The sequence below is a fragment of the Papio anubis genome, chromosome 6 (assembly GCF_008728515.1).
Source record: "Papio anubis isolate 15944 chromosome 6, Panubis1.0, whole genome shotgun sequence".
Taxonomy (NCBI): domain Eukaryota; kingdom Metazoa; phylum Chordata; class Mammalia; order Primates; family Cercopithecidae; genus Papio; species Papio anubis.
Window position 1 is genome coordinate 48,037,430 of NC_044981.1, and position 129,964 is coordinate 48,167,393.

A 129,964-nucleotide genomic window follows, 5' to 3' on the forward strand; every position below is an offset into this window, starting at 1 on the left:
ACTAAGATAAACAAAAGCAAGGAAGTATGAAAATAAATAGGCTGAGGCACGATCAAATGTCAGAAATCATTGAATTATGGGTGCATGAATGTAGAAGGAAGCACAGATGAATAGTTAATATGTGACCAAATGAAGGAGGAACTTGAGTTAGCAATGATATCATAATGTTCCCTGAAAATGTTCATTTTGGAAAAGATTCAGCAAAATCTATAAAGTCAAATGTTTGTGGGTATTTGGGGTATTTCTGAAGACATTTTAGTTTAGATTTGGACATTTTCATGGGTTAAAAAACTATATTTTAAAATCATCATCATTAACATTTTGAAAAATTAACTATACAGTATCTAAAAATTTGCTATTATTATTGTAGAATGAAGGTAAGCTCAGTGATACAAATTAGATTATGTAAGACAAAACACACATTACTAAAACAACTGTTCAGTTTAGTGGGAGAAAAAGTGTTTTGAGTGTAACTCTTAATTAGCAATTAAATTTTAAAGATTCTAGTATGGAGGGTTTTTTGTTTTGTTTTGTTTTGTTTTGTTTTTAACCAGTCACTAGAGTTAGATACATTTTAAGAATGCTATGAGACTAGCAAAGATTTTCCTACTACCCAAAATCATTTATAAAGGTTATTTTTTAGTCACTTCTGTTAAGGACCAGATCAGATCTTCCACCCACAAAGCTAACTCTAATCTTAAAATTCTAAAGAAAACTTTGTATTTAAAAGTTTTCAAATGCCACCTCAATAAAGGAGTGCTTCATATGAGAACCACTCAAGTGGAATATTCTGTTTGCTTATCTCCCACATTTTCACTGTACCTCAGTGCTCTTGCAGTTACAAAAATAAATATTCCTTTTCTCCCCTAAAATAGGCTTAAATATTTTTAAACATAGTTTATGAGACACTTGGATTATTAAGATTAGGATGAAGAAATGCTAACCTTGTGGAAAAATCAATTTCCAAAGAAATTCAGGGGGAGCTATATATACAATGAATATACTCTGTAATAGGCAATTTATCTTCCAGACACAGTTTAATTTTTGATTGATTCTAGTAATTTGTTTCAAGTCTGGGTCAGGATATATTTTCCTTTTACTATATTGCTGAAACATTTACTAAATGTTCGTTTAAAATTTTTCCATCTATGCGCATGATGGCAATAGATCTGTATGTATTTTTTCTGTTGAAATGTCGTTAGCTTTAGTACCAAAATAATACTGGTCTCAAAGACTGAATTAAGAAGTATTTTCTCCCATTTAATTTTCTGGAAGAAACTGTAAAATTGCTATTAATTATTCTTTTAAGTATTTGGCAGAATCATGTGGTGAAACCATTTGGGGGCCTAGAAATTCCCTTTTTTGGAAGCTTTAAGATTATTAATTCAGTTTCCTTAATGGCTATAGGATGATTCCGATAATCTGTTTAATCCTGGAGGCATTAGTAGCTCATGCTATTTCACCATCTGTCTGACCAGATCTACTTTCTGATTTTCAATAACTTTTTCACTTTTAAAAAGAGTTTTAGTATGTTTTCTCATCTATAAAATGGGCTTACTTTACCCTGTTGTTATCAATCTAATACTGATTATTCCACTTGTTTGTTTTCCTGGAAAGCTATATTTGTATATTTGGTTGAATTATGTCCTCTTTTTGTTGGCTTAAAAAAAATCAACTAAACCCGTAGGGAGATCAAAATATCAGAAAGGAGAAAGCAAGTAAGAGTAGAACTGATTCATTTTTTGTTAAAATTTAACTTTATAGACAACTATTTTGAAAATGTTGCCCTGTTTTATCATTTATCTCAGATGAATCTAGCTGGAGTTAATTATGAATGGTATAAAATATTGCATAAGAATCATATCATATGGTTGCTAGAAAAGTTCTTTGTTTGAAAAGCTGATTACTTTTGTTTAAAAGAAAGATCATAAGACAAATGCAGATGTAAAGCTTTGAATTTATTGTTTATGCAGGTAAAAACTCAGGTAGTAGGAATGGCAATGATGTTACAGTCTTCTTCTTCAGCATGTTTCAGGTTATATGTAACTCACCATTTTGATCCAAAGGCCTAGTGACCTAAATCCTATGGTTATACAGTTTTCAAAATCCTCAATCTGATTCAGTTCATTATAAAGCACTAAATTTATGTCAGAGTTCGCAGTTGTCGTCATATACTATGCTACTTTTGTAAATCATTGCCTGAAAGTGATTTCTGTGATGATCTGGGAGAAGATGCGTTGCTCTTTGAATCTAGGAGAAGATGCATTGCTCTTTGAAATCAAATTTGTAACTAACATACATACAATTTTCCCTGGTATGTGTCAATTAAATGATGCAGCCCTTATCCATGTAGTCCTGCACAACGCTCACTAGGCAAATCAGTAAATTTTGTTCTCACATAGGCAAGTAGCCTTGCACTTTTCCTTGAGCAACTGATGTTCACAGCCAGCTGTTTTCTTCAAGGAATCACAGTTACTTAGGAGATCTTGATACTGGCAACTATTGGCTGTAACAAAAACAGATTAATTATGTCATTATCATTTTCCTCAGTAACAGCAAAACCATACATTCAAAGTGTGTGGGGAGGGGGTAGGAGGGAGCAAAGAAGTTAGCATCACTTACACTATAATGGGTCTTTCACGTCTTAAGGGACATATGAGGTGTCTTAGTTGAGCTCACTGATAAATCTATCACTGTTTAAATTCTACATTTAGTGATATGTTTCTAAAATAAATTGACCTACTTTTCCCCCTCAGCAAGCAGAATAATATGAATGTAACTAAATCTTTCTATGCCTGCATAGCCAAATATGGGAACCATTAGCTACACATAGGTATCTAAATTAAAATCAAAATTTTAGTTTCTTAATCTTATTAGCCACATTTCAAGTGTTCAAAGTGTGATTAGTAGCACATGTTGATAGGGACTGTTTCCATCATATCATAATATTGGGCAGCATGGCATTACACTCCAATGCTTTTTTTGAGTTAATAATCTTTATGGGTGGATAAAAGTATAAAACAAGGACAATATGCCCTTTTCCTTTTGATGTTTCTACTTGGATGTTCCCCGGGGACCTCAAACTCAATAAAACTCAAATTAAACTCCTTGTATTAGCCAAAAGGCTGAGAATTCTCAGGAGTGATCTCCCTGCATCACTCCCACAATTTAAGGGGTATGACACTCCAACTACTCAGTAATTTAAGCCAGGAACTGGAATCAACTTGAACTCTTTCGTTTCTTCTTTTGGCCAGCACTCACCCAGCACAGGGGATAAACATTGACTGACTATTCTACTTTCTGTCTCTCAAACCTGTCCATTTTTTAAACTCATTTTGCTAGTCCTGTAGTAAAGGCATATGTTTGTCAAAAAGTTTAATTTTAAAATATATAATTGGTACATAATAATTGCATATATTTATTGGGTACAGTGTGATGTTTTGATATACGTATACATTACATCATGAGCAAATCAGGGTATTTAGCACATTTATCACTTTAAACACATTTCTTTCTAATAAGTTAGTTATCATTTCTTGGTGATAACAATCAAAAATCCTTCTAGCTCTCTTGAGACATAATTATTATTAGCTATTGTCACTCTATTATGTAATAGAATACCAAACTTATTCTTCCTGTCTGCAACTGTGCACTCGTTGACCCCTCTCCACCCCTTTCCACCCCCGCCTACCCTTTCCAGCCACTGACAATCACTATTTTACTTTCTACTTCTATTGAATTAACCTTTTTAGATTCCACATATTAGTGAAATCGTGCAGTATTTGTAGGAGTGCAAACATCTCTTTGCCACATTGATCTTTCATTTGGAGGTATCTCAGTAGTGGGATTGCTGGGTCATATAGTAATTTCATTTTTTTTTTTGAGGAATTTCCATAATGTTCCTTATAATGACTGTACTAATTTGCACTTCCAGCCACAGTGATAAAAGTTCCTTTGCATCTTTGCCAGCATTTGATTTTCTGTCTTTCTGATAATAGCCATTCTAACCTAGGTGAGATGAAATCTCATTGTAGTTTTTTGCATTTTGCTGATGATTAGGGATGTTGACCATTTTATTCAAATACTTGTTGGCCATTTGTTGTATTCTTTTGAGAAATGTCTATTCATGTACTTTCTTCTCTTTATTTTTTCTTTTTTGAGATGGAGACTCGCTCTGTTGCCCATGCCAGGCTAATTTTTTTTATTTTTTCTTTTTGTATTTTTAGTAGAGACGGGTTTAGTTAGCCAGGATAGTCTTGATCTCCCAACCTCGTGATCCGCCCACCTCGGCCTCCCAAAGTGCTGGGATTACAGGCGTGAGCCACCGCACCCAGCCCTTTGCTCACTTTTTAATGTGTTTTTTTCCTACTGAGTTGCTGAGGTCTTTGAATATTCTGGATATTAATCCCTTGTCAGATGAACAGTTTGTAAATATTTTCTTTCATTTTTCAGATTGTCTCTTCACATTATCAGCTGTTTCTTTTGTTGCATAGAAGCTTTTCAGCTTGATAATAATTTAATGTGTCTATTTTTGCTTTTGCAGCCTGTGCTTTGGAGGTCTTCTCCATAAAATCTTTGCCCAGATTAATGTCCCAAAGGATTTCCCCATTGCTTCCTTCAAGTAGTTCATGGTTACAGGTTGTACATTTAAATCTTGAATCCATTTTGGGTTTATTTTTGTATATGGTGAGAGATAGGGGTCTAGTTTCATTCTTCTGCATACGGATATCCAGTTTTCCCAACATCATTTACTGAAGAGACAGTCCTTACCCCAGTGTATGTTCTTGGTGCCTTTGTCAAAAATCAATAGGTTATAAATGTGTTAATTTATCTTTAGGTTCTCTGTTTCATTGGTATACATGATTGTTTTTATGCCTACGCTGTTTTGGTTATCATAGCTTTGTAGTATATTTTGAAGCCAGAGCCTCCAGCTCTGTCTTTTTCCTCAAAATTGCTTTGGCTATTCAGGGTCTTTTGTGATTCTGTATGAATTTTAGGATTGTTTTCTCTATTTCTGTGAAAAATGGCATGAATGTTTTGATAGAGATTGAATTCAATCTGTAAATTGCTTTGGGTAGTTTGATCATTATTAACAATATTAATTCTTCCAGTCCATGAACATAGTATGTATTTCATTTTTTTCTGTGTAGTCTTCAATTTCTTTCATCAGTGTTTTATAGTTTTTCCTATGAAATATTTTATTTCCTTTGTTAAATTTATTCCTAGGTATTTACTTATTCATTTTGTAGCATTTGTAAATGTAGTTGTTTTCTTGCTTTCTTTTTGAGATAGTTCATTGTTGGTGTATAGAAACATAACTGGTTTTTCTATTTGGGTTTTGTATCTTGCAACTTTCTTGAGTTTATGAGTTCTAAGAGTTTTGTTTGTTTGTTTGTTTTTTGTGTGGTGGGAGTTCTTTGTTTTTCTAAATATAAGATTACGTCATTAGCAAACAGGGAAAATTTGACTTCCTTCTTTACAATTTGGATGCCTTTTATTTTTTTCTTTTGTCTAATTGCTCTGGCTGGAACTTTCAATACTATGTTGAATAAGATTGGTGAGAGTGGGCATCCTTGTCTTGTTCCTGATCTTAGAAGAAAAGTTTTTAACATTTTACCTTTTAGTAAGATATTAGCTGTGGGCTTGTCATATATGGCCTTTATTGTGGTGAGATATGTTCCTTCCATGCCTAGTTGGTTTCTAGTTTTTATCATGAAGAGATATTGAATTTTATCGAATTTCACCAAATGCTTTTGTGTGTGTGTGTGTGTGTGTATTGAGAGGATCATATGGTTTTGTCTTTCATTCTGTTAAGGTGGTGTATTTTGTCCAAACATCTTTGTATATATGAGATAAATCCCACTTGATCATGCCATATAATCTTTGTTGCGTGTTGTTGAATTTGTTTTACTAGTACAGTATTTATTGAGGATTTTTGCATCTATATTCATTCGTTTTTGTTGTGCCATTGTCTGGTTTTTGTATCAGGATAATGCTGGCATTGTAAATGAGTTCAGAAGAATTTCCCCACCCCCATCAAATGTTTTGAATAGTTCAAGAAGAATTGGTGTTTGCTCTTTAAAAGTTTGGTAGAATTCAGCAACGAAGTCATCTTGTCCTGAACTTTTCATTGTTATGAGACTTATTATGGAATCAATTTCATTATTTATTATTGGTCTAATCAAGTTTTCTGTTTCTTCTTGGTTCAATCTTGGGTAGGTTGTATGTATCCATAAATTTATCCATTTCCTCTAGGTTTTCCAATTTCTTGGTTGTTCATTATAGTCTCTAATGGTCTTTTTCATTTCTTTTACATTTCTATAGCACCAATTGTGATGTCTGCTTTTCACTTCTGATTTTATATTTTATTTTTTTCCTCTCTTTTTCTTAGTCCAGCTAATGATCTGTAAATTTTCTTTATCTTTTCAAAAAACTAACCTTTTGTTTCTTTGATCTTTTATATTTTTATATTTTTTGCCTCAATTTTGTTTATTCTTCTCTGATCTTTATTATTTCTTTCCTTTTACTAAGTTTGGGTGTGGATTGCTCTTGCTTTTCTAGCTCCTTGAGGTGCATCATTTATTAGGGTGCTTATTTGAAACCTTTCTACTTTTTGATGTAGTAGTTTCATGCTGTAAACTTTCCCTCAATACTGTTTTGGCTGTATCCCATACTTTTTGATATGATATATTTCTATTTTTATTCACTTGGAAAATTTTTTAATTTTTAAAAATTACTTAATTGACCCATTGGTCATTCAGGAGCATCTTGTTTAATTTCCATGTATTTGTATTGTTTTCAAAGTTCCTCTTGTTACTGATTTCTAGTTTTATTGCATTGTAGTTAGAAAAGATACTTAACATGATTTCCATTTTTTAAAAATTTAAGAGTTGTTTCCTGGTCTATGTGTTCTCTCTGGAGAATATCCTGTGTGCTGATGAAAACAATGTGAATTCTGTAGCTACCAAATGGAAAGTTCTGTAAATGTCTGTTAGGTTCATTTGGTCCGGAAAGCTGTTTAACTCAAATGTTTCTTTGTTGATTTTCTGTCTGAATAATCTGTCCATTGCTAAAAGTGAGGTGTTGAATTCCCCTATTATTATTAAATGGTTATCTGTCTTTTTCTTTAAGTCTATTAATATTTGCTTTATATAGCTAGGTGTTCTGATGTTGGGTGTATATGTGTTTATAATTATCATATCTTCCTAACACATGGACCCCTTTATCATTAAATAATGACCTTATAGCTACTTTCTCTTTTTTGGTTTCTATTTGCAGGGAATATCTTTTTTCATCTCTTTACTTTCACTCTATGCATGTCTTTACAGGGGAAATGAGTTTTTTATTGTATGAAGCACATCTGGGTCTTGTTTTTTTTAATCCATTCATCTGTTCTGTGTTTTTTTATTAGAAAATTAAGTCCATTTGCATTCAAGGTTATTATTGATAGGTAAGAATTTTACTAATTCCATTTCATTATGCATTCTCTGGTTGTTTAGCAATCTTTTCTTTCTCTCTTGCTGCCTTCCTTTGTTGTTAAGTGAGTTTTTCTGGTCGTATGTTTTCGTCAATTGCCTTTTATTTTTAGTGTATTTTTAGTGTGTATATTATAGGATTTTTCTTTGTGGCTACCATGAGGCTTACAAAAGTTTTTATAGTTATAACAAATTATTTTAAACTAATGATGACAACTTTGATCACAAAGAAAAGAAACAAAAATTTTACATTTTAACTTCATATACCCATGATATTTTTTGACTTTTGAATGTCTAAATTTATACCTTAGGTTATAGTTATTATTTTTAACAGTTTTGCTGTTTTAGTCTTCATGGTAAAGATATGAGTGGTTTAAATACCACAATTACAATATTAGAATACTCTAAATTTTTCTGTATGCTTACTTCAGCTAGTGAGTTTTATATCTTTAGATATTTTCATGTTACACTTTAGCATTCTTTTCTTTTAGATAGAAGAACTCCCTTCAGCATTTTTTTTTTCTTTTTTTAGATGGAGTCTAGCTCTGTTGCCCAGGCTGGAGTGCAGTGGCACAATCTCGGCTCACTGCAAGCTCCGCCTCCCAGGTTCACGCCATTCTCCTGCCTCAGCCTCCCGAGTAATTGGGACTACAGGTGCCTGCCACCACACCTGGCTAATTTTTTGTATTTTTAGTAGAGAGGGGGTTTCACCGTGTTAGCCAGGATGGTCTCCATCTCCTGACCTCGTGATCCGCCCATCTTAGCCTCCCAAAGTGCTGGGATTACAGGCATGAGTCACCGCACCCAGCCTAGCACTTCTTTTAAGACAGATTTTGTAATAATGAATTACTCCAGAATTTGTCTGGGAGTCCTTATTTCTCTTTTATGTCTGAAGAATAGTTTTGTTGGGTGCAATATTTTACGTAGGTTTTTTAAAATCATTTTTTAGCACTTGTGTAAATTGTCCCTCTTCCTTCTGGTCTGTAAAGTTTCTACTGAGAAGTCTTCTGATAGGTGTATTGAAACTCTGTTACATGTTATTTGCTTATTTTCTCTTGTTGCTTTTAGAATTCTCTTTTTTCCTTGACCCTTGAGAATTTTATAATTATATGCCAAGGGGTAGTCTTATTTGGGTTGAATCTGATTAATAAACTTTGGCCTTTCTTTACTGGCTATTTCTATCTTTCTGTAGGTTTGGAATGTTTTCTGTTTGTTGTTTCTTTCAATAAGGTTGCTACTCCTTTCTCATTCTTTATTACCTCTAGAATCCCAATGATTCTTACATTTGCTCTTTTGATGCTGTCTTATTGATCTTGTAGATCAGTGAAGAAAGTTCATTCTTTTTCCTTCTCTTTTTCTCCTCTGTATTTTCATATAGCCTGTCTTCAAGCTCACTGATTCTTCTGCTTAATGAATTCTGCTGTTGAGACCATCTAATGTTTTTTTCAGTTTATTTATCATATTTTTCAGCTTCAGGATTTCTGGGTTTTTTTGTTTGCTTGTTTGTTTGTTTTTAATGTCAATCTCGTTTTCAAATTTCTCTGATAAATTTCTAAATTGTTTCTCTGTGTTTTATTGAAGTTTATTGGGCTTCCTACAAACAGTTATTTTGAATTCCTTACCCTAAAGACTACACATTTCCATCTTTCGAGGGTTGGTCACTGGTGCTTTACTTAGTTCTTTTGATGAAGTCGTATTTTCCTGAATGTTCTTGAAACTTGCGGATTACTATCTCAGTATCTAGGCACTAAAGAATTAATTATTCTAGTCTTTTCAGTCTGGACTTGTTTGTACCTGTTCTTCTTCAGAAGGCCTTCCAAGAATTTAAAGGAGACTAATGAGTCTCCTAAGATGGCAGTTATTTCATTATTAGATGATGTTCTAAACCCAGATTTGCTGCAAACTTGGTTAGGAGAAGGGTAACATGGACAATTCCCTGGATGCCACAGCTGTCACTGTGCTTTGATGCATCTGAAGTCCATGGACTCTCGGACCAGGACAGAACCAGGGCTTGCCCAAGGCCAGCAGCTGTTATGACTTTCCAGCTACTACAATTCATTTTGGGTCTGAGGCCATTTTAGTTGACCAGTGGTACTGAGACTTGAGTCTGCCCCACTGGGGCAGCAGATTCCTTTTTGGTGCTGTGGTGGGTCTAGAGGCTCTATCTATGCATACCAATCTGGATTTAGGAACTGTGGGTTTCTTCCTGGTATGTATTTTGTTGTGGCAGGCCCAGTACTAAATCCAAGGCAGAGTACCCCACACACTTCCTTCTTCCCCCAAGTGGACAGTGTCTCTCTCCACTCTGTGTTACCTAGGATTTATGAGAGGGGTGATGCAGGTAATCCCATGGTCACAGCAGCTGATACCAGCTGATACTATGACAGATGAATTCCAGACTTGTTAGCAAACTACATTCAGCAAATGTATAAGTATTCAACTATTTTTCTCTTTTATTTATTTATTTATTGAGACAGAGTCTCGCTCTGTTGCCCAGGCTGGAGTGCAGTGGCTGATCTCAGCTCACTGCAATCTCCACCTCCCAGGTTCAAGCGATTCTCCTGCGTCAGCCTCCCAAGTAGCTGGGACTACAGGCACCCACCACTACACCCGGCTAATTTTTGTCTTTTTAGTAGAGACGGGGTTTCACCATGTTGGCCAGGCTAGTCTCGAACTCCTGACCTTGCTATCTGCCCACCTCTGCCTGATTTATAGCTTTGGTATCATTAATATTCTGAAATACAGCTATATAACTGGGTCAGAAAAAATGCTTAGTAAAGGTGAGTGCATTGAAGAGGTAAAAGTTTCAGTGATTGTGTCAACTTTATCATTCATAATAATTTTAATAAAAGTATCCCAACTACAGAAAGCCAGCAGCTATTTTTACTTCTATTCATGGCAATTTATTAAATGAGATATATGATATGTATTTCATTTTCTCCTTTTGCAAAAATATGTGCACAGGTCCTATGAGCCAATATTGTATATAGATAGAGTTTGGTCATAAAAATATACACAAAACAATTATGAAATTATAGGGCAAGTAATCATTTATTAAGGCAAACATATGATCCTAATTACACTATAAAAAAAAAGTGAGGAAATCAGCATGACAAACACATTAGCACAAATAAACAGTAATATTTGGCGTGCCTGTCTAGACTGAGCCATAATTTGGTCTCACACCTTAGATTTATACATTTTGATTCTTTTAAAATACCACTTTTGGTACAGTTAAATGAACTTTGATAATTGAACTATTTACCAAACGGTGTATGGTTAATATTAATGGGCTCTGCAGAGCCACAAAAACACATTGATGATAAATACTCCATTATGTTACATAGGGCAATATGCTTTTCATTACAAATAATATGTAGCTCCTCCAGTGTGTAAAATGTTTTTTTAAGCATACTTTGTTGAATATTTTTGGGGTTTTTTCATAAATATGTTATTTCAATTCATTACTTTAGGAGTTTTGTTAAATTATATAAAGAAAAGAAAATATCAATTATATAATAAATAACAGCAAGCTAATCACTTCAAACTTACTGCATAGTCCTTGGTCACAGTTATCAGGGCAACTGGCACAAGGTGTTCCTTGTTGGTAAGGGGTATTCTTTCTACTCACATTATTACCACTGAAATTTGAAATACATGTCAAATATTTTTCACTTTACTGTTTATACTCTAAGGGCAGTATCAATCATCAAATATACATAAATAATTATTCAGGGTTTTTAGTATGTTAACAAAACTGAAAAATTACAATTCCCAATGAGTATTTCAGATAACAACCCAAATTAAGAAAACGCTTCACACATGGACATATCTTCTTGACCATAATTTCACAGGCTGGGTAACTAAATTTGATGAAAAGGGTCTGAAATTTTCAGAGTATATTCAGTGTGGCAACACTATCTTTATCTTCCAGTATATTTAGTCAAATTACTGAGGCAGTGTATCCCAAGGTGCCAATAAGGGACAAAACATATCTTGTAGAGGGAAAGGACAAGATCCTAGGAGTACCAGGTTGTAGCAGAAAATTAATATGCAATGTTAAAATAGCATTTTCCATTTGAAAAAACCCATAGTGTCTCTAACAGAAACTATGAAAAATATACCTCCGGAGTATTTTTTTCTTCCAGATGGAGGTTGAGATTTTTCAGTAGTTAGTGGTGTGTTTGTAGGAGTGTGCTTAGGAAGGTTTGTGAGTTTCTAGAGGTGGCATGTATGAGATTTTTACATTTACCAAAACAGAATATTAGTTTTTGTTATCCCAGAACTTAAAGTAAAAAAAAGAAAAAAATTACAGAAAAGTTGTGATAAATACTGATATCCAGGATATCATAGTTTTGCAATGACTAACCATAAGTTAATGATGATCATTATTCTATTGGCCATTAAATTCATTTAAAAATATATAGGAGTCGAAATCTCAATAGACCAAGTGGGCTAAGGACCCAAGGAAGCGCAGCTAAATCTCAGTCTCTTTGCCTAGAATATAGCTGTATGTGTATGAGCTCTTGGAAAATTGTGAAACAGATACAAAAGAATTTTAAAAGTTCTAGTTCCCTTGACTTCCCTCATGATCTATTCCAACTGTCACTTCTGACACCTGGCTGCGGATGCCTCCCTTCTGAGGGCCAGTCAGTGAGTGTGGATACATCCTCCTAGGGCCTTTCAATTCTCTCTACTTAAATCCTAATAGGTACTTGAAGGAAAATGACTTGGGAGGTTATACTTCTCAAACCGGAACCCTATATCATCTTCGTTATCTACAGTCTCGAAACAAATCCTGTAGTTGTGTCCCCCACCGCAGCCTCCAGTGGTAAAGAATTTCAAACATTAAATTTTAAATTAACATATCGTGAATATCTCCTTAAAATATCCATAGGATTTATTGTGGATAACTCTAAACGTATTGTTTAATGAAGGAGCACGTTTACTGCTACAAATCAAACTTTACAAGATAGTTAAAGAGCTTTCTGTGAACAATTCTGAGAATCAGAGACTTAAGATGTTATCCTTTCTGTATTCTGAAATAAAGATGTCCTGAAAAGCCTTGAAATCCAAATGAATGAACCATTTGTAATGGTAATTGTGAATGTGTGTGTGTGTGTGTGTGTGTTTTACATAAGCAGAAGTAGGAATATTGGAGCAGAAAGGGCCAAAATCACAATCCATCTTCCATTTGCAATCTCACCAGCACCCTGAAGCATCTATACTCCTAGAATATGAAATTAGCAAGACGTGATGATACTAATTCTAGAGAAATATATATTACACATGCTCATAGAGTAACCCTAAGCTGAGGGAAAGCCAACTGAAAGAAAAGACATTATTCTGTTAATGAGGAATGATTCAGTTTTTATAACTGAAACTGAGAAGTTGTTCTCCTCTGGGAAGTTGAAAGTGTCTCAACCTTAAAAAACATTTCCAAACATTTATCCCCTCCCCTTTATTGAGATATGTTTTCATTCTGGTTTAAGATATGAGAACTATTAAAAAATAAATTACAGATAGAATTATTGCCATTAAATGCTAAACAGTCTACTTACGCAGGACAATATTGGCAAACATAGAAGTATTTTAGAGCATCTTGATTGGGACAATAGGCAATTCCACAGCCTACCTGGTAAGTCGAGTACCAAACAAGCTGCAAATTAACAATGGAATAAATATACAAAAGTACATTAGAGAAGAGGAAAAATATATAAAGAAATAGTAGCAAATATAAAACTGAAAAATTAGTTTTAGTTTATAGACATACACCATACAAATATTTAAATTATTGAACCAAAGTCATAAATTTTAAAAATATTTAATTTTCCTGTACATTCATCACTTTAAAATTTATAATGTAGGAACAATACAGAGTATGCTTTCCTACTAAGAGTTTGGCTGACAATGGACAAAAATGACAGCTCTACAGCAGCCAAATTCCAAGACTGTATTCTTCCCACTCGGACTGTTCTCCTAAATTGAACATTGCAGTGGTCATAATTTAGAGAAGCTTTCCTATTAGAACATTTGTGACATAGGTATTTTCATGCATTCTTCTTACCTGAGTATAATGTCCAACAACTGCATTGGGACTCTTTGGTCCTACACCATAGACAAAATCTAGGCTCTCGTCATACCAGCTTTGGATTGCAGCTGACCAGGAAGTAGGGTCACTTGACATATAGAGATTCTCGCCACATTTTGTACCTAAGGGGCAGATCATTCATGAGCAAGGTAATAAACATGCAATGGTAAAAGAAATTGACTGCATAAACACAAAGATGTTGCCTTTCAAACCCAGGGTCCAGCAGATGCTAACTGTTGATTAATACATAAAGGAATGCTTCAGTTCCTTATCAGCTATAAAGCCGATAAGAACACTGAACTGCCTAACACACTGAGGCTGGCCTGACCACATAAAACTTTGAGTAGGCTAACACTCTGCTCTTTAAAAATCCTTGCATGCTAAATTTTCCATGTGTATGCCTTGAGTGTTCCCAGCTTTATATGGTAAGCTTGCTAAAGGCAGTGACCAATTCTTACATTTTGTCTTTTGCTCTAGTAATCCTCAACAGAGATTTTTCAAATATAGGACCCTAAATAAATGTATATGACTTTGTGTGAAATCTGAAAAAAAGACTTTATAGGCTGTTTTTAAGAGTCCCAAGAAAGAGAAAACTGACACCAGGAAGGATAACAGTTTTCAAAATTTATGGATTTTCTCTTAACCAGGAAATCAGATATCACAAGTTGAAATCCTTGTGAGTTTGTCAAGAAGTGCCTTACAGCCCAGAAACACTTCATAAGTTATTTGGGCATTTACTAGATTTTATAATCCTTGATAAGTCTTTTTAAAACTCAAATGTAGCATTCTGTGCATTGTAGGTATCCAGTCCACACAAAATACTTGATTGCCTCATATTAAAAACTTTTTAAATAACATATTCAAAAATATTCATTTTTATAGAAATTTTGAATATGATAAATTTAAATCCACTTTATCCACTTTTATCCACTTTAGATCAAAAAAGGAATAATTCATCATAAGTTCAATATATTTTATGGATACAAAAGAATAGATTTCAAAACATCCGACAGCTACATAAATTAACAAAAAGGGCAGTGGGTTAGAAATCAGAAAGCTTGGTTAAAAATTTCTAGTACGACACTGTTTCAGATTATGTTCTTGGGTGAGTCACTTTTCTTTCAAATTCTGGCTTTTCTAATCCTTACACTTACAAAAATAAAGATGATATAAAATCTGCTGTATTCATGAACTGGTAGCAAGAAGCAAAATTATTTGCATAATGTACACAATATAAAAGCACAACATTGTTCTTACTGTAAATATCCCTCTGTATACAGATAGTTTGACTTCAAAAAGACAGCAGTATAAATAACATTTATTTTCAAAGTCTTCTTATTATAGAGCATCCTACAATGCTCTATTATTGTTTTATTCATTTATTTATTCAACAAATATTTACTAATTTACATACTGGTTTTGCGGTCCTCTGGATCACTGTGCTGTAAAGTGCACTTGTTTGCCCACCTTTGGGCATTCGCTGTTACCTCTTTGCTCCATTCCTAAACGTCACAAGAAAACAAAATACACTTAATGATTCAGCCACAATGAAACATACACTTTATAATCTGATTTGTAAATAGTTTAAAATTTCTGTAGATGTATTCTCTAATACTACTGTTATTAAAATATATTTAAGTGTTTTTATCTGTTCTGGTGCCAGTTTACACATGAAGGGTAGTCCATAGGTAATATACCTAAAAGGCAAAATAAGACAATAATATGTGATTATTTATGATAGCAAAGCAGCCATACCTAGGATATTTATTAATGATGCTAGCGTAAATACTGATAAGCAGGTGAAATATCCTCATTATATTTTAACAGTAATAAGCTGGCCAACGTTATTTTCAATTCCATTTGTTTTCACATGTAGGCCATTGCTTTCGTATCAGAGATACCTGTCTTTCAGGGACTGTGCCCTGGGAAGTGGGCTTTTACTCACAACAGCTGACACCCTGAAGGAAAGGGGATTTCTTGATTTTAAACCGGAAAAGAAAATGAACAAAAAGTGTAATGATTTAACACTGGATGCCTGAATATTTGACTTCCAATTCTGCCTTCCAAATTTAATAACCTTGTATAATTGACGGGGTTTTTTAACCATTGTAAAAAAAAAAAAAAAAAAAAAGACACAACTTTGTAAACCACAAAGTTCGTAAGAGATGCCAGTGGCCAGCCGTCTGCTCCTGCCACAGCTGGTTCACACCCATCTCGTTACATCACTGCCTCTTACCATCTTTAGCATGTTACTGGCAGGTGGAGAGACTCCTTTCCTTAGTTCATTGTGTTTATTTACAATCTCCCTTTGCACTTGCCCCTGGGTGGTTAACAAAGCAGTAAAAGCGGGATCCTAAAAGAAAATAAAATTAGAATTATTATTTAACAATGTTGTAAATTTCATATAATAGTGAATAAGTTAATGCAAGAAAACAAAGGTCACTTTAAAAATATTTAGTTATCATGTACATATGTTAAATATTACAAATATTTAAATATTAAAAGTCAACATTAGTTGTTAAGCATTGTCACTAAATCTGAGTTGAAGATATAACTTTTAAATAGTAAAGTAGTAGATTGAAATGTTTAAATAGGAAAGTAGTAGATTGAAGCTTTGGGAATTGTGAGTAACTCATGGCATGACAAACTAAAAACCCCTCGGAGGCCACAAATGCCGATTTCTGTTTCAAGGGAACTTTTCAAAAAACAGTTTTGGGGGAACAGGTGGTAAAAGGTTGCACGAATAAGTTCTTTACTGGTGATTCCTGAGATTTTGGTGCACCCATCACCCAAGCAGTGTCCACTGTATCCAACGTGTAGTCTTTTATTCCACGCCCCCCTCCCACCCTTTCTCCCAAGTCCCCAAAGTCCATTGTATCATTATTATTATTATTATTTTTGAGACGGAGTCTTGTTCCGTCCCCCAGGCTGGAGTGCAATGGCGCCATCTCAGCTCACTGCAAGCTCCGCCTCCCGGGTTTACGCCATTCTCCAGTCTCAGCCTCCCGAGTAGCTGGGACTCCAGGTGCCCGCCACCACACCCAGCTAATTTTTTGTATTTTTAGTAGAGATAGGGTTTCACCATGTTAGCCAGGATGGTCTCGATCTCCTGACCTCATGATCCGCCCGTATAGGACTCCCAAAGTGCTGGGGTTACAGGTGTGAGCCACCGCGCCTGGCCTCATTGTATCATTCTTATGCCTATGCATTCTCATAGCTTAGCTCCCACTTATTAGCGAGGACATATCATGTTTGGTTTTTCCGTTCCTGAGTTACGTCACTTAGAATAATGGTCTCCAACTCCATCCAGGTTGCTGCAAATGCCATTATTTCATTTCTTTTTATGGTTGAGCAGTATTACATGGTGTGTGTGTGTGTGTATATATATGTATATATGTATGTATATATGTATATGTATATATGTATATGTATATATGTATACATTATATATTATATATAATATAATATGTATACATTATATATTATATATAATATAATATATATACATATATGTCACATTTTCTTTATCCACTCATTGATTAATGGGCATTCAGGCTGGTTCCATATTTTTGCAATTGTGAATTGTACTGCTATAAACATGAGTGTGCAGGTGTCTTTTTTTCATATAATGAGTTCTTTTCCTCTGAGTAGATACTCAGTAGTGAAATTGCTGGACCAAATGGTAGATTTACATTTAGTTCTTTAAGGAATTTCTATACTGTTTTCCATAGTGCTTGTAATAGCTTACATTCCCACAAGCAGTATAAAAGTGTTACCTTTCCCATATCCACACCAATGTCTATTATTTTTTAAATTAAATTATGGCCATTCTTTTAGGGATAAGGTGTTAGCCTCATTGTGGCTTCGATTTGCATTTCTCTAATAATTAATAATGTTAAGCATATAATTAATGATGTAAGCAGCTTTCCATATGTTGGTCAGCCATTTTTCTATTTTATTTTGGGAATTGTCCACTCATGCCCTTAGCCCACTTTTTGATGGGATTTTTTTTTTTTTCTGATTTGTTTGAGTTCCTTGTAGATTCTGGATATTAGTCCTTAGTTGGATAAATAGTTTGTGAAGATTTTCTCCCATTCTCTGGGGTTTCTGTTTACTCTGCTGATTATTTGTTTTGCCGTGCAGAAGCTTTTTAGTTTAATTAAGTTCCATGTTTTTATCTTTGTTTTTGTTGCATTTGCTTTTGGGTTCTTGGTCATAAGACATTTGCCTTGGTCTTAGACATTTGCCTAAGTCAATGTCTAAAAGAGTTTTTCTGATGTTATCTTCTAGAGTTTACACGGTTTGTTAAGTATTTGATCCATCTTGAGTTGATTTTTGTATAAGGTGAGAGATGAAGATTCAGTTTCATTCTTCTACATGGATCTTGCCAATTATCCCACCACCATTTGTTGAATAAGGTGTCCTTTTCCCACTTTATGTTTCTGTTTGCTTTGTTTAAGGTCAGTTGGCTGTAAGTATTTGACCTTATTTCTGAGTTCTCTACTCTGTTCCACTGGTTTATGTGCCTATTTTTATACAGTACCATGCTGTTTTGGTGACTATAGCCTTGTAGTATAGTTTGAAGTGGGGTTATGTGATCCTTCCAGGCTTGTTATTTTTGTTTTGTTTTGCTTTGTCTATGCAGGCTCTTTTTTGGCTCCATAACAATTTTAGGATTGTATTTTCTAGTTCTGTGAAAAATGATGATGGTATTTTGATGGGAATTGCACTGAATTTGTAGATTGCTTTTGGCAGTATGGTCATTTTTACAATGTTGATTTTATCCATCCATGAGCATGGGATGTGTTTCCATTTGTTTGTGTCATTTATAATTTCTTTCAGCAGTGTTCCGGAGATTTCTTGTAGAGGTCTTTCACCTCCTTGGTTAGGTATGCTCCTAAGTATTTTATTGTTTTTTTCAGCTGTTGTAAAAGGTATTGAGTTCTTGATTTGATTCTCATCTTGGTCGCTGTTGGTGTATAGCAGTACCACTGATTTGTGTACATTGATAGCTAAAGATAGGACCCCAATCTGTTCTGGCTTATAGGGTTTCTGCAGAGAAATCTGCAGTTAATCTGGTAGATTTTCCTTTGTAGGTTACCTGATGCTTTTGCCTCACAGCTCTTAATATTCTTTTCTTGATCTTGACTTCAGATAACCTGATGAATATGTGCGCAGGTCATGATCTTTTTATGACGAATTTCCCAGGAGTTCTTTGAGCTTCTTATATGTGAATGTGTAGGTCTCCAGCGAGGCCAGGAAAGTTTTCCTCAATTATTTCCCTCAAATAAGTTTTCCAAACTTTTAGATTTCTCTTCTTCCCCAGGAACATCAATTATTCTTAGCTTTGGTCACTTAACATAATCCCAAAACTTCTTGGAGGCTTTGTTCATTTTCTTTTTATCTTTTTTTTTGTCTTTGTTAGAATTCAAAAGCCATATCTTGAAGCTCTGAAATTCTTTCTTCCACTTGTTACATTCTGTTGTTGAAACTTTCCAGTATTTTTTGCATTTCTCTAAGTGTGTTTCATTTCCAGGAGTTGTGATTGTTTTTTATTTCTGATATTTATTTTTCTGGAAATTTTTTCGTTCATACTTGCATTACTTTTTAAATTTCTTTGAGTTGGTTTTCACCTTTCTCTGGTTCCTCCTTGAGAAGCTTAATAATTAACCTTCTGAATTCTTTTTCCAGCAATTCAGAGATTTCATCTCGGTTTCAATCCATTTCTGGTGAGCTAGTATGATCTTTTGGGGGATGTTATAGAACATTGTTTTGTCATATTACCAGAATTGTTTTTCTGGTTCCTTCTCATCAGGTAGACTATGTCCAAGGAAGGGTCTGTGGCTCAAGGGCTGCTGTTCAGGTACTCTTGCCTTGAACCCTTGATGTGGTCCCCCTTCCCCTAGAGATGGGGCTTCCTGAGAGCCAGACTGTAGTGATTGTTATTGTTCTTCTGGGTCTAGCCACCCATCAGAGCTACTGGACTCCAGGCTGGTACTGGAGAGTGCCCTCAGAGAATCCTGTGATGTGATCCATCTTCAGGTCTCTCAGCCACAGACACTGACACCTGCTGCAGTGGAGGTAGCAGGGGAGTGAAGTGGACTCCGAGAGTCCTTGGTTGTAGTTTTGTTTAGTGCACTGGTTTTCTTGAATGTTGGTTATGCTAATAGTGAAGTTGTCCTGTGGACAGTTTCAGGACCTCTGGTCAGCTGGGATTGTTATAGGCAGTGGAATTAACTGTTGTTTTCTCCTTCCTTGGAGTAGAGTTGTTCTGTTATGAGTTGCTGTAACAGCCTGAGTTGGTTTCAAGACAGCATAAGCTGTGGTAGTATGGGGGGATACAAGTTTGCCCTAAGGTCTCCTGGATAAGTATTCAGGTTTTTCAGGTGATGGACAGGGCCATAGAGCTCCCATGAGTTTATGTCTTTTGTCTTTGGCTACCAGGTTGAGTAGAGAAAGACCATCATGTGTGGGCAGGATTAGGCATACCTGAACTCCGACTCTCCCTGGTAGGGGCTTCCTGCACCCACTGTGGAAGATGGGGGTGTGGTTCTCAGGCCAAAGGAGTTATGTTCCAAGGGGGCTATGGCTCCCTCTGCTGCTTCATACAGGTCACCAGGGAAGGAGTGGAAAGCCAGCAGTGACAGGCTTCACTAAGCTCCTACTCAGCCAGCAAGGCCAGTCTCACCCCTGCTGTGCTCCCTCAACGGCCAATAGAGCTGAATTTATATCCAGGCCTCTGTTGTGCAAGGCTGAGATCTTGGTCCAGGCTACAAGCCTCCCCAAGGAGACAGTAAGCAGGGCTTTCAGGCCTTTCCCCACTTCCCACCTGCTGCAGCTTCTGTACTCATATCTGTACTTCCCATTCACAATCCCAGATCTGCCCAGAAAAATTTGTACTTGGTCAAAATTATTACAAAGTTCAGCTGGAAGTCTCCTCCCTAATTCCACTGGCTTCCCTCCTTGAGGATCTCCGTGAGATAAAGTCAGAAATGGCTTCCTTGGGCTTCTGTGGGGACTGGGATTGCCTACAGGGCTCTTCTCACTGCTGCTTCTTCTTTTTTATTTTGCATGGCTCTCTAAATTCGTTTCAGCTTTAAGTGAGGTTAAATCCTTCTCCCATGATCTGGATTTTCAGCTTCCTCAGTGAGGATGTGTGTTTAGAGGCAGACTTTCTTCCCTCACACTTCGGGCACTCACAGTGTTTCAGTGAACTCACAGAGTTTGTAGTGGCAAGCCACTTCTTTCAAAGGGTCTGTGAGTTCTTTCAGTTTTCCTGCCATGCCCCTGCAGTGGTTCTTGACGCAAAAGTTCATGATGTGAATCTCCACATATTGTTCTGTTTATCCACATATTGTTCTGTTTATCCAAGTGACAACAGCAAGTTAGTCATGCCTCCTATCTGCCATTTCCCCCAGCAAGGGAACTTTTAATATGATTTATATAGACATATGAATAATAATATTTTATAACTATAAGCATGCAAATTAAAAACCTTGAGATATATTCATTCACATTTGATCAGGCTGCAAGGTAGGGTAAAGCTGGAGCCCATGATTCATCCTAAATTTTATGGGGCAGTTTTCCTTGACATGGTATCTGCCTTTAAGGAAAAATGTTTAGGCCCAGTTGAAGTGCATGTCTGCATTCAGTACTATAATAAAACCATTATACCTATTATGTAGCAAATTTTATGGGTTACATAAAAGATAACTTTGTAATACTAAAAAATCAATTTAAAGCAATTTGGAGGGATCAAATCTATCTGTAGCTGACTTTGTTCCTTTTAGTAACAGAAACATAACTGATAAAGTATGAAATTGGGCCCTAATCTGTTTGGTTTATCTTTGTGGTTGTATATTTGTCTGTGTGTGTGGTACGGGGCCTGCTAAGCCTGGAGGTGGAATAGGGTCTGAAAATTGCTGGATCAAGGTCCAAGCAATTTGATGACCTAGATTTACACAGGAGTATGATGTTATATAGGTATGAGGAAGATTTTGAAGTATAAGTCTAAAAGGAATAGGGCCCCTTATAGATTTTTTCTGACACCTTGCAATAAGTTATCCTTCTCTCCTCCCATACTGAGTTCCCTTAAGGCTCTCACAATTCTTATACCATAGGTCTGAGCACATTATTGCCATTATCTACTATATGTGAATTTCTCTTTCCTGCTTTTATGGTCCTAACAACAGGGACTGATAGCAGATGCCATTGTACCAATAAATATGGCAAAGTTACTGACTCATAAGTTAGAAAAGATGTGCATATAAAGTATCAGTAGAAGCAGACTTCTGCATCACATCAAAGCATAAAATAACATCCCTGGATATTTCCTCTTGAACTAAAACAATCTGGTTATGGTGGTTTCATTTCAAAACACATTAAAAAGTTAATTTCTAAATTATTTCCTGCTTCTCACACCTTCTTGCTTTGTAGATAAAATTGTACTGAAAAAGAGATGTATTTTTAAATGTGTTAATAAATCTATTACCTGACTAGAAACATTAAACATATTGAGAATAAAATAAATATGGTATCTATCCTTAAAGAGTTTACATTGAATAGGTGACGTGACATAAGTAAAAATTACAATACACATGATAACAAAACTGATCTTAGGGATCTACAAGATAGAGAGGAAGGAGGGATCAATTCTTCTTTGAAGTCAGGGAAAGCTTCATAAAATGTGATTCTGGGGTTTTGAAAGATGAATAGAGTTTTCTAGGCATCTTGAAAACATCAGAAAATCATACTGGGCAGAGTGTTTACAGAGCATCTGATTTCAAACATTTAGTGGTGCCAAAACAAAATGACATCTCACTTTTTAATAATTTTATAAATGAAGACCAGGAGATGAGCCAGAGAGGTTAAAGGGGATTGGAAAGGGGTATGAAAGAAAATCTTTCAGCGAAAGAAATGAAAAGAACAGCAAATTATTTGAATGAGGTCGTAGGTGATGAATAAATTACCTGCACATTGATAATTTAATTACAGTAATACAATGACTATATTTCTGAATGCCAAATGAAGTTTGAACTGAGTGTCAGAGTCCTCCAGTCTGAAAAGTCCTAGTGAGTCTAATGTGCACGGAGTTAATGGAAGATGTGACAACAAACAGCAATGCCAAAGCTGTTTCAGAGGCTTCCTGGCTAGGAGATACACACTGTAGGTGAACACTGCACATTTTATCATTGAAGATTGCTGACCATATTATAGAGTCAATTCAACAAAGTAGCATATTAGAAATAACTCTAGGATCTGAATTCAAAATCCTCTTGGCCCTTCACATACTAACTCTATTATCACTACTAAACAAACCACTAAGACCTTTAGAGTCGGCATTTTTGTTTTCTTAATTAAAAATATAAATCTAATTATTCTCATACCCTAACTATAAAAATTAAATGTTTTTGTTTTCTTAATTAAAAATAAAAATCTAATTATTCTTATACCCTAACTATAAAAATTAAATGTGCTAACATAGTGGAGAAGTTGTGCTAATTTAATATTGTATAAGTATATTGTTAATTTTGTATGGGGATCTCATTAAAAAGAAATAAAATTAAGGAAATCAGAAAATAGATTGGGGTAAGAGAACTATCATCAGCTTTCTAACCCCACAGACCACTGATGTTTATTAAAAAAATAATTTCAACATGATATGCCATTTTAATTTTTAAGTGATATTAATTTAAATAATATATTTTATTTGTAATGAGTTAGGTGGTAGTCTCCAAAAAGATATGCCCATGTCCTTATGCTCAGAAACTGTGAATGTGATCTTATTTGGAAAAAGTCTTTGCAGATGTAATTAAGTTAAGGATCTCAGGATGAGATAATCCTTGATTATCCAGTTGTCCCTGAATGTAATGACAAGTGCCTCTATAAGAGACACACAGAGAGGATAAGATAATGTAAAGATGGAGGCAGAGATTGGAGTGATGCAGCCACAAGCCAAGGAATGCCAAGCACTGGGAGAAGCCACCAGAAGGTGGGGAAAGGCATGGAACAGATCCCTCCCTCTTAGATCCTCCAGAGGGAGCTAAGCCCAGTAGATAATTTTATTTTAGATTTCTGGCCTCCATAACTGTGAGAGAAAAAGTTTTTGCTGTTATAAGCCACTTAGCTTGTGGTAATTTGTTGCAATCACCCTAAGAACCTAATATATTATTTAACTGAATATCTAAAATATTATCATTTCATCATGGAGGCAATATAAAAAAATGAGATATTTTCTTCTTTCTTTGTTCTACATGTTTGAAATCTGGTGAGTTTCTTACCATCAGAGTACATCTTGCCTGTTCAAACTTCATTTCATATGTTCAGTAGTCACATGTGACTGGTGGCTAGCATACACATGCAGAACACATACAGCATAGCCTTGGCCTTTCATCTGAATAATTGTGTTAAGTGGTCTGAGAACTCTGAGAGAACCAGTGGAAACTCTGACATACCAAACTCTCTTACCCTCCTTTACTTTCAAAATAGCCTGCCATACCACAAAGTTGCTGGATAGCTCTGAAAAGATTTTCCATTTTAACCTTACCTTTCCTTCTGCAGGTAAAGATGGAAGCAGCACCATAACCAGAAACAACACCGGTAGTAAAGCCATTGCTGAAAACTAAGTCAAGAAAAACAAAAGTCTGCATTGAAATAAGTAGTTTAAAAACTTCTAAGAGGGAGAATACCAATATAATCTCGATTATTTTCAAAGGAACTGTAATTCCCAGATTCGTTAAGAATGGAGCAAAACAAGAATTGCCGTATAGTACCAGTAGAATCATAATGAGGCCAACCTTGTCTCTGATAGTGACAATAAAAAAATAAGCTGAAGAACTCTACTGATGCCCTTGAGGTACATCTATAAAAGATAGAGACATACTCCCTTCTTTCTGCCTACTTCTGCTACCCTTATGCCATCAAAAAGAAAACAGATTCCTGAATAGTTAATTATAGTACTGACATTCATTCTTCATCTCAATTTTTGGAGAAAAGTTTATTTTTAATATGTACCATCTCTCAATTGGCTATTCTACATGAAAAGTATAACGGATTGTCCTTTTATTTATACCAGACTCTAATTAAGATGACAAGGTTGTGATTACACAGATATGGCTGTACAAATACTTTATTAGTTGTTATTTCCCTAATGGAGTAACTAGAAGTTACATCTATTTTCTTCCTTATACTTGTGAATATTTTCAAATTTCTCTGTATAGAAAAAATACAACTAATGCATTGAATATATAGCTTGTTCAAGTTTACTCAATCCATTATTTGGTACGAAGATTGTTTCATATTTTCATTATCTCCTAAAAAGATACTCAGCATTTTGTTACCCATGTTGTCCTTTCTCAATATGTCAAAAAGTCCTACATCCTTCAGATGAAGCAACAAGACCACTTAACCACTTAGTTTCAGAAACACTCACCTTTCTGTCATTAGACATATAAATTGTTTACTTTGTAAATTAGAGTTATGCTCCCTAGATTTGTTTCATGTGTGTGGGATTGGCACTCCCAAATTCTTGGAAGGAAAGAAAATTCCAAACAATTTATCTGTGATACTTCTCAGGCTTCACTTACTGTAAATAGTGTATCATTAATACTTGTTCCATCCATTGCCTTTATCCTCAATGGTATGCAAAAAAGGGATGAGGGATGAACAATTTATTGATGGTTTGTGGAAAATGATGTACAATTTCACTCCCATACCTTACTGGGTATTACTATTTATATTGTATGGATGATGTAATTAAGGCTTAAGACAGTTAATTAACCTATGCCAATGCATAGGTAATGTCAGAAATTAGTCTTCATTCAATTAGGACTTCAAAGTCAATGACTTTGAAAGAGACATTGACTCATTGAAAGAGACACAGTTTTAATTGGGAAAAGGCAGACATTGTTGCAGCACAATGGAGACCCTCTATTTTTACTTTAATAATTTCCTTCTTGATATATAACTGTGTATGTTAATAGTAAAATCATTAATATGCCAGCTTATACGATATGCTTAAACAGCCATATTTTTCCATTTTCCTATTAAAGGTAGTTCTAGTATAATTGTTTAAAGTCACAAACATGAGAATTAATTCCATTACTTATTTTTAGAAAAAAATGTAAAAAAGTTTTATATATCAAATTTTTGGGGATATGATACTGCTATAATTTACCTTCTTAACTGTAAAAGAATAAAATTAACTTGAGGTCATTCTCAATACAAATTTATCAAAGTTTTGAAAATCATGGATAGGCCAGGCACATCCTGCAATCCTAACATTTTGGGAGACTGAGGTGACAGCACATAACTTGAGCCCAGGAGTTCAAGATTAGCCTGGAAAACATAGTGAGACCTCACATCTACTAAATCCAACCAACCAAACAAAAACAAAACATAATGAGCTGGGCATGGTGTCAAGTGCCTCTATTCCTAGCTACTCAGGAGGCTGAGGTGGGACGATCACTTAAGCCCAGGAGTTCGAGGCAGCAGTGAACTATGATCACAGCACTTCATTCCAGCCTGGGTGACAGAAAGAGACCCTGTCTCTAAAACAAACAAACAAAAAACAAAAGATAAAATCATGAGCAAACTCACTAATCATTTCACCCTTGACAACATAAAAATGATTGGCATGATAAAATATTCACATTAAAATCAGTGAATTATCACTTACTGTTGGTTCTCTGAGCAGGATGAAGTATCTGCTATCTTTAGAAAGAAATAAGGTGGAAGGTTTAGAGCAGCATATATATTACACATATTCCTATTTTGGCAAACTCTGGTTTTGTTAAATAAATGTAAGTCAACAAAGTTCTGAAATAGTATTTTTCATACCAGTAGCCTCAAACTACCTTGCCAGTTGTCTGATAATGCTTTTGACATTATTTGCTTCCCACATAGTTTTTAACATGAGTAAGTAAATCATGCTCTCCCTTTCTAATCAGTCCTCCCTTCTCCTTAGGCACACTATAATCTGGATGTGGCCTTTTTGGACTGGTATTTCTCTACTGACAACCCAAGACAGGTTAATTACTGTGAAGGTTACCAGGATTCTGCCTTATAGTTGAACTCTTATAGTTCAGCTGTCTATGATTTTTGCTTTCTAGTTATCAACTACCTGCGCCTTATTGGTTACAGGTGCAGTCTTTGGAAACCATCAGGTCTGGGAAATCTATGCCAAACTTCAGTTTTTTTCTTACGTAAAATGTAGATTTTTATATTACAGGTTTTTGCTTTGAAGACTGGAAGGGACAATGTATGTAACACCTCTAATACAATAAACACATTATGCATATAATACAAATAAATGGAAATTATCCATGTTTTTATTATCCTTTGCAATGCCTGCTAGATTGCTGAGCACATAAGATCTTTCTGTAAACATATGCTGTTCGATTGAATTGCTAATTTCTAATGGTTTAAGAGACATGTTTTTCCTTCCAGGTGTTATAGGAAAAAAAAAATCAGTATAATCTAATTCGAGATTCGTATGTTCAAGGCCTGGTTCTATTAGAGACCTTCTGGCTAAGTTTAGGAAAATACTCTAACATATGGGCTGCTGTGTCCTCATCAGTTCATTGAAAGCAATACACAGAAGCCTGAAGATTTCTGTATAGCTCAATCACCCATTGTTTGCATCTGATGACCCAGAATTGTATAATAGGCCATGATGCCATATTCTTCTCTTTGCTCTTCTCTCCCATACTCTCAACCATCTAACCTATAATCATCTCCATTGCATCAATGAAAGCAATGTCACTGTTGGTGATAGTACATTCAAGTAAAAATATTTTTTTCTATTCCATATAATTACATTTTGTTTCTTTAAACCCACATTGATATATAGTTGAAAAGTTGGCTACCATTTTTTTTCCTTGCTACTTACTAATGGTGAAGTACTGTGCTCTTTCTTGCAGGTGTTTTAAGATCAGGATGACATGGTTTTCCTAGAGTGTCTTTAGGAGGGCCATGATGTATAATTTTATAGCCCTAGAACAAGGAAACAAAATATTTACAAAATATTTAAAATAAAGATGTGAAAAATACCCTTATAGATGGTGTCTATAATCTTTGTCACAAACTTAAATTTTGACTCAATTGTTTAGTATTGTTTCTGATACTTTACTGTATTTATTTGATCTCACCGTTAAGACCATATTGTCCTTCTGAGGTCAGATTGTATTTCAACGTCCTGATATTTCCTTCAAACACTAACAAAGAAGTGGACTTCTTGAAGTTCAGTAACTACTAGTTGGCTAACTTGCTTGGAAAATTGCAACCTATTTTCAAGACTCCCATCCCCTTATCTAGGACTTCAATCCATTCTTTAAAAGATCATTTCCATAAGCAGTGTCCCACATGGTAAGTATTAACTATGTGGATTTGGGGGTAACAGCTTTATCTCTTCATTTTTTTTTTTTTAAATTCTGGAAGCCAATAGATGATATAAAGTCCAGCAGAGTCAATAACCCCAGAACTAATTGTTATTACAGTTTCTAATACCTGTACATTCAAAACATCTATTAGAAACTAAGAGGTTGTTTTTTTTTTGTTTTTTTTTTTTTTTTTTTGAGACGGAGTCTCGCTCTGTCGCCCAGGCTGGAGTGCAGTGGTGCGATCTCCGCTCACTGCAAGCTCCGCCTCCCGGGTTTACGCCATTCTCCTGCCTCAGCCTCCGGAGTAGCTGGGACTACAGGCGCCCGCCACCTCGCCCGGCTAGTTTTTTGTATTTTTTAGTGGAGACGGGGTTTCACCATGTTAGCCCATGTTGGGATGGTCTCGATCTCCTGACCTCGTGATCCGCCCGTCTCGGCCTCCCAAAGTGTTGGGATTACAGGCTTGAGCCACCGCGCCCGGCCAAGAGTCTTAATCTGACTTCGTAAAAAGCAGATTTAGAGATGGCTTCAGGCTTCTACTATGATTCAGTGGGTCTTTTGTACTTAGAATGATTTATCTTTTAAGGTAGGTAAAGAGTTTCAATAGACCAATCATAGAGAAGCACGTTGAAAGTTATGGCAGGTCGGTGCTAAGCAACAAAATTGAACTCTCAGTCTGCCGGACATCAGCTATGTGCCCTCCAGGTGCCGGCAGAGGAGCGAAGGAGGATCAGAAGCCGTCTCACCTCAACGATGGTTCTTTCCCCTGTGCTTCACCACACCTCCCCGTCCCTAGCCATTTCTAGTCTCCAGTCTGGGTCTTATATTTACCCTGGCTCCAGAGCACAGACCTTCCGGCAGTTGGGCCGGAGCGTTGGCAGCTGCCGCGCGCCCCTCTCACCGCGATTGTGCACTTGCCAGGCGCCGCGTGTGGGCGACGTCTCCGGGCTTTATGCTTTCATCGCCGCTACCCGCCTACGTGGGCTGCTCTCCTCCTATCGCCTCCCCGCCCCCACTACGGAGAAAACCCTGCCCGTTTTCCCTTGGGAAAAGCACAGTTCTCTTTTTCTCATTACCACCAGTTGATGAGGAAAGAAAATGTCTGTTCGCATACCTGCGCCGTACTAGGAGGAGGAGGGAGGTCATATAAGGATTCGGATTGCCCAGTGGGTGGCTTGAAAAAGGAGGTGTTCGCATTCAGACAAGAATGCCTGAATTAATGTAATTCAATTTAAAGAGAGAATTAGGAGTCCACAGGTGCTTAAGTTTGCAATGCGCTGCCAGTATCATGCCAACCGCGCACTCCGGTTATACAGGTTGTCAGTTTCAGGCTCTCTCATAAACACTTCATGTTCTTGCCCCTCTTCCCCCGTTGGCAACAGTTTTATGGTGAGAAAATTCACCAAGAGTAACAGGAACAACTCTTATGAAAATACTCAGAATTCCTGACCCAAGGCTACTGGCTCCAAGTTTAGCAGATGTATCAAGCATTGGTTAAAGACATGTTGCGTCTCTCAGAAGGCGGATGAGTAATAGGTGCATTTTCTTCTATTCACCGTTGTTTTCAAACTGAAAAGGAGTGAATTAGCTTATGACCTAGAGGAAGAAGGTTGGATCAAAAGATGCCAAACCAAGGATTAATATCCGTCATACCTTGGTTCTCTGTAAGCCGCACAATAAGAAGCTTGAGATTTCACCAACTCTGGAGACTCACTTGGGCACAACTGTAACTATAACAGACTTGGTGCTCAGTGCCATTTTCCATTGGCAGTGTTCCAGTGTAATTTCAAGGGATCAGCACACAGACATTGTTTCAGTTTTCTGTTGCTGCTTATTTCAGTTCATGCAGCACTGACAAAAAAATTTGGAATTTAGACTGCTTACCTCCTATATCTACATCCAATCAAAGTTCATTCCTGACAGTTTGCCTTTCTAAATATTTATGAAATCTAGTTCTCAATCTGTCTCTCACTTGTATGTTCATGTTTTCCCCATATCTTGCCTAAGTTATTAATTGGACATTTCAAATACCTATATGCACAAAATCTCTGCCTACTTATTTGTTCTTTCTAGTGCCAAACAATTCATTCTCAGCTCTATAATAGTCTATCGTTTACTATGAATATCTTATTTTTCATTTTTGGAGAAGAGTCATTCCTGTAATTATTACTTGTTCCCATCTTCACATTGATGATATCAGAATGAGAGCAACTTGAGTGCTGTGGTGCCAGATATTGTTGGTGAACAGGAATTTCAGAAATTGGCTATGTCTCTCTTGATTATTGTTGTATCTCCAAAACCTAGCACAATACCAAATATAGGTGGTAGTTTGTAAATATTTGTTAAATGACTAAATATTGACCTGACATAGATTCTTAGAAAATACAGAAAAAAGGACATAAAATCTCTTTCTTCTAAGACTCAGTACTATGAGAGAAAGGAGTATGTATATGAATAAGTAAAGAATACTATTAGGCATTTGTAGTTTAATGCTAAGTAGGGCAACCAAAAATATATACAGTAATTGAGAGTTCGGTGAGTTGATAGGATCTGGGTAAAACCTAGGAAAGTTTTGACATCTGAACTGTTGTTAAATAATGCATATGGCTTGATTTGAAGGGAGAAAGAGTTGGAAGAGCAAAAGCAGATAAATCATTATGTCATGAGGCATATTCAAGACAGGAAGATAGACTGTTGAAAAGGTTGGGGAAACTTTGTATAGAAGTCTAAGGAGATTTGCTTTTCTGTATAACATAGGAAAGTAATTTCATTGACGTTTTGGAGGGTTGGGAAATTATTTGATCAAAATACTATTTCATAAATTATTTGATCAAAATACTATTTCATAAAAGCCACCTGATCTCACTGCATGGGGTGATTTGCAGAGCTGACAAATTAATGGCAGGAAAAATAAGTGTGGTGACAATTCCCCAGATTAATTTTGTAGTAGTAGAAATGGGACAAAAGGGTGGAATATGAAGAGATTTTTTAAAAACGTTGATAGATTTTGTATGAAGGGCAAATCCAGAATAGAGTAATTGTAAGTTTTGTGACTACATGTCTTGGAGAGCACATGGAAAGCAGATCTCCATTACTAAAAGGAACAGTACAGGTACTTCTAAGAACATTGCCAGGAGTCCTTCACTTTTCTACAAGGGCATCATTTGTTAGTTCCTTTTTCTATGGTTTGGAGTAAAAGAAGCAATAATTAGAAATGTGTCCCTCATGGTAGGCTCCATAGCTGATTCTACTGTACAAGCTACAGTTAAATACCAGACTTTAAATTCTCTTGTGAAAATTATGATAGAATTGGCTGAATAAAGAAGTATCTGTGCAGTTGCTGGCACTTGTGGCCTATGGAGAAATACATCCAATGAAGATTTTAGAGATTTAGCTGTACAGGATAAATGAAGAGATTGCTTAGTTAAGTAAGCAGACTCTTTAGCTCATTTTTTGATCTATTTAATTTTAGGTGGTTTGGTTTATGGGTAACCTGGGTAAAGAGCATACTCCAAACTCTTTATTATTATTATTATTATTATTATACTTTAAGTTCTAGGGTACATGTGCACAACGTGCAGGTTTGTTACATATGTATACTTGTGCCATGTTGGTGTGCTGCACCAATCAACTCGTCAGCACCCATCAACTCGTCATTTACATCAGGTATAACTCCCAATGCAATTCCTCCCCCCTCCCCCCTCCCCGTGATAGGCCCCAGTGTGTGATGTTCCCCATGAGATCACTTGGACTCGGGAAGGGGAACAAACTCTTGGTATTATCCTCCCGATAGTCATAATACTAGTTTCCCTGGTACACCGTATTCTCTCAAAGGTTTTAAATGCTTGCATGCAGCCATTGCTAGAATGTCAAATCGTCTCTCTTCAACTTTTGAATGACAAGAGCTGAAAGAAATGTGTGACCATGAGGACTCCATAACCTATGAATGATGTGGTGAGACCAGAAACCTGAAATAATGGGAACCAAGAGTGGCGCTAAGGCCCTAAGTTTTGGTCACACTCTCACCTGAGTGAGAACCTGATCAAAAGGGGGGGAATTTAATTTTTATGCAAAAGCATAGGAGGCCATTGTTTTGGACTGATTTCATGCACTAGGCCCCAAAAGACCAAACCAAACCAAAACAGAGTCGCTTGTGCTAAGACTTTAAGGAAACACATAGATCCTAGAAAAGACCAGGTTTTGTTTTTTCCTCCTGCAAGTTTCCATAACAAACATTGCTGACAGAATAGGTATCCACCCCATGAAGTTAACATTAAATCTTTAACCCAATTCATTTCCTCTTGCCTAGAGACCATTAAGCTTTAGATGATCATGTGACAAGGGTTCCAGCCAGTTCCAGGTGAAGATGCCTCCCCTGGCCATCAAGGAGCTACCCTTCCTCCACTAGATAGAGCAAGGCAAGAGGTCGGTGATCCCCATGCCAGTAATAAAGCATTTACGGAAGAAAGACCATCGATTGCTCCACCTCCCATAAAGATTTATGGAGATCACATCTTTCAGTGGAGAAATGAAGCAGGAGAATAAGGCCTAGAGGCAGAGAACCAAAGGAGTTTCTAGGACTAAAACAAGTGGAAACACTTCTTCTAGGAACACTGTATTGATATGGAAAACATTTCTCAAGTGAGCTTGTGTACAACTCCAGTAAACACACTGTGTATGAGGCCACTCCCAAGTGCTAGCAGGCTACTACACATGCAGATGGCCTAATCCAGGGGAAGAGTCGGGGAAGAATAATGCAAGACCCTGGAAGTATGCCAACATACAAAACCTCAAGTCAAAAGGTCAAATTTTTATAGGAAAGATTAGCTATTCCATAGACAGAGCAACCCCAAGGGTTGCTGATTGCCAATTTTTATGGTTATTTCTTGATTATATACTAAACAAAGAGTGGATTTTTCATGCCTCCCCTTTGTAGACCATATAGGGTAACTTCGTGACATTGTCATGGCATTTGTAAACTGTCACAGCCCTGGTGGAAGTGTAGCAGTGAGGACGACCAGAGGTCACTCTTGTTGCCATCTCAGTTTTGGTGAGTTTTAGATGACTCGTTTACTGCAAACTGTTTTACAAGCAAAGTCTTTATGACCTGTATTTTGTGCCAAACTCCTATCTTATCCTTTTACTTAGAATGCCTTAACTGTCTAGAAATGCAACCCAGGAGGTCTCAGCCTCATTTTACACAGCCCCTGTTTAAGATGGAGTTGCTCTGGTTCACATTCCTCTGACATTTCTCCTCTCCCTTTTATAAGAGAACCCTTAATCCTAACAGCTGCAGCAGGATGAAGATTCATCTTCTTTAACTTCTCCAGGCTGAATGGGGCAAAGATATTTCTGTGTAACTATAAGGGTCTCTTGTGTTCAGGGTACAGAGGAATTCAGTCAGAATGCATTAACATGATGAAGGCCATTCATAACTCTTGAGTTTCAACAAAAGGTGATATCTGGAAGATTTAAAAAAAGGTTGAGTAAGTTTATCCTCTATTCCTACACAAAGAGCACAACAGTGAGATATTTTAAAACAGTAAAGCAAAATAAGCAAAATTGTCCTAAGGTAACTACATTAGAAGACTTTCCATGAACTAGGCAACTGTTGAAACCAAGCTGATATGGGGTCACTAGCTGATTCCAGTGTGTCCAGAACTGGAATATTGGTTCAGATTTTTACATTATCAATTCCTTCATTTTCTTCTAAGCAGCAGCCAGAGATTGCTGGTTGGTTCACAGGAATAAGCAGGGTTACTCTAAATTGCAGAAAAAAACTCAAAACAACTGATGAGACTAGAATCTCACAGCAGGTACACCATAGTTCTTGAAATATAATTCTTTCTCCAGTTTCTCATTTTTACAAAGGACAAATCATGGTAAACCTGATTTGCTTTATTATGCTTGGCTGGATTCTTTCTATAAAGTATAGCAAGAATAATTATTTTTCATATAAGCTTTTTAAAAAAATTGGCTTTAATGGAACTGTGCTTCATAAACGGAATCTCAGATAAGGCTTTTTCAAAGCCAAGCACAGCCATGTGTTTTTTACCCTCAAATACCTAACAGTTCCTCTACTCTTGAGGTTTCAAGACAATCTGGGGCTCTTCGGCCTGTCAGGAAGTGACATTATTTACTGACCAAAGGCAAGGAACCCTGTAGAGGGACTGTGTAGACGAAGTATGAGGTCAGTTTTCTGAAGGGGCTTTTATTGGCTTTACTAGTCAAGTTTGATTCCTTAAAGGAAAGCACACCATTCCAATCAAAGCCTTGATAAAATAAACAATTTCTCCAATTGTGTCCTGTTGCAAAAGAAAACTGATTCTTACTACACTTACGCAAATAACTACATTGCCATAAGTTAAGAATACCCACAAACCATTTTCAAATTCTGGATAAATCAATAGAGAGAAACAAATGTGTTCCTGAGTTTGTTTACAAAAGCATACTTTACCTAGTTGTTAAAAGTTGTAAATAGCTTAAAATAAAATTTTCTAGACTCTGAAAAACAAAAAGGATTAGCAACATTTTAAGCACAGTCAAAAAGATTACCTCAGACTTTTTTGATTTAGTCCATGCAGTTAACTCCTGTTCTGAAAAATAGTCATAAATATTTCAGCTCTTCATGAGAGTCCTGAAAGTTTTTCCCTCTACTCTAATGTCACAATTTCCAAAGATATCAGAAAACCTGCATTTAGCACCTGTGAAAGTCCTATAGTTGATTATAAAACCACCTTTTAAAGAGGGTTAAAACAAGACAATAATTGTCTGTGGATGACAAAATGTTTTAGGGCAGCCACAGTCAAAAACATGATTGACAAAGAAATTTGGTTATCTTTGTGGTATACAATGATTTTATGTAACAATTACTAATAACATACACTAAGTCACATCAAAATTATAGGAGATTTTTATGATTTTGGAACACATACCAGTAACATATTTATACAAATACAGCCCAAAGAAAGCCAACATCATTTCATATTTGACAGTGCTTCCCGTATGACTTTTATATCAAAGAAGCCAAATTTCACTTCTATGTTAGTGTGCTATTAATGTTAAACCCAATTTTTAATAAAAGCTTGTAGACAAATCTATCCAATTTTAATGTCTGACCATAAGGTAATAGTCTCTTAAACCTTTCATAACTGTTTACAAATTTTTGTTAAATAGTAGATCAGTGCTCTAAGAAAAGCTTGTTGTGCTTTTATTCCAATGCTTAATTTTTAGAAAAACTGAAATGATACCCCTTTAACTTTAGTCAATATATTCACACATAAAATTTCTTTTACAATTAATTTTTCACAAACCTTTCACAACTTGCTTAAAACTTCAGCTTCATCCGAACTCAAACAATCTTTTACCCTTTAGGCAAAAAAGTCACATTCCCATGACTTCTTATAATTTTTTTAAACTGAAAACACATTTTACTTTCTTTATACACCTTGCATGTAAAATTGTTTATTCAGTAGTTTCAATTACATGTTACAATGTTAACTCTTAGCAACATTTACTTTTGGTGAAAACCTTGGTAAGTTCAGGATTTTAATTATGTACTAAGTGTAGAGCCTAGGACCCAGATAGAAGTGCAGATAAGGTCTGACTTTTTCCAGTGTCTAACTCCACATGTCTCAGGCTTTACCTAGCTGTAAAGTAGGCAAGTTGTACAGTTAAGTGTCATAGTGGCATTTTATGAAGCATTTAAGAGGCCTAATCACCTTTAAATCGCACATTTCTTGCACAAATTCCATTTTATAAATTCTTTCATGACTTACCCAGACCATCTATGAAGTGCTTGGGCTTTCTGACTTGTCGTAAACATCTGTCTTTTTAAACAACTAGTTATTTTACTTTAGGACAAGAATTTACCATACAAGATCTTTTCTTATATGAAATCTCTTTTCTTTATAACTTTGTTTACATAGATAGGAGACATGGCTAATTTAACATGTGCCCAGGCCTTTTTTTTTTTATTTTAAGACAGAGTCTCACTCTGTTGCCCAGACTGGAATGCAGTGGCACGATCTTGGCTCACTGCAACCTCCACCTCACAGGTTCAAGCAATTATCCTGCCTCAGCCTCCCGAGTAGAGGGAGTACAGGCACCTGCCACCATGCCCAACTAATTTTTTGTATTATTATTAGAGATGGGGTTTCATCATGTTAGCTGGAATGGTCTTGATCTCCCAATGTCATGATCTGCCTGCCTCGGCCTCCCAAAGTGCTGGGATTACAGGCATGAGCCCCTGCGCCCGGCCACATGTCCCCAGGCTTTATATAGAATCTAATGCTCCAAAATAAATTGAAAATTTTTTGAGAGTTGAAGAAGCAGTTCATGACCTTAAAGAAAACCTAATATCTAACCTGTATAATTTAGACCAAATGTTTACATTTTGAAGATATTTTTATTTTACCAATAATGTTTAAAACTGTCTTTATTTCCCAAAGATTACTTAAGTCACATGAAATAAATAAAATATATTACACTTTATACTTTTCTGACAAAATATTCTATTTGAGCTCTTATTATTAAACCAATTAATTAAAGCTCTTTTATATCACACACACAACATATACAAATACATAGACAGAATAAGATAACTCATTCCCTAAGCCAGGAATTGAACCCTGAACCTAGGCTGCCATTGTGATGGCAGAGACCAAGAGAAAGTACTGCCACATGATTACAAGGTCATGCTTCCAAGAACATACAAGACAAGATAGAAACCTCATCCAGGTTTCTGTTTTTTTTAGGGACTTGCAGCAAAGTTTGTAACTGACCGGTTTGCTGGGTCATCTTGAACAGTGGGCTTATGGGAGTCCTAAGCCCACATTCTATCCTAAGGTACCACTCTTTTATGACAGAACAATGCAAAAAGACACACAAAGCATACCAGATTTATTATAGTTTAAGACTAGCCTTGCAAATCCTTTTTTCCATTAATCAAAACTTTACAGAGAAAATAAACACTAATTTTTACCATTCATTCTACAGGTTTGCACAGAGAGAGAAAGGAAGGGGAAGGGAGAAAAGCATTGCTTGCAGCAGGGTGGGGAAAGTGAGGGGCTCAGGGAGGCCAGAGAAAGACCTACCCATTGCAGTCGGCACTGAATCAAAAGTTCAGGTGGCTGCTTGTCAGTCGAGAAGGGATCTTTTCGAGTACTCCCATTGGCAATCAAGTTTCCCCTTTTATGGAGGAAAAATGTTCCCCATGTCCTGTGATCCTTTACATGCCTAATTCTGCCACCCACAGCTGTCACCAAAGAGTGCAAGGCAGATTAATCCAAAGAGAATGGTGGTTAACATTCTGTAGTGCCAAATCTGTTTTTAGCAAAAGGGACTTTACTGAGAGTGGCCTCTAACCCCTTACATCTTAGGAATGACTCTGACCTTCCTAAGTTGGGCCTTGAACCCAAATTCAGTCAAACACCCTTACTTTTATTAAGAGGAGCCTTTTAGCCTACTTTGTCTTAGGAGAGACTCTAACTCCCCTAAGTGGGCCTCTAACCCAATCCCATTCTTTACCTGGGTATATGCACCCCACTTACCTAAAGTCAGCCAATCAGTGCTGCAGTCTATTTCCTTTGGGTTGGGAGTTTCCTCTGTATTATCTCTTCATGGTCACTGGAAAGATGTTACAGGAAAGGGGTCCTGATCCAGACCACAAGAGAGGGTTCTTGGATCTCACAGAAGAAAGAATTCAGGGTGAGTCTATAGAGTAAGTGAAAGCAAGTTTATTAGGAAAGTAAAAGAAAAAAGAATGGCTACTCCATAGACAGAGCAGCCATGAGGGCTGCTGGTTGCCCATTTTTATGGTCATTTCTTGAATATATGCTAAACAAAGGGTTGATTATTCATGCCTCATCTTTTTAGACCATATAGGGTAACTTCCTGATGTTGCCATGGCATTTGTTAACTGTCATGGTGCTGGTGGGAGTGTAGCGGTGAGGACAACCAGAGGTCACTCTTGTCACCATCTTGGTTTTGGTGGGTTTTAGCTGACTTCTTTACTGCAACCTGTTTTATGAGCAAGATCTTTATGACCTGTGTTTTGTGCTGACCTACTATCTTATCCTGTGACTTAGAATGCCTTAACCATCTGGGAATGCAGCCCAGTAGGTCTGAGCCTCATTTTACATAGTCCCTATTTAAGATGGAGTTGCTCTGGTTCACACACTTCTGACAAAACCTTGCACTTAATCTCTCAAGTTGCCTGCTTGACCTTCTTCCAAGTGTACTTTACTTCCTTTCATTCCTGCTTTAAATATTTTGAATAAAGTTCCATTCTTGCTCTAAAACTTGCCTTGGTCTCTCTTTCTGCCTTATGTCCTATTGGCCAAATTATTTCTTCTGAGGAGGCAAGAATTGAGGTTTCTGCAGACCTGTATGGATTCACTGCTGGAACAGTACCAGATATATTTTATGCATGTGGAAAGATATATACTCTTATTTTGATGAATATTGTTTTCTGTGCATTGAAAGCTATTTGGATCAGAAGGCTCTTACTGAGATAATGCCCACGTATGTAGCACAAGGCTTCTTTGAAATCATTATTTTCTCATGTTTAATTTCAGCTGTACAATACCATCATTGTAGATCTTATCAACAAAAGTGATGAGTGAAGTTTGGCTCTTGATATAGGGTAAGAGAGTTAAAGATACAGAGTCCTGCCATGTTCTGTGTCACAAATCTTTAAATTAGTTCTGATGTATATTTGTTGCCCTCTCCCCTGGCATACAGTAGTAAATCTATGATCCTCTTTATCATTATCTTGATTTTTTCTTTTGCTTGCATGGCTTGCATGGTTTCCAATGAGAATTCCACTGTAATTCTTATTCTGTTTCTCTGTCAGTAAGATACACTCCCTCCTTTTAATCATGTGACCTTGCTAAACTTACTAGTTCTCGTAGCTCTTCTGTTGGTTCCTTTAGATTTTCTACAATATCATTTCAATTTTCAAATTAAGGCAGTTTCTGCCTTTTTAATCTCTATACCTTTTTTTTTTTTCCTTTACTTATTGCATTGGCTATAACTTAAATAGTGAACTGTAAACCAGTAGTAAAATTCAAAGGTTCTCCATAATCATCTGAAGGGATTCTCTCCTTGGCTAGGGCACTCTGAAGTTTACCTGAATGACTGTGTCAGGCCATGGTGGGAAGTGGGGGTCGAACATGCCTCATTATACCTCTCTAGCATTAACATTAATGCAGACCTTAAGTCTGATAAAAAAACATTTACAGTCTATTCTCTCTAAAGTCTGCTACTTGGAGGCTTCATCTGCATAATAAACCTAGGTCTCCACGACCCCCTAATGTAACCCAGACATTGCTTTCTACTGATAATAATTCTTTCAACTAATTGCCAACCAAAATATGTTTAAATCTACCTATGACTGGGAAGCCCCCCTGCTTTGAGTTGTACTTCCCTTCCAGATTGAAACAATGTAAATCTTACATGTACTGATTGATGTATTATGTCTCCCTATAATGTATAAAAGCAAGCTGTAGGCCTACTACCTTGGGCATACGTTGTCAGGACCTCCTGAGGCTGTGTCACAGGCGCATCCTTAACCTTGGTAAATTAAACTTTCTAAATTGATTGACACCTGTTTTGGAAACTTTTTGGTTTACAGAACAAAAATAGTACAAACTGACATCTTTACCTTATTCCCGATTATGGATTCCAGATAAAAAGGATGCCATCATCTTTTCAATGACAAGAAATAAAAAGAAAAAACACTCAGTCATTCACTATTAAGTATAAGGTTAGCTCAGGGATTTATTTTGTAGATGCTCTGTATTAGAATAAGAAAGTTACCTTCTATTCATAGATTTCTGAAAATTGTTTTCATTAAATGCTGTTGAATCTTGTCAAGTGCATTGATTTGCATTTTTTGAGATGATCATATTATATCTTTATTAGTATAGTATGTCATATATACACACACACACACATATTTATAATTTAGTATAGTTTAACCTAATCTCTTTTCTAGGGAATAGTTTTTTTTTTTTTTTTTTTTGAGACGGAGTCTCGCTCTGTCACCCAGGCTGGAGAGCAGTGGTGCGACCTCGGCTCACTGCAAGCTCCGCCTCCTGGGTTCTCGCCATTCTCCTGCCTCAGCCTCCTGAGTAGCTGGGACTACAGGTGCCCGCCACCATGCCCAGCTATTTTTTTTTGTGGTTTTAGTAGAGACGGGGTTTCACCATGTTAGCCAGGATGGTCTTGATCTCCTGACCTAATGATCCACCTGTCTTGGCCTCTCAAAGTGCTGGGATTACAGGCATGAGCCACCACGCTTGGCTGTGAATAGCTTCTTAACTGATTTCTTGCTCCCATTCTTGTCCTTTCACAATATTAGATCTAATAATATCACTCTTTAATATACTCTGATGATTTGCCATCTTAATTATAATAATATCCCTTCTTTACCTACCCTAGAGGGCACCATATAACCAGATTCCTGCCTAACTTTCTTACCTCTTTTTAATATTTTCTTTACTGTGCTCCCTCTACTCCAGCTGTTATAGACTTCTTGCCTTTAATCAAATATGCCAAGTTTATTCCTACCTCAATAACATTGTACTCACTATTCTTGCCTGAAAGTCTTCTCCATCAAATTATCTATTGGTGGTTGTCTCACTTGTATTGTGTTTTTGTTTCATGAAACACAATTCAGATTTTGTCACTCTTCTGTTTAAAATCTTACAATTGGTTGTTCATTACTAACAGGATAAATTCAAAACTCCGAATAGCATTTAGCACTTTAGAGATGATTTACCTGATAATCTTATTAAAATGAACATTTCTCCCTCTCCGTCTACCCTAATTATGCTCTATCCTCTTCCCAAGTTTAGTTCATAGCATTTGTCATTTCCTGACAGTGTATTAAGTATTTGTTTGCAAGACAGTTTTCTTTCCCTTTCCTCTGCTAGAGTGTGAACTTCATGAAATTTGGAATTTGGTATATCTTTCTAATTGTTATATTTCAAAGTGCCTAAATGAATACACAAGACATAAGTGTCGTCAATAAATGTTTGTTGAGCACAGGAATGAATTATTACACACTGTGATGATTACCATGAGAAGAAACATAGGAGGTTCCAATGGCCGAATAGGAACAGCTCCAGTCTACAGCTCTCAGCATGAGCGACACAGAAGACAGGTGATTTCTGCATTTCCAACCGAGGTACTGGGTTCATCTCACTGGGGCTTGTTGGATAGTGGGTGCAGGACAGTGGGTACAGCCCACCGAGTGTGAGCCGAAGCAGGGCGAGGCATTGCATCACCCAGGAAATGCAAGGGGTCAAGGAATTCCCTTTCCTAGCCAAGGGAAGCTGTGACAGATGGCCCCTGGAAAATTGGGTCACTCCCACCCTAATGCTGCACTTTTCAAATGGTCTTAGCAAATGGCACACCAGGAGATTATATCCCACACTTGGCTCTGAGGATCCCACGCACATGGAGCCTCGCTCTTTGCTAGGACAGCAGTCTGAGATTGAACTCCAAGGCAGCAGCGAGGCTGGGGGAGGGGAACCCGCCATTGCTGAGGCTTGAGTAGGTAAACAAAGTGGCAGGGAAGCTCGAACTGGGTGGAACCCATCACAGCTCAAGGAGGCCTGCCTGCCTCTGTAGACTCCACCTCTGGGGGCAGGGCATAGCCAAACAAAAGGCAGCAGAAACCTCTGCAAAATTAAATGTCCCAGTCTGACAGCTTTGAAGAGAGCAGTGGTTCTCCCAGCACGGAGTTTGAGATCTGAGAACGGACAGACTGCCTCCTCAAGTGGGTCCCTGATCCCCGAGTAGCCTAACTGGGAGGCACCCTCCAGTAGGGCCAGACTGACACCTCACATGGCTGGGTACCCCTCTGAGACAAAGCTTCCAGAGGAATGATCAGGCAGCAACATTTGCTGTTCAGCAATATTCGCTGTTCTGCAGCCTCCACTGCTGATACCCAGGCAAACAGCATCTGGAGTGGACCTCCAGCAAACTCCAACAGACCTGCAGCTGAGGGTCCTGACTGTTAGAAGGAAAACTAACAAACAGAAAAGACATCCACACGAAAACCCCATCTGTATGTCACCATCATCAAAGACCAAAGGTAGGTAAAACCACAAAGATGGGGAAAAACAGAGCAGAAAAGCTGAAAATTCTAAAAGTCAGAGCTCCTCTCCCCCTCCAAAGGAACGCAGCTCCTCACCAGCAATGGAACAAAGGTGGAAGGAGAATGTCTTTGATGAGTTGAGAGAAGAAGGCTTCAGATGATCAAACTTTTCTGAGCTAAAGGAGGAATTTCGAACCCATCACAAAGAAGCTACAAACCTTGAAAAAAGATTAGATGAATGGATAACTAGAATAACCAGCTTAGAGAAGCCCTTAAATGATGTGATGGAGCTGAAAACCATGGCACGAGAACTACGTGACAAATGCAAAAGCTTCAGTAGCCGATTCAATCAACTGGAAGGAAGGGTATCAGTGATTGAAGATCAAATGAATGAAATGAAGCAAGAAGAGAAGTTTAGAAAAAAAAAGAGTAAAAAGAAACGAACAAAGTCTCCAAGAAATATGGGGCTACGTGAAAAGACCAAATCTATGTCTGATTAGATTACCTGAAAGTGATGGGGAGAATGGAACCAAATTGGAAAACACTCTGCAAGATATTATCCAGGAGAACTTCCCCAACTTAGCAAGGCAGGCCAACATTCAAATTCAGGAAATACAGAGAATGCCACAAAGATACTGCTTGAGAAGAGCAAAGATACTCCTTGAGAAGAGCAACTCCAAGACACATAGTTGTCAGATTCACCAAAGTTGAAATGAAGGAAAAAAAGTTAAGGGCAACCAGAGAGAAAGGTAGGGTTACCCACAAAGGGAAGCCCATAACAGTGGATCTCTTGGCAGAAACTCTAGAAGCCAGAAAAGAGTGGGGTCCAATATTCGACATTCTTAAAGAAAAGAATTTTCAACCCAGAATTTCATATCCAGCCAAACTAAGCTTCATAAGTGAAGGAGAAATAAAATCCTTTACAAACAAGCAAATACTGAGAGATTTTGTCACCACCAGGTCTGCCCTACAAGAGATCCTGAAGGAAGCACTAAACATGGAAAGGAACAACTGGTACCTGCCACTGCAAAAACATGCAAAATTGTAAAGACGAACGATGCTAGGAGGAAACTGCATCAACTAACAAGCAAAATAACCAGCTAACATCATAATGACAGGATCAAATTCACACATAACAATATTAACCTTAAATGTAAATGGGCTAAATGGTCCAATTAAAAGACACAGACTGGAAAACTGGGTAAAGAGTCAAGACCCATCAGTGTGCTGTATTCAGGAGACCCATCTTACATGCAGAGACACACATAGGCTCAAAATAAAGGGATGGAGGAAGATCTACCAAGCAAAGGAAAAACAAAAAAAAGCAGGAGTTGCAATCCTAGTCTCTGATAAAACAGAATTTAAAACAACCAAGATAAAAAGAGATAAAGAAGGCCATTACATAATGGTAAAGGGATCAATTCAACAGGAAGAGCTAACTATCCTAAATATATATGCACCCAATACAGGAGCACCCAGATTCATAAAGCAAGTCCTTAGAGACCTACAAAGAGACTTAGACTCCCACACAATAATAATGGGAGACTTTAACACCCCGCTGTTAACATTAGACAGATCAACGAGACAGAAAGTTAAAAAGTATATCTAGGAATTGAACTCAACTCTGCACCAAGCGGACCTAATAGACATCTACAGAACTCTCCACCCCAAATCAACAGAATATACATTCTTCTCAGCACCACATCACACTTATTCCAAAATTGACCACATAGTTGGAAGTAAAGCACTCCTCAGCAAATATACAAGAACAGAAATTATAACAAACTCTCTCAGACCACAGTGCAATCAAACTAGAACTGAGGATTAAGAAACTCAGCCAAAACCGCTCAACTACATAGAAACTGAACAACCTGTTCCGGAATGACTACTGAGTACATAACGAAATGAAAGTAGAAATAAAGATGTTCTTTGAAACCAATGAGAACAAAGATACAACATACCAGAATCTCTGGGATACATTTAACGCAGTGCGTAAAGGGATATTTACAGCATAAATGCCCACAAGAGAAAACAGGAAAGATCTAAAATTGACACCCTAACACCACAATTAAAAGAACTAGAGAAGCAAGAGAAAACACATTCAAAAGCTAGCAGAAGGCAAGAAATAACTAAGATCAGAGCAGAACTGAAGGAGATAGAGACACAAAAAACCTTTCAAAAAATCGATGGATCCAGGAGTTGGTTGTTTGAAAAGATTAACAAAATTGATAGACCGCTAGCAAGACTAATAAAGAAGAAAAGAGAGAAGAATCAAATAGATGTAATAAAAAATGATAAAGGGGATATCACCACTGATCCCACAGAAACACAAACTACCATCAGAGAATACTATAAACACCTCTATGCAAATAAACTAGAAAATCTAGAAGAAATGGATAAATCCCTGGACACATACACCCTCCCAAGACTAAAACAGGAAGAAGTTGATTTCCTGAATAGATCAATAACAGGCTCTGAAATTGAGGCACTAATTAATAGCCTACCAACCAAAAAAAATCCAGGACCAGATGGATTCCCAGCTGAATTCTACCGGAGGTACAAAGAGGAGCTGGTACCATTCCTTCTGAAACTATTCCAATCTATAGAAAAAGAGGGAATCATCCCTAACTCATTTTATGAGGCCAGCATCATCCTGATAGCAAAGTCTGGCAGAGGCACAACAAAAAAAGAGAATTGTAGACCAATATCCCTGATGAACATCAATGCAAAAATCCTCAATAAAATACTGGCAAACCAAATCCAGCAGCACATCAAAAAGCTTATCCACCATGATCAAGTGGGCTTCATCCCTGGGATGCAAGGCTGGTTCAACATACCCAAATCAATAAACATAATCCAGCATATAAACAGAAGCAAAGACAAAAACTACATGATTATCTCAATAGATGGAGAAAAGGCCTTTGACAAAATTCAACAGCCCTTCATGCTAAAAACTCTCAATAAATTAGGTACTGATGGAACCTATCTCAAAATAATAAGAGCTATTTATGACAAACCCACAGCCAATATCATACTGAATGGGCAAACACTGGAAGCATTCTCTTTGAGAACTGGCAAAAGACAGGGATGCCCTCTCTCACCACTCCTATTCAACATAGTGTTGGAAGTTCTGGCCAGGGCAATCAGGCAGGATAAAGATATAAAGAGTATTCAATTTGGAAAAGAGGAAGTCAAATTGTTCCTGTTTGCAGATGACATGATTGTATATTTAGAAAATCCCATCATCTCAGCCCAAAATCCCCTTAAGCTGATAAGCAACTTCAGCAAAGTCTTAGGATACAAAATCAATGTGCAAAAATCACAAGCATTCCTATACACCAATAACAGACAAGTAGAGACCCAAATAATGAGTGAACTCCCATTCACAATTGTGTCAAAGAGAAAAAAATACCTAGGAATCCAACTTACAAAGGATGTGAAGGACCTCTTCAAGGAGAACTACAAACCACTGCTCAACGAAATAAAAGAGGACACAAACAAATGGAAGAACATTCCATGCTCATGGACAGGAAGAATCAATATCATGAAGATGGCCATACTGCCCAAGGTAATTTATAGATTCAATGTCGTCCTCATCAAGCTACCAATGACTTTATTCAAAGAATTGGAAAAAACTACTTTAAAGTTCATATGGAACCAAAAAGGAGCCTGCATTGCCAAGACAATCCTAAGCCAAAAGAACAAAGCTGGAAGCATCACGCTATCTGACTTCAAATTATACTACAAGGCTATAGTAATCAAAACGGAATAGTACTGGTACAGAGATACAGACCAATGGAACAGATCAGAGCCCTCAGAAATAATACCACACACCTACAACCATCTGATCTTTGACAAACCGGACAAAAACAAGAAACAGGGAAACGATTCCCTATTTAATAAATGGTGCTGGGAAAACTGGCTAGCCATAAGTAGAAAGCTGAAACTGGATCCCTTCCTTACACCTTATACAAAAATTAATTCAAGATGGATTAAAGACTTAAATGGTAGACCTAAAACCATAAAAACCCTAGAAGAAAACCTAGGGAATACCATTCAGGACATAGTCATTGACAACGACTTCACGTCTAAAACACCAAAAGCAATGGCAACAAAAGCCAAAATTGACAAATGGGATCTAATTTAACTAAAGAGCTTCTGCACAGCAAAAGAAACTACCATGAGAGTGAACAGGCAACCTACAGAATGGGAGAAAATTTTTGCAATCTACTCATCTGACAAAGGGCTAATATCCAGAGTCTACAAAAAACTCAAACAAATTTACAAGAAAAAATCAAATGAACCCATCAAAAAGTGGGCGAAGGCTATGAATAGATACTTCTCAAAGGAAGACATTTATGCAGCCAACAGACACATGAAAAAGTGCTCATCATCACTGGCCATCAGAGAAATGCAAATCAAACACAATGAGATACCCTCTCATGCCAGTTACAATGGCGATCATTAAAGAGTCAGGAAACAACAGGTGCTGGAGAGGATGCGGAGAAATAGAAACACTTTTACAGTCTTGGTGGGCCTGTAAACTAGTTCAACCATTGTGGAAGACTGTGTGGAAATTCCTCAAGGATCTAGAACTAGAAATACCATTTGACCCAGCCATCCCATTACCGGGCATATACCCAAAAGATTATAAATAATGCTGCTATAAGGACACATGCACACATATGTTTATTGCAGCACTATTCACAATAGCAAAGACTTGGAACCAACCCAAATGTCCATCAATGATAGACTGCATTAAGAAAATGTGGCACATATACAGCATGGAATACTGTGCAGCCAGAAAAAAAGGATGAGTTCATGTTCTTTGTAGGGACATGGATGAAGGTGGAAACCATCATTCTCAGCAAACATCGCAAGGACAAAAAAACAAACACCGCACGTTCTCACTCACAGGTGGGAATTGAACAATGAGAACCCTTGGACACAGGAAAAGGAACATCATACATTGGGACCTGTTGTGGGGTGGGAGGAGGGGGGAGGGATAGCATTAGGAGATATACTTAATGTAAATGATGAGTTAATGGGTGTAGCACACCAACATGGCACACGTATACATATGTAACAAACCTGCACATTGTGCACATATACCCTAGAACTTAAAGTATAATAAAAAAGAACAACAAGGAGATAAGAATATCACAAATATAGCTTTTGGCTTTGAAAAAAAAAGGAGAAGAAATATAGGGAGCTCTGAGAGAACATGGTGGGAGTTTCTCTAGATTATATGCTCAAAATAATCTGTTGATGAAATGATGTTTAATGTGAAGTAGCAATTCTAGCAAATAATACAGTGATCATTCTTCCAAACAGAGCAATAGCAAACACAAACACCATAAGGTAAAAATGATCTTGAGGAATTTCAGGTAATTTAATGGGCTCATCCTACTGGAGCAGAGGAAATGAGGGAGGGTGGAATGAAGTGAGATTGGAGAGGCAAATATAAAAAAGATTATTCAGCTTCTTGCAGATCAGTTTAAGATCATGAATATTATACTAATTACTTCTGAAGCCTATTGAAAGGTTTTGAATGGAGATTAATTAGGAAATTTATTGCTTAAGAGATTAAGAGATGCAGCCAAAAATATCATCTAGGAGCTGCCTTGGTGGTCCTGCACCTTCCTGTTTTCCTTTGCGTCATGACTACTTAGATCCTTGAAATTTTTACTGAAGTTTGATACTGAGTAAACAAGTCCATCTGATATGACAACCTAATCATTGATATTACCTGAAAGGACAAAATCAAACGTATAGCACTGGGATAAAGGAACTGAAGGTTAAGAGTAAAAGTCTAGGAAAGAATAACTAGATAATCTGAAGAAAAGCTATGATGTGTCATAGAGTCAAGAAAAAAATTCTTGTATATATTTTCAAAATACTTTTTATTTTTCATTGTTTTCTTAGACTTACCAAAAATTTGGTAAGATAGTACAGATAATTCCCAGATAGCCCTCACCCAGTTTCAGTTTCTCTAATGTTATCATCTTACATTACCCTGCTATATTTATCAAGATTAAGAAATCCACACTACTGTTAAAAATACTCCAGATTCTATTCAGACTTCATCAGCTTTTCATTACTGATCTTTTTCTTTTCCAGGATCTGATCCAAGAAAGCACATTGCATTTGGCTCCCATGTCTCCTTAGTCTCATGTGGGCTGTGATTGTTTCTCAGGATTTTCTTATTTTCCATGATTTTTACAGTTTTGAGGAATACTCTAAAATACCCCAGGGATATTTTGTAGAATGTCCTTCAGCTTGAATTTGCTGTATGTTTTAGCTCATAATTAGATTGGGATTACGAATTTTTAGAAAGATTACATAGAACAAATCCACATGACTTATCACTGGTGACGTTAATGTTGATCACTTGGTGAAGAAGGCATTTGTCATTTTTCTCCCCTGTAAAGTTACTATGTTTCCCTTTCCATATTCCACTCTTTGGAAATGAGTCACTAATTTTAGTGAAGACTCACAAGGTAGGGGACTGAGTGCTACCTCCTTGAGTGGAGGGTATTTACCTGTATTATCTTGGATTCTTTTTTAAGGAAGGTTTGTCAAAGAGAAGAGAGATTTAAAAATGAAGGTGTGATCATATTCTACTGTAAAATTTATGCAGATAAACAAAGGATTATATTGATTTTGGCAAAATAAAAGTCAGGGTTGTTTTAGGAGGAACAGCTTCAACTCAGTTGTGAGGATGCCAGTCAGATGATTGTAAAGAAGGGTGAATGAGTGAAAGGAATTAAGACAGCATATGGGAGCACATCTTTGAAGATGCTTAGCCTTAGAGTGGAGCTAGGAAAGGCAACTACAGCCAAGAACTCATGTGAAAATTATATTATTCTTTTTGTATATTTTGTTCTAGGAACATAATTCTCACTTTCAATCCAGGGTTTTACTGAACTTAGTCATGTGAGAATACCACTTTCAAAATTTTCATCCTAATTAAATTCAGTAAATTTAAATCACAAAGTTTCTATATAAAAATCCAAAGTTGTTGTTATAGATTTTGTTACTTTTAAACCATTTGTATGAAAAAGATTTTTGTAAAATAAAAAGCAGATCCAGAAGAAAAAGATTGGAATCAAATGTGTATCAAACATGCCTACAATTTCTCAGCTAGTATATGCTAAATCTAAGTAGATACCGAATCTAAGTAGATAATCTGACTCCTCTCTACATAACACTACTCAGCGTGTAATGCGAATTTAATAAATGCTGTTTGAACAATTGCAGGAGGCCTTGCAACTGTCCCTGACAAACGGACGTTGACAGGAATATGTGCGCTTCAAATTTTCACAGTTACTATAGAGATCTTCATACTTGCAACCATTGGCTGGAATAAAAACAAAGAAACCAGTCACTTCATTATCATTTTCTTCCATAACAACAACACATATAATACATTCTATATGAACAGAGAGTAGGGAAGTGAGCAAACAAACTGGCATTGTTACACTAAGATGGCCATTTTATATCTTGAGGGACACACAAGGTCTCTTAGGTAAACACACAGATTCATTTTTAAATTCGAGCTTTTGGAAATGTTTCTAAGATGAACTGACATATTTTCCTCACTCAACGAGTGAGCAGAGTAAAATTAATTTAAATGGATTTCTCTAGAACTGCGATATCCAAAATGGTGGATACTTGTGATGTGGTTGTTTAAACTTAAATTAATCAAAATGAAATAAAATTAAAATTTCAGGTCTTTCCTCAACAACACCAGGTATATCACTTTCTCAGTAGCCATGTGTCTAAGGGCGACTTATTGGAAAGTGAGAATATTGAACATCTTCATCATTGTAGAAAGTCATTGAACACAGTTCTAGACTCTAGTGCCACCAGTCTTTCTCTCAGGTCTAAGTAATTATTATAGGAAGATGTAAATGTATAATGTAAAAGGTGGAGAGAATGTCATTATGATTATTGGACATTTCTACTTGAATGTCCTTCAGTGGCCACAAACTCAACAAATCTCAAACTAAATTCATCATCCTGTCTACAAGCTTGACATTTCTTTGTTATTTCCCAACAATTCTTCATTTGGTTCACCCAGTTTCAGAGAAATGGCACTCCCAACTATTAAACAATTCAAGCCAGGAGCCAAGAAGCAACTGAAACTTGTTTCTATTTTTTTTTTTTTTGTAATCAATATTCAACAATACGAGGTAACAACAACTGACTATTCTACTTTCTTCCTATTTTTCATACCTATCTATTTTTTTCATTCATTTTGCACTAATGCAGTAAAGATACTCATTTGTTTTTGAGTGTGTGTTTTTCCAACAGTCTCCTAGCTGATTTTCATCCAATTGCTTCTTCCTACTACTGTCAGGAGCTCCTTAGAAAACACAGTTCAGATCTTATCATTCTTCTGTTTAAAATTTTTCAGTTGGCTGATCATTACTAATAAGATAAATTTCAAGCTTCTTAGAAAACAGCATTTGGCAGTGCTGGAAATACTTGGATTTTCCTTCTTTAGTTGATTTATAGCTTTGGTATTATCAATATTCTGAATTATAGCTATACAATTCAGTCAGAAAAAAATGTTACAATTCAGTCAGGTGAATGCATTTGAAAGGTAAAATTCTCAACGAATGGGTCGACTGCATTGTCAGTAATAATTTTAGTAATACATCCTAGTTAAACAAACATATCAACTCTTTGTATTTTTATTTATAAAAGCATAAAATGAAATTGTATGAGATATATATTTATTTTACTTCTTTTTGCTAAAATATTTTTGAGGCTTCTGTGAGTTAATACTACATACAGATTTGATTTTGACTTTAAAAATGCATATAAAAATTATTAGCAAGCGGAAGTGCAAATGATTATTATATTAAACTTGATGACTCTAACTACACTATGGCAAATATGAGGAAGTTAGTATGATAAATTCGTTAGCATATGAGAAATTGCAGTATTTGGAGTCCCTGTCTGGATTGAGCCATATTCTATGGTCTCATACTCTTAGATGTATATTTGTTTTTCTTTTTTAAAATATGCTGTATTTTGTACAATGATATAAAGTTTTATGAGGAGAAACTTCATATTTAATTATAATATGTCATTTCACAGACACATTTTCATATATGGCAATATATAAAATGGATGGTAAATGTTTCATCAGGTTACATATGATAACAGGTCAAATTTTACATTGCAAATAATACATAGATACTGAACAGTGTAAAATGTTCACTTAAAAACATTCCGTAAGGCTGGGTGTGATGGCTCACACCTGTAATCCCAGTACTTTGGGTGGCTGAGGTGGGCAGATCGCTTGATGGCCAGAAGTTCGAGACCAGTGTGGCCAACATGGCAAAATCCTGTCTCTACAAAAAGTACAAAATTAGCCAGGTGTGCTGGCACGTGCCTGTAGTCCCACCTACTCAGGAGGCTGAGGCATTAGAATAACTTGATCCCTGCAAGCGGAGGTTGCAGTGAGTTGAGATGGCTCAACTGCACTCCAGCCTGGGTGACAGAGCCAGACAGATTTTTTTTTTTTTGTCCTTTGCATGAAAGCATTGCTTAAGTTGGTTGTCTTCAGAGTTCCCAATTCTTAGAAGAAATGTCAGATCATTTTATTTTATTATCAAGTTAATCACTTCAAACTTACTGCATAGTCCATCGTCACAGTTATTTGGGCAACTGGCACAAGGCGCTCCTTGTTCATAAGGGACATATAGTCTGTTAACCCAATTACCACTGAAATTTGAAATAAAAAATGTCAAATATTTTTCATTTTTCTGTTTAGTTTATGTTCCAAGGTTAGTATCAGTCACCAAATATACATGGGTATTTATTAAATGTTTTTAATTATGTCAAATAATTAAAAATATAATATTCTCAGAGGATATTCAGACAATAATGCAAATTAAGAGAATAATTCACACATTCATTCACTTTCCTGACCATGGTCTCGCAACCTGAGAAACTGAAACAGGATAATTAAAGTCTAAAGGTTTTAGAGCGTATTTCGATATGGCAACACACTTCATCTCCCAATAGACTTGGTCAAATTGCTAAGATGATGTACCACAAGGTTCTGGCAAGGGTTAAAACATATCCCCTAGGGAGATAAGAAAAGTTCCTGAAGCACAGAAGGTTGCAATATGAAAAATAACATTTAATGTTAAATGTAGCTTATAATTAAAAATAAAAAATACCATAATTTCTATAATGTGAAGAAGGGTAAGTACAGTTTCAGCATAAATTTTGGCTTTTAGGTGGGGTGGTGATTTTCACATGGTTTTTGCTGTATGTTTGTGAAAGGGTATTGTGCTTGGGAAGGTTTGGGAATGTCTAAAGGTGGTGTGTATGAGATGTTTATGTTTGCCAAGAATGGGAATGTTAGGGGAAAAAAAGATTTAATTAATATTAATCTCCTCTGTGTATTCATCTTACAGTGACTAGCCTGTACCTCAATGATGATTATTTTCCTATCGGTAATTATCATCTGAAAATACAAGAAAGCCAAAGTCTTAATTGCACTAAGTAGGTTAACAGTCCAAGTCAATGTAGCTCAATCTCAGCCTTCCTTCACAGAGTATAACTGTAGGTGTGTGAGCACTTAAAAAAATGTGAAATAGACATCAAAGTGTTCTGGAAGTTCTCTTTTTCCTGCTTTCTCTCATTACTACTTCCAACTCTCACTCAGATGCAGACTCAAGATGCTCTCCTCTCATGACCAGGCATTTGGGGGCAGTCTCCCAGGGTCTTTCAATTTTCCACATTAACAATGATAATTCTTTGCTGAAAAATGACCTTACGGGTCATATTTCTCAAACTGGAATCCTACATCACCTGGGATATCTACAGCCTCAAAATAAGTCATGCAGAAAGCTGAGTTTGGGGAAAGCCCCTCCCACTAGTGGTGAACAATTTCAAATATTAAAAGGAAATTAAAGCTAATAGATATGTTGTGAATATATCTTCAATATATCCACAGATTTTTTCTGTGTGAGTAAGTGAAATATATTGCTCGAGAAAAAAAGTGGACTTTCTTCAGGAAACCCAAGATAATTAAGAAATTATGATCTTAACGGTTCCATGAAATGTTTTTGTGGTAAATTCCAAGAAGCAAAAATTTAAGGTATTATCTTTTCTTGGCTCTTTGAAACATATTGGGGATCTCTTGAAAAGTCTTTGAGGTCCAAGATTTAATCATTTCTTAATGTATAATGTGAAATTTTCTGATAAACATGAGTAAGAGCATTTGAGCAGAAAGGACTGATATTACTAAAATGGGTCTTTACTCATTTGTTTGTCACCTTACTTTATCCCTGGACTAATTGTCAAGCTTTCAGTTTCTCGTATGTAAACTTAGCATGAACTGATAAAATTATATTTAGACAACTACACACTACCTGTACTCATGAAGTAACCATGAGCATAGGAAAAGGCAATTGAGCGAGGAGACAAATTATTTTAGGCATGAGGAAAGACAGCTGCCTGTTCAATAACACTTGGAACTAGAACTGAAAACTTTATCTTTCTGCGAAGTAGATTGAATGTGTCTCAACTTTAGAAAACATTTCTAAAGATTAATCTCCTTCACCTTTACTGAAATATGCTTTTTGGTTTGTTTTTATATTAAATATTAAATTGTATTTAGCATTATTGACAATAAACTCTAAAATATATACTTACGTAGGACAATATTGGCAAACATAGTAGTATTTGAGAACTGCTTGATTGGGACAGTAGGCAATTCCACATCCAACGAGGTAGGAAGAGTACCAAACAACCTATAAACCCATAAGTGAACATACGAGAGCACATTAGAGAAGAAGAAAATACTGAAAAGCAAATAGTAGGAAATACAAAATGGAGAAGAATGTTACCGACATATTTTGCCTATACCTTATGGCTATATTTAGTTAAATTATTGAATCAAACTAAAAGACTTTTAAAATATTACATTTCCATGTACATTCCTTTTTGAGACTGTTAGACAAAGATTATGTTTCCCTACCATGATCCTGCAAACTATTGAAAAATGACAGCTCACAGCTGAAATACTCACCAAATGCCAGACTATTCTATATTCACTTGAAAATTTCCCCCAAATTCAACTTGGAATCAGTCAAAATTTGAAGAATCCTTTTTTTAGGGCACTTGTAAAGGAGGTGGTTTTTCATTTCTTCTCTTTACCTGTGTATAATGTCCAACCACTGCATTGGGAGTCTTTGGCCCTACACCAAAGTCAAAATCCTTGTATTCATCAAACCAGCTTTGGATTGCTTGTGACCATGAATTGGGGGCACTTGACATGTAGAGATTCTCACCACATTTTAGACCTAAGAAGGAACAGACCACTCATGAGGAAAGCAATAAAGCATGCAATGGCAAAATACACACCCCCCCACCCGCCCCCCACACACAGCAGAATCCCTGTTTTTTAAATACTGTCCCCAATGCCCATCATTAATGAATATCAACTAATACATAAGGAGGGTGCCTCAGATCCTTATCAGCTATAAGCTGAAGAGAAGCCAGATTTGCCCAATACTTGAGGTTGGTCTCAACATGCAAAACTTTGAGTAGATGGAGAACCCTTTTTTCTTTAATATCTGCTCTCCCTGGATTCATTTATTTACACATTGAATTCTTCACATGGGTGTGCCTTATGAGCTTTCAGCTTTGTAATGTGAGCTTGCTGAAGGCAGACATCAATTTAGTAATTTCTCTCCTGCTCTAGTCCGTATTCACCAGAGATTTTCATATATAGGAATCTGAATAAGTGGTTAGAATTATTATTTTGTGTGAATTTTTTTTAAAAAGTCTTATGCTCAGTCTTTAAGAGCCCAAACATGAAGAAAATGACACCATAAAAGACAATATTTTCACAGGTTACAGGCCTCCTCTTAGCAAATCAGAACATCACAGGCCACACTTTGCTCAAAAAATAAGGAAAAAAGTGCCTTGCAGCCCAGAAATACTTCAGTGCTTTTTCAAGCCCTGAAATTAATATTTATATTTGGATGGCTTAACATGGGAAGTCTACATGGGATGCACTACATGGGATGTAGTTTAAAGAGAGTATAAACTACCTTTGTATAGTTCCTTTAAGAGGGAAAGAAAGAAGCTAAGATTTTAACAATAGATTGGGATTTTCAAGACCATTTCTTTCAATCTTCTGGTGACCATAGTTACCTCCTTTCATAAATTTATTATAGTTTTAATATCAAAAATATAGATAACAATGGCAGTCCTATTTTCAAAACAAGCCAGTTATTTACCACTTGTAAATTTGGCTTGCCTTTACCTATGTTGTTTTTGATAATTCAATAATATTTTATCTGATAGCTCATCCATATGATATTTTATCTAGTTGTTTTTATATTTATTGATGCATAGGTTATGTCTTGCAGGTCATTTTTATTTAGTCTAATATAGTATGCATTGTAAACATCCAGCAAATACGAAAGACATGGCTTACCACCATCAAAAATTCAAAAGAAAATAGTAAAAGCTAATACTGGTGTTAAATATCTTTTTTTGTAAAATTCAGGAACAGTTTGACAAAATTTAAAATATTTTATAAAAACAAAATTAAGTAGGTTTCAAAACACAAATAGGCTCTATATTATCACTAAAAAGGGTACTGATTTAGAAGCCAGAAATTCTAATTCCAGATTTCCTATATATGACATTAATTACCAATCATCATTTTCTTCCAGACTTGGTTTTCTAATCTCTGTAATTGGGAAAGAGATGATCTGTAACCTGCTTTACTCATGAGCTGATTGAGAGGTACAAATGTGATACTGCCTGAGACAGTTTTTGTAAAATTTACGTAAAACCATAAGCTCAGATGGTGCTTCTCAGAGTTATCTCTACATATAGAGATATTCTGTCTTGAAAAAGGTAGCATTAGAAGCAATATTTATTTACAAACTTTTCTTAATGCAACATTATAACATGGTTTCTTATTATTTTACTTGTTGATTTATTCAACAAATATTTCCTAATTTACATACTAGTCTTTCGATCCCTTGGGTTACTGTGTCTGTAATTGCACTGGTTTGCCCACTTTTGGGCATTTGCTGCAGCCTCTTTGTTCCATTCCTGAAACAAGGACAGAAAAAAGATATCCACTTAATATCTCAAACCTCACAGGAGCATAAGCCTTATAATCAGGTTATAGGTTGATTTACATCATCATAAAATTTCTGTGCAAGCATCTTCTGATTTGTATAGTAATCAAATATATATTTTTTTGATGTGCCTTTTTCTGTTCCACAAAGAAATATAGGTAATATGCCTACCCTAAGTAATCAAAAAAAAATCTAGGTTTATAGCCTAATTATTTATGACAGGACAACAGAAACATAAAGATTTTTAGTAGTGATCCTACTCTAAATATTGATAAACATGTGGAGGTGTTGAGATTGCTTTTGCTGACAATGAAGTAATTAGCTGGCTTACTTCACTTTCAGTTATTTTTTCCCCCCACCCCTTCACTGAATATCTTTGGGAGACATGTGGCCTTTGGTACAAGGCCCAGAAAAGTAGATTGTTATTTACGCTAAATGGCATTTATCTTAAACGAAAAAGGTCTTTCTGATCTTAGATTAGGACAGATAAGATAAGGAGCAGAAAAGCATAATGGCTTTTCACTGTATGTCCAAAGATTTGGTTTTGATTCTGCTTCCATAATTTAAATAGCCCTATGAATTTGACATTATGCAACCATTATAAAGAGAAGTTAAGAAATTCAACTCTGCCCATTACACAGCTCAAATGAAATAACAAAATAGAGACAGAACTTTGTAAACCTTGAAGTTATTAAGAGATTTTCGTTGCCAGCCACCTGCTCCTTCCACAGCTTGTTCACACCCCTCTCCTTTGCAATATACCACCTCTTACCATCTTTAGCATGTTGCTGGCAGGTGGAGAGACTGCTCTCCTCAGTTCATTGTGTTTATTTACAATCTCCCTTTGCACTTGTGGTTGGTTGGTTAACAAAGCAGTAAAAGCGGGATCCTAAGGGAAAATAAAATTACAATTATTTTTTAACATTGTTGGAAATTGCGCATAGTAGTAACTATGTTAGCTTGAGGGAACAAGGACCATTTTAAAAAAGTGTTTGAGCCAATACTAGGTAAACACTGTCAATGACAGCCAAAGCTATGACTTTTTAATGGAAAAGTATTATATGAAAGTTTTCAGATTGGGGATATAATTCATGGCATGACAAACTAAAATCTCCTCTGAGGCCACAAACACCAATTTCTGGGTTAAGAGAGGTCTTAATGTGATTTTTCTAGATATATGAGTGACAACATCTTATAGTGACAAGGGTACATGATAGGAATTATTAAGACATTCACACTCAGGCTGCAGCAAAGAAGTGGTAAAGATTGGGCTATATGATTTACCCTAAGACTTTAGGGGGAATTTCTGCCTGAAATGGTGTCTGGTATTTAGAAAAAATGCTTAGGCTCAGTCTAAGTGCATGTGTAACATGCAATACTCTAGTAAAAGAGTTTTATGTATTAGGTAGCAAATTTTATGGGATCACTCAAAAGATAGTTTTACCACATTAAAAAAAGTCTCCAAGGCAATTTGTGGGGTGGAGCAAAGTCATTTAATTAATGAACTTCAATACCCTCATGTGGCTAGGGGCTACCATATCGATCACCACAGCTTTAAACATAATTATGTTAACTATCTTGAGCTACTAATGAGTACTTTATGATGTACCAGACACTCTAGTCCTTTTCACTTTTGAAGATTGATCTAGTAGCTTGCTAGCCCTCATGGTTGCCTGAATTTTTCTGAAGATTTTTGACTTTAACCATACCTTATCTTCATTTGCTGGGAAGGATGGAAGCAGCCCAGCAACCAGGAACAACAGCACTGGGAATAATGTCATTGCTGGGAAAACAAAACCGGTGGAACAGGGATCTGCATTAAAATGATTAGTACATGAATTGCTGAGTAACATGAGGGTGGGAGAAATGTAATGACTTCCATTATCCCAAATTCATTACTAATGTAGCAGAAGACTTGTCACATGGAGTGAGCAGAATGACAGTGGATTCAGCTTTCAAAGTATGCCTCCAACTGGGACTGTAAAGAACAAACCCAAATTCCCTACTGAAGCCCTTGAAGCATGCCTGTAAATGCTAAGGACTTTCTACCTCCTTCTTCTGCAGGTCTGCAGTCTTCTCTGTGTAACTGCTCTCTTTAGGTACTAGGAGTGGATTCTTCACAGTGACAATTCAGTAGCTTCCAACTGTGATTATTACAGGGATACTACTGCATTAGCCTTTGCTGATTTCCTTAAGTGCTGTCTACACTTTTATAAATATACTCTTATTAACATCTCTTCAAATTACAAGTTAGCCTGTGCCAGTTCTTTTCCATCAGGGATCTGGCTCATATACTTGCCATTCTTCGAACCCTAGAAAGTCCTTTAAGTGTATGCTTTTCATGCATACTTTTAAACTACTCTCTTCAACTTTACCTGTGCAGCTAGCATCCTAACTCCTTTCCTCTCAAAACTTTATCTTTAGTACCATGTCTCAAATTTAAAAAGGCAACATTTTTTCCTCTGGAACTTAAACCAAAAAGGTAATAATTTGATTATCACTTTTAAGGGATTACTAACCCTATCTGTATTAATATCCTTAATATGTTCACATTCTTTGTCTCACTAATTCAACTTCTTGGAATCCTACTGAAATTATAAACTATATTGGAAAAGTTTTAAGCATAAAATTTTTATCATGTTATCATTTATAAGAGGTAAAACATTGTAAATTAATTACATGCTTAGTAACAGGGAGCTATAATGTCTAGGTAAATGAGAGTACATCCTCTTATGGCAGTATATTAGACATAAAAACCACTCTATATTTATGGTGGTTTTGTAACCTCAGAGAAAAAGCTTATGCTTCAATGTTAAGTTTAAAAACAAGAAAGCAGAACAAATAATACATGGTAGATCCTTAGCCTTCTGTTTTGGACCGAGTGTTAATAGAAGTAGTGACTCATCCTACAAAAGCTCTTCCTTCTTAGCTATTCACTGATTCCTCCTGAACCTCAGCTCTTGAGGGCTGGGAGTGGGTCTCCCTTAGACTATGAACTCAGCTAACAACAAATCCCCACAGAACTCCCAAAGGAAGAACTTTCCACCCCAAATTAGTCCCCAGCACTAAATTCAGCTTTCCTTTCTGCTAACCAGCACTCTCGCACCCCACCCACTGTGAATCTAAGTATTGGGATGCAGCCTGATACACAATTGCAAAACCCATTTTCATGCTATTAAAGTCAATGTCACAAACCATCCCATCCCAGCACTGCTGCACAATCACCCCACAAATATGGGACTTCGCTGGTATCCATTTGTATCACTTTTTCAAAGATATTTCCAATGTAAGAACAAGAAAATGACAGAAAGAGAGATATACTTTTTGATAACAATTGTGGTTTTACTTTGTCCAATGCATCAATAAATACACTTGAAGCCTGAAAAAAAAAAAGGAATCCATGAAAAATGATAGTGCTAGAATGCAGATCTGGAACTCCAGAACATTTCAAGCTACTAGTGTTACAGATCTTGAAACTCACTCAAAAATAACTTAATCCGGTCCCGCTTCCACCTCTAAATTAATATGTGGATGCTCTAACTCTTAGTGTGCTGTATTTAGGGGTGGGCCCTCTAGTGGGCCTCCTTCAGAATTTGAGAGCAAAAGAGGAAAAGCAGATCCTTATTTTCATTTGTAAGTCAAAGACAATTAGGTATTCTTCTTTCCTTTAGGAGACATTTATCAAATTCTGTACTCTATTCAGGATAACATGTTACAATATTGGTGCACATGATCAAGTGAACAAGACTTGGTTCTTGCCCTCAGAGTCCTGGTATATCATTGCGGGAGCTCGTCATTCAAGTACCCAGAGTGGGAGCTGGTTGAATTTTCTCATGTGTGCAAAACAGGAGAATAAGGTTTTATTTCCTTTTACAGTGATCCATTCGAATGCTTTATGGAGAGAAATGGGGAAGAATCTAGCACAATTCAGGGCTCAGGGAGTAAACAATTCGAATGAGGTAAATATGATAAAGATATATCATCAGCAGTAAGACCAGTAATGGTGACAGAGGGTCGCTGTAATATTTCACTCCATCCTCACCTCTCCTCCCCAGGGACTACTGTAAATAGCAGGTGCAAGTGGAAAATGATTTGTTTGCAATTCCAATTAGTAGCGTCACATAGAAGGTACTAGAAAGAATTTTTTAAAAATTGCCTCTCCTGTCATTTACTTGCATGAAGCAATTTCTAAATGTATTAGTTATACAGTTTTTTCTGCTATTTCTTGGAGATAAACATTAGATTTCTCTTCATTTCCCTTGAAAGAGTTATTTTGCACTTTGTGTAAGTCACTGAGTCCCACCTTTTATATGGTTTTCTGTTCTATTCTGGTTTTCCTTTTTCAAAGAAATTAATAATTCATCTCAAGTGTGATTAGAGAAAAACCAAGTCCCCAGATTTCAAAGATTTATGATTTCAAATAGTGATGGTTTGCTACTAATTCCAGATCTACAGCAGAGCAAATTGTGTCTTTCTGAAGCATACATATCTGTAATACAATTAAACTGTAACATACTGTGCCTTCTTCACACTGATGTTAGGACCACTGGTATGTTTGAAACACTCCCTTGGAAAAGGGAGTGTTATATATTGTCTCAAATGACCTGATATCACTGCATATTGACTGATAACATATATCTACAAAAATTCTATAGGCATATCTCGTCTTAGCAGCCCATTTTGTAGAAATCAGGATTTGCAAATTGGGAAGTAGGACAAATTTGCTTAGTTGATAAGAGAAGAATTAATCAAAAGGTTCATTTATAAAGCAAACCTTTGGCTTCTATTCCAGGCAGAATATCAAAGTAGGCAAGTTTCTTACTGTCACCGCAAAATTAACTCTGAAAGAATTATAGAAGCAAGAGGGAAACAGGGATTCCAAGAAAATACTGAAAAGATAGTGAGAAAATCTGAGGAGAATAAAGTCTTTCATGACTTCTAGAATGTGTATATGGGGGTGTGTGTGTGTGTGTGTGTGTGTGTGCGCGCGCGCGCGCGCGTTGTGTATAATGAATGTGAAGGGGAGGAGAGTGCTGCATCCAACAGCAGTGGTTGGTCTAAAGTAATGCCTGTTAGTTCCCACTCTTGCCTCAAAACAGTCATTGATTCCTCTTTATTTGCAAAATTCTGCAACAACAGAAAAGCGCTTGCTCTAGTGCGATGTGTCAGCAAAGTAGTATCACGGAGCTGTAAGAACCATCCTATGCGGGTCCCGGGCGCGGTGGCTCACTCCTGTAATCCCAGGACTTTGGGAGGCCGAGTGGGGCGGATCACGAGGTCAGGAGATCGAGACCATCCTGGCCAACACGGTGAAACCCCATCTCTACTAAAAATGCAAAAAAATTATCCAGGAGTATCTCTACTAAAAATACAAAAAAATTATCCAGGAGTGGTGGCAGGCGCCTGCAGTCCCAGCTACTCAGGGGGCTGAGGCAGAAGAATGGTGTGAACCCGGGAGGCAGAGCTTGCAGTGAGGCAGAGCTTGCAGTGAGCCGAGATCGCGCCACCGCACTCCAGCCTGGGCGATTTAGCGAGACTCCGCCTCAAAAAACGAAAACGAAAAAAAAAAAAAAAAAAGGAACCATCCTGTGTGAAGGACTGATGATAATAAGGTCATGCGTGATAGCACTCTCCAGTGCTCTTATAGTCACTTATAGTCACACCTTCTTACTCCCTACTGTTGTATGATTCAAATTAGCTTGGCTGCGTCCTCCCAATGCTGTTTCATTCCTGAAATGTAATCTGAGGAGTGGATATAATTCCTTGATTGACTCATAAAAGACATAAGAATAATAGTAAATAATACATAAGGCCACTTCATAAATGAATTGCAAGAATCCTAACAAAATATTAACTCACCAATTTCAAAAATATGTTAAAAATATCATGACCAAGTAAAGTTATATGAGGACTGCAAGAATAATTCAAAATTAGAAAATTCATTGGTAAAATTCATCACATTAACAGATTAAAGCAAAGTAATATGACAAAAATACGTCATTAAATTTAATCCCTATATGTAGTTTTTTTTTTTTTATTTTAAAAGAAAAAATAGAAGAGATCATTAATTTGGTAGGAAGCATATACTGCAAATCTATACCCAATATAATGGTTATTGGAGAAACTCTAGGTGCATTTCATTTAATATTAGGAACAAGAAAAGAATGACTAATACTTTTATTTAACAAAGTACTGGAGAGACCCTAATCAAAGCTGTAAGAAAAGAAAATACATACATATACATGTATATGCATATAATATATACAAGTAATATAACGAATACAATATATAATATATATTTATTACACATAATATATAAATATTAATATATAAATATTTTTATATAATTATATAACATATATTTATATTTATATAAATATTTTATATGTTTATATTTATAAATAAATATTTTATTTATTTAAATAATTATATAATATATATTTATTACACATAATATATAAATATTTTTATATATTAATTTTTAAATAATTAATTTATATATTAATTTTTAAATAATTAATTTATATATTAATTTTTTAAATAATTAATTTATATATTTATTTATATGTAATATTTGTAACCTTTGTAAGGGAAGAGGTAAAATTGTTATTGTTTTCAAATGATACGATCATCTATCTGGAGAACACACCAAAATAAACAATTTTGCTAGATGCACTATCAACTTACAAAAATGCCATTTCTATTACTGGAAATACTCAACTAGAATATAAGATTTAAGAAACACTCATAACAGTTAAAAAAATTATACAGTATCTGGGAAACAATAAACAAATTAAAAATTCTTTTTGGAGAAAATTTTAAAACTTTAATAAAGAACATAGTAGAAGTTCTGAATAAATTGAGAGTTTTGTAATGCTTTAAAATGGTACATGTTAAGGTTAAGATATCAATCCTAAACTAACCTAATTGTTTATTTTAATTCCAATACAAATTTTAAGTGGCTTATGAATAACTAAGTAAACCTTTAAAAGAAGAATTGGCTGGGCGCAGTGGCTCACGCCTGTAATCCTAGCACATTCGGAGGCCGAGGCGGGTGAGTTGCCTGAGCTCAGGAGTTCGAGACCACCCTGTGCAATATGGTGAAACCCCGTCTCTACTAAAAATACAAAAGTTAGCCGGGCATGGTGGTGGTGCATGCCTGTAATCCCAGTTACTGGGGAGGCTGAGGCACGAGAATCGCTTGAAACCGGGAGGTGGAGGTTACAGCGAGCCAAGATTGTGCCACTGCACTCCAGCCTGGGAGACAGAGTGAGACTCCATCTCAAATAAATAAGTAAACAAATAAAATAAAGAAGAATTAATTGGATTATCTTTTCATATTAGTTATTAAGATAGACTTCAAACCTTTGTTGACAAAATTTAATATTACTGTAGGAACAGATAAATCAATCGATGGAGGTAAATACAAAATTTAAGAGACAGACCAAACATCACAGCGTTAAAAAACAAAGGAGGGAGAACAGATTATAGAAATATTTTAAAGGATCATGTGGATTAGAAAAGATGTCAAAAGCATTAATACAAGGGAGTATAATGCGTGCACTATAGGTATAAACACATTTATATACTAGTCACAGCACAGAAAAGTATTTGATGCAATATTTTCTTAAAATTTAATAGTTAATCTTTATTCTGATCACTTTCTTTCATCTTATTATGTATCTGTGATACAGAAAGCAGCCTATGCCAATATGCAAAGTTTGCAAAACTGCTATATTTCATCAAGTAAGAAATTTGTAAAGATACCCAAATAAGAATAGCTGTCTTGCATTTCTTGAGAAGCACTTTTTTTTTCAAGGACGAATTCCCTTCCTTTTACTTGAATTCAATAAGTAACATAACTGAAATTCATAGCAATATCAGATTTACATTACTTGAGAATTCTGACGCTCTTCCTTCCACTTCATCCCTGTCTCTTACAAATCAGAAAGCCCAATTTACCTTACAACTCATCAATGTAGGGTAACTCCCACGCTTGAAACTTGTCATCAATTTAATTACTTTTGATCCGCTTTCAGAAGTCTTAGTCATACAGGCAGACACATTCTAGATTTGGTTTTAACTAGCAAAAGAGGCAACACCGGATCTTCTTTGGCTATTGTAAATACTCCCAGAGTTTCCTGGATAGCATTTAGCCACAGGGAAGAAAAGCATTTTACTTTAAAATCTTCTGTCTAGTGGTAAGTAACCCCTTTCATGTTGTCATTAGGTAGTTCTGTGGTCTCCTAATATCTGATTCTTCATAATCACTTCTAATGTGCTACAGAATATAAAACTGTATGTGGAAATTGCTTCCTTAGATGAAATATGCACGATAGATATTATATTTAAATTACCTACATAAACGTGACTGAGTAGATTGACTTTTGACTGGAAAACGTTTATAAGTCTTTTTTTTTTTTGTACTCTGAGTGCATTTCATGAGGTAAACTGTATTTTATGTTGATGGTCTTTAATAAAATACTTTTTGATCTCGAGATCAGTGCTATAATTTTGTTTTAACCAATTTAAAACTTTTGCTATGGCTTCTCATATAGCTGTATGTTTTAATATTAGTAAAAGTGACTGATGTAAAAGTATGCACACACATATATTCATAGTTTTTCATTTTTCTATTAAAAATAGTTCTAGTACAATTGTTTCCAAAAGTCATAGACATGGGAATTAATTATATTACTTTAGAATGAAAGGTAAAAATTTATTTAAAAATCAAACTGGATAAAAGTGCTTTTGGAATAATAAAGCTGTCTATATATTAGCTTCTCAGCTTAAAATGAATATGTTAAGATGATTACTCTCATTAAAAGTTATCAATAAACTTTGGAAAATCGTAGATAAAATATACTGAATATATCACTTTATCATTGAGAAGGCATAAATGTGTTGTTCACCTTGAAATAAAGGAGTTATCACTTACCAGTGGTTTCCAGAGCAGGATGAAGTATTTATTTCATCTGCTGATAGAAGGAAGGTGGAGAGAGAGAAGGTTAGAGCCATATATATGAAACACCTATTTCCTGTTTTGGCAAATTCTGGTTGTGCAAGTAGCTCTAGATCAACAAGGCCTGAAACAGGATTTGTCATACCAATAGTCTCAGATTTCATTGCTGATTTTCTAATCATGATTTTGAAATTATTTGGTGATTCCTCAAATGCCTTTTAAAAGTAAATTGCTATACCAAGTTTTGTAATTGTGCATTTATTCTTTGAAGCATATATTATAATTTATCCATATTTTTGCTAGTCAATAGTTTGAAAATTCTTAGCCAAATTATTATCATCACAACATTAGAGTTTTTAGAATTACTTCTGTTGGATTGAAATTAAGCTCATAATTTTCATGAACTCTAGAGAACACAATGTTTTTTACAGCTATCTAAAATGCTTATTAATAATCTATTGGACATCACTCTTTTGGATAATAATTTTATCTTTAATGTTTGTAAATACAGGGCCACAGTGACTTTCAGAACTCGATGGCCAAACACACCATAACTCATTGGTATTTCCATGTTCAAAGATGTGCTGTATTTACTTTTACTTTCTGGTTGTATAAAATTAAACATAATATTGGTCTCCATGTTAAATTATCATTATTTGATTCTGTTCATCTATGGAAAATTTCAATCATTCCAGGCTTGTTTCCATAGCACAATAATGAAGTGGGGGGGGACTAACAATTTCAGATTTCCTCTACCTCTAAAATACAATAATCTTAAATACTGAGTTTATCTAAATAAAGAAGTATAAATTAATAAATCACAAGTAGCATATACATAGCACACAGACATTTCTGCATGCTCATGTTGGCATATAGATTGCACCATGTGGTGCACAATTCAAAAGTTTCTGTTCATTTTCATTTTTATGTTTAGATTTATTGATTTATGTAACAAAATATATAATCACAAATCAATGTCTACTCAATAGGCACATTTTAAAATTATGGTTAATTTTAAGTTCAAGAATTAGATACTTCTAAATGTCTGTTTTAAGAGAGTTAAGAACTCAGAAAATCAGGTTGGATTTTACCATTTAAAAAAGGTTAACCATTTGCTGCCATGTCTCCAATTAACTCCTAGAATCTATTTACTTTATGAACATGTGAAGTGGAAGCTCTCAATAAACCAAATCAGCTATGTGGAAAAAAATCACCTTGGAACTACCTTCTACACAATCCTCTTTCTGTGGCAAAATGTATTTTGTGGGCAAGACCAGACTCAGAAGCATCCACAGCCCATTCTCTTCTCCACTTACTGGTGTAGAATGTTGTTAAAAGCTTCATATTTCTGTTCTAATGGAAATGGGCTAAATTTCTGTAACTATGTGTATTGGGAAATTTCTATATTTTATTTTATATCATATTTTATTTGATTTGAGGCAGGATCTCACTCTGTCATCCAGGCTAGAGTGCAGTGGTTAGATCAGAACTCACTGTAGCCTTGAATTTCTGGGCTCAAGGGACTTCCCAAGGAGCTGAGACCATGGTGTGCACTACTATACGCAGCTAAATTTTTAATTTTTTTTGTAGAGACAGAGTCTTGCTATGTTGCCCAGGCTAGTTTCGAACTTCTGGCCTCAAGCAATCCACCTGTCTTGGCCTCCCAAAGTTCTGGAATTATAGGCATGAGCCACTGTACCCACTTTATTAGGAAATTATTATTCTGATTGTAAATTTTCATATTTATCTGTAAATGGGAATAATCTTATTTTTATTTAATTGTGATACATAATATATGTAAGCTGCCTGCCATGTAGGAAGAATTTCCAGTGTTAATTCTCTCCCACTTTGTGTACTTTTCTTCTGTATCTAGACAAATCTACCCCTAATATTTGTAAGTTGTGGGATTGCACTTGAGTTTTATGACATGGTTTGACTTACTAAGCTATAGGCAGTTCTGTGAGAAATTGCCATAAGTAGACACAAAACAGCATAAAAAGGAAAAATATTTTTGCCTCATTATTCAAACTTGATAGTTTTTCTCTAACTTTTTACTGAGTTACGACTAAATGACCACTAGATGTAGAAGGCATTTTGCTTGTCAAATGTTGGTACATTTATTATAAAGCTAAATAAGTACATATGGTCTATTTGGGTCACAAAATACCATACACACGTTGGACTGACAGACTAACTTCAATCTGACCTTAAGGGTCCAAAATGGCTGTTTCTAGTCACATTTATTCTCTCATTTTCCATGATTAGTTTGTCTTTTCTGTATTTACATGTCCCCAAGGTCATTGTTGGTCCTTCATGACCCATGTCTCCCAATTTTAGCAGTGAGTGTCTTCCAGCTCTTATTTGGATATCCAAGTTCCATCTTAAAAGAGCAAATGGTTTGTCCTGTATATACATTTTAATCTATTCCCACTACTCTATGGAAACTTATCAATGAGTCTCTTAGTGACTGTTGCTATTAATCATTACATTTTGTTTTAGGAATGCTCCTTTTCTTGCTCTTTAAAATTATTCTTCTATTTCTACCCTTTGACTAGTACAATGTAACCAGATTGGCTATAACATGAATAAATAAAGCATAGCTTCCATCTCTTCCTAGCCAGCCCTTCTCTCATCTTAGATACAACAACATCTGGATGCTGCCTTCCTGGGATTTCTATGCTGACCACCCGAAACTGATTAGTTACTACAAGAGCAACTAGGATCGCTGCCTTACAGCTGAACTCCAGATCCAGCTTTTTATGACTTTTACTTCCCCATTATTACCAACTACCTATAGTTTACTGATTACAGTCTTTGGAAATTGCCAGGTCTGAGAAATCCTGTCTGAGCTTCAGTTTTACCTTCTCTGAAATGTGAATTTTCATATCATAGGTTGGTTTTAGTGACTGAAAAGCATAATTTGTGTATAAAATGTACTGAATACATAAGTAAACTATTAGTGCGACGCTTGGCATGTGACACTCAATAAATTGAATTATTAACATTTTTATTATTATCCCTTCCAAAGCCTGGTATTTTCTGAGTACATAAAATGCCTCCACGAATGCATTTTGTTTGATTGAACTGCCAATTCAGGAGTCTTTATAAGAAGTCTTTCTTGTTTTATGCATTTTAGGAAACAACCATAGTTTAACCAGAAATTCAAGTGTTTAAGGTGCAGTTCTATCAAAGCCTGCCAGGATGACTTTAAAAAAATAATTGAGCATCTCTCATTTTCTGTATCCTCACCAATAAATTAAGGAGAACAGACTCAGGTGCATTTTAGAATTAGAATTAATTTTACTATTCTCTCATTAATAAATAGTAGGTTTATAAATCAGTTGCTGTTTTGTTGAATTATCCTTTAACGTAATGGCTTAATTTAGTGACTTATTAATTTCCAAGAAAGGTATAGTCTGTGTGTCAATTTATCTGCATTGTTCTCTTGCTTCCTCAGTCCCTTTGGTTCATATCCTGATTCCTTTTTGTCAGTCATATGCCTAATTATATGACTGAAATATTAGAATTGTAAATTATTTATGTGTTTACCATTCAGTGTATTATTTATTACACACACCCAAACACACATGCACACACCCATATAAGATCACACGATCTTAGGTCAGGTTTCCAAGAAACACGCTGAGACACAAATTACATTGCCTCTGATTTATTGAGGAAGTACATTGCAGCAGAAAGGAAGACAGTGAAGCAGAACAGGGAAGGACAAAGAGCTAAGGAAGAATGTGTTCTCAGGTAAAATCTAGTCTTCCCTGATTAACAGAGGCAGTGCTCCAGACAGCCTTTTTAAACTATGATCAGTCAGTCGTTAGTAGCAGTGGGGAGATGACAAGGTGGTTCTCATCTGCCAAAGGCAATTCTCTTGAGAGGGGGCAGATGTGGGCACAGTAACTAATTCTCACAGCATCTGGGGGACAGAGGCATTTCCTCTGGGATGAGATTTCTGTGCAATACCTAATACCATATGTGTGCATCTACCATAATATGGGATATTTGCATTATTACAATAGTTGCATATTATAAAGATGATGTAAAAAATAGTGAGGGCGCTTATCTTCTACATGATTCAACTATCTCATCTGAAAAATGAAGGGACAGACAAAATAACTTAAAAAGTTGTTCCATATTTAAAATTATGTATGTATCTGTTTAAGGAAAAGAGAAAACAAGGCTCTGTCTTGCTTCTCTCACTAATTGGATGTATTTGTTTGCTAAGTCCTTGACTCTTGCTAGTCTTGGGTTTAATCCAATTCTGTTTTCTTGCCTGTAAAATAGAGACAAGAATAATACCTAGTGTTGTGAGGATCAAAATACTTGTGTGTAGAAAACATTTTTTAACTGTACTAACCTGAGTGCTAAGATAACTGAAAAATTCTATCCCTGAGTTGCTGAAGCAATAAGACTAGCATGTGAAAAAAAACTGTAGAACAACATATGGATCCACATGATTGGTGATAATATCTGTACTGGCCATCGTAATGGCTGTAAGAATTCAAGTAGAGGAATACACTTTGTGGGTAAATAAAAGATGTATATATACCAAAAATTGGAGATGAGTTGGTATTAATTTGAACAAACTTTGGGCTCTAATGAAGTTAACAAATCCAACTTTGATTTTTTTCAAATGCACTTATTTATTTTTAAAATGGACATACAAAATCGTATGTATTTATTAGGAATAACATGTTTTGTAGTACGGTACTTCCTCATATAACATCATAAATAGGTCCTGGAAAATGATATACAAAAACAGCATTTTTTTTCTCCTTCATATTATAATGAAATGATGTTGAACAAAACAAGGTTATTAAAAGATGTGCTGTATGTTGTTTCACTTAAAGTCTTGGTTTCCAAAAATGTATTGACTGTGTTAAATGAGGGCTTACTGTATAAATACATTGTGGAATGGTTAAATCTAGATAACTGACAAATGTATTACTTTTCTTGGTTTTTATTTTTGTGGTGAGAACACTTACCATCCACTCTTCAAGCATTTTTTCAAGAATATAATATATTGCCATTAACTATAATTGCTATGCTGTAAAATAGATCTCTTGAACTTACTCCTCCAAACTGTAAATGTGTGTTCTTTAACCAACATCTCAACACGCCTTCTTACGTACCACCCATAAGCTCTAGTGCCCACCATTCTACTGTTTTCTTGACTTGAAGTTTTTTAGATTCCACATATGAGTTAGATCATACAACATTTGTCCTTTTGTGCCTAGCTTATTTCACTTAACATAATGTCCTCCAGATTCACTCATGTTGTCACAAATTGCAGGATTTTCTTATTTTTATGACCAAATAGTATTCCATTGTGTGTGTGTGTGTGTGTGTGTGTATGTGTATGTGTGTGTGATACATATATCACATATAAAATATGATATATATATCACATAAAAAATGTTATAGATATATATATCTCCCATTTTCTTTATCCATATCCATAAGGTTGCTTCCTTATCATGGCTATTGTGAATAGTGCTTCAATAAACATGGGAGTGCAGATATCTCTTCAACATACTAATTTCACTTCCTTTGGATATAGATCCAATAGTGGCATTATCAGATAATAGGGTAGTTCTATTTTTAATTTTTATAGGAATCTCTATAATGTTTTTCATAATAGCTGTACTAATTTAAATTCCTACCAACCAACCCAACTTGGTTGGTAGTAATAGATTCCTAGAGAGGAGTCTATTATTTACAGAAAGGTCCCTCTTTGTTTTCAGTTTCCTTACAGTTATACTTGGAAGACAGATGGTCTCTGGTACATGGAGGTTTATATTAGATATTTGCTAATGATAAGTCAGTTAAGATGAAAAAATGTAGCCGGGCGCGGTGGCTCAAGCCTGTAATCCCAGCACTTTGGGAGGCCGAGACGGGTGGATCACGAGGTCAGGAGATCGAGACCATCCTGGCTAACACGGTGAAACCCTGTCTCTACTAAAAAAATACAAAAAACTAGCCGGGCGAGGTGACGGGCGCCTGTAGTCCCAGCTACTCGGGAGGCTGAGGCAGGAGAATGGCGTAAACCCAGAGGCGGGGCTTGCAGTGGGCTGAGATCCCGCCCCTGCACCCCCCCCCGGGGGGCAAAAGGAGAGCCCCCCCCAAAAAAAAAAAAAAAAAAAAAAAAAAAAAAGATGTGTGGGCAGTGGCATAATTTATCCTGTGAGTGACATAATTTCTATTGATGACATATTTTGCTCTTGGGAAATAAACAGAGCAGTGTCTACACATGAATACAACAGAAAAAAAAATCAGAAATAAATGGTGAATAATTTGCAAATAATATTTTTGGTGGTGTTTTCTTAACTTTGGCAATATTTTTCTATGAAGAGGATTGTAACTGGACAGCCAACTTGTACAGGTATTATATTATTGCTATTCGCTTTAAGGCCAGGTTTAGAAGTATGAATGTAGTCTTTGATTAATGTTACCTAACAAGAAGTGCTCAGTATCCTTGACCACAAAAAAGCATTGTATCTTCCAAATGATAACAACTCTCACTTTAATGATGAGAATTAAATAACTTTCGCTTTCTGTTCTAATTCTTCTTTGCTTCCTTATTTAACATGTTAAGGAAAAGACATTTATCATAAAAATAAATTACTATTTTCCATTTTTGTATTTGTAGCATACATTTAACTTCTGTCTAGTTGATTTATATAAATTGAAATTGATGTAATTATCAGTAGTATCTTTTATGTATCCAATGAGAGTTATACCTGTAAATTAAAATATTTGACAAAAAGCACTTGGGTATATGCCGTCTGTCATTTCACACATCCTGATCGCTCATGATTAGTTCCTAAAAAATTCAAATGTCAAATTAAAAGACATTTAAAAGACATTTAAATTAAAAGAGTCATTATTATACTGAAAATGTTGAGAACTTTTTGAACAATAATATACTATTGCATTTTTTAAAAACCAATCAGATTATAAGTCTTTAAATATTAGTGGTGGCATTACAAATGGGAATAATTTGTTTTAGGCAGTAAACCTTGGTGACATAAGCTTATATTTCTTTATTGAGAGCAATTGTAAAAAGCCAAATTGTTTCCTAAGATGAAAGATAAACACATCTCAGGCAAGACTATATTTTCTTTATAGCTTAATTAATTGCTTTAAATTTTTTATCTCCACAATTTCTTTCTGATCCCTAAGCCGCAATTATACTCTAGCTCTTGGTTGCTCAGGTATATTTCTTTTACTTTAACTCCTTAATGCTTTCATCTTAAAGTTTTATTGGGATCAATATGAAGATAATTGATGCTGAAAAAGAACTTTGGTTATATCTCCATGTATGAATGCACAAATATAAGTGCTATCAGAACATTTGTTTCTCTAAATAGTATCATTTTCTTTTATTAATAGTTATGTTCAAAACATGTCATCAAAGTAGGCCTCAGTAGAAATGTGGTGATGTAATTATTGTTATTAATTTGCTCCCTTGAAGGCACATAATTTCTCCAGCTCTAGCTAGGAAACTGCTGTTGATATCTAGCTCATAAATAAAGACTAGAAACCAGATAAGTTATTTCTTTGTTTTCCGTGTGTTTTAAATAAACACAAATTAGGTATTTTGCTACACATCTTCATTTGGGCTGAGGTCAGCAGTGATGGCTTCTCTTTGCTGTATATGAGTATCCCTTGGCAGCTTGACTAGGGCTGGAGGATCTACTCCCAATATGGTGCACCACATGGCTGACTGGCTAATGCCAGCCTATATCACAAGACCTGGGCCTGGAAATCAGAATAGCATCACTTCTATCATATTCTATTGGTCAAGCAGTCACAGACCCCAGATTCAAGGAAAGAAGACATAGACCTTGCCTCTCAATTGGTAGAGTGTCAAAGAATTCTGTTTTAAAAGCTTCAAATTAACTGTAAAAGGTTGGTTTCTTTTATTTTTTATCATTTATTTATTTGTTTTTATTTATTATTATTTTTTTACCCACTTGCTTTCTGCCTCTGGTGTCAGTGGCCCATACAATTCACTCTTCTCTGGCTTCTTTCCAGAAACTCTAGAAACATTCTCACTTTATAATACAGAGCATTTCAGCTCCCTCCAGTATTGTATCCAAATGCTTTGTGCTAACTTAGCCACTCATGATCCCAATAATGGGCCCACGCACAGGCCAGAGAGAAGCTTGGAAGCGTCTGTCTTTCCCTTTCCCTTCCGCTACAATGCCTGAGAAACGAAGAGTAAAACAAAGCATTTTACTTCTCTCCAATATGAACTATCTTGTTTTATCTAGAAGCAACTTTGGTCATTTTTGGTCAAATAGACTTTTCACCTTATTTCCTTTGCACAAGTACATTGTTCCCTGTCTTCCGTGGACTCATTGTAGCTGGCCTCCTTCTCCTCCTCCCTGGGATTTGCCTTCCCCTGGGCCTCCATGACTTGACTCTGTAAATCCTTTTCCTCAATCTCCTGCTACCACATTCCCATGACAGTTGAGAGTCATGAGACTGTAAAATTAAAAATAAGTTATTTACTTTCAGAATATAATGGTTGTACAGGCACTGGGTAAACATTCTCACTCTAAAAGGGAGAAATCAGCCAAAAGAAAGGATTTCTTGCAAGTTCAAAACCAAGCAGGGCAGACATTAAGTCTGAAAGCTCCAAAATAATCTCTTTTTACTTTATGTTCTTCATCCTGGGCACACAGGTGAGCTCCCAAAGTCTTGCTCAGTCCCATCTCATGGCTTTTCTGGTGTGCAGCCCATGTGTTGAAGTTGAATTCATGTGGCTTTTTCAGGATGAAGTGCATACTGTCAGTTGCTCTACTCTTTTGGGGTCCAGACAGTGGCTCCACTTCTGCAGCCTCACTAGGCATTGCCCAGAATGGAACAGTTTGTGGTGGCTATGGTCCTATGTCATATGTCTGCTTGAGTACCCAGGCTTTCCTATACATCCTCTGAAAACTTTGCTGCTTAGAAATTTCTTCTGCCAGATAGCCTAAGTCATTACTCTTAAGTTTAGCAGTCTACAAAGCCATAGGCAATGGACACAATGCAGTCAAGTTCTTTGCTATGATGTAATAAGGGTGACTTTTGCTCCACTTCCCAGGAAATTCTCATTTACATCTGAGACCTCCTTAGAATGGTCTTTACTGTTTAGGTTTCTGTCATTGTTTTGTTCATAATCATTTAAACAATTTTTAAGATGTTCCAAACTTTCTCTGTTTTTTGTTTCTCTTTTTCTTTTTCTTTTTTTAAACGGATCTAACTCTTCCAACGTCTGCTCATTGCCCGGTTCCAAAGCTGCTTCCACATTTTCATCTATCTTTATAGCAACAGCTCACTTCTTGGTACTGATTCCCTTAGTTCATATAATGTGATTATTACAAACTATCAGAAGCTGGGCAATTTGTGAAGAATAAAAGGATTATTTGGCTCACAATGGTGATGACTGGAAAGTTTAAGATTAGACATCTACACCAGGTGAGGGTTCCAGGCTGCTTTCACTCACGGCAGGTGAAGGGGAGCTGGCAGTGTAGAGATTACACAGCAAGAGAACAAGGTGGTAGGAAGTGCTGGGCTTTTCTTAACAACAGACTCTCTCGGGAACTAATAGAATGAAAACTCACTCACCTCCAAAGGAGTGATTTAATCTGTTGGTGAGGGATCCACTCTCATAACCCAAACATCTCCCATTAGGCCCCACTTATAATATTGAGGCTCAAATTTCAACATGAAGTTCAGTGGGAACAAACTTCCAAACCATTGCATATGCCCAGCCTATCTAACATGATAGTTTAGCCTGGCCTACGTTAAACATGCTCAGAACACTTACATTAGCCTACAGTTGGGCAAAACCATCTAACACAAAGCCTATTTTATAATAAAATGTTGATTAACTCATGTAGTTTATTGAATACGGTACTGAGAATGAAAAACAGATTGGTTGTTTACCCCTGTGATTGCCTGGCTGACCACGAGCTGTGGCTCACCTCCACTGTCTAGCATCACAAGAGAGTATCCTACCACATATTGCTAGCCTGAGAAAACATCAAAACTCAAAATTTGAAGAATGGTTTCTACTGAATGTCTATCATTTTTTCACCATCCTAGAAAAACCTGAAAAACCCAGGTTGAATCATCATAAGTTGGGGATCATCTGCATAAGCCACATGGCATTTGCTAAGCACTTGGTATGTGTAACTTATTCTGACTTTTGTGTAGAGAAGAGGGAGTATGCAGCTCATTTGGATATATTAATGCAGTGCTCCTAAAAGTAAATAAAAAACAGCAAGGTGCTTACCCTTTTTTTTTTTTAAGCATGTGGATTTTTGTCTTGCTTTATGTTGTTTTGTTTTGTTTTATACTAAACCTACTGACTCAGAATCTCTGGAAGTGGAGTTTAGACTTTGACATTTTCAGTAACCTTCCCAAATGATTCTTATATTCGGGGAACTCTTTTGAAGGCCAAACATGCGTTGAACGACTTGAAACTTTTTCAAAGCTGGTTAGAATGACCATCTAATCTGTGGTACTTTAAAAGTGAAAGAAGACACTCTTAAAAAATAGTCGCAGAACTCTCTCTCTCTAAATATATATATATGTGTGTGTGTGTGTATATATATATACACACATACACACACACCAGGGACTTCTCAGAAAACCAAGAAATACTTTCATTTTAGTGAGAATGGAATACTAGGATACATGTCTTAAATACAAAATCCAGGACAGACAAAACATTTTGGATGTATACTAGACTGTTAGCTCCAAATTATCCCTATTCCTTTCAAGTTAGAACGCAAATTGTTGATCCAAGTTATTGCTAGTAACAGCTCATCTTTTACATTTGAAGCACCACAGTCCTAGATTGGGCCAGGCCCTCAGTTATTCTCCAGATTATACCCTTATTGTAGTTCTTACACTTTCCAGTTTTTGTCTTTCTTCCATTCTTTCTTCCTCCTTATGCCAGAGCAATGATGCATAAATGATCATTCTATCATGTTTAAAATTGATTGTTTCCCCTTGATTTCAACTCTAACAAGGAACAGGAAACACCACAAAAATATACACTATACAGTATTAATATGAATAATAAAATATATAATGATGAAAATAACAGAGTTCTTATTTAACCAGTGTATACCAGACACCATTTGACAAATTATTGCTCTCCTTACCCCTTCAACTTCTCCTTGCCCTCCTCTGGAACCAGCCTGACTTCTGCTTTCAGAACCCAAATGAACTGTCCCACAATCTAGCAACGACTAAGTCTCAAATTGGCCCAGAAGTGTCCTGCTGGACCCTGCTCCAGCGCTATGACTTGAAAATGTTTTGCTAGATCAGTGTTTATGTTCTACTCATTATGGTTCATTTTTTAATATCCATTCTGAAAATATATAATCTGCTTTTCAGAGTATTACAAAATACTTCATGATTTGGCTCCTTCATATCTCATCTGCTGTGTGATTTGACCCCTCCTACTCTATGCTTCATTGCTGCAGAAAATGATATCTTCCCTTCCTATGTCTCCATGCTTTCGCACCTGCTTTCCAGACCACTCCTTTTTCCTACTTTTCTTTCCCCTAAACTTTGACTTACTGCTTGTAACTCAACTTGATTAACCTTTTTTTTTTCATAAAGGTCTTTCCTAGCTCCTCAAGGCATATTTGAATGCTTTTCCTATACTCACATTTTATTCTGTATGTATCTCTAACTCAGTTTTTAAAATATGGCTATTTGCTTGTATGTTCATCTTCCTTCTCAACAGTGATATTCTTGACTTCTGGGTTCATGTGTTTTCGTGTGTATTTATCTCCAGTCCTTTGTACTTTTCCTGCATATATATTGATCGAATGAATAGATAATGCTAACTTGAAAGAACACACAGTTTTAAAAATGTTGGTTAAGATTAGTCAGATAGGGATTCATGAACATGATAAATTTTCAGCTGTACTTTGAAAGAAATAATGAACATGTTGGAATGGAGAGGAGGTTGATTTACACTGTCAACAACAGCAATATCAAAAAGAAAAACGCAGAAAAATAAATTAATACAAAGGTATTTGGAGAATGTAATTTGGGTTAGTAATTGAATGAGAGAGAGGAAAGAGAATTGTTCTTGCAGCATTTATTCTTTCATGCCAGGTTGAGGAATTTAGAGCTACACTACTGGAACAAGTACATCCAAAGCTTTACTTCCACACAATAACCTTGGGTTTGTAACAATTGGAAAGTTTGTTCTTTCCTGGGCTTGGGTCCAACTCTGTACAATATCACCATCTGTGTCCCCAGAATGATTCAAATCCATGGTGAGCACTACTATACTCCTGTGCATTTGCCTTCTTTGAGCTCATCTTGTTTTTCTCTCAAAGGTCAACTGATGGTTGCTTTGTCTTGCTCATTCATTGTCCCTTAAGCGTGTAATGTAGTTGTTTGCCAAATGTTAATTCCTTTTAAATTAAGGCTCAAGGAATAAAGAAATCCATTTAGTGATTTATCTGGGTGTTTCTCCAGTTGGCTCCGAGTTTTTGTTCTTTGATATGTGACCTTTTTATGTTTGCTTTAATACTTCACTGGTGTCCAAAGTTTATGATTCAATCCTTGGGGCTGTAAAACTATTTCTTGTCCCTCATTGAAGAAAGACCTCATCCGTCTTTAAAATGAAGCTTGTAGATTAGCTAACGTTGTTTATTGCTACCTTTTAAAGGCTATTGTTATTTCTAGGATACTCACGAAGTGAGAACAATTCAACCATCAGGTTAAATAACTTCTAGCGTGAGATTTTACTATTTCTTCCAAGTTACACAAAAATAAAAGTGACCCATATCAATTTCAATGTAATCTTAAGCAAAAGGAAAAGATTTTACAACCGGCCTGGGTTTACAAAACAAATTATAATTATAGATTTTTTTACATGTGAATAACAAGTACTGACGCTTTCATATAGTGTCAGATCATGTTATTTACTCAAGTGATACTGGCCTTGGAAAGTCTCTTTCTTACATGGATTAATTACATTTTTCTTCTGCCTGCTGGAGAATATTTTGGATTTAATTACCATGTGCTGTTTTCCAGGTTTCAAAACATTTTTCTATCTTGGGTTGGGTCTCCAGACATTCTTGATAGTTTAAGTGCCTATTTCTTCTACTGCTTGAAAGGTACCTCTTAGCCTAGGGAAACTCATGAAAAGGGATTACTATATTTATATGCATGGTTCTCAAGATTTGTTATGAGCCGGCTTTCAACGGAACCATTGTTCCACTTTATTTTATTGTTTAATTTGTTTTTCAGACTTTCCCTCTCGGAACTCCACGCTCCAGAAGGGTTGCTTTCCACAAATTGCACTTTGTGTTTCTCAAACAAATCACACTCCTCCTCCCTATTGATGTTGCAACAACACTGGATTTCCTAACATTTCTCAGTAAAAGCTTATTTCCACTCCAGGAACTTTGTACTTTCTGGACTCTCCACCTAGGTTGCTCTGTCCCTCACTCTCTCTCCTTGTAGCTTCATGGCTAGCTTCCTCATATCAAGTTTGACTACCTCTAATTCCTTCAGATTTAAACTCAAATAATATTTTATTTAGAAAAGTCTTTTCTGATTCTCTTAGATTATGTTACATATATTGGCCATTAATACAAATGTACTGAATAAATGACTGGGTGGGTCCAATATTATACATGCCATATTTGAGGAAATGAAGAGATGCTGAAAGTACTGGAAGTGTATAGATGAAATGAGAAGGCCAGAAATAGATCCTATTAACATTTGCTTAACACTTTACAGTTTACAAAGCACCTTTGCATATGTTATATCACTTGAATTTTTAATATCTGTTAGAGAAAACTGTTACTATCTCCATTCTATAGGCTTAGAAAAGTAAAAAGACCTCAAGATCACATAGCTAATGAATAGAAGTTGGAACTATATTCTTATCTCCAAATTTAGTATATTGTCCTCTATGACATGCTGAAATCCCCTGTCTTAAGTCTGAGGTTTATGAGAATAGATGTTCCAGGCAAAATGCCAGAAACATGAAGTGTACAAAAATCATCAAAAGTTAATTTCTTTCATGGACATTCAAATGCCTTCTTTGCTGTAGGAACAAAGGGAAAACCTTATCCACAGTCCCATGTGTTATCTCTGGCTGAGCCTCTTCCTAATTATATTACCAATGGCTAACTGTCTGCTTTAATTTTCTCTGTTATACATGAGGATAATTATAGTTTTAGATTTGTGCAAAATTAATTTCGGTTTTTGGCCTTGAAAGTAATGGCAAAAAACGCAATTTCTTTTGCACCAATCTAATACAGATTTTATAAAGGATTGTGAGAATTAAATTAGTTTATTTATAAAAAAGAGGCTGTAAGTATCTGAGCATTTCATTATGTTTTCTGGTGTAGCTGTGGAACAAAAATTTTGAATTAAAGTATATGTAACTTGTGAATTACTTTCATTTACTTTCTCTGTTAAATTATATATTATATTATTAACATTAATCTCTTAAAAATGTTCAGTACTGTTCTTGGTATTATGTTATTTAATAACATAATACATAATGTTATATAGCATTGTAATAACACAATATATGTAATATATAATGTTATATATTGTGTTATTAACATCAATTTACCAATTGTTCTTGACTAGGTACATTAGCATCTGCCAGTAGACTCTAATCTTCTGATAGGAGATCCCTATATCCAAAACATAATTGGCATGTAAGTCCATGCCCGTTTTCAGTAACCATGGAGAGTTTAGAAATTTCCTGCTTTGAAATTATTTGATATTGTATGTGTGTGCTTTAACTCTTCAAGACTTGTTTTAGTGGGGATGTATTTACTCTCTTCACATTGTTCCAAAGTAGATCTTGCTCATAGATTTTACTTATATGCCAATTATGGTAAATTTCTAGGATTTGGTTCCCTTTGCAAGGGAATTGCTAGGATTCTTGATATGAAGAGAAGAGCAGTGATTATGTTCTCCCTGAAGACTTTATGCTCAGAAACTTCCTTCCTATTCTATGATATCTTCTGCAATCTTTGATAAGATTGCAGTAAAAAGAAGTAATGTCTCCTTATAATTAGTCTGATATAGTGGTTCTCAACCCTATCAGATCCAGTGCTTTCTTCTTATAGTAAATTTTAAATACCACCCCCGACAGACACTATTTTGGAAATAAATTCAGGGATAATATACCCTTGATTTGTAGAGTGTGCAAAGCCCTGAGAATATAGTTTCTGTGGTGCCTCTTTTTACTTAAACTACTTGACTTACCTAAAATCAGCGAGTAAGCATAGTCCTAGAGGCCCAGTATTATTTAATCCTGTTAAAACACAGACACACACACACACACATGCAATTAGGAGTGATCCACTGACAGGCAGCCTACTTGGAACTGAGGTCTGGCCACAGAAGCTGAGATAACCTATAGATTCAATCATGATGCCTTTGGGGGCAACTAGACCCCACGTATGGAGCAGAGACTTAGACAGCAGCTCAAAGGCGGGGAAATGGAGACTAAGAGCCACTCAAGTCCTAGACGTGGCTTCTAGGACAGCACCACTGGCCCCAGCTTATCCCAGCCACAGAAGGGAGGCTTAGATATTTCCAAGAAAGTTACTTTAAATAAAAGCCGTCCCCTGAGATTCAGATATAGGGGCAGGGGCCCTGCTAGCTAAACATTTTTTTAGGATTGATGTTAATAACATAATATATAACATTATATATTATATGTAGTGTTATTATAATGTTATAAAACATTATATATTATGTTATTAAATAACATAATACTGAGAACAGTACTGAACATTTTTTAAAAGATTGATGTTAATAATATAATATATAATTTAACAGAGAAATTAAATGAAAGTAATTCATAAGTTACATATGCTTTAATTCAAAAATTTTGTTCCACAGCTACACCAGAAAACATAATGAAATTCTCAGATATTTACAGCCTCTTTTTTTATGAATAGATTTGTATTTAATAAAATAAGAACATCACAAGCCTTTCTTTACAGGAAGTATAGAAAATAAAAGAACAGAAGGATAGACAGACACCAGAAAAAATAGGATTAGAATAGTTAGAGACCAGACATATTTATATATGATAACAGAAAGAGGGAAATAACCTTAAATGAATTTGCGATTACATGACAAAGCAAATTAAAGATCGACGAATTGAAAAAATAAGGAAGTAAGAATTTCTTGTAAATGAGCTCAATGTTATCTATAAACGCACTGATAAAATAATTCCTTGGACTGTAATTTGGGTCTCGGAGGATTATTGTACTTTGGAATGATTCCCTTGAAAATTTCTAAGTCCTCTTCTTGTGGCTGAGACCAACTGGGTCTACAGCGACATGCAGGAAATGTTGCCCATGCCAAGATAGGTACCTACATGGGCTCCGGTACCCATTTCTCCTCTTTAGATTGCTCTTCAATCCTGTATATATGGAGTGAAATTGGTGAAGATTCACAATAATTATATCTGCTATATTGAATTTCCAGCACATATTCAGGCATACTTTTAGTTTCTCTCATTCAAAATAAACTTGGAGACCATATTCTTCAAGAGGCAGTAAGGAATATAGGACAAATTTAAAAAATAGTGATGTGAGAGATTGTAGAGGAATTATGTAATATGCTGTTGAGGAGAGTATTGAAAATGATTGAAGACTGAAAGTGGTCCTTGACTCCAGAAAGACTACTTGTATTGTGTGGTAAGAAAGTTGGAAGGTATTGATGACTTCCAAAAGGAGGTAATGTAGTGCGAAGTTAAAAGTATCTCCCTACTTCCTCACTTAATCTGTCCCTATGTGGATGGTAGAATCAGAGATTCAGTGGAAGGGTGTCTGGCAGTCTACTAAACCATTTTCACATTTTGCTTTCAAACTCTGGGCTTTCCTGGGAATTGTTTAATCAGTCGCATGCTGTAACTGTGTGGTACTCACTGCACATTTGAAAATAGTGTGGATTATATTTATCATCAGATAAAAACCGTTTTTGCTTACATAATTTGTTTTTACACAAATGAAAATATTTGAAGAACCAGAGGGAACAAAAAAGAGAAATCAAATTTGTCTTCAGAATATAATTAATTTCATATATTTATTACTCTACTTATTGAATAATTATAATTTCTTGTGATTAAAAATTCTGTGAGGAAATAAAAAATAGGTTAGTTTTTGCATGTCAATCATATATTTGCTGGCTTCTTTTTTTTTTCAGTTGAACATGGTTTTAATCTTGTTGTCTCACTTGTTGATAATATTCTTCAATCTGAAAGTCTGATAATTCTTTGGACCACAATCATAAATCATAATTATTTTTAAAGTTAGATTTGCCTTTTCTACTTTAATTTAAATTTTAAAATTTTTAATTATTGGCCGGGCGCGGTGGCTCAAGCCTGTAATCCCAGCACTTTGGGAGGCTGAGACGGGCGGATCACGAGGTCAAGAGATCGAGACCATCCTGGCTAACCCAGTGAAACCCTGTCTCTACTAAAAAATACAAAAAACTAGCTGGGCGAGGCGGCGGGCGCCTGTAGTCCCAGCTACTCGGGAGGCTGAGGCAGGAGAATGGCGGAAACCCGGGAGGCGGAGCTTGCAGTGAGCTGAGATCTGGCCACTGCACTCCAGCCTGGGCGACAGAGCGAGACTCCGTCTCAAAAAAAAAAAAAAAAAAAAAAAAAAAAAAAATTTTAATTATTGTGGATGACGAATGCATAATAATTGTGCATATTTATGAGGTACCTGTGATATATCAATACAAAGCATACAATGCGTAATGATGAAATCAGGGTAATTGGCATATTCATTGTCTCAAGCATCTATCATTTCTTTGTGTTAGGAACATTTCAATTGCAATCTTTTGGTTATTTTGGGTATCATACTAAATGGGGAAAAACTAAACCCCTTTCTTTTAAAATCTTGAACAAGACAAGGATCCCCATTTTCATTACTTTTATTCAACATAGTACTGGAAGTCCTAGCCAGAGCAATTAGATAAGAGAAAGAAATAAAGTTCATCCAAATGGGAAAGAAAGAAGTCAAATTATCTTTGTTTATAGAGGATATGATCTTTTATATTTAGAAAAAACTGAAGTCTCCACCAAAAAATTCTTCATTGAATTGATAAACAACTTCAATGAAGTTGAAGAATACAAAATCAGCACACATAAATCAGTAGCGTGTCTATATGCCAACAGCAAACAATCTGAAAAAGAAACCAAGTAAGTAATCTTATTTACAATAGCTGCAAATAAAGTAGAATACATAGGAATAAACGTAAAGAAAGAAGTGAAAGCTCTGTACAGTACAAAATTATAACACATTGATGAAAGAAATTGAAGAGGACACACACAAAAGATGGAAAGATATTTCATGTTCATGAATTGGAAGAATTAATATTGTTAAAATGCCCATACTACTCAAAACAAACTACAGATTCAATGTAGTCCCTATCATGAATTATTGACCATGCACAGCAGTTTGTCATATTCTTACACAAAATTCAATTTTATAAATCCTTCTGGCTCTTCCCATTTGTTAGTACATCTGGAGGAACGTTACAGACTGATCAAGTTTTACATGCCCACTCTACATAATTATAGGACTTCTGTAGATTATTTTGTTTCTTTTGAGATAGGAACAAGGAACATTCAAATATCTATAATTGCCAGTATGCTGCATTTCTGCAGACAGAAATATTGGTTGAAACTATGGAATTGACATTATGCCATCTTGTTCTTTCCAGCCTTGCATATATAATACAAATTATACTGAAAGCGGAAAGGAGGTGTAAATGCCATTTCCTTGGTTAGTATAATCATGTTTCTGGATTTGGGTAATATTGTGGTCCTGCAAAATCATTGGGCAAGTATTTATACAGTGTGGTTGATTCAGGAAGGAACACAATGTTTTCTTCAGTTAGTTCCACTTGGATTGTGCTTCTGAAATGTATCTTATTTCCACACCTCAGAAACAGGATGAAATAACACCAGTAATAATGACCTTGTAACTATGTAGTTCTGTCATTATACACAATAGATATGTATGTCTTCAAGAGTTTGTAATACAAGTGCAATAGCAACTGCTTATATTATAGGCTCCCAAACACCACTGGTGCCTCCTAGACATTCACAACTCAAATATTAAATAGTTAGGAACAAATGCTCTGACTTCATTATTAGCCAAATCATTCAAATTTCCTATATATTTTGTGCGTTGTTTCCACGGACACCTTTGCTCTATCTACAGTATCCCAGTATATCCCGTGAAGTTTGGTTCAGCTGCTCAGCTTGACCATCCTCCCTCAGCAGAGTAAGGGGTGAATATGGATTTTTGTTTGGAATATTTATGTAACACAATAATTCTAGGTCATATTTCTTCAAGTTATTTCTGTCTCATTATCAATAATTTCTCCCAAAGAGAGAGAAATCTGTCTGAAACCTAAGTCTGTCCTTTAGAATTGAATTCTTAGTCCTCTTAAAGCTCCAATCAAGCGTTCATCAGCACTAGTGTTCTCTTCTACCTACGTAACCTAAATCACAATAAAATTCCAAGATGACAGGAGAGTACTTATAGGAGAAAACTAATTATTTACATTGGGCATTTCAGAACTCTCCAAAAATTTAAGTAGTAATAGTTTGTGTCAAAATTAATAAGACGTAGTTCTCCTCCAAAAGTATAGGGTGGGATATATGCATAGCCAGATAAAAGTAGAGCAAGTGCATTGCTTGACACCACTGAAGCAGCTATCTAGTGAACAAAAGTAGTCTTTATTCCCACGGCTACAAAATAATGAAAGATACAATATTCCCTCAAATTAACATGTAAAAGAGAAATAAAAGAAAGTGTTTGTCAAAATTTCAGTACTAGTATGGTGACCTTTATAATCACTGAGAAAAAGGATGCATTAAAACTTTAATTGTCAAAGCAGGCTTTAAATACCAAGAAAAATGACTGGAGATCAAGGAGAGTATGTTTCACTATATTTCAGAACATAGCTCACCCAAACTCTCCAAGGACACTGAAAGACTGCAGTTGAACAAAGAACTTGACAGGTATTTTGTAAGACTGACCTGACAGTTTATAAAAATGGTTTCCTGTAAATATTTCTTCTTTCCAAGGAAACTCTCATCTTATGAAAATGTTTTTAATCCATTTAACCCTGAATAGTTGCACAGAGTAAACCATTTTCTTATTATTACTAATATAAATGCATACCTATTTTTGAACTTTCTTTCAAACACTGTGGTAAGCACTTTACAAATATTGTATCCCTTGGTTTTGTTAAAGAAACACTTTGGACAAATTAAATTTAACAGAGTTCATTTGAGCCAAGAACAATTCATAAATCAGGTAGCAGTCAGAATCAGAAGAGTCTCAGAGAGCTCCACCCAGCAGTGTGAACAGTGAGATTTTATAGGATAGCCACAGAAGCAGAGTTGAGAAATCACCTGATTGGCTACAACTAGGCATCTGCTTTATTTGGGCATGGAGTGATCAGTTGGCTACCTGTAATTGGCTGAAACATGGCTGCTTGTGATTGGCTGAAACTAGACTCTTCCTTGTACTCCTAATTTAGGTTTGAGACTGTTTGCATATTAACTTAGGTTGTAATTTGCTTTGTAGGGACTCAGGGTATGGAGACAACCTCAGGCTAATGGCCTCCTGCTTATTTATCAGTCTTCACACACACAGACACACACACAAACACATGCACCCAACTAATATATCTTAATATCATTTCCATTTTATGGATAAAAACAAATAAGAATGCTTATGTCCCTCACTTTAAAAAAACTAGGTTTGATCAACAGTATGTCTTTAAGATAAGGACATAACATCTTGAATTTAGTGAACTGTTTATCTTCTTGGCTGATGATTGCAAAACAACATTCTCAGTCTTTCTACTGTTTGTTTAGAATTCTTCTATTCGAAGGATTAATATTATCATGAATTAACTCGATAAACAATTTCACCATTAAGTAGTATATCTGCTTGCTTCAGAGTCAAGATAATCCTACTGGTTCTAGTTTTTGACAGACTATGAGAAATTAAATAAGATTGATTACTTGAATATTGATAATTTTAAATTGGCTTATTGGTAGAATGGTTAAACTAGTAAATATAAGAGTGTTATGGAAAGGTAATAGGCATTTTCACATTTGCATCATTTTTATACAATACAACAATATATAATGCTTGGAAGTATTCAGATAATTTGCATATTGTATGACTGAATTAGAGATGTCTCCATATTTTGCAACTTGCTAAGTTACAGCTGAGTGTTTGGAGTGCAACATTCTTTTAAAGGTCACGAAATAACTGTAATTTGCTCAGGGAAGTGTTACAGGCTAGACATTGTTCACCCCTCCACATCGACACTCAGTCTCTCTTTACCAAGTTTCAGCTACTGGAGTCTGATTCCTCAGAAGTTCTCTTGTTTTCTGGCTTTCTGTTTGACAGAAAACAAGATTCTGCCAGTGAGAGACATCATCAGGAAATCTAAATGTGAAGAAAAGAGGTTAGGCATTTAGTTCCACCTTCCTCTCTAGCCCGCACCTCAAGCTGAAATTTGGCTCTGTACCTCCTATGCAACAGCTTCTCTCTCCAGCTACAGCTTTCACTAGTCTCTGATAACAGCTCCTTCTCCTTAGAAATTTCTGGTCTAGGGCATCCCCAGTTGCGGGCCCTCAGGTACTTCATCTTAATTCGTAACGCTACCCATACTTAAATAGTTCCTTCAGTAAACTGCTTTGAATTAAGTATTTCAGTGTGCTTCCTAGGGTGACCAACTATTCTGGTTTGCATGACACTCATGATTTTATTTTAGCACGAAAATCAGATGCCCTTGCTACACACGAGGACAGTTGGTTACCCTCAGCTTCCTGACAGAGCCTTGTCTGATCTAGATGTCTAAGATAGTAAGGGTCTGGTAAAAATATAAGCTATATGGTTGAAAGAGAGGGAGATATTTTATCTGGAAAGAGATAATGTTAGGTTTTGCTTCAAGATAGTTGGCTTATTTTATAGTAAAGAGTGTAGAAAGTTTAGAGAGGGGTCAGAAGAAACCATGTGTAAGGTGAGGATATAAAGTGCCTAGCACTGTGGTAGGTGATTTTTATAATATTATATATATCTCACCATACCATAAATGTGTTTGAGTAAAGGAGGGTCTGTAAATAGTACCCCTTACCAGCTCAGTAGACAAGAAAATCAGTTGCAGTCATTACATAAACTTAAATCAATCTAAAAATTAATCTACAGTTACCTTAGAATATCTGTCAGAATTTTATATCTCTGAAATTAATTGAGAATTTCTAAATAAACAATGAATGAATGTGAGTTTCAACTACCTCTATATCATTTACTTAGGTATAATTATATAAATAACTTAAAAATAATAGGTAGCAAGTAGAGTTTTGATATAAATTTCAATTTTTTCTCTGCTAAGGAAATCATTAGTTTTTGCTGATGAAATAGTCAAGCAATTCACTCTCAATATCTCATCACAGTCACTGGTTCCTTTCCCTTCATCACTCTTCCTGCTGGTACAGTATGCAGAACTAACTTTTTGTGCCTTTCATTAATGACTTCTCATTACTTATATAGGAATTCAACTCTTTTTTTCTCTAATGATTGATTATCCTGTATCCTGGTTAGCTCACTTTCTTTACTGTAGCATGCTGTGATAAGTGGAATATTCCATTTCCTTTAACAAGAAAAAAAAATTCTTGATTGTGAAAATGAGGTTCCTGTTATGTAGCAACATGGACATTGTTACATTTTTGCTCTCATTGTACAATTTGTATTTTCCACATATCTCTCAATATTACTTTCAATTTACAAAACAACAGCATCACCAACAATAAGAAATCAATAGCTGCAAATCTTCTATATGCCAAATGCTGTGCTAGACCCTGAAGTAGAGAGTTGAATAAGATGTAGTCTCTGACCTTCAAAAATTGAGAGAGGGATATGTCAACAAAACATTCCAATAATATTAAAGAGTAAAACAACAGGTTTGCACAAAGAACAAAATACCCCAAAAGTGTGATTCATTCATCTGGAAGTGTGGATTGGGCAGGAAATGTTGGGTTAAGACATTTTGCAGAGGTCATATCTGAGCTTATCCAGTTAAGTCCATTTCCTTCTCAATTGTAAATGACTCGTCCCGATGAAAAGATGATTAATGCACTAATTATACTGTATTAAGAGTGCATACAATGAAAACTAAGCCTCTTTCTCACTCTACATTTTTTTTTTTGCTGTCTATGCAAGCAACCAAATCACAACTTTAAACAACCAACAAGAATAAGCAAATACAAAACCAAATACTTAAATGTGCAGATGTTGTATTAACCATCAATTTTCTCCTACAGAAACCGATTTCAGACATTTTGTGAATACCCACTTTTTCTTACCTGGGGAGTTCTTCACCTTCTTTTTATCTAAATAGCTCTATTAAGACAAAGAGTAGTTGAATCCATTACACTGTTTTATATTTCTTTAAGTTCTTAGACACTGTAGTCTGGGGGATGTAGCCTTCACATATAGAAAGTAAATGTCAAGTTGCAAAAGGAATGTATAGTTGGAGAGCCAAGGTTCTGATTTTTTTTTTCTTCATCTACAATTTAGACCTCCATGTACAATGTCCTTTAGCTTCTAGGTCATTCTTTTCTTTTTGTAAAGAGTCTTAGTAGATAAAAATTACAGCCAACAGTCTCAAGGATACCAACCAGGGTTTCAGAGCCATATAATTTAAAAACTAGAAGGAACCTCAGATAACATATAAATGAATATATGCTTTTTCAGCTAAAGAAGCTCAGAGAAGTGAAATGATTTGCCTCAGTTAAAACAAGTAGGTAGTGGCATGACTGTCACTAGAACTAATTCCTGTTTCCTTTTAAACTGGTCTTTACCCTAATACAAAAGCCGAAATAGAAACACTGGAGAGCTGATTACAGTACATATTACTGGATCTCATCACCAGAGATTGTAATTTGTTAGGTATAATGGAGGCCCAGTAATCTGCATTTCTAACAAGTTGCTGGCTGCTGCTGCTGCCTTAGTAAGAATACATGGAGAAACCTGCTCTACAGCATGCATCTTGAGGCCTTATGTAAGTATTCTTAAACCCAAGCCTGTAATAACTTACTAGAAAGAAGTTCTGACTCTAAAGTGAATATTTCCTTTTCCTTCCTAATAAGACACTTCATCTCTCTGTAGTACACTTAAAGGTTTGATCTAGAACCTGAAGATTTTCTCTTCATAATTATTTATTTAATTTAAAGCCAGTTAATGTATGCATGCTTCTTAAAATATGAAATAACATTTTTATTGTATGACTTACACCTTTTTCATTAATTGAAACTACCTTCATCAACATTCATGATTATTGATTTACACGTCGTGAATTTACCTATCCAATATTTACCCATCTTGTCAAATTAGTCAACAATGACTGTAAATTATTCTGTCACAAACTTGTAATCCCCTGCTAACCCTTTACCTCTCTGCCTCCATCTTCCTTTCCCTCCCCATTCACTACCTGAGCTCATGTGGTCATGTCAGAAATATATCATTAAACTGCAATGATTATACTTTTGCTTTTCTTTGCTCCACAGACACACACTGACAAAAATCATTCTTCTTTCAAAGCAATCACAGTGTCTAAATAATTCCAAAGTTTTATAAATATATTAAGAAAACAAATGCATTGAGCAAATATAACTGCCATATTAAAAGATATTTTTAATATCACTAGACTATTTTTGCTTCTCTGAAAGTATAATTTTCTACTAGGTCAGCTATACACGTTTAATTTGTATGCTCATTGCTTTCTATTAAAGCAATTATGTATATTTTCTGGAAAAAAAATCCTAACTTTTAATAGACAGAATTTAGCTAGGGTTTTTAACAGAGATATTCTCAATCAACTACCTATTCTTCTCACTTTGCATAGTCATGAAGGCTGTCATAGAAAATGAAGGTTTATAATGAAACACTATAGTACCCTACCATGGGGACAATGATTGACATCATGTTCTCGTTAATCTCTCCTTTCTTCTTTTTTTTTTTTTGGTAAAAAATAAAAAAGCCATATGAACATATGAACATTTTTCAGGGCAAGCATGGAGCCATTAAGAAAGCTAAAATTGATTTTTTTCTTGAATATCTAAACATACACACATGTAGAGGACATATTTGGGTAGTGATTGTTTCTCAATGACATTCTTTTGGAGAAGGATGGGAGGTCATATCTTTTGAAGAATTTATGAGCCTTAATTTTTCAGAGAGTCTTAGGTCTTCTTTATGATTCTAAAGAGTTAGAGAAACCTGTGGTAATCCAAAGAGTGAAACTAAAGACCCGTGGTAGTCTCCTTAACTCTGGGCTTAGTTGAGAAACCTTCAGCAGGATTAGCTACATAATTGTAGGGGGAGGATGTCCAGTATAAAGCATGGCTTGACTTCATGTTAAAAATTCTTAACAATTTCAAGATGGCAACTGTAGAGCATTAAATCAAATGTAGGGCTCTTCTGAGAGCAGGGCCCCGTGTGCCTGTGCAGGCCACAGGCTCACGAAGCTGACTGTACCTCCAATGTCTCCATGGATCTATTTGTGTATTGTGAAATTTTCATAGTATTTTTTTTAATGTTGTCTTAAATTCACCCTTTGTTATTCTTCCTTTTAGCAGCAGTTTTAATGGGGCCCATGATGACACAGTCAAAAATATTATTGCCCAGGTTCCCTATCACCTAGATGTGATCATATTACTAAGTTCAGGCTGAGGGGATGTAAATAAAATTGATGTGTGTGACTTCCAGTGCTCCTCCTTAAAGCTGACTCTACCTTCATGTTTCCTTCCAGAATGCAAAGCTCAATTCATCTGCAGAGAAAGAAGCTGGGGATTCAGAACAGAAACTATGAAGAAAAAAAAAGAGTTTCATGTATTTGTACCTTTTGGTAAATGAAACATGTTAAATGATACAAATGAGAAGTACTCTACTAAAAAAATTCCCAGGTGAAAGAGAAGGCAGGAGAACTTGAGGTACAGTCTGTTGGGCTCTGAGGTGAGGAGATGCCAACTAAAACATTGCTTTTTTAATACGTAAGTTCATATGCCCTCTGATTTGTCATTTTCCAAATTTTTCTCTCTTACTTTTTATGAGATCTCCTCATCTTTCTAGATTTATCATTAATACACTTTGCTTTAGAGAATGGTAACTGAGTCACAACATCTAGGAGACTTCTAATAAATAAATAAGATTTGAAATTAAGGTAAAGTTTAAAGCATAAGGACATAAAAATGGCACCTACTTTTATTTTCTAGCATTTAGTTTATCACAGCTTTACTAACTAATGTTCCTTGAAATAAGCTATATCAATTTACAGATATTATTAAAAATGCACAGAAAATAAATGAATACTAATATCCAAGCATGTGAATTAAATAACTCAAACTGAAACCTTGGCAATACCACCATCTTATGGTAACATTTTAAGGTTTTTAAAACTTTGATATTAATACATAGCAAAGTATTTTTAATGTATACAATTATAATATATAACTATAAAATTCTTATAACTATACCAAATATTATATTAAATATATACATACATCTTATATGCACATATATGATAGATGTATGTGTATGTATTTATATACAGTCATACACACATTGTTTAACAACTGGGATATGTGTACTTACTCAAATCTAAATGATATAGCCTACTACACACCTGAGATATAGGAGTAGCCTATTGCTCCTAGGTTACAAACTCATATGGCATGTTACTGTACTGAATAACGTAGGCAGTTATAATGCAATGGCAAGTATTTGTATATTTAAATATATATAAACATAGAAAAGGTACAGTAAAAACACTGTATAAAAGGCAAAAATAGTAAACCTATGCAGGGCACTTATCATGAATGGAGCTTGTAGGACTGAGAATTACTCTGGGTGAGTGAGTAGAGGGTGAATATGAAGGCCTGGAACATTACTGTGTACTACTGCAGACTTTATGATTTATTTATTTATTTATTTATTTATTTATATCTTGAGACAGAGTCTTGCTCTGTTGCCCAGGCTGGAGTGCCATGGCACAATCTCAGCTCACTGCATTCTCCACCCCCCGAGTTCAAGCAATTCTCCTGCCTCAGCCTCCTAAGTAGCTGGGATTACAGGTGTGCGCCACCATGCCCAGCTGATTTTTGTATTTTTAGTAGAGACGGGGATTCACCATGTTGGACAGGCTGGTCTCAAACTCCTGACCTTGTGATCCACCCTCCTTGGCCTCCCAAAGTGTTAGTATTACAGATGTGAGCCACCACGCCCGGCCTACTAGTGCAGACTTTAGAAACGCTTTACATGTAGGCCACACTAAATTTATTACGAATATTTTTTTCTTTAATAATAAATTGACTATCTTGCTGTAAGTTTTTACTTTATAAACTTTTCATTTTTAACATTTTTTTCTCCTACTTTTTGAAAACTTTTGAAACAAAACTTATCTTAAAGTACAAAGACATTGTATAGCTGTACAAAACTTTTTATTTCTTTATATTCTTATTCTGTAAGCCTTTTTCTATTTTTAAAATAATTTTTAACTTTTTTAACTTTTTTGTTAAAAACTAAGACACATGCACACACCTTAGCCTAGGCCTACAGAGGGTCAGGATCATAGAGTCATCACTAGGTAATAGAAATTTTCCAACTCAAACCTGATCATATGAGTCCACTGTTGTACACGCAGCCTGTTGTTGAGTGAAACGTTGTTACTGGTCACATGACTGTATGTAGCTCCACAAACATCTCTTTCTAAAACTTCATTGTAATGTTATTTTTCCAATACGCTAATTCACTGATTTTCCTCCCCCACACACTTTCAAGTCTTTTATTTCTACACCATTTAATATCTTATACTGCCAGTACTCTAATTTGTCATGTAGTTTTATAATTCTTGTCAGTTTATTTTCTATCTCATGTGATTATCTTCTATATTCATTTTTCTTCTTTCATAATTTTTTAAATGAAGTGTGCTTGTTCTATAAATGGTCTCCTTTCTCTTAAAGTAAATCATCTATGAAAGCATTTTCTCCATGGGTCTTACTAGTGTCTTGTGGAATTTTCATAGGTTCTTCTTTTTGATGTTGTCTTAAATTCACCCTTTGTTATTCTTCCTTTTAGTAACAGTTTTAATGGGGCCCATGATGACTCAGTTAAAGAACATTATTGTCCAGGTTCCCTGTCACCTAGATGTGATCATATTATGAAGTGCAGGCTGAGGGGATGTAAACAAAATTGATGTTTGTGACTTCCAGTGCTTTTCCCTAAGAATAGGATGTTTTACCTGAATTCTCTTTCCCTGCACAATAGGTTGGAAAATGTCAACAACCGAATTAACCATCGTGCTCCTAGAGATGAAAATCAAGTACAGATAATGACAGAGACTTTATTAGGTCCTTGGATGAGCTCAAGAAGTGTCTACTTAGCTGTAACCCCTTGGAAAGTTACCTTAAGAAAGTAAAATTGCTATGTTGTTTGAGAAGTTATATTTTTAAGTATTGCTATTATGGTAGTTTCTAGATCAAGATTTCTCAACTTCATATGATTGACATTTGGGGCTGAATGTGTTTTTGTACTAAAAAGCTGTCCTGTGTATTTTAGGGTGTTTAGTAGCATCCTTAGCCACTACCACTAGACGCCTACGGCATTCTTCTGGTCGTGACTAGCAAAAATGTCTCTGGACTTTGGCAAATGTCCCCTGTGGAACAATTGTGTTTCTGCTTGAGAACCACTAGTCTACAGATTAACGAATGTAGACACTGTTCCCTGTAGTAATGCTGCCTTAATAAAACTTATAAAATCTTGCTTTCACTTAGGAGTCGGTGAGAAGAAGTGACAAGGCATTGAAGCCTGCAAGGTGGTGATAATTCACCTGCTGCAGCATTGGATAAAACTGTTAACTGTGGAAAGTACTAGGCAGAACGTATTCCTGTGGAGATTAAAGCTGCTAGAGAAGTGCTTAGAAAGGCAGAATGTCAGTATATTTTGATTGCTATACGCAGTTTTTAGTAAAATATTATAACAAAAAATGAGCACAGCTAGGAAAAAATGAACAGCTGAAATTAGAAATAGAGGTGACAGAACTTTTTAAGGGAGATAACCTAAAATTGGCTAATAAACTAGAAAAGTGAGATTTCTCAGAGTTGAAAAAACTAACTGCCTCAGTACTTCAAACAATGGGAAAAAGAGTGTCACTCATGGTTTTTTTTAGAGTCCCCCCATGTGGACTTTTCAGCCAAAAGTATGAAAAAGCCACACGCAAAGATTAGATTATAAATACTGCCTTCATACCACTACGAACTTTTTCATATGACCACGTTAGTCATCTTTAAAATAAAGAAAAGTGGGCCCAGGGCCGGGCTTACGCCCTTTAATCCCAGCACTTTGGGAGGCCGAGAGGGTGGATAACCTGAGGTCAGGAGTTGGAGACCAGCCTGGCCAACACAGTGAAACCCTGTCTCTACTAACAGTATAAAATTTAACCAAGTGTGATGGCATGTGCCTATAATTCCAGCTACTTGGGAGGCTGAGGCAGGAGAATTGCTTGAACCCGGGAGGCGGAGGTTGCAGTAAGCAGAGATCGCACCACTGCACACCAGCCTGGGCAACAAAGTGAGGCTCTGTCTCAAAAAAAATAAAATAAAGTAAAATAAAAATAAGAAAAGGCCCAGCAAAGAAGCCAATTAATTAAAAACAAGAATCAGAAAGTAAAGAAGTGTAACTAGAAGAGATTTTTGGTGAAGTTCTTCCAAATGAAACTAAATAGACCAGAAACCTTAATTCTTGAGAAAGTTGAAAAACCACTAGCTCAGCATTGAAAGGCTTTTAATTGTGTGATACAAAAAGATATCCTTGGTTTATTAAACCAGAACCAGCTGCTTGTCATAGTGGCTCACACCTGTAATCCCAGTACTTTGGGAGGCTAAGGCGGGAAGATCATTTGAAGCCAGGAGTTCAAGACCAGCCTGGTCAACATGGTGAAACCCCATCTCCACTAAAACTACAAAAATTAACCAGATGTGGTGGTACACGCCTTAATCCCAGCTACTTGGGAGGCTGAGTCATGAGAATCTCTTGAACCCAGGAGGTAGAGGCTGCAGTGAGCCAAGATCATGCCACCTTACCCCAGCCTGAGTGACAGAGACAGATTCTGTCTCGGAAAAATCAAACAAACAAAACTGTACCAGCAAAAAGAGGCTAGGAAATCTGTGCAGTGGCCTGATATGGCCTGATGAAGCATACCACCTGCTTCAGAATATGCCATGGAAGGAAACAAAGAGAATTTCCCAATTGGTCAAATGACTGACCAGAAAAGAACAATGGATAAGTTCCTCCCAAAGACCAGAACCAGTGTAACCAAGGAAATTCTGCTGCTGCCAGGTCAGGGAGTTCTCAAAATTCTGATCCAGAGTGATTTATTTCATAATTGTAATGAGCCAGTGACTTTTTCTAGGTAAGTATTTTTGTTGCAGTTGTCCTATTTCTTTTTCACCATTGTATATTGGCTAGGTATGGAGTGGGGGACTGGGAGGTATGAGAAAAATGACTGTGTTTCTGAGTTCATCACTGTTGGGCCCCCACTGGATCACACAGAAAGAATTGTGTGTAATTCAGAGATACTCAATTTTGAGTAGGATGCAGTAACTGGACAAGTCATTTGATTGTATAGTATCTCTTGGAGAACAGATGTTTTCTTTTTGGAAAGCAAAACAGAACAAAACAAAACATGAATACTTGTACATGGATACTTGGGAGGCCAGTATGGAAGTCTGTCAGAAACCATTAATTTTCCTCAGTGTTTTTCCCCTCCTTACTTCCTTTCAACAATAGAATCTATTGACTTTTTAGCTGGGCACAAGGTATGCAGCTAGAGAGAATACATCCCCAATCCTTCCTTGCAAAATAGTCCTTATCTCACAACTAATGCCAGTAGGATAAGTGAAAACAAATTTCTAAACTTTTTGAATCATGTATTGAAAAGAAAACTAATTGCCTTTCAAGAACTTCCCCCTTCAGGTTGGCAATCAAGTAGCAAAAACTTGAACAATGGCATCATACCATACACAGACTGAGCCCCCTCACTGAGAGTAACAGATTTGTTTCACCAGTTTGGTTCCCTAGATGACCTCATAAAGGAAAGCCCATGTTATTTGCCCTGGGTTCTCAGGTGAGAGAGTGATATGTTTTAATCTTGTTTCAACTACAACTACTGAAGTTTTGATTCTAGTAATCCTAACTCCTACATCTTTCCTGGGATTATTATGATATTAACATTCTGCTTAAAATATGTTGAAGTTTCAGATGTATTAAGATTTATATTTGAAGCTCAATTATTCAGGATATTGAATATACACAATTGATCTGGGGTTTCGGGACATGAGACATTATAGCTGGGAAAGGTTAATCTGCATTTTTACTCTTAATTACTATTGTTATTAATAGCATTGCTCTGAACTACCTCTTTGTCTACAGAATAAAGCAAAATATTTTCCAATAAGTGGTTTTTTTTTGTTTTTTCTACATTTCTTATCATTTTATCTTCTGTTTTCTAATAGAGAATTATCTCTATTTTCCCATTATTAAACTATGTATATATATTTTATTTATCTCAAAAACCAAGTTTTATAATGTACCAGTTATGTTATCTATTTATTAAAGAATGCCTGCCTTAAAAATAAAACAATTACTTATTTGCAACTTGGGTTTAACTTGTAGCTCTTTTTCCAGCTGGCATTTGTGTGTACTCGTGCATTGATATGCACACAAACATAATTCTTACCTTGAGTTTAATTTCTTTTCTTTTAAAAAATTCCTTGGGTTTAATAAGGATCTTTCATTTCTCTTTCTTTCTTTTTCCTATTTAGTATAATGCTTCCTCTTAGCAGAACTTTAATGGTACCCATGAGTTCTTACACTTAATTATTTTTCTCAGTTTGAGCATATTTATTGTTTGTTTGTGAACTTTCATTCCACCCTTTCCCAACAACTTAAGTTTTGACTTTTGGGTTTCAAATTGTGAAACAATAGCAAAGTTGGACTAAAATAAAAAGATTCAGCTTCTTCAGCTCACCTTATTTAATAGGCAACTTAAGAATATGTCCTCCCTACAATGCACAATGGTGAAGTTCAAATGAGAACTTGAATAGGCAAATACACGACCAAACTAAAATGAACTGCTGTGCTGATATTAAGAGTTCCTGCTGGCCCGTTGCTTGTCCATTACATAGGTCTTGATCTAGGAGTAGATTTTAACAAAAGTCACATCGAAATGTAAAAGCACTAAGCTGACTTAAAGGCTGTGGACAGAAAACAGAAGGAAGTAACACTATGTTAACTACATGTTGCTGAGGGCCTCTACGCCAGGAAGGATTTTACCTTCCAGAAGCTCTAGACTGGCACCACCTCCAGTGCTGACATGGCTGACTTTATCCTCAGTGTTCCATTTGGCACAGCAAGTAGCAGTGTCTCCACCCCCTATAATAGTGATGCAGCCCTTGGAAGTGGCTTTCACAATTTCGTCCATGAGGGCTTTGGTTCCCTTAGCAAAGGCATCCCATTCAAATACTCCTAACGGGCCATTCCAAACAATTAGCCTTGCTTGAGCCACAACTTGAGCATGATTCTTGTTGCTCTCAGGACCACAGTCCAAACCCATCCAGCCGGGAGGTATGCCAGATGCTACAGTGGCTTTTCCAACCTGAGCATTCTCATCAAACTTGTCAGCAGTAACAAAGTCAACAGGAAAAGTAATCCTTACACCATTCTTTTGTGCTTTGGTCATGATATCTTTGACAATCTTGGCTCCCTCTTCATCAAACAGAGAAGCACCAATCTCCATGTTGTTGAGTACCTTAAGGAAGGTATAAGCCATTCCACCACCAATAATCATCTCATTGACTTTGTCCAGCATATTTTTGATAAGTTGGATCTTGTCTGCCACTTTGGCTCCACCAAGTATAGCCAGAAAGGGTCTCACTGGGTTTTCCAAGGCTTTAGCAAAGTAATCTAGTTCCTTCTTCATCAAGAATCCAGATGCTTTATGGGGCAGATTCACTCCCACCATGGAACTATGAGCCCGGTGCGCAGTGCCAAAAGCATCATTGACATAGACGTCCCCTAGCTTAGAAAGCGATGCTCGGAAGCCTTCTATTTTATCTGGCTCAGCTTTAATCTTCTTTCCAGAAGGATCTTGGCCCTTCCCTTCTTCCTCCACATGAAAGCGCAAGTTCTCCAGCAGGATGACTGAACCAGGAGCTGGGTTGGCACAGGCATTCTCCACTTCTGCGCCTACACAGTCCTTCAGGAACAGAATATCCTTGCCCAGCAAGGATTTGAGCTCAGCAGCAACAGGCTGTAAGGAATATTTGTCAGGCATGGGAACACCATCAGGCCGACCTAGATGACTCATAAGAACTACTGCCTTGGCTCCATTGTCTAGGCAGTACTTGATGCTTGGGATGGAAGCCTTGATCCTCTGGTTGTTTGTAATCTGGTTCTTCTTCATGGGAACATTGAAGTCTACTCTCATGATGACTCGCTTCCCTCTAACATCCAGTTTGTCTAAAGTCAACTTCTTAGAAAGAGACATCTTGACAATATAAAGACATAGGCTGACACCTGGATCTTAATGCTGAAGAACCAACTTGCTGTTGGGAGGCTGAGTCGGTGGTGATTTTTAACGTCCTTGCCCCTTGCCCCACCCCTTTCTTTTCCACACTGTCTCCAGCACAACAGCCACTGTTAGACCGGAAAGGAAATCTAGCTTTGTGATTGGCTCATGGTCCTGTCAATCTGGATCTGAAATGTGTTGCTAGGTGAAGATTCCAACTGCCTGGACAGAGGGCCAGGTAGGGGATTAGAGGTACCTGGCTTTGGGCAAGACTTGGGTAGGTGAAGAAATCCCAGAATAAGAATGGTTCTAAAAAACAAGAAGAATGGTCCTGAGGTCTGCGACTCCTTCTGGCTCTTTTTGCCCCCACCCCACAGCTCGGTTAACAGTTGCTCTTATTATTAAAAACAAACCAAAAAGAACTCCACCCCCACACCCGCAAACCTACATACACCTCATTCACTTTAAATCTTAACATTTTGATATAAAAAAACCTCTGTAGTGCCAAATAAAAGAAATATTTGAAATAATGATTTTCATATGAAACCTTGCTTATTCCAGTCAGCATAGTATAGTTCTGTTTTTTCCTTGTCTTGATAAATATTTCTGTTGAGGATGCGGCATGTTGTTAGCCTTCATCTTTAGATATATTCTAGGATGGGATGGGAATGCTGTCATATTTTCACTACTTTGCTTCTTCCATTTTACTACCATGGAAGAATTTCAGACTACCATGAAAGAATGGTCACTTCTGCAGGAGAATCCCATAAGATCATAGCAAAAAGAGTACCAGTAACAAGTGCTGAAAGTAATGGTGACATTTCTTTCAGACTACAATGTTACGATGAGGTTCCTTATTTTTTCTCTCCTCTCTGTTTGCTTTGCTACCTATACAACTTAGAAAATGAGCTGAGAAAAGTGCATGGTTTTCATAAGGATGAAAACATCTATTAGAATTGAAAGTGAGTGAGATATTCCATTTTTGGAGAAAGCAAATGTATGTGGCTAGTTGATTTAGTAATGAAAATTGGCTTTATAATTTTTTTCATTCAACTCCATAAGCTGAGTGAACTAAATATGTAAAATGAAGTCTTTGACAGAAATATATTTGAGGCATCACCTACTGAGATAGCTAAAATAAAAAATAAAAACAAGTGTTGCGAAAGACGTGGACAAATTGGAATCCTCATTTGTTGCTGATAGGAATGTCTAATGGTGCAGCCACTTCAGAAAACAGTATATCAGTTCCTCAATGTTGAAAATTAAGTCAACAGTATTTAAAAGCAACCTTAAATGGTGTTAAAAATATATAGTAACAGAAACTCTCATTTATTGCTCCCAGGAATGAAATATGCTACAGCCATTTTGGGAAACAGCTTGGCAGTTTCTTACAAATATGCATAGACTTACCATACAAGTCATCAATCCTATTTCTAGATATTCATCCAAGGACATCAAAAACCTGTATTCTCTCAAAATTCTGTAAACAAATGTTTAGAGTAGTTTTATTAATAATTACCAAAAATTGTATATTCTTCAAGTAATAAATAAATAAACTGTGATATATCCATGCGATGGAATATTACTTTTAAAAAAGAAAAGAAACAAGCTATTTACTTACACAAAAGCCCTGGATAAAACTTAAATGTGTCTTACTAGCTGAAGAAAGCCAGGCAAAATAATTATGTAGAGATTGTACAATTCCATTTGTATGATATTTGAAAAAAGGCAAGACTATAGGGATGGAAAACATATCAGTGGTTGCTACATGTTAGGAGAAAACAGGATGGTCAACTATAATGGGGATACGCAGAAGGATTTTTAGTGTGGTAAACTTTTCTATGAGGTACTGGAGTGGTGGATACAACATTCTATGCACTTGTCAAAATTCATAGAATTGTACATTGTAGAGAGTGAACTTTAATGAATGCAAATAAAAAAATATGATCTAGAGTGTTAGGGAATCTTATTATGTAATGTAGCCTCTGACAAATAAGCCTAACTGTATTGTAATATATAGGAAATTTTACTACAGGTGATGTGGAAATTTTACTACAGGTCATGTGGGAAAAAAAAGGGGATGACTTAAGTAACTTTGCAAAAGAGGTATTCAGTTTGTAAAATTAAAGACGAAAACAACTGTCCATAAATATAATACTCTAGTTGGTAAATTTGAATATCACACACTTATAGATGAATAATTCTTAAACTATGTGTGTTATTAGAGATAAGCAAATAATGGAACATAATAAAAAGTTTCTCACTGTCAGGAAAATAAGTTACAAATAAGCAAGAGCAGAATGAAATCTGTGGTGCTAGACTAAGAGTCTGAGATATCAATATGAACTCATATTAAGTTCAATATACACATAGGTTGATATGGATATAATTACAGATATGTATATAATATGTGTTCATTTTCTATTGCTACTGTAGCAACTTGTCACAAATTTAGCTACTTGAAATAACACAATTTTGTGTTCAAAAACAATCCTGTACGTCAGAAATTCAGGTTGGCTCTCCTGGTTTCTTGCTCTGGATTTTATAAAGTTTTTTTGGCTGGGTTTTCATTACAAGGCTCTAGGAAGAATTTACTTCTAATCTCGTTTAGGCTTTTGGCAGGATTCAGTTCCTTGCAATTATAGGACTGAGCTACCTGCTTTTGGCTAGCTGTTAACAAACCCCTGAAGGTCCTCTCAGGTTTGTAGATTCCTATATCTGAGAGCCAGCAATGATGCATTGAATTCTTAGAGTTGGAATCTCTCTGATTTTCATTTCTACTCCATCTGTTTTCCACTTTCAGCCAGAGAAAATTCTCTGCTGTTAAGGACTCATTTGATTAAGTTGGGCCAAACTAGATAATACAGGATAAACTCCCTAATTAAATACTGTGATATAATTATATCTGCAAAGTCTCTTTTGTCATGTACCACCAGTATTTACAAGTTCTGGGGAATAGGATATGGACATCTTTGGTGGGCCATTATTCTGCCTACTCAAACAGGATTTGGATACACACAAATATTTTCAAGCTCTGTTCATAAGAGGGCAGAGAAGCAGTGACTTATAAATAAATAAGTGGGGGTGGGGGGAAGGACAAAATTTATAGAGGAATTCCAAATAATGTGTGTAGATACATTCCTCTACTAGAAGTGGAGCTTAATTGACTGTTTGAATGTAGTGATAAATAGATTCTGAGTATTCAAATTATTATTCACCATGATTTACAAATATTAGAATTGAAAGACCCAAAAGGAAAATATGCTCTTCTGTTTTGACACCTTTCTGTAAAGAAGATTTGCAGTGTGTTCTGCACTGACCTAAACCACAAGGACATTTTGTCACCACTTCCCCAAGATCTGTCTTCATGTAACAGCATCAAGCTCTGAGGACCTTGTCTTTCAAAATGAAAATCCTGATACCACGTATCACCCCACATAGGGGCTGAAATGTCTTCTTGACTAAATCAAGTTTTCATCTATGTTCACAGTATCAGTGTCTCTACGTCCTGCTGTTCTTGGACAGGTTTTCCAGGTTTTGTTTATGCAAATGTCCTCTGTTTCTCTCCAGGACTTTTAAGGCCTGCTTACTTAGCTACTAGTATTTGCTCATGGTGGTGACTGATTAAAATCTATAGTGGAAAGATTTCATTACAGGTTTTCAATATTCTTTGAAAATTGGAACATGTTATGGATACACTCTATTCTTCTTTCTATTAGGAAGCCTTTGAAATATTTGGAGCAGTTTAACTTCAATTCACCTTTCTGTTGACAATGATTGTAAAATATGCAACTACATATTCCCTATGTTATGCAGAGTTCTGGGTGCCGAAATGACCAATAATCTATAGTTACATATATTCTCATGTACATATCGTGTCATTTTAGTCACTAATTTTTAATATTTCAAAATACACCAATCCTTCTTTTAACAATTTAAAAATAATTTTTAAATTGCTTATGAATTTGTAAATGTCCCTATTAATAATAGCAGCAAATTACAATTTATGCATTTGAAAATATTTCCATGAGTTCTTGGGATCATTGTAAAAGGTAGGCTAAGTAAGGTCTGTGTGGTGCTATTTCCCACTTTCAATGGTGAAAACCGCTACTCTTCTATCAACCTAATAGATAACTTCTTACATAGTGCAGAACTAGTTTGAAAGCAACAGAATAATTCACACGATAACATTACGTATGAATTAGCTGATGCATTTGTTTTAAAGTATACCTTTTTTGCATTTGTTCCTCCATCTGCTTATCTATTCTTCTAACATAGTTCTGTTGCATAAATTTTAAGTAAATTTTACTCTTTTTATATTTTGTTTCTATAATCTAATTTTTTAGAAGATAAAAGGACATATGGAGATATGGCCAAAATTAAATAGCTAAGTTACCCAATCACAAATAGGTAAATTTTAGGACTTTTGTGTATTAAATTCCTAAAGGTCTCTGTTATTGATTATTAATTGATGTAGGCACTGAATAGGCCACACTCAATGTGAAGACTAAGGTAAGAATTTTAATGTTATTGCAATAAAGTTAGTGTGACATAAGTTCTATAAATATTATAGTATGTAATACAAATCATTACCAGTTGAAACTAATCCTAGGGGAGGATTGATGTATGGCTGAGATTAGGTTTTACTTTCCTTATGGAGTCCAAATTAGATCAGTGGATGTAATCATCCTTAATAAGAAAATTGTCTTCTTAAAGTTATAATTGAAAAGTGTGTTTCAAGAGGGAACATTTTAATTAAAATTTTAATAAAAGAGATTGGAAGCTACAGAGTTTAATTCACAGCAATAAGTTATTTTAGAGTTATTTTAAGCTAATGAGTAACCTGGGATTATTTTTCTAAAGACGTTCCAAAAACTTTTGTCAATTTAGCTTTAAATATATTTTATTATTCTACAATAAAATAATGAATTAATTCATTAAAACTAAAACAATGGTAAGTATCAGCTTGTCTTCTAATACTGAAACTCAGGACATTCCCATTGCTATATGATTTTTCTATTACTCCCAAGCTAAAAAGTTGCAATAGAAAATAGAAGTATGAGATATCTCCTGAGAAACAAATGGTCCACTGAATTTTAATAAAATACATCTTTATTTATTAAGGCTACTACTTAATCCTCATTATGATGTATCCAATTGTGGCTTGCATTATGCAAAACATATTTATAATTTAAACAATTATATTAGTTGATTAACTTTTGATACAGTCAAAATATTTGCCTGATACTATTTCTTGGAGTTTCATCTATGATAGCATATTGAGGATAACACTGCAATAGAGAAAGGGCATAGATGGGAAAGGAGACAGCTGTAGTTTGCATAAGCTCTAAGCTAAAAGAAACACAGATTATGAAAATGTGTCTTTGTATCTCCAACATTAACTAGGGGAAATGGGACAGTTATTGGATAAATTCACTACAGGTGACAAGAATAATTGACCAACTAGTTTAATCAAAATATATGGAAGACTATATACATTCCAAACTATGGCCCAACATCACTGATTTCTGTATAAGATAAAGACCTGTAAAATATATTCTAGTTCTCAGTCTCTTATCTAGTTTTGGAAATTCCAGTGTGAGACAGGGAATGATATGGAGCTCCTTTTAGTAACAACCAAAACCTATAAGAGGCCTTAAGGTTTTTGAATTCTTGCATTTCCTGGGAGAGAGAAAGTGGCCTTCAGTGGAAGTCCAAAAACCAAGAAGAGAGATTGAGTTGCTGTAGAGGATATTTGTTGCACTGTTTCTCCCTCCATTGTATGCAGTTGAAATCAAGCCTATTCATGAGTATGATCAGGATGGACTTAACTGGAGCAGCAGTTGGAAAGGGTATGCCTTGTAAACTGTGATGGGCTAAGTCCTGGGCAGTATTGAAATGTTGATTTTATAATTCAGTAAAATAAAGTGTCAAGAAAAAAGGAAAAAAGGAAAAAAGAAAAAAGTGAAAAGACAAAAGAGAAGAAAGAAAAACTAAAAAAGTGAAAAGACAAATAAAATAAGAGAGAAAAGAGAAAGAAACTTGAAATGTCATTTCGATCTCTCTTTGTCACTTCAAGATCTCTTTCTTTTATTGTTCCGATTGTAGAGTTCTATAGAGGTGATACTGGAGCCAGGCTGGACTGAAGCCCCAAGAACAATAATTATGCTTAGCTCTAGTAGGCTCTAGCTCTTGGCTGATAATCTAGGAAATAAGCTATTGAAGTAGATGTACTACAATGTTCCCTAGAGGACAGACAATATCTATGCTGGAAATGGGAATAAGGAGCAGGAAATCATGCACTATATTGTAGGAGGCTCTTTCAATGTATATTTCCTCCAATTTCAACACACACACATAAATGAAGTTAGTACTTGAGGCTTGGCTCACCCTGCAGATTGGCAATAACGACAGTAAAGATATTTATAAGGAGAAAAATTCAACATGTCTGAGGAGCTTCAGCATTATGAGTGAAAGCTAACAGATAGCAAAATATATCTGGGAAGCCAAATTCATAGCTTAACACAAGATTTAAACAAACGGAAAAAGTCTTACAGAAATAAATACAATGGAAATATGAAGGACAATGAAGCCATTGTAAAGCATAACCACTTCAATATATTGGGTACAAAAAATGTTGAAATATGTAACTCAAAGGGATAGATTGCATCATAAAATAAAAGCTTTAAAATAATGAATTAGTGATCAGATAATTTGTGGAGGAATTCTTGCATAACACACCAGAAGAGGGCCAAGAGGAAATGAGTGAGGACAAAGTTTAGGTGTGAGGAAATTAAAATTTGTAACAATACTAATATCTATCACAGAGAAGTCATAAAAGGAGAAAAAATATAAAATGAAGATGATTAAGGTTTTAACAAATTACATCCTATAATAGAATAAAAAATCAGATCTCAGGTTCAAAGTGTTCATAACATTATATGCAGAATAGCCAATATTTGAAACAAATTCACACTCTAGAAACACTACAATGAATTTTAGGAACATTAACACTAAGAACGCATATTTTTCTTAAGTTTCCAGGGTAGAAAAGCAGATCACTGCAAGGGAGAAGATTCAGATTGAGATCCCACAACAGGGTGACTATAGTCAATAACTTAATTTTACATTTTAGAATAACCATTATAAAAGACTGTGATTGTATTGTTCATAACACAAATGATAAATGCTTGAGAGTATGACACTCTATTCTCCATGATGTGATTATTTCACATTACATGCTTGTATCAAAACATCTCATGTACCCCACAAATATACACACTTACTATGTACTCACAAAAATTAAAAATTAAAAAAATTAAATTAAATACAAAAATTTCCACAATTAGCAAAAACAATTTTTAACCTAAACTTTTATATCTAGATAATGTATAATTTAAATGGGAGAGTTAATTAAAAGTATTTCCAATCATAAAGAATATCAGAATTTTTGTCTCACTGAGAGATAAAAGAAGTTTCTTAAAAAAATAAATAAAAACAAAAGACCAACTCTGGGTGACTTTATTCAAATAGGAGGAAATTGAAGTGCAGAACAAATCAATAAGTTTGGAAAATGAGGCATGACTAAAAATTCTAGTAGAATTAATTGTCCAAATAAGTAATCATCACAGCTTTTAGAGTATTCATTGTTGTTTTAAATCATAATTTGATTTTTATAATATTGTCTTATAGTTTTGCCAATATATAAAAGCACTGTTTATGTTGATAGGTTGATCTTAAATATGTCTTCCTTGCTGAGGTTTCCTACGAATTTAAGAAAAATCTTGAAATAATGAATGTACAAATGATTTAAGTAATTGCTTAATGTCAAAATAATTAGATTTCTCTTTCCTTCTTATCTTTATACTTATTGTCATATATCTTAATTTGAATTGTTTTGGACAAGGAATCAACAATATTTCAAACACTTGAAGTGATATTAGGCATTGATATGGTTTGGCTCTCCCAAATTCTGGGAATTGTATCTCCCAGAATTCCCGTGTGTTATGGGAGGGACCCAGGGGGAGGTAATTGAGTCATGGGTGCCAGTGTTTTCTGTGCTATTCTCATGATAGTGAATAAGTCTCATGAGATCTGATGGGTTTATCGGGGGTTTCCGCTTTTGCTTCTTCTTCATTTTCTGTTGCTGCCATGATGTAAGAAGCACCTTTCACCTCCCACCATAATTCTGAGGACTCCTCAGCCCTGTGGAACTTTATGTCCAATTAAACTTCTTTTTATTCCCAGTCTTGGGTACGTTCTTTATCAGCAGGGTGAAAATGGACTAATACAATAAACTGGTACCAGAAGTGGGGCATTGCGGAAAAGATACCTGAAAATGTGGAAGCAGCTTTGGAACTGGGTAACAGGCAAAGGTTGGAACAGTTTGGAGGGTTCAGGAGAAGACAGGAAAATGTGGGAAAGTTTGGGACTTCTTAGAGACTTGCTGAATGGCTTTGACCAAAATGCTGATAGCAATATGGACAATAAGGTCCAGTCTGAGATGGTCTCAGATGGAGATGAGAAACTAGTTTGGAACTGGAGTAAAGGTGACTCTTGTTATGTTTTAGCAAAGAAACTAGTGGCATTTTGCCCCTGCTCTAGAGGTCTGTGGAACTTTGAACTTAAGAGAGATGATTTAGGATATCTGGTAGAAGAAATTTCTAAGCAGTAAAGCATTCAAGATGTGACTTGGGTACTGCTGAAGGAATTCAGTTTTAAAAGGGAAATGAACGAAAAAAGTTCAGAAATTTCCATCCTGACAATGCAATAGAAAAGAAAAAAACATTTTCTGGGAAGAAATTCAAGTCAGCTGCAAAAATTTGCATATGTAGCAAGGAGACTAATGTTAATCCCCAAGACCATGGGGTCAATAGGCCACCTCAGAGAGCTTCATAGCAGCACTCCCCATTACAGGCCCAGAGACCCAGGAGGAAAAAGCGGTCCAGGCCCAGGGTCCCCATGCTGTGTGCAGCTTAGGGACTTGGCGCCCTGTGTCCCAGCTGCTCCAGATTTGGCTGAAAGGGGCCAACATACAGTTCAGGCTGTGGTTTCAGAGGGTGGAAGCCCCAAGCCTTGGCAACTTCCATGTGGTGTTGAGACTGCGGGTGCACAGAAATCAAGAATTGAGGTTTGGGAACCTCCGCCAAGATTTCAGAAGATGTATGAAAATGCCTGGATGACTAGACGAAAGTTTGCTGCAGGGGCAGGGCCCTCATGAAGAACCTCTGCTAGCACAGTGCAGAAGGGAAATGTGGGGTCGGATCCCCCACACAGCGTTCCCAGTGGCGTGCTGCCTAGTGGAACTGTGAGAAGAGGGCCATCATCCTCCAGACCCCAGAATGGTAGATCCATCAACAGCATGAACCATGTGCTTAGAAAAGTCACAGACACTCAATGACAGCCTGTGAAAGCAGCCAGGTGGGTGGCTGTATGTACTCTGCAAAACCACAGGGCAGAGCTCCCCAAGACCATGGGAACCCACCTCTTGCATCAGAGTAACCTAGATACGAGACCTGGAGTAAAAGCAGATTATTTTGGAGCTTTAAAGTTTGACTGCCCCGCTGGATTTTGAACTTGCATGGGCCCTGTAATCCCTTTGTTTTGGTCAGTTCCTTCCATTTGGAATAGCTGTATTTACCCAATACCGGGACCCCCTTTGTATCTAGAAAAGAACTAGCTTGCTTTTGATTTTACAGGCTCTTAGGCAGAAGGGACTTGGCTTGTCTCAGTTGAGACTTTGGACTGTGGACTTGTGGATTAATGCTAAAATGAGTTAAGACTGTGGACTGGGTGCAGTGGCTCACGCCTGTAATCCTAGCACTTTGGGGGGCCTAGGCGAGTGGATTTCCTGAGCTCAGGAGTTCAAGACCAGCCTGGGCAACAGGGTGAAACTCCATCTCTGCTAAAATACAAAAAAAAAAGCCAGGTGTGGCAGCTTGCTCCTTTAGTCCCAGCTTCTCGAGAGGCCGAGGCAGGAGAATTGCTTGAACACAGGAGGCAGAGTTGCAGTGAGCCAAGATCATGGCACTGCACTCCAGCCTGGGCAACAGAGCAAGACTCTGCCTCCAAAAAAAAAAAAAAAAAAAAAAAAAAAAAAAAGACTAGGGGACTATTGGGAAGGCATGGTTGGTTTTGAAATGTGAGGACATGAGATTTGGAGGGGCCAGGGGTGGAGTGATATGGTTTGGCTGTGTCTCTACCAAATCTCAACTTGAATTGTATTTCCCAGAATTCCTACCTGTTGTCAGGGGGACCCACGGGGAGGTAGCTGAATCATGGGGGCTGTTCTTTCCCATGCTATTCTCACAGTAGTAAATAAGTCTTATGGGATCTGATGGGTTTATCAAGGGTTTCCACTTTTGCTTCTTCCTCATTTTCTCTTGCTGCTGACACATAAGATGTGCCCTTCGCCTCCCACTGTGATTCTGAGGCCTCCCCAGCCATGTGGAACTGTAAGTCCAATTAAACCACTTTTTCTTTCCCAATCTTGGGTATGTCTTTATCAGCAGCATGAAAATGGACTAGTACAGGCTTATTTCAGATGCACTTTGTTTTTTCCAAATTTTAAGTTCTCTGAAATCAGGATGCTCCTGGCATTGAAGTGAGTTACAGATATGAATAGAATCTACTCTTCATTCTAGTAGAAGACAGAAAATTTTGTTCAATTGTCTTAGTATCACTTTTCTGTTGGCAGTATATGTAAAATATACCTTTCATTATCCTATGTACAGAATTCTGGGTGCTGAAATGACCAATAATGTATATTAATAAACAAATTTAATCAATTATTTTAGGAACAAAACAGACGAATACTTTAGTAAATATGAATACTTACTTTTTATGAAACAATTAATATCCCATTTAAAGCTATTAATGTAAAGTTCTAAAAAACTTTTGCATTCTAAAAATTTTCTTTTTTTTTTTTAATTAGCACCTTAGGATTTATTTTAGATTGCCATTGATAGCTCATTAGTCTTTTTAAAGCATCATTTCTTCCTTGGTTCTGTCTTTTTTTAAGCTTTTATTTTAGGTTCAAGAGTGCATGTGCAGGTTTGTTATACAGGTAAATTGCATGTCATGGGATTTTGCTGTACAGATTATTTTATCACTGAGGTAATAAGCATAATGCCCAATAGGTGGTTTTTCATTCCTCACCCTCTTCCCACCCTCCACCCTTAAGTAGGCCCCAGTGTTTGTTGTTCCCTTCTTTGTTCCATGAGTACTCAATGTTTAGATCCCACTTCTAAGTGAGAGCCTGCAGTATTTGTTTTTCTGTTCCTGTATTAGTTTGCTTAGGATAATGGCCTCCAGCTCCATCCATGTTGCTATAAAGGCAGCTAGAAAGAAGGGGCAGGTCACCTACACAGGGACTTTATACTAACAGCAGAACCTTCAGCAGAAACCCTACAAGCCAGAAGAGATTGGATGCCTAGTCAGCATTCTTAAAAAAAGAAGTTCCAAGCAAGAATTTCACATCCAGACAAACCAAGCTTCTTAAGCAAAGGAGAAATAAGATCCTTTTCAGGCAAGCAAATGTTAAGAAAATTTGTTACCACCATATTTGCCTTACAAGAGGTCCTTAAAAATTGAAAAATAACTTTCTATATGCCTGCATAATTGTCTTGCAATAGACAGGAGTCTTATTTTCCTGTTTGACTTTTTATTCTTACAGAGCTCAAAACTTTCAGTAGGACAGCTGGGTGCAGTGGCTCACACCTGTAATCCCAGGTGGGTGGATCACGAGGTCAGGAGATTGAGACCATCCTGCTAACATGGTGAAACTCCGTGTCTACTAAAAATACAAAAAAAATAGCTGGGCGTGGTGGCGGGCACCTCTAGTCCCAGTTACTGGGGAGGCTGAGGCAGGAGAATGGCATGAACCTGGGAGGCAGAGCTTGCAGTGAGTCGAGATCTTGCCACTGCACTCCAGTCTGGGTGATGGAACGAGACTCCATCTCAAACAAACAAACAAACAAACAAAACAAAACAAAAAAACTGTCAGTAGGACATAAAAGATTATGACTAGGGCAACCAATTACTGAGTTTTCATTAAACAAATCTTTTCATTAGTCTAGGGATAATGTTTAATTACAATTGTTATATATCCAATAGCGGTCTCCCTAATAAAAACCATGTTTTATAATTTTTAATAATTTCATAATGTTTACATGCATAAACATTTTATGTTTTATAATTAATTATATTTAATTGATTAATTTTCAAGGTCTTTAAAGTTTTGCAGTGTAATCTATCATGTGGTTTAATCTATAATAATATGCTGAAAATAACACTGCCACAGAGAAGAGGTAGAGGCTGGAGATGAGAGGGTTGTAGTCTGTTTCTTCTCCCTGACAGTGATCCTGACATATGCCATGAGATTCCTGTGCTGCTGAACTACTCCATGATTGAAAGGCTGTGGTCATAAAGAGGGGAGTGGGAAGTATTAATTTGTCTCACATTTCTGAGATATGTGAGCTATGTACCATATTAATCACATTTGGATTCTGATATGGGTTGGCTGTGTCCCCATCCAAATCTCATCTTGAATTATAGCTCCCATAATTCCCATATGTCATGGCAGGGACCCAGTGGGAGGTAACTGAATCATGGGGATGGTGCTTTCCTGTGTTGTTCTCATGACAGTGAACAAGTCTCACGAGATCTGATGGTTTCATAAAGGGGAGTTCCCCTGCACAGGCTCTTTTTGCCTGCCGCCATGTGAGAGGTGACTTTGCTCCTCCTTTGCCTTCCACCATGATTGTGAGGTGTCCCTGGCCATGTGGAACTTTGAGCCACTTAAACCTCTTTCCTTTGTAAGTTACCCAGTCTCAGGTATGTTTTTATTAGCAGTGTGAAAACACACTAATACACATTCGCACAAATTATTTTAATTTTTGAATCAACTTGAATCTCTTTCTTATAAGGGATATAATTTGTACCCAGATCTATCAAAGAAATCACTGTCTATGGCAGTTATAGCTTTACAAAATGTATTTCTTAAATAATAAGACTTGAAAATTAAAATTACTCCTTGATCCATGGGTTGCAGAATTGATATTGTGTTAGCAGGCATGAAAATAGTGTTAATCTCCTTGGACAACTACATCACAGCTCTTGGGTGACCAGTTGCATTGTCAATGACCAGTAACATTTTGAAAGCAATATTATTTTGTCAGCATTTAATCTCAACAGTGGGCATAAAATATTCAGAAAAACATGCTGTAAAAAAATGTTCTGGGCTGGGTGCGATGGTTCATGCCTGTAATCCCAGCACTTTGGGAGGCCAAGACAGGTAAATCATGAGGTCAGGAGTTCCAGACCAGCCTGGCCAACATGGTGAAACCCTGTCTCTACTACAAATACAAAAATTAGCCAGGCATGGTGACATGTGCTTGTAATCCCAGCTACTCAGAAGGCTGAGGCAGGAGAATTGTTAGAACCCAGGAAGTGGAAGTTGCAGTGAGCTGAGATCATGCCACTGCACTCCAGCCTGAGCGACAGAGCAAAACTGTGTCTCAAAAAAAAAAAAAAAAGTTCGGGAAGATAGCTGATTAGAAGCAGCTGTGGTCTGCAGCTCTCATGGAGAAGAATGAAAATGGCGAGTGAATTCTATACCTTCAACTGAGGTAACCAGGTTAACCAGGTTCTCACTTTGGGACTGTCTAGGTGGTCCGCATGACCCACAGAGAGTGAGGGAAGGCAGGTGGGGTGATGGCCCACCCAGGAGTGCTGTGGAATCAGGGAAACCCCTACCCTCAGCTAAGGGAGGCGGTGAGTGATTGTGTGACCTGGGCCAGGAAACCACATGTTTCTCATGGATCTTGCAGCCCGCAGATGAAGAGATCCCCTTGTGAGCCAATACCACCAGGGCATTAGGTTCAAAGCACAGAGCTGTGCAGACTCTTGGAGGTCACTCAGGCACACACAGAGACCCAGGAATTTTTGCATACTCGGGCCCTGGGAATTCTGGTGAGGCAGATCTGTCCATTCTCCTAGGAAAGGGGCTGAAGTCTGGGAGCCAAGTGGCATTGTTCAGCAGGCCTTGCTCCCAAGTTAAGACCCACTGGCTTGGAATTCCAGCTGGCCAGAAGCAGCAGGCTGGATACTCTATGAGATGTTCAAGTTCCCTGGAGGAGGGTCGGCTGCTATCTCTGCAACCTGAGTTTGCTGTTTTAGTCTGCCAGCTCCAGGGAGTCCGGGTGGTCCAGACCAGGAGCAATTCCCCAGAGCAGAGGACAGCTTCTGTGGCAGATCATGGCCAGACTGCTTTTTTTTTTTTTTTTTTTTTAAGGGAGTCTCACTCTGTTGCCCAGGCTGGAGTGCAGAGTGGCACTATCTTGGCTCACTGCAACTTCTGCCTCCCAGGTTCAAGCAATTCTTCTGCTTCAGCCTCCTGAGTAACTGGGACTAAAGGTGTCCTCCACCATACTCAGCTAATTTTTGTATTTTTAATAGAGCTGGGGTTTCACCATATTGGCCAGGCTGGTCTTGAACTCCTGACCTTGTGATCCGCCCACTTCAGGCTCCCAAAGTGCTGGGATTACAGGCATGAGCCACAGCATCTGGCCCAGACTGCTTCTTTAAGTGAGACCCCAATCCATCCCTCCTCAATGCGCGGGGCCTCCCTTCAAGAATTTTAGTGACTCTCGCCAAGGTTTCATGGACAGAACTCTGGTCTTTCTGGGTGGAGTCCCTCAGGGGAGGGGTGGCCATCATCTTTGCAGTTCAGTGACTTATGCTTTCCTGCCTGCTGGATCTGGAGAGTTCAGGAGGTCTGGAGGAGGGGCCTTTCCCCCCAGTGCAGCATACCTACTCCACCAACGGGCAGCCAGACTGCTTCTTTAAGTGGGTCCCTGATCCCATTCCTCCTGACTGACTGAGACCTCCCAATAGGGATCTCCAGGCACTTCCTGTAATAGCATTTGGGGGCAGCATCAGGTCGGTGCCCTTTGAGATGGAGCTCTAAGAGGAAGGAGCAGGCTGCCATCTCTACTATTTTGCAGCTTCACTGGTAATACCTCCAAGTGCAGGGGGTACCTAGGTGATTAAAGTCTGGAGTGGACCCCCAGCCAACCACAGCAGCCCTACAGAAGAGGGGTCTGACTGCTGAAAGAAAAACAAACAAATAGAAATCAACAACAATAGCAGCATCGACAAAAAAGACCCCACAAAAACCCCATTCAAAGGTCAGCAACCTTAAAGATCAAAGACAGATAAGATCACAAAGATGAGAAAGAATCAATATAAAAATGCTGAAAATTCAAAAAGCCAGAGCCCCTCTTCTCCTCCAAATGATCACGACACCTCTTCATCAAGGGCACAAAACTAGGCTGAGACTGAGATGGCTGAATTGACAGGAGTAGGCTTCAGAAAGTGGGTAATAATGAACTTCACTGAGCTAAAGGAGCATGTTCTAACCCAATGGAAAGAAGCTAATAATCATGATAAAACATTACAGGAGATGATAACCAAAATAGCCAGTTTAGAGAGGAATATAAATGACCTGTTGGAGCTGAAAAACACAACAAGAAAACTTCACAGTGAAATCACAAGTGTCAACAGCCAAATATGCCAGGTGGAGGAAAGAATCTCAGTGCTTGAAGACTATCTTTCTGAAATAAGACAAGCAGAAAAGAATAGAGAAAAAAGAATGAAAAGATATGAACAAAACCTCTGAGAAATATGCGATTATGTGGAAAACAAATGAACAAACAAACAAACAAACCTATGACTGATTGGGGTAACTGAAAGAGACGGGAGAACAGAACCAAGTTGGAAAACATACTTCAGGATGTCATCCGGGAGGACTTCAACCTAGCAAGACAGGCTAACATTCAAATTCAGGAAATCCAGAGAAGTCCATTAAGATACTCCATGAGATCAACCCCAAGACATCTAATTCTCAGATTCTACAAGGTTGAAATGAAAGAAAAAATGTTAAGGCAGACAAAAAGAAAGGCTAGGTCACCTACAAATGGAAACCCATCAGACTAACAGCGGACCTCTCAGCAGAAACTCTGTAAGCCAGAAGAGATTGGGGGCCAATATTCAACATTCTTAAATAAAAGAATGTCCAACCCAGAATTTCGTATCTGGCCAAACTAAGCTTCATAGGTGAAGGAGAAATAAGATCGTCTTCAGACAAGCAAATGCTGAGGAAATTCATCACCATCAGGCCTGCCTTTTAAGAGCTCCTGAAGGAATCACTAAATATGGAAAGGAAAAACTGTTACCATCCACCACAAAAACACACTGAAGTACAAGCAGTTCTCATGTCTCAGCCTCCCAAGAAGCTGAGATTACAAGTGTGTACCACCATACCTGGATAATTTTTGTATTTTCTATAGAGATGGGGTTTCACCATGTTGTCCAGATTGGTCTTGAACTCCTTGCCTCAAGCAATCTGCCCACCCCAGCCTCCAAAAGTACTGGGATTATAGGTGTGAGCCACCACGGCCTGCCAGCATTAATTATCTTAGATCTGGATAACTTGCTGCAGCTTCTCCATCAACATTTCCTGTTTCACTTTGTACTTTTGCTTTATGAAGGTGGCTTCTTTCCTTAAACCTCCTGGAGCAACTTCTGCTAGCTTCAAACTTTTCTTCTGCAACTTCCTCCCCTCTCTCAGTCTTCATAAAATCGAAGAGGGTTAGGGCCTTGCTCTGTATTAGGCTTTGCTTAAGGAAATGTGGCTGGTTTGATCTGTCCAGACTACTAAAACTTTTTCCATGTTTTGCTTTTATATTATTCATGTGTTCATTAGAGTAGCACTTTTAATTTTCTTCAATAACTTTTATTTGCATTCACAACTTGATAACCGGCACAAGAGGTTTAACTTTTGACCTGTCTTAGCTGTCAACCTGCCTTCCTCACTAAGCTTACTCAGTTTAGCCTTTTGATATAAAGTGAGAGACTTGCAACTCTTCCTCGCATTTGAATACTTAGAGAACATTGGAGGGTTATGACTTGGCCTAATTTTAATACTGTTCTGTGGAAATAGGGAGGTCCAAGGAGAGGACAACATATAGCAACTGCCTATTGTTGGAGCAGTCAGAACACGCACAACATATATTAATTAAATTTGCCATCTTATATGGGTGTGGTCCATGGCACCCCAAAACTATTACAATAGTGACATCAGGGATCACTGGTCACTGTAACAAGTATAATAATAATGAAAAAGTTGAAAATATTTTGAGAATTACAGTATTGTGAGAATGTGGCACAGAGATGTGAAGGGAGCACATACTATTGGGAAATGGTCCTTAGAGACTTATTTGATGCAGGGCTGACAAAATCTTTAATTTGTAAAAAAAAAAAAAAAAAAAAAAAAAAAAAAAAAATGCAGTATCTGTACAACACAATAAAGTGAAGTGCAGTAAACAAGGTATGCTTGTATTTGTACACTTATGCTCATAGCAGCATAATTTGCAATAGCCAAAGGTGAAAACAACACAAATGTTCATTGACAGCCGAATGTATAAACCAAATGTGCTATATACACACAGTGGAATATTATTCATCCTTCAAAATAAATGACGTTCCAACACATTACAACATGGATGAACACAGATTGAAGATATTATGTTGAGGGAAATAAGCCCGTTACAAAAGGACAAACACTATATGAGTACACTTATATGAGGTACCTAGAGTATCAAATTGATAGAAACAAAAAGCGAAATGTGGTCTCCAGGAGCTGAGGAAAGGGAAAATGAACAGTTATTGTTTAATTTGCACAGTCTCAGTTGACAAAGATGAAAAAGCTCTGTAGACAGTGAGATGGTTGCAAAATAATATCAATGTACTTTATGTTCCTGATCACTAATGCTACATAATTAAAAAATGATAAATGGTAAATTTTATGGGAATTCAGCTATTGGAAAAGAGGCAGAAGCTGTTGTTTTTATTATTTACATACATTACAAATGTAACTTAAAAATGAGATTGATTTTGTGGCTTCTTGAGAAACCAAATGAAGAAAAATGGAACTAAGGGATGTCAATGATAAACACAGCCAAACATTAGTTAAATTGTTGAGAAAATACTTGAGTCAGTAATGACTATTGCAGTACGGAAAAGAATCCAGTGTGAACTCAAGTCAACTTAGATTCATACAGAGTGACTGCCATTATAAAGGGAGGATGAGGAAATAGGGAGCGGGTGAGTGGAAGCTCAATAGTGCCAGAGAAAGAAAAATTTAAAAGTGGGGAGTTTGTCCATGGAAAACACACTTGGGTTTGCTAACTGGCACTAACTGGCACTTGTGGGAATTAGGCTACACTTTTCCCACAGACACTGTGACACAGGGGCCCTAATCTTCAGGTGTTGGCTGAAACAAACTTTTGATGATCTTGAGTTTTTTCAGGAATGCACTTCAAGAAAGCCTAATATCATCCTACGAATGCAGCCTTAAACTGTTTGAAATGATCAAAGTGTGTTTTCAAGTCTTTATAGGCCAAAATTGGCAGGTATATTTAAGAAATAGGCTCCTCTGAGCCAGGCTAGAGTTTGGTAAAAGAGAATCTTTTTTAGAGGTTAAGCATCTTCTATAAGTCATATATGAAGGGAATTACACTTCATTGGGATCTGAATTATAAGAGGAATTCAGTAGGTCAAGTGTAAGTTTGTAATAAGCCAGTAGAATGATTACAGTTTTTTCTCATTTTTTTTTTTTGGTCACACATGCTTACAGTCACTTAAAAATACGTGTATTTGCCAACACACAGGCTTACCTTTTTATAAAGGTTACCTGCTATATCTTTATCTGAGGATGTCCATTCCCCACTCTGAAAAATTTTAGACTCATTGTACCAACCTTCAAATACATTTGATCATGAGACAGGATAAGATGAAAATTGTATATTTCCTCAACAGACATTTACTCTCTGAAAAAGGGAAACAGGGCTGGGTCACACTCTACAAGAATATTTTTCTCATTTTTATTTTACAAATGCTTCTCTGATCATCTAGGCAACATCTAGAGAGGGTAAACTCCGTTATATCCCTGTTGGCAATCTTCTTTCTTTCTCATTGATAAATGAGTATGTGGTGCCCAGGTTCAGTGATAAGTTGATAGCAGGAGATGATAAACAAGCTTTCAAATCAGATCAACTAACCTTTCAGTCTCTGCCTCTTTCAAGCTAATGGAGATAAGTGAAACCAAATCAGAGAAGCTTAAGAATTGTAACAGGGTCCATGGCTACTCTGAAGCCATTGTATTCATTATGTAAGGACCATGAGATAAGCATCTGTTCTATTTAACCATCCACCACCTATGGTGTGGGCTTTTCATCCAGCATGGTATTCAGGAATGATCCTCCTTTCTCTGGGCCAGGGAAGATTCAAATTGTCAACTTATTGAACCCAGTCCCACACTGTTTCCCAGGGCCACAGTTTTTCAGCCCAATACTCACCCACCACTCCACCTCCTCCCACATCTCAAGTACTTTTTGGTAGAGTGGCCATGTCTTCCAGTTCAGAGTGTCCCAAGGTATGTGAAAACTAAATCCAGGAAGTCTACCTAATGATGAACTTGCCTTTCTCTACACAGTATTTGAGTTTCTTCTCTGAAAAAACACCCTGCTACCTACACCAAGGAAATTAATGCGGCCAAGGAAAACACACGACGGTGTATTCATCTCCTGTCTTTACAACAACCACCAACAGTAGCCAACTCAGCTTATAGTGTTGCTTCTCTGTGATAGGCAATGTAAGTCTTCAAAAGGCTATTCAGATTTCTGTCCCATTTTAGGAGAATATGAATTTAAGTAATTCAAAAGCCTAACATTCTGTCACAAGGGATTGTGAAGAGAAGACAAGGAAGAGAAAGAAAGTTAAAAAAAAGAACTTTAATTTCCTGCCCTACCTGTTCATCCTCTATCTCTGGTAGTTCCCATCCTCAATGGGGTAGTGAGCTTTAGAAATATCTAGATTGGTATGGGAGCAGCTAGAAAATTGGGAGTACTTGTATGCTTTCCTCAGAGAATAAGGAGTAAGCAAATTTTGAGGGAAGCCTTAAGTTAATGGTTTTACAATGTGTCCTTGGTAAATAAATCAAACTGCTAGAGCCCATGTCCTTTAATATGGCTTGGGTTAATAACTTTTCAGTTACCATAGAAATGGCACACAAAATTGCTAAGGGTTCTCAAGAGTAAACAAGAGGTAGAGAAAATCCAAGAGAACAGTATTTTACTTTAATTTGCAAAAACAAATTTTAAAAAGTATTGTACTGCATTAGACCAAATTTGCTACACTGAATTCAAATTTATTTTATTTTTTTTCAAAATGTTTTTTCTTCACTATTTAGCAAAAAGACTACTGAGGAAAGTTAGCTGAATTCACAGAAAATAAACAAATCAATATTTTCCCTACACTTTTCAGTGTAATGGTAGCCATTTGGTGATCTGCAGTCAGGTTGGTAGGGCTGTGTTGAGCTGTGTCCACAGCGGAAAGCTTAGCCACCACCACCTATTACTGATGAAAAACACCAGCCAGTCCTCTTAGTTCCTGCACCCAATGTTGCTTTCTAAATTCCTTTAAGAGCTACTTTTACTTGCTGTGTATTTTTAAGGTGGATGTGTGATGAAATAAGGTCATATATGTGTCTATATACAAGTAGTACACTTGAAAAATAAAAAAAAATATATTGATGAGTTACAAATGCTAAAGCATACAGTATGGTGAAATCCTTTTGTCATAAGAGTTTTGGAGAACAGCTAAAAGAGCTTAGTTTTATTCAGTTATGCTACTGAAAATTAATTTGTCAATGATATTGCTCAAAAATTACCAATAATCTGTAGATATAGAAGTTCCATTAGTACTTTTTATTATTTTATAATGAAATATTCTTGTAGATACTTTTAATATCTAATAATAAAGTACTAATGGCTTTTCTGAAAACTAGCAGTGAACCTAATTTACATGGTTGTCATATTGCCATGAGATGGGCTCACCTTTGATCCCTTAAAAATGTTCTTATGGGTAGATGAGAAGAATTGCATATGGACAATTCCTAAAGCTAAAGAAATCCTAGTGCTAATATACTGTGGGTAGCTGACATAACTGCATTGAGTGGAAACCATCTAAGCATCTAGCTGCCTGTCCAGTCATTATTGCATTGCTCAAATATTCTATAATTTTTAGAGCTTTGATTCCCTTATCATTGGTGACCTGAATTTGGAATCTATAAATGTGAATATTCAAATTAAATAATAATGATAATTTTTAAAACCCTGTGTATTAGGCCACATTTCACTGTCAAGTATGGGTACAAATGTAAATACAGACTGCATGATGTTACTTACTCTTGCCGTGAAATTAACAACCCCTGGAGAGTTTTAAGCCCAAAGATGGGCCATATATGAACCCACTGCATATCCCTACTTGCAATTTTCCACTCCTGTTCTTTGATCTGTATTAGTTTACACTACTTTGACATCATTCTGGCCTTTTGTGCAGCATCTTTACTCCAGTGCTATAGAGGAAGAGTAAATATCAAACACATGATCTTATTAAAATTTCCATGATGAGTCTAGATTATTTTTTACAATCACATCTAGCAATATCCTCAACTTATAAGCTAAAAATTTAAATAATGAAATTACTCTTGAATATTATGGTAGAAAAAATAAAACCCAGTTCCTTAAATTCACAAATTCAAAAGCTGATAACATTCAGATTAGCCTCTCTTTCTGATGTAGTAAACACTTAAGGAAACGTTTTCAGTAGGTCTACCAAGATAGAAATTCATCACATCATTTATTTGTAGTTTTACCTCTGACATGACAAATCCTATACTATGTGCTGAATTAATAAATGGTAGCTATAATTGGAAAGAAGTATAGTATTGGACATCTATATTTAAAATTGTGAATAATAAAAATTGATAGGTAACACAACACACTAGAATCTGTTTCTAATTCTGCAAATAGTGTTTCTTACTTTTTCCTCACAGCAACTCCAAAATGGAGGTACTATTGTTATCTCCATTTACAAATTAGGAAACTGAGGTACAGATATGCTCTTGGGTACTTGTCAGCAGTAGTTGTTCTACAAATAAGGTGAAAAGTAGAACCTCTTTATCATTAGGTATTGGATAAATAATCTCCCTAAGACTGTTTCATCCTCTGATTCTCTACGTTGATTTAAAGGACTGCCACTATATTCACATGCAAAACATTAACAAAAAAAGTGTGAACATTGTTTTTTCAATAGGATTTTATGTAAGTTATTTAGCTCCTCATTAGAATAATTTTAGAATGACAACCTAACTTAGAATTTCAGTATTTTCTCTTTTAGTGGAAGAAGTCTTAACTATATGTGTGTGCTGCCATCTGATGATAACTTTCTAGGACTACATTTCATGTTAATGAATTTACTAAACTACAAGATGAGTGAAATAATTCATTAGCCTAACACTGTGTAAAAACATGGTTGTCAGCTTTTATTTTTTTCATGCAAGAAAAGACACACTTGTTACAGCCTGTGTCTAAGGAACAGAGATACAACACCACATTCAGTTCTCCCAGCAGAGGGAATATTATCACACTTACTAATAAAGATAACTTGCCTATTATTGAATACATATACTTAGAACAGGAGCTTACCTAGTTAAATCCCAACTGACTGTTTGTTGTGGATGCTGTGCATCATCATTCTGAAGGGCGTATTCGCCCAGCAGCTGGGAGTCCTACCCCAAAGCAGCTCTACTGTCTGCCCTTTCTGAAAATTGCCGTAATCCCTTTGCTGGGCAAGCCCACTTCGAGAGCCAGTAGACATACATTTCAGGCTACCTTTCTCCAGTTCAGGACAACTCAGAAGAGCTTTCCTAGTTTTATAGCTTCCCATGGGATTAGCTAAGGCTTGTGTTGTGACTATATCACAGACCAGTTTCTTCTTGTGTTTAACCTTGCTCCTTGACAGGTACATTGTAAAAATAAATCTGTAGATTGCCCCCAGTAAACATTCTGCATGCTAATCTCCATCTCAGAGTATGCTTAGTACATCCAGGGTAACCTCCCTGTAACACTAATTATATCCAGTTTGTACTTCAGACCACTTTGAGAAAACTGTCTAGGATATTACCTCTGACTACTGTTGGTAAAATACTTCTGTTTTATGATACATCCAGGAATAAAGTCACAAATGGGTACTCATGGTTGCTGCACCAAAGCTATGAATTCCAGCTTTAACAAGTGATTTTATTTAATCAGGTTGTCACTTTAGGTGATGACTTCTTTTTCTGTTTTCGAAAATCTCTGCAGGCAGTTATGTTTGGCCCTTCACTCTAACTGTAATTCTTTCAGGTTCACCCCACACATCCCATGCATTGCTTTTAAAACAGCTTATTCTATATTCTCATATTTTCTTTGAAATGTCAATCAGTTTTAGTGCTAAACTTAATTTATAATCTTGTTACTATTTCATAATTTTGTACCTTGGTACTTGAATACATGCATTCTTATAATATTTTCTAATGTCTCCTTTGTGCTCATCTTAACTCCCCAGTAATAAGGTTTCTAAAATCTTATTTTTAGACAAAAAAAGAGAAACCTTACTTTTAAATGAGCTCATGTAAGCCTATGTTTTTTATTTATTCTTCAATCGTTTTAGTACTAACTAGGAACATTCATTTGCTCTTCTGGCAACCAAGGAATTTGGACCCTTTTTGTCCTAAGGAAGGAAAGTGGTAAGAGCAGAATACCTGGAGCTGGCCCACTTCCACTGGAATATGGACTCCAGTGCTTATAACTTTGGATAAGGTGCTTCATTTTTCTGAATGTCAGTGTCATTATCTGTAAAATGGAGACGGTGGTATTATCTACCTCACAGGATTATTGGAAGAATTGAATGAGTCAATGTAAGAAGGTACTAGAAAATGGCCTGTCAATAAGCACCATATGCATGTTAGCTAAAATCCTTCCAACAGGAGAATGCTTGTGATAGCTATTGATTTGTATTGTTTTGTTCAAATGACTTTTTGAATTCTAAGATGACCAAGATTAAAATTTTGTCCTTATGTAATTTGCATGAAGAAGTTGTTCATTAGAATCACCCCGTGGGGCCTGCACTGTTTTCTAACCCTTGTTGCTCTAGGCCAGACCAGGGTTCAAGAAGCAGGTTGAGAGTGCTCATAAACCTGAGTGATACTGCTGGCCAATGAATGTGAAACTAATTACCTCATGTGCCTGACTTTCCTAAATTGGTCTTGTGGAAGAACGTAGGTTTAGAGTGCAAAGACAGTTTCTCTCAGCATTTATGGAATGCAATGAAACTAGAGAGTAAATTTACCAACATTTGTTTATCTGACAACATCAACAGGCTAAATATCTGGATATCTTAAATCTCAGATGAGTGTCTTAGCCTCTGGATTACTGCCCAATGAGGAAAGCTATGAAATGCATGGATAACTTGTTAATCAATATTTGCCACATGTGCCGGCAGCATCAGTATCAGTTGGGAGCTTACGGTGACCTCCATGTCAGACCTCCTGAATCAGAATATCAGAGAAGGGGGCCCAGGCAAGTGTGCTTTACTAAGTTCTTCAGAAGATTCCTAAAGACACCGAAGTTTGAGAAGCACTGTCTTAGGGTACATAAGTATGTAGCTAGACTAGCAGAACTCTGTCATTAACTAACTGTATGATGGTGAGAAAGTTGCTTACCTCTTCTGAGCTTCTATTTCTTCTTCTGTATCATATGTTTGTTGTGAAGATCAAACTTTTAGTACATTGCAAGTGCATGGAACTTAACAAAAACTCAGTAAACATTATTATTATTATTGCCAATATTGATGTTGCTGATTTTTAGGTCTTACCATCTTCAGCATGTTGCTGGCTGGTGAAATGACTCCTCTCCTGAGGGTATAATATGCATTAACAATTTCTTCTTGTACATTTGGTGATTCAATGTTTGTTATGGAAGTGGTAAAATTGTTCACTACATTTATTAAATATTTAAATGGTAAATAATATAACTGCAAAAAACAATGGATAAAAACTAAAAATGCTGCATATCAAGGCACCAGTTGAGATTGCTTTGAACAATTTTAGAATCCGTGGTAGTAAATATACTGTAAATGTATGTGCAGGTATATAGTTTTCCATAGCTGCACCTTATCTAAGTTATAAACATATACATTTTGCATAGATTCCTTATATATGGTTTTTAAAAGCAAATTAATGAGAGGGCAGAGAGTTGGTGCTCATTACATCTAACCTCAGAAGCAGGAGACAGATTACTTAGTCTGTTCCATTTTTAGAAGCAATGAATTTTTTTTGAAAAAGTTTAATCAAACTTCAGCTAAATTTTTAGAGTCATCCAGATAAAGGGAGACAAAGGAGGATGAAGTCTCATGCAATCAGCTGGCATTTCTCTTAGGCTGATTTATTTAACATGTAGTTCAACCTCCACAGTATTTTATTTCTTTCAAGTTGATTTACAGAATAATTTTGTGTTTTACAATTAACGGCATCTTCTATTAGATGAAATACTTTAATATATTGATATTCATTCCTAGGTTACCATGCTTCATCTGCCAATGCATTGAAAACTTTAGAAGATGGTGTGGTGATTCCTCAAAGACCTAGAGGCAGAAATACCATTTGATCCAGCAATCCGATTACTGTGTATACACCCAAAGAAATATAAACCATTCTATTACAAAGATACTTGCATGCATATGTTCATTGCAGCATTATTCACAATAGCAAAGACATGGAGTCAACCCAAATGCCTATCAATGATAAAGAATATGTGGTACATATACACCATGGAATACCATGCACCCATAAAAAGGAACAAGATCATGTTCCTTTGCAGGGACATGGATGGAGCTGGAAGGCATTATCCTAAGCAAAATAACAAAGAAATGGAAAACCAAACACCCCATGTCTTCACTTCTAAGTGGGAGCTAAACAATGAGAACACATGGACACAGGGAGAGGAACAACACACACTGGGGCCTGTTGGGGTTAGGGGGAGAGAGAGCATTAGGAAAAGCAGCTAATACATGCTGGGCTTAAACCATCATGGCACATGTTTACCTATGTAACAAATCTGCACATCTTGCACATGTACCCCAGAACTTAAAATAAAAAAAAAAGTGTAAAAAAACCGCAAGAAAAAAAGAAAATGTGATTTCTCATTGTAATATTGGAAATGTAAGTTAATAGATGGTAAATAACAGGATGTTTACATCATTAGAAGCAAGTTTTATGACTGATAAATGTTTGTATAAGACAAAATTCTAGCCAGTCTATGGAGGTTGAGGAGACTTCCCTGCTACTTTCACCAATTTTACCCAGCTTGTCTTTCACAGGTATGAATCTTGATGACACCATATGACCCCACGACTAGGTCAACCTGAAATGTGTGTTTTATTGAAGCAAGTTTTTGCCTATGTTTACTGTAGAGATAATTTTATAGCCTCCTATATCCTGCTGTTGCTCTTGGGCAGGTTTCCCAGGTTTTGTTGGTGAAGATGTCCTCTGATTGATTCTCTAGCAATCCTTTGATGACTGCTAGCTTAGGCCAATTTTCCTAGTGTGATGATTAAACTACAGGTAAGAAAATATCAATACAGTCTGTTAAATTCAGAAGAAATTCAAAGCAGTTTGAAATCAACTTTGAAATATGACACAAGTAATAATCTATTATTTATTCTATTAAGAAAACGTTGAGAATTTAATGAAATTCAATTCACCTTTCTCTTGACAATATATGTAAAATATGCATTTTATTAGGCTTGTACAGAGACAAGATGCAAAGATATGCAATCATTTATATTTCTCCAAGCAAATTTAATCACCCGTTTCACGAACAAAACAATGAATTATTCACTCATTTGATATTAATACATACATTTTATGAAGCAATGGTCTTCATTTTGAAACTACCCATGAACTACCAAGTTTGTATTGTAAAAAATTTCTGTGAAATTTTAGGATTGTTCTTAAAGGTAAAAAAGTGGCAGTGCAATTCTATTTACTCATTATTCAATGCAGAACAGCTTTTTTTTTTTTTAATTAAGAGATTTTTATTCTATCACATTGTGGAAAGATAAGTAATGCATACATTTTAACATACCTTCTTTATTATTCTATTGGTTTCTATATCTATTTAGCTACTCTTTAATGTATTACTATTACATAAATATTAAGATAATTTAATTTTGTTTAATTTTTGTTTCTCCAATATGGACATTTATTGTTTCCTAAGTGACTGCAAAGTGCATTAGATAATCATGGGGACAAAGTAAAATGGCTAAACCACTCAAATCACAAGGACATATTTTCTGTAGGTACTATGCATACTGAATACCTCCTCATCTCTGTTATTAGTTATTATTTCAGGTAATCACAGAAGAGGACAAACCCATGATGTGAGGTCCTACATGGAAATTTTAGTTTTATTAAATTGAAGTAAATAAGACTCATTACAAAGTAAACAAGGCAAATCATCTTTATCTCAAACTAATCCTAGAAGAGGACTGATATGTTGCTGAAATTCAATTGTGTTTCATATTCTCTTAGAATTCAAATTGTAGCTGAATCACCTTACATAACAAAAAATTATGTTCTAAGATTTTTTATTTTTCATAAAGTGCTTCAAAAATGATCCTTCAGTAGAATTTTAAAATAGCAATTAGGAGATAGAGATTTCAAATTCACAATAACAAAGTTAATTTTCTAACAATACTTCATCACTAAGATTTTCTTAATTTTAGTCTTAGGGAGATTTTTAAAAAATCATTCAATAAAGTAATGAATTTGTTAATAAAAACTGGAATACAACTTCTACATGCCTGCATAATTATCTTCTAATACACACATGCGGGAGTCTCCTTTTTCTTTATGAATTTTGATCACTGCAGGATTTACACCTTCCAAAAGGAAATAGAAGAATGTGACTAAAACAAATTGAGTTTTCATAAAACACACCTTTTTTCATTAATGACAGTCATGCTATATCCTCTGCAGGTCTGCATAATGTAAAATAGATTTTCCCATTAAATAACTGCACATGATTGAACGATTTTTAATGTCTTTAAAATGTACGCTTTGTAATACATCATGTGATATCTTCCACTGCCATACAGGATACAGGCAGGGGAGGAGAGACTCGTAGTCTGTATAGGGTCTAGCTCCAGCAAAGAAAAGGAAATATAATGTGTGTTTTTAGTTCCAGCATTAAGTAGGGAAACTGAGGAGAGTTAGTTAGAACTAAGGAATATAGAACTGATGAGAATTAGATAGAGATTAGATGAACTATGTAAGCAGACACAGATCATTGATTCTCATAACCTTAATAGAAATATCCCTTAAGAATATACATATTCCAAAAAATGGCCAGACATCACTAATTTCCTTATAAGGTGGAAATTTAAGTAAGACATATTAATTTTCTGAACTTCCTCTATCCCTAGAGACAACAGAAATTAGACCTGAATTTTAATATAGCCTTTTTCTCAATTATAAAAATTGATGTACCCAAGGATGGTTAATTCTTTTGTTTTCTTGAGGGGCACAAAGAAATAGCCTCATTAGGAGATGTCCAAAGTTCACGGGGAAAAGATAGGTTGCTGTACAGGATTTTTGTTGAACTATCTATCTTGCACTCATCCTTGTTGAGATCAAGCCAGTGATTGAGATTAGGATGGATGTAACTGGGGTAGCAGTGGGGAGGGGAATGAACTTTGATGAAAGAAGTGCTGGCCATGTCTGGAGTTTAGGTCTAAGAAGTTCAAAAAATACAATGTCAAACAAAAGGAAACATCAAAAAAAATCAAAGGAGGCAAAAGAAACTTGTATCTTAATCATGAGACAGGTATCGTGGAAATAGATTTAGAGCATCTGCTGCTCTCACTTTGGCCATTGCAATTTTAGAACACTGCTGGGGGCAGGCTGAAGTGGGAAGCCAAAAACCTAGAACGACAAATACATTTAAGTCTGGCAGCCTCTATCCCTTGACAATTAAAACAGGTGTAGCAGAGAAAGAAGAAATTATGAGTACAGCAGCAGAGAGGTTACCCTGTGAGAAGGAATTGTCCATTTGTGGGAACAGAGGATAGGGAGGAAGAGACCATTAACTGCGACACAAAGCATCTCACGTCTTGTGACTTTCTTCAACTCAACCTAACACAGGAAAAAAATAAATAAAGTGAGAAGTCTTTTCTGATGTCTTCAGATATACCAACAAAGCCAACAAATATATCGATTCAAAAATATTTAATCTTATGAGAGGAAGATAACAGTGGAACATCATATACTAAAAGAAACTAAACTACTTAAAAAAATCAGTACAAATTGTAAAAAGCACAAAAGTTGCAAAGAAATAAACATAATGGAAATCTAAATGGTGATCAAGCTATTATAAAATATAACTGCTTAGAGATATTGGAAATTAAATAAAAATAGCTAAAATAAAAACTCAAAAGGATAGATTGCATAGTTCATCAGTTATATAAATAGATAAAGAATGAGTGAGCTGAAGCAAGGCAGTGCACTGCTTTCAGAATGTATTGAAAAGGGCCAAAGAGAATGATAACAAAGTCAAGATATGTAAAAACTTAAAGAAATTATCAAGATCCACCAGTGATAGTCATAAAAGGAGAGAAAGTATAAATAAATGTGACAAAATATTTGAGAAAATGATTATGTATCATGAAAAATAACATAAGATCTCACAAAAAAAGAGGATTATGCCAAGAATGGTGGCGCACTCCTGTAGTCCTAGCTACTCAGGAGGCTGAGGCAGGAGAAATACTGGAGCCCAGGAGTTCAAGGCTCTAGTGCACTATGATTGTGTCTGTAAGTAGTCACTGCGCTCCGGCCTGGGTAACATAGCAAGACCCTCACCTCTGAAAAATAGGGAGGGGGAGAGAGAGAGGATCATGCGTTATGCAAAACAGCTAAGATTTAAGACACGTATGTAGAAATAGCACAATGAATTTAAACAACACAGCAGGAAGAAGGGATAGCATTTCAAGAGATATACCTAATGTAAACGACAAGTTAACGGGTGCAGCACACCAACATGGCACATGTATACATATGTAACAAACCTGCACGTTGCGCACATGTACCCTAGAACTTAAAGTATAATAATAAAAAAAGAAAATAAATAAATAAATAAAAGAAAAAAAGAAAATTGTTTAAAGTTTTCAGAAAGGAAAAATAAATCACATATAAGAGATGTCTAGTTTTCAAAATACTCCTGGGTATTTTAAACAACTTTGTCAAGTAATTACAGCTATATTTTATATTTTGAACAACTGCAGTCATGACAGGCATATTATAACAGCTTCTTTGTACATAATATATTTTACTTTTCATATTAGTTTAGCAGTTCTTTTTATCAGGTTTAATAATTTCACTTCCATTCTTAATGTATTCTGAAATATCAAGAGATTAGTCAAATTTAAATTTATTAGCCACTATGAGTGAAGAACACGTTAAAACTCTATTAAAGGTATTTTTTTTTTAAATCTGGAAAAATAACTGACACACATGTTCATGGGTGAGATGATTTGGCAATGAAAGAAGCAAATTTTTCTCAAACAATCTATAAATTCATACAAAGACAATCATAATCCATAGGATTTTCAGAGGGTGGACAGATGAACATATCATAAGTTTTAAATGGGAAAATAAGAACTTTTTTAATAGGGAAATTTAAGAAAGATAATAATAGAGCCCCTCACCCTATCAGATATTAAGACAAATATGAAGCTTAAACATTGAAATCGCAGAGAAAAAGGCATAGAATGATTTAAATAGATCAATAGGATAAAAGAGAAAATTTAGGAATAGACCCTGTACATTCAGACACTAGGTTCCACAGATGATTGGATAGAGAAAATGTGGTACATAAATACAATGGAGAGCTATTCAGTCATAAAAAAGAATGAGATTCAGTCATTTGCAAACACATGAATGGAACTAGAGATTATTATGTTAAGTGATATAACCCAGGCACAGAAAGACAAACATCACATGTTCTCACATTTGTGGGATCTAAGAATCATAATCGAACCCATGGACATAGAGAATAGAAGGATGGTTATCAGAGGCTGCATAGGGTAGTGGGGCATTGGGGAGGAGGTGGCGGTGGTTAATGAGTGCAAA

General features: G+C 36.1%; 3 protein-coding genes and 1 long non-coding RNA gene across 8 annotated transcripts; all 4 read right to left on the reverse strand.

The window, feature by feature from the left end:
* Positions 1-1,937: 1,937 nt before the first annotated feature.
* On the reverse strand, positions 1,938-28,878 carry CRISP2 (cysteine rich secretory protein 2). 3 transcript variants are annotated; one of them, XM_009205346.3, is made up of 10 exons: positions 28,776-28,878; positions 27,455-27,558; positions 26,243-26,277; positions 24,113-24,187; positions 15,803-15,919; positions 14,981-15,068; positions 13,543-13,688; positions 13,037-13,134; positions 11,028-11,116; positions 1,938-2,506 (listed from the first exon to the last, which is right to left on the reverse strand). In XM_009205346.3, exons 4-10 carry the CDS (start codon positions 24,176-24,178, stop codon positions 2,379-2,381), a joined length of 732 nt encoding a protein of 243 aa, XP_009203610.1. In that variant the 5' UTR covers positions 24,179-24,187; positions 26,243-26,277; positions 27,455-27,558; positions 28,776-28,878; the 3' UTR covers positions 1,938-2,378. The 3 variants fall into 3 exon arrangements, with proteins under 3 accessions (XP_009203610.1, XP_009203611.1, XP_009203609.1); XM_009205347.3 differs by having other exon boundaries at positions 28,796-28,865; XM_009205345.3 differs by having other exon boundaries at positions 28,691-28,779.
* Positions 28,879-33,056: 4,178 nt separating this feature from the next.
* LOC108585303 lies at positions 33,057-36,757 on the reverse strand. Its single transcript, XR_001901445.1, has 2 exons — positions 36,728-36,757; positions 33,057-33,406 (listed from the first exon to the last, which is right to left on the reverse strand). It is a non-coding gene; the product is annotated as an uncharacterized LOC108585303 (long non-coding RNA).
* Positions 36,758-47,935: 11,178 nt separating this feature from the next.
* Positions 47,936-97,385, reverse strand: CRISP3 (cysteine rich secretory protein 3). Of its 3 annotated transcripts, XM_017957928.3 has the most exons (10): positions 97,297-97,385; positions 86,553-86,657; positions 65,122-65,161; positions 57,893-57,966; positions 56,956-57,072; positions 56,067-56,154; positions 54,238-54,383; positions 53,734-53,831; positions 51,701-51,789; positions 47,936-49,411 (listed from the first exon to the last, which is right to left on the reverse strand). In XM_017957928.3, the coding sequence occupies exons 4-10, from the start codon at positions 57,962-57,964 to the stop codon at positions 49,284-49,286; spliced, it is 738 nt and encodes a 245-aa protein (XP_017813417.1). In that variant the 5' UTR covers positions 57,965-57,966; positions 65,122-65,161; positions 86,553-86,657; positions 97,297-97,385; the 3' UTR covers positions 47,936-49,283. The 3 variants fall into 3 exon arrangements, with proteins under 3 accessions (XP_017813417.1, XP_003897768.1, XP_009203616.1); XM_003897719.5 differs by lacking the exons at positions 86,553-86,657; positions 97,297-97,385 and adding an exon at positions 71,898-71,986; XM_009205352.4 differs by lacking the exons at positions 65,122-65,161; positions 86,553-86,657; positions 97,297-97,385 and having other exon boundaries at positions 57,893-57,967.
* On the reverse strand, positions 97,146-98,963 carry PGK2 (phosphoglycerate kinase 2). Its single transcript, XM_003897721.3, has one exon. The coding sequence runs from the start codon at positions 98,812-98,814 to the stop codon at positions 97,561-97,563; it is 1,254 nt and encodes a 417-aa protein (XP_003897770.1). The 5' UTR covers positions 98,815-98,963; the 3' UTR covers positions 97,146-97,560.
* Positions 98,964-129,964: the final 31,001 nt, after the last annotated feature.

What these genes read in the sequence shown, in the direction of transcription:
- CRISP2 (XM_009205346.3), bottom strand. Translation starts at nt 24,178, where the DNA reads ATGGCTTTACTACCGGTGTTGTTTCTGGTTATGGTGCTGCTTCCATCT. An exon ending in CTTTACCTGCAGAAGGAAAG is followed by an intron (nt 15,920 to 24,112) that starts GTAAGGTTAAAA and finishes ATTTTCTTTTAG; the next exon opens with GATCCCGCTTTTACTGCTTT. An exon ending in CTGTGACCAAGGACTATGCA is followed by an intron (nt 2,507 to 11,027) that starts GTAAGTTTGAAG and finishes TTTTTGTTACAG; the next exon opens with CCAATAGTTGCCAGTATCAA.
- PGK2 (XM_003897721.3), bottom strand. Translation starts at nt 98,814, where the DNA reads ATGTCTCTTTCTAAGAAGTTGACTTTAGACAAACTGGATGTTAGAGGG.
- CRISP3 (XM_017957928.3), bottom strand. Translation starts at nt 57,964, where the DNA reads ATGACATTATTCCCAGTGCTGTTGTTCCTGGTTGCTGGGCTGCTTCCA. An exon ending in TCCCAGCAAATGAAGATAAG is followed by an intron (nt 57,073 to 57,892) that starts GTATGGTTAAAG and finishes ATTTTCCCTTAG; the next exon opens with GATCCCGCTTTTACTGCTTT. An exon ending in GTTTGCCAATATTGTCCTAC is followed by an intron (nt 51,790 to 53,733) that starts GTAAGTATATAT and finishes TTCAAATTTCAG; the next exon opens with TGGTAATTGGGTTAACAGAC.